Source organism: Narcine bancroftii, chromosome 2, assembly GCF_036971445.1.
Source record: "Narcine bancroftii isolate sNarBan1 chromosome 2, sNarBan1.hap1, whole genome shotgun sequence".
Lineage (NCBI taxonomy): Eukaryota > Metazoa > Chordata > Chondrichthyes > Torpediniformes > Narcinidae > Narcine > Narcine bancroftii.
Window position 1 is genome coordinate 273,694,277 of NC_091470.1, and position 143,367 is coordinate 273,837,643.

Consider the following 143,367-nt stretch of genomic DNA (forward strand, 5'->3'; position numbering starts at 1 on the left):
GGCAGGGAATCAGAGGCAGGGAATCAGAGGCGGGGAATAAGAGGCGGAGAATCAGAGGCCGGGAATCAGAGGCGGGGAATCAGAGTTGGGGCATCAGTGGTGGGGAATTAGATATGGGGAAACAGAGGCGGGGAATCAGAGGCGGGGAAACAGAGCGGGGAATCAGATATGGGGAATCAGAGGTGGGGAATCAGAGGCAGGGAATCAGATGTGCGGAATCAGAGATGGGTAATCAGAGGCAGGGAATCAGAATCAGAAGCGGGGAATCAGAGGCCGGGAATCAGAGGCCGGGAATCAGATGCCGGGAATAAGAGGCTGGGAATCAGAGGTGGGGAATCAGAGTCCGGGAATCAGAGATGGGGATTCAGAGGCGGGGAATCAGAGGCGGGGAAACAGAGGTGGGGAATCAGGTATGGGGAATCAGTGGTGGCGAATCAAAGGCGGTAAATCAGAGATGGGGAATCAGAGGCGGGGAATCAGAGGCGGGGAATGAGATATTGGGAATCAGAGGCGGGGAATCAGAGGTGGGGAAACAGAGGTGGGGAATCAGATATGGGGAATCAGAGGTGGCGAATCAAAGGCGGTGAATCAGAGATGGGGAATCAGAGGCGGGGAATCAGAGGCAGGGAATAAAACACGGGGAATCAGAGGCGGGGAATCAGAGCTGGGGAATCAGAGGCGGGGAATCAGAGTTGGGGAATCAGAGGCGGGGAATCAGATATGGGGAAACATATGTGGGGAATCAGAGGCGGGGAAACAGAGGCGGGGAATCAGATATGGGGAATCAGAGGTGGCGAATCAAAGGCGGTGTATCAGAGATGGGGAATCAGAGGAGGGGAATCAGAGGTTGGGAATCAGAGGCAGGGAATCAGAGGCGGGGAAACAGAGGCGGGGTATCAGATATGGGGAATCAGAGGTGGCGAATCAAAGGCTGTGTATCAGAGATGGGGAATCAGAGGCGGGGATTCAGAGGCAGGGAATCAAACACGGGGAATCAGAGGCGGGGAATCAGAGCTGGGGAATCAGAGGTGGGGAATCAGAGTTGGGGAATAAGAGGCGGGGTATCAGAGGTGGGGAAACAGAGGCGGGGAATCAGATATGGGGAATCAGAGGTGGGGAATCAGAGGTTGGGAATCAGAGGCATGGAATCGGAGGCGGGGAATCAGAGGCGGGGAATCAGAGGCAGGGAATCAGAGGCGGAGAATCAGAGGTTGGGAATCAGAGGCAGGGAATCAGAGGCAGGGAATCAGAGGCAGGGAATCAGAGGCGGGGAATAAGAGGCGGAGAATCAGAGGCCGGGAATCAGAGGCGGGGAATCAGAGTTGGGGCATCAGTGGTGGGGAATTAGATATGGGGAAACAGAGGCGGGGAATCAGAGGCGGGGAAACAGAGCGGGGAATCAGATATGGGGAATCAGAGGTGGGGAATCAGAGGCAGGGAATCAGATGTGCGGAATCAGAGATGGGGAATCAGAGGCAGGGAATCAGAATCAGAAGCGGGGAATCAGAGGCCGGGAATCAGAGGCCGGGAATCAGATGCCGGGAATAAGAGGCTGGGAATCAGAGGTGGGGAATCAGAGTCCGGGAATCAGAGATGGGGATTCAGAGGCGGGGAATCAGAGGCGGGGAAACAGAGGTGGGGAATCAGGTATGGGGAATCAGTGGTGGCGAATCAAAGGCGGTAAATCAGAGATGGGGAATCAGAGGCGGGGAATCAGAGGCAGGGAATCAAACACGGGGAATCAGAGGCGGGGAATCAGAGCTGGGGAATCAGAGGCGGGGAATCAGAGTTGGGGAATCAGAGTCGGGGAATCAGATATGGGGAAACAGAGGTGGGGAATCAGAGGCGGGGATACAGACGCGGGGAATCAGATATGGGGAATCAGAGGTGGGGAATCAGAGGCAGGGAATCAGAGGCAGGGAATCAGAGGCGGGGAAACAGAGGCGGGGAATCAGATATGGGGTATCAGAGGTGGCGAATCAAAGGTGGTGAATCAGAGATGGGGAATCAGAGGCGGTGAATCAGAGGCAGGGAATCAAACACGGGGAATCAGAGGTGTGGAATCAGACCTGGGGAATAAGAGGCTGAGAATCAGAAGCAGGGAATCAGAGGCGGGGAATCAGAGGCCGGGAATCAGAAGCCAGGAATCAGAGTCCGGGAATCAGAGGTGGGGAATCAGAGGCCGGGAATCAGAGATGGGGAATGAGAGGTGGTGAATCAGAGATGGGGAGTCAGAGGAAGGCACTCAGAGGCGGGGAATCAGACGCGGGGAATCAGTGGCCGGGAATCAGAGCTGGGGAATCAGAGGCGGGGAATCAGACACGGGGAATCAGTGGCCTGGAATCAGAGCTGGGGAATCAGAGGCAGGGAATCAGAGATGGGGAATCGGAGGCGGGGAATCAGAGATGGCAAATCAGAGATGGGGAATCAGAGGCGGGGAAACAGAGGCGGGGAGTCAGATTTGGGGAATCAGAGGTAGGGAATCAGAGGTGGTGTAATGAGTGATGGGGAATCAGAGGCGGGGAATCAGAGGCAGGGAATCAGACGCGGGGAATCAGAGGCTGGGAATCAGAGGCTGGGAATCAGAGCTGGGGAATCAGAGGTTGGGAATCAGAGGCCTGGAATCAGAGGCGGGCAATCAGAGGCGGGGAATCAGAGGCAGGCAAACAGAGGCGGGGTATCAGATATGGGGAATCAGAGGTGGGGAATTAGAGGTGGTGAATCAGAGATGGGGAATTACAGGCGGGGAATCAGAGGCAGGGAATAGAACGCGGGGAATCAGAGGCGGGGAATCAGAGCTGGGGAATCAGAGGCGGGGAATCATAGTTGGGAATTAGAGGCGGGGAATCAGATATGGGGAAACAGAGGTGGGGAGTCAGAGGCGGGGAAACAGAGGCGGGGAATCAGATATGGGGAATCAGATGCGGGGAATCAGAGGCGGGGAATCAGAGCTGGGGAATCAGTGGCGGGGAATCATGTTGGGGCATCAGAGGTGGGGAATTAGATATGGGGAAACAGAGGCGGGGAATCAGAGGCGGGGAAACAGAGGCGGGGAATCAGATATGGGGAATCAGAGGTGGGGAATCAGAGGTGGGGAATCAGAGGCCGGGAATCAGACGCCGGGAATCAGATGCCGGGAATAAGAGGCCGGGAATCAGAGGTGGGGAATCAGAGTCCGGGAATCAGAGATGGGGATTCAGAGGCGGGGAATGAGATATTGGGAATCAGAGGCGGGGAATCAGAGGTGGGGAAACAGAGGTGGGGTATCAGATATGGGGAATCAGAGGTGGCGAATCAAAGGCGGTGAATCAGAGATGGGGAATCAGAGGCGGGGAAGCAGAGGCAGGGAATCAAACATGGGGAATCAGAGGCGGTGAATCAGAGCTGGGGAATCAGAGGCGGGGAATCAGAGTTGGGGAATCAGAGGCGGGGAATCAGATATGGGGAATCAGAGGAGGGGAATCAGAGGTTGGGAATCAGAGGCAGGGAATCAGAGGCGGGGAAACAGAGGCGGGGTATCAGATATGGGGAATCAGAGGTGGCGAATCAAAGGCGGTGTATCAGAGATGGGGAATCAGAGGCGGGGAATCAGAGGCAGGGAATCAAACACGGGGAATCAGAGGCGGGGAATCAGAGCTGGGGAATCAGAGGCGGGGAATCAGAGTTGGGGAATCAGAGGCGGGGAATCAGAGGTGGGGAAACAGAGGCGGGGAATCAGATATGGGGAATCAGAGGTGGGGAATCAGAGGTTGGGAATCAGAGGCAGGGAATCAGAGGCGGGGAATCAGAGGCGGGGAATCAGAGGCAGGGAATCAGAGGCGGAGATTCAGAGGTTGGGAATCAGCGGCAGGGAATCAGAGGCAGGGAATCAGAGGCAGGGAATCAGAGGCGGGGAATCAGAGGCGGAGAATCAGAGGCCGGGAATCAGAATCAGAAGAGGGGAATCAGAGGCCGGGAATCAGACGCCGGGAATCAGATGCCGGGAATAAGAGGCCGGGAATCAGAGGTGGGGAATCAGAGTCCGGGAATCAGAGATGGGGATTCAGAGGCGGGGAATGAGATATTGGGAATCAGAGGTGGGGAATAAGAGGCTGAGAATCAGAAGCAGGGAATCAGAGGCGAGGAATCAGAGGCCGGGATCAGAAGCCAGGAATCAGAGGTCGGGAATCAGAGGTGGGGAATCAGAGGCCGGGAATCAGAGATGGGGAATGAGAGGTGGTGAATCAGAGATGGGGAGTCAGAGGAAGGGACTCAGAGGCGGGGAATCAGACGCGGGGAATCAGTGGCCGGGAATCAGAGCTGGGGAATCAGAGTCGGGGAATCAGACGCGGGGAATCAGTGGCCTGGAATCAGAGCTGGGGAATCAGAGGCGGGGAATCAGAGATGGGGAATCGGAGGCGGGGAATCAGAGATGGCAAATCAGAGATGGGGAATCAGAGGCGGGGAAACAGAGGCGGGGAGTCAGATTTGGGGAATCAGAGGTGGGGAATCAGAGGTGGTGTAATGAGTGATGGGGAATCAGAGGAGGGGAATCGGAGGCAGGGAATCAGACGCAGGGAATCAGAGGCTGGGAATCAGAGGCTGGGAATCAGAGCTGGGGAATCAGAGGTTGGGAATCAGAGGCCTGGAATCAGAGGCGGGCAATCAGAGGCAGTGAATCAGATGCGGGGAATCAGAGTTGGGGAATCAGAGGCGGGGAATCAGATATGGGGAAACAGAGGTGGGGAATCAGAGGCGGGGAAACAGAGGCGGGGAATCAGATATGGGGAATCACAGGTGGGGAATCAGAGGTTGGGAATCAGATGCGGGGAATCAGAGGCGGGGAATCATAGGCAGGGAATCGGATGTGCGGAATCAGAGATGGGGAATCAGAGGCCGGGAATCATAGCTGGCGAATCAGAGGCGGGGAATCAGAGGTGGGCAATCAGAGGTGGGGAATCAGATATGGGGAATCAGAGGCGGGGAATCAGAGGCGGGGAAACAGAGGCGGGGAATCAGATATGGGGAATCAGAAGTGGGGAATCAGAGGTTTTGAATCAGAGATGGGAAATCAGAGGCGGGGAATCAGAGGCAGGGAATCAGACGCGGGGAATCAGAGGCGGGGATTCAGAGCTGGGAATCAGAGGCGGGGAATCAGAGTTGGGGAATCAGAGGCGGTGAATCAGATATGGGGAATCAGAGGCGGGGAATCAGAGGCGGGGAAACAGAGGCGGGGAATCAGATATGGGGAATCAGAGGTGGGGAATCAGGGGCAGGGAATAAGTGGCAGGGAATCAGAGGCGGGGAATCAGAGGCGGGGAATCAGAGGCAGGCAAACAGAGGCTGGGTATCAGATATGGGGAATCAGAGGTGGGGAATTAGAGGTGGTGAATCAGAGATGGGGAATTACAGGCGGGGAATCAGAGGCAGGCAATAGAACGCGGGGAATCAGAGGCGGGGAATCAGAGCTGGGGAATCAGAGGCGGGGAATCATAGTTGGGAATTAGAGGCGGGGAATCAGATATGGGGAAACAGAGGTGGGGAATCAGAGGCGGGGAAACAGAGGCGGGGAATCAGATATGGGGAATCAGATGCGGGAATCAGAGGCGGGGAATCAGAGCTGGGGAATCAGAGGCGGGGAATCAGAGTTGGGGCATCAGAGGTGGGGAATTAGATATGGGGAAACAGAGGCGGGGAATCAGAGGCGGCGAAACAGAGGCGGAGAATCAGATATGGGGAATCAGAGGTGGAGAATCAGAGGCAGGGAATCAGATGTGCGTAATCAGAGATGGGGAATCAGAGGCAGGGAATCAGAATCAGAAGAGGGGAATCAGAGGCCGGGAATCAGACGCCGGGAATCAGATGCCGGGAATAAGAGGCCGGGAATCAGAGGTGGGGAATCAGAGTCCGGGAATCAGAGATGGGGATTCAGAGGCGGGGAATGAGATATTGGGAATCAGAGGCGGGGAATCAGAGGTGGGGAAACAGAGGTGGGGAATCAGATATGGGAAACAGAGGTGGCGAATCAAAGGTGGTGAATCAGAGATGGGGAATCAGAGGCGGGGAATCAGAGGCAGGGAATCAAACACGGGGAATCAGAGGCGGGGAATCAGAGCTGGGGAATCAGAGGCGGGGAATCAGAGTTGGGGAATCAGAGGCGGGGAATCAGATATGGGGAAACAAAAGTGGGGAATCAGAAGAAGGGAATCAGAGGCGGGGAATCAGAGGCGGGGAATCAGAGTCCGGGAATCAGAGGCCGGGAATGAGAGGCCGGGAATCAGAAGCCGGTAATCAAAGGCCGGGAATCAGAGGTGGGGAATCAGATGCAGGGAATCAGAGATGGGGAATCAGAGGCGGGGAATCAGCGGTGGTGAATCAGACGCGGGGATTCAGAGGTTGTAAATCAGAGATGGGGAATCAGAGGAGGGGAATCAGAGGCGGGGAAACAGAGTTGGGGAATCAGATATGGGGAATCAGGGGTGGGGAATAAGAGGCTGAGAATCAGAAGCAGGGAATCAGAGGCGGGGAATCAGAGGCCGGGATCAGAAGCCAGGAATCAGAGGCCGGGAATCAGAGGTGGGGAATCAGAGGCCGGGAATCAGAGATGGGGAATGAGAGGTGGTGAATCAGAGATGGGGAGTCAGAGGAAGGGACTCAGAGGCGGGGAATCAGACGCGGGGAATCAGTGGCAGGGAATCAGAGCTGGGGAATCAGAGGCGGGGAATCAGACGCGGGGAATCAGTGGCCTGGAATCAGAGCTGGGGAATCAGAGGCGGGGAATCAGAGATGGGGAATCGGAGGCGGGGAATCAGAGATGGCAAATCAGAGATGGGGAATCAGAGGCGGGGAAACAGAGGCGGGGAGTCAGATTTGGGGAATCAGAGGTGGGGAATCAGAGGTGGTGTAATGAGTGATGGGGAATCAGAGGCGGGGAATCGGAGGCAGGGAATCAGACGCAGGGAATCAGAGGCTGGGAATCAGAGGCTGGGAATCAGAGCTGGGGAATCAGAGGTTGGGAATCAGAGGCCTGGAATCAGAGGCGGGCAATCAGAGGCAGGGAATCAGATGCGGGGAATCAGAGTTGGGGAATCAGAGGCGGGGAATCAGATATGGGGAAACAGAGGTGGGGAATCAGAGGCGGGGAAACAGAGGCGGGGAATCAGATATGGGGAATCAGAGGTGGGGAATGAGAGGTTGGGAATCAGATGCGGGGAATCAGAGGCGGGGAATCATAGGCAGGGAATCGGATGTGCGGAATCAGAGATGGGGAATCAGAGGCCGGGAATCATAGCTGGCGAATCAGAGGCGGGGAATCAGAGGTGGGCAATCAGAGGCGGGGAATCAGATATGGGGAATCAGAGGCGGGGAATCAGAGGCGGGGAAACAAAGGCGGGGAATCAGATATGGGGAATCAGAAGTGGGGAATCAGAGGTTTTGAATCAGAGATGGGGAATCAGAGGCGGGGAATCAGAGGCAGGGAATCAGACGCGGGGAATCAGAGGCGGGGATTCAGAGCTGGGAATCAGAGGCGGGGAATCAGAGTTGGGGAATCAGAGGCGGTGAATCAGATATGGGGAATCAGAGGCGGGGAATCAGAGGCGGGGAAACAGAGGCGGGGAATCAGATATGGGGAATCAGAGGTGGGGAATCAGGGGCAGGGAATAAGTGGCAGGGAATCAGAGGCGGGGAATCAGAGGCGGGGAATCAGAGGCAGGCAAACAGAGGCTGGGTATCAGATATGGTGAATCAGAGGTGGGGAATTAGAGGTGGTGAATCAGAGATGGGGAATTACAGGCGGGGAATCAGAGGCAGGCAATAGAACGCGGGGAATCAGAGGCGGGGAATCAGAGCTGGGGAATCAGAGGCGGGGAATCATAGTTGGGAATTAGAGGCGGGGAATCAGATATGGGGAAACAGAGGTGGGGAATCAGAGGCGGGGAAACAGAGGCGGGGAATCAGATATGGGGAATCAGATGCGGGGAATCAGAGGCGGGGAAACAGAGGCGGAGAATCAGATATGGGGAATCAGAGGTGGAGAATCAGAGGCAGGGAATCAGATGTGCGGAATCAGAGATGGGGAATCAGAGGCAGGGAATCAGAATCAGAAGAGGGGAATCAGAGGCCGGGAATCAGACGCCGGGAATCAGATGCCGGGAATAAGAGGCCGGGAATCAGAGGTGGGGAATCAGAGTCCGGGAATCAGAGATAGGGATTCAGAGGCGGGGAATGAGATATTGGGAATCAGAGGCGGGGAATCAGAGGTGGGGAAACAGAGGTGGGGAATCAGATATGGGGAATCAGAGGTGGCGAATCAAAGGTGGTGAATCAGAGATGGGGAATCAGAGGCGGGGAATCAGAGGCAGGGAATCAAACACGGGGAATCAGAGGCGGGGAATCAGAGCTGGGGAATCAGAGGCGGGGAATCAGAGTTGGGGAATCAGAGGCGGGGAATCAGATATGGGGAAACAAAAGTGGGGAATCAGAGGCGGGGAAACAGAGGCGGGGAATCAGATATTGGGAATCAGAGGAGGGGAATCAGAGGTGGGGAATCAGAGGTTGGGAATCAGATGCGGGGAATCAGAGGCGGGGAATCATAGGCAGGGAATCGGATGTGCGGAATCAGAGATGGGGAATCAGAGGCCGGGAATCATAGCTGGCGAATCAGAGGCGGGGAATCAGAGGTGGGCAATCAGAGGCGGGGAATCAGATATGGGGAATCAGAGGCGGGGAATCAGAGGCGGGGAAACAGAGGCGGGGAATCAGATATGGGGAATCAGAGTTGGGGAATCAGAGGTTGTGAATCAGAGATGGGGAATCAGAGGCGGGGAATCAGAGGCAGGGAATCAGACGCGGGGAATCAGAGGCGGGGATTCAGATATGGGGAAACAGAGGCGGGGAATCAGAGGCGGGGAAACAGAGGCGGGGAATCAGATATGGGGAATCAGAGGTGGGGAATCAGAGTTTGGGAATCAGGGGCAGGGAATCATAGGCGGGGAATCAGAGGCGGGGAATCAGAGGCAGGGAATCAGAGGCAGGGTTTCAGAGGCAGGGAATCAGAGGCGGGGAATCAGAGGTGGGGAATCAGAGGTTGGAAATCAGAGGCAGGGAATCAGAGGCGGGGAATCAGAGGCATGGAATCAGATGTGCGGAATCAGAGATGGGGAATCAGAGGCAGGGAATCAGAGGCGGGGAATCAGAGGCGTGGAATCAGAGTCCGGGAATCAGAGGCCGGGAATCAGAGGCCGGGAATCAGAGGCCGGGAATCAGAGGCCGGGAATCAGTGGTGGGGAATCAGAGGCCGGGAATCAGAGAGGCGGAATCAGATGCGGGGATTCAGAGGTTGTAAATCAGAGATGGGGAATCAGAGGCGGGGAATCAGAGGCGGGGAAACAGAGGTGGGGAATCAGATATGGGGAATCAGATATGGGGAATCAAAGGCGGTGAATCAGAGATGGGGAATCAGAGCTGGGGAATCAAAGGCGGGGAATCAGAGTTGGGGAATCAGAGGCGGGGAATCAGATATGGGGAAACAGAGGTGGGGAATCAGAGGCGGGGAAACAGAGGCGGGGAATCAGATATGGGGAATCAGAGGCAGGGAATCAGATGTGCGGAATCAAAGATGGGGAATCAGAAGCAGGGAATCAGAGGCGGGGAATCAGAGGCGGGGAATCAGAGTCCGGGAATCAGAGGCCGGGAATGAGAGGCCGGGAATCAGAAGCCGGTAATCAAAGGCCGGGAATCAGAGGTGGGGAATCAGATGCAGGGAATCAGAGATGGGGAATCAGAGGCGGGGAATCAGCGGTGGTGAATCAGACGTGGGGATTCAGAGGTTGTAAATCAGAGATGGGGAATCAGAGGAGGGGAATCAGAGGCGGGGAAACAGAGTTGGGGTATCAGATATGGGGAATCAGAGGTGGGGAATAAGAGGCTGAGAATCAGAAGCAGGGAATCAGAGGCGGGGAATCAGAGGCCCGGAATCAGAAGCCAGGAATCAGAGGCCGGGAATCAGAGGTGGGGAATCAGAGGCCGGGAATCAGAGATGGGGAATGAGAGGTGGTGAATCAGAGATGGGGAGTCAGAGGAAGGGACTCAGAGGCGGGGAATCAGACGCGGGGAATCAGTGGCCGGGAATCAGAGCTGGGGAATCAGAGGCGGGGAATCAGTCGCGGGGAATCAGTGGCCTGGAATCACAGCTGGGGAATCAGAGGCGGGGAATCAGAGATGGGGAATCGGAGGCGGGGAATCAGAGATGGCAAATCAGAGATGGGGAATCAGAGGCGGGGAAACAGAGGCGGGGAGTCAGATTTGGGGAATCAGAGGTGGGGAATCAGAGGTGGTGTAATGAGTGATGGGGAATCAGAGGCGGGGAATCGGAGGCAGGGAATCAGACGCGGGGAATCAGAGGCTGGGAATCAGAGGCTGGGAATCAGAGCTGGGGAATCAGAGGTTGGGAATCAGAGGCCTGGAATCAGAGGCGGGCAATCAGAGGCAGGGAATCAGATGCAGGGAATCAGAGTTGGGGAATCAGAGGCGGGGAATCAGATATGGGGAAACAGAGGTGGGGAATCAGAGGCGGGGAAACAGAGGCGGGGAATCAGATATGGGGAATCAGAGGTGGGGAATCAGAGGTTGGGAATCAGATGCGGGGAATCAGAGGCGGGGAATCATAGGCAGGGAATCGGATGTGCGGAATCAGAGATGGGGAATCAGAGGCCGGGAATCATAGCTGGCGAATCAGAGGCGGGGAATCGGAGGTGGGCAATCAGAGGCGGGGAATCAGATATGGGGAATCAGAGGCGGGGAATCAGAGGCGGGGAAACAGAGGCGGGGAATCAGATATGGGGAATCAGAAGTGGGGAATCAGAGGTTGTGAATCAGAGATGGGGAATCAGAGGCGGGGAATCAGAGGCAGGGAATCAGACGCGGGGAATCAGAGGCGGGGATTCAGAGCTGGGAATCAGAGGCGGGGAAACAGAGGCGGGGTATCAGATATGGGGAATCAGAGGCGGGGAATCAGAGGCGGGGAAACAGAGGCGGGGAATCAGATATGGGGAATCAGAGGTGGGGAATCAGGGGCAGGGAATAAGTGGCAGGGAATCAGAGGCGGGGAATCAGAGGTGGGGAATCAGAGGCAGGCAAACAGAGGCGGGGTATCAGATATGGGGAATCAGAGGTGGGGAATTAGAGGTGGTGAATCAGAGATGGGGAATTACAGGCGGGGAATCAGAGGCAGGGAATAGAACGCGGGGAATCAGATATGGGGAATCAGATGCGGGGAATCAGAGGCGGGGAATCAGAGCTGGGGAATCAGAGGCGGGGAATCAGAGTTGGGGCATCAGAGGTGGGGAATTAGATATGGGGAAACAGAGGCGGGGAATCAGAGGCGGGGAAACAGAGGCGGGGAATCAGATATGGGGAATCAGAGGTGGGGAATCAGAGGCAGGGAATCAGATGTGCGGAATGAGAGATGGGGAATCAGAGGCAGGGAATCAGAATCAGAAGAGGGGAATCAGAGGCCGGGAATCAGACGCCGGGAATCAGATGCCGGGAATAAGAGGCCGGGAATCAGAGGTGGGGAATCAGAGTCCGGGAATCAGAGATGGGGATTCAGAGGCGGGGAATGAGATATTGGGAATCAGAGCCGGGGAATCAGAGGTGGGGAAACAGAGGTGGGGAATCAGATATGGGGAATCAGATGTGGTGAATCAAAGGCGGTGAATCAGAGATGGGGAATCAGAGGCGGGGAATCAGAGGCAGGGAATAAAACACGGGGAATCAGAGGCGGGGAATCAGAGCTGGGGAATCAGAGGCGGGGAATCAGAGTTGGGGAATCAGAGGCGGGGAATCAGATATGGGGAAACATATGTGGGGAATCAGAGGCGGGGAAACAGAGGCGGGGAATCAGATATGGGGAATCAGAGGTGGCGAATCAAAGGCGGTGTATCAGAGATGGGGAATAAGAGGAGGGGAATCAGAGGTTGGGAATCAGAGGCAGGGAATCAGAGGCGGGGAAACAGAGGCGGGGTATAAGATATGGGGAATCAGAGGTGGCGAATCAAAGGCGGTGTATCAGAGATGGGGAATCAGAGGCGGGGATTCAGAGGCAGGGAATCAAACACGGGGAATCAGAGGCGGGGAATCAGAGCTGGGGAATCAGAGGTGGGGAATCAGAGTTGGGGAATCAGAGGCGGGGAATCAAAGGTGGGGAAACAGAGGCGGGGAATCAGATATGGGGAATCAGAGGTGGGGAATCAGAGGTTGGGAATCAGAGGCAGGGAATCAGAGGCGGGGAATCAGAGGCGAGGAATCAGAGGCAGGGAATCAGAGGCGGAGAATCGGAGTTTGGGAATCAGAGGCAGGGAATCAGAGGCAGGGAATCAGAGGCAGGGAATCAGAGGCGGGGAATAAGAGGCGGAGAATCAGAGGCCGGGAATCAGAGGCGGGGAATCAGAGTTGGGGCATCAGTGGTGGGGAATTAGATATGGGGAAACAGAGGCGGGGAATCGGAGGCGGGGAAACAGAGCGGGGAATCAGATATGGGGAATCAGAGGTGGGGAATCAGAGGCAGGGAATCAGATGTGCGGAATCAGAGATGGGGAATCAGAGGCAGGGAATCAGAATCAGAAGCGGGGAATCAGAGGCCGGGAATCAGAGGCCGGGAATCAGATGCCGGGAATAAGGGGCTGGGAATCAGAGGTGGGGAATCAGAGTCCGGGAATCAGAGATGGGGATTCAGAGGCGGGGAATCAGAGGCGGGGAAACAGAGGTGGGGAATCAGGTATGGGGAATCAGTGGTGGCGAATCAAAGGCGGTAAATCAGAGATGGGGAATCAGAGGCGGGGAATCAGAGGCAGGGAATCAAACACGGGGAATCAGAGGCGGGGAATCAGAGCTGGGGAATCAGAGGCGGGGAATCAGAGTTGGGGAATCAGAGTCGGGGAATCAGATATGGGGAAACAGAGGTGGGGAATCAGAGGCGGGGATACAGACGCGGGGAATCAGATATGGGGAATCAGAGGTGGGGAATCAGAGGTTGGGAATCAGAGGCAGGGAATCAGAGGCGGGGAAACAGAGGTTGGGAATCAGAGGCAGGGAATCAGAGGCGGGGAAACAGAGGCGGGGAATCAGATATGGGGAATCAGAGGTGGCGAATCAAAGGTGGTGAATCAGAGATGGGGAATCAGAGGCGGTGAATCAGAGGCAGAGAATCAAACACGGGGAATCAGAGGTGGGGAATCAGACCTGGGGAATAAGAGGCTGAGAATCAGAAGCAAGGAATCAGAGGCGGGGAATCAGAGGCCGGGAATCAGAAGCCAGGAATCAGAGGCCGGGAATCAGAGGTTGGGAATCAGAGGCCGGGAATCAGAGATGGGGAATGAGAGGTGGTGAATCAGAGATGGGGAGTCATAGGAAGGCACTCAGAGGCGGGGAATCAGACGCGGGGAATCAGTGGCCGGGAATCAGAGCTGGGGAATCAGAGGCGGGGAATCAGACGCGGGGAATCAGTGGCCTGGAATCAGAGCTGGGGAATCAGAGGCAGGGAATCAGAGATGGGGAATCGGAGGCGGGGAATCAGAGATGGCAAATCAGAGATGGGGAATCAGAGGCGGGGAAACAGAGGCGGGGAGTCAGATTTGGGGAATCAGAGGTGGGGAATCAGAGGTGGTGTAATGAGTGATGGGGAATCAGAGGCGGGGAATCAGAGGCAGGGAATCAGACGCGGGGAATCAGAGGCTGGGAATCAGAGGCTGGGAATCAGAGCTGGGGAATCAGAGGTTGGGAATCAGAGGCCTGGAATCAGAGGCGGGCAATCAGAGGCGGGGAATCAGAGGCAGGCAAACAGAGGCGGGGTATCAGATATGGGGAATCAGAGGTGGGGAATTAGAGGTGGTGAATCAAAGATGGGGAATTACAGGCGGGGAATCAGAGGCAGGGAATAGAACGCGGGGAATCAGAGGCGGGGAATCAGAGCTGGGGAATCAGAGGCGGGGAATCATAGTTGGGAATTAGAGGCGGGGAATCAGATATGGGGAAACAGAGGTGGGGAATCAGAGGCGGGGAAACAGAGGCGGGGAATCAGATATGGGGAATCAGATGCGGTGAATCAGAGGCGGGGAATCAGAGCTGGGGAATCAGAGGCGGGGAATCATGTTGGGGCATCAGAGGTGGGGAATTAGATATGGGGAAACAGAGGCGGGGAATCAGAGGCGGGGAAACAGAGGCGGGGAATCAGATATGGGGAATCAGAGGTGGGGAATCAGATGCGGGGAATCAGAGGCAGGGAATCAGAATCAGAAGAGGGGAATCAGAGGCCGGGAATCAGACGCCGGGAATCAGATGCCGGGAATAAGAGGCCAGGAATCAGAGGTGGGGAATCAGAGTCCGGGAATCAGAGATGGGGATTCAGAGGCGGGGAATGAGATATTGGGAATCAGAGGCGGGGAATCAGAGGTGGGGAATCAGAGGCGGGGAAGCAGAGGCAGGGAATCAAACACGGGGAATCAGAGGCGGTGAATCAGAGCTGGGGAATCAGAGGCGGGGAATCAGAGTTGGGGAATCAGAGGCGGGGAATCAGATATGGGGAATCAGAGGAGGGGAATCAGAGGTTGGGAATCAGAGGCAGGGAATCAGAGGCGGGGAAACAGAGGCGGGGTATCAGATATGGGGAATCAGAGGTGGCGAATCAAAGGCGGTGTATCAGAGATGGGGAATCAGAGGCGGGGAATCAGAGGCAGGGAATCAAACACGGGGAATCAGAGGCGGGGAATCAGAGCTGGGGAATCAGAGGCGGGGAATCAGAGTTGGGGAATCAGAGGCGGGGAATCAGAGGTGGGGAAACAGAGGCGGGGAATCAGATATGGGGAATCAGAGGTGGGGAATCAGAGGTTGGGAATCAGAGGCAGGGAATCAGAGGCGGGGAATCAGAGGCGGGGAATCAGAGGCAGGGAATCAGAGGCGGAGATTCAGAGGTTGGGAATCAGAGGCAGGGAATCAGAGGCAGGGAATCAGAGGCAGGGAATCAGAGGCGGGGAATCAGAGGCGGAGAATCAGAGGCCGGGAATCAGAGGCGGGGAATCAGAGTTGGGGCATCAATGGTGGGGAATTAGATATGGGGAAACAGAGGCGGGGAATCAGAGGCGGGGAAACAGAGCGGGGAATCAGATATGGGGAATCAGAGGTGGGGAATCAGAGGCAGGGAATCAGATGTGCGGAATCAGAGATGGGGAATCAGAGGCAGGGAATCAGAATCAGAAGCGGGGAATCAGAGGCCGGGAATCAGAGGCCGGGAATCAGATGCCGGGAATAAGAGGCCGGGAATCAGAGGTGGGGAATCAGAGTCCGGGAATCAGAGATGGGGATTCAGAGGCGGGGAATCAGAGGCGGGGAAACAGAGGTGGGGAATCAGGTATGGGGAATCAGTGGTGGCGAATCAAAGGCGGTAAATCAGAGATGGGGAATCAGAGGCGGGGAATCAGAGGCAGGGAATCAAACACGGGGAATCAGAGGCGGGGAATCAGAGCTGGGGAATCAGAGGCGGGGAATCAGAGTTGGGGAATCAGAGTCGGGGAATCAGATATGGGGAAACAGAGGTGGGGAATCAGAGGCGGGGATACAGACGCGGGGAATCAGATATGGGGAATCAGAGGTGGGGAATCAGAGGTTGGGAATCAGAGGCAGGGAATCAGAGGCGGGGAAACAGAGGTTGGGAATCAGAGGCAGGGAATCAGAGGCGGGGAAACAGAGGCGGGGAATCAGATATGGGGAATCAGAGGTGGCGAATCAAAGGTGGTGAATCAGAGATGGGGAATCAGAGGCGGTGAATCAGAGGCAGGGAATCAAACACGGGGAATCAGAGGTGGGGAATCAGACCTGGGGAATAAGAGGCTGAGAATCAGAAGCAGGGAATCAGAGGCGGGGAATCAGAGGCCGGGAATCAGAAGCCAGGAATCAGAGGCCGGTAATCAGAGGTGGGGAATCAGAGGCCGGGAATCAGAGATGGGGAATGAGAGGTGGTGAATCAGAGATGGGGAGTCAGAGGAAGGGACTCAGAGGCGGGGAATCAGACGCGGGGAATCAGTGGCCGGGAATCAGAGCTGGGGAATCAGAGGTGGGGAATCAGACGCGGGGAATCAGTGGCCTGGAATCAGAGCTGGGGAATCAGAGGCAGGGAATCAGAGATGGGGAATCGGAGGCGGGGAATCAGAGATGGCAAATCAGAGATGGGGAATCAGAGGCGGGGAAACAGAGGCGGGGAGTCAGATTTTGGGGATCAGAGGAGGGGAATCAGAGGTGGTGTAATGAGTGATGGGGAATCAGAGGCGGGGAATCAGAGGCAGGGAATCAGACGCGGGGAATCAGTGGCTGGGAATCAGAGGCTGGGAATCAGAGCTGGGGAATCAGAGGTTGGGAATCAGAGGCCTGGAATCAGAGGCGGGCAATCAGAGGCAGGGAATCAGATGCGGGGAATCAGAGTTGGGGAATCAGAGGCTGGGAATCAGATATGGGGAAACAGAGGTGGGGAATCAGAGGCGGGGAAACAGAGGCGGGGAATCAGATATGGGGAATCAGAGGTGGGGAATCAGAGGTTGGGAATCAGATGCGGGGAATCAGAGGCGGGGAATCATAGGCAGGGAATCGGATGTGCGGAATCAGAGATGGGGAATCAGAGGCCGGGAATCATAGCTGGCGAATCAGAGGCGGGGAATCAGAGGTGGGCAATCAGAGGCGGGGAATCAGATATGGGGAATCAGAGGCGGGGAATCAGAGGCGGGGAAACAGAGGCGTAGAATCAGATATGGGGAATCAGAGGTGGGGAATCAGAGGTTGTGAATCAGAGATGGGGAATCAGAGGCGGGGAATCAGAGGCAGGGAATCAGACGCGGGGAATCAGAGGCGGGGATTAAGATATGGGGAAACAGAGGCGGGGAATCAGAGGCGGGGAAACAGAGGCGGGGAATCAGATATGGGGAATCAGAGTTGGGGAATCAGAGTTTGGGAATCAGAGGCAGGGATTCAGAGGCAGGGAATCAGAGGCGGGGAATCAGAGGTGGGGAATCAGAGGTTGGGAATCAGAGGCAGGGAATCAGAGGCGGGGAATCAGAGGCATGGAATCAGATGTGCGGAATCAGAGATGGGGAATCAGAGGCAGGGAATCAGAGGCGGGGAATCTGAGGCGTGGAATCAGAGTCCGGGAATCAGAGGCCGGGAATGAGAGGCCGGGAATCAGAGGCCGGGAATCAGAGGCCGGGAATCAGAGGTGGGGAATCAGAGGCTGGGAATCAGAGATGCGGAATCAGATGCGGGGATTCAGACGTTGTAAATCAGAGATGGGGAATCAGAGGCGCGGAATCAGAGGCGGGGAAACAGAGGTGGGGAATCAGATATGGGGAATCAGATATGTGGAATCAAAGGCGGTGAATCAGAGATGGGGAATCAGAGGCGGGGAATCAGAGGCAGGGAATCAGAGCTGGGGAATCAGAGGCGGGGAATCAGAGTTGGGGAATCAGAGGCGGGGAATCATATATGGGGAAACAGAGGTGGGGAATCAGAGGCGGGGAAACAGGCGGGGAATCAGATATGGGGAATCAGAGGCAGGGAATCAGATGTGCGGAATCAAAGATGGGGAATCAGAAGCAGGGAATCAGAGGCGGGGAATCAGAGGCGGGGAATCAGAGTCCGGGAATCAGAGGCCGGGAATGAGAGGCCGGGAATCAGAAGCCGGTAATCAAAGGCCGGGAATCAGAGGTGGGGAATCAGATGCAGGGAATCAGAGATGGGGAATCAGAGGCGGGGAATCAGTGGTAGTGAATCAGACGCGGGGATTCAGAGGTTGTAATACAGAGATGGGGAATCAGAGGAGGGGAATCAGAGGCGGGGAAACAGAGTTGGGGAATCAGATATGGGGAATCAGAGGTGGGGAATAAGAGGCTGAGAATCAGAAGCAGGGAATAAGAGGCGGGGAATCAGAGGCCGGGAATCAGAAGCCAGGAATCAGAGGCCGGGAATCAGAGGTGGGGAATCAGAGGCCGGGAATCAGAGATGGGGAATGAGAGGTGGTGAATCAGAGATGGGGAGTCAGAGGAAGGGACTCAGAGGCGGGGAATCAGAAGCGGGGAATCAGTGGCCGGGAATCAGAGCTGGGGATTCAGAGGCGGGGAATCAGACGCGGGGAATCAGTGGCCTGGAATAAGAGCTGGGGAATCAGAGGCGGGGAATCAGAGATGGGGAATCGGAGGCGGGGAATCAGAGATGGCAAATCAGAGATGGGGAATCAGAGGCGGGGAAACAGAGGCGGGGAGTCAGATTTGGGGAATCAGAGGTGGGGAATCAGAGGTGGTGTAATGAGTGATGGGGAATCAGAGGCGGGGAATCGGAGGCAGGGAATCAGACGCGGGGAATCAGAGGCCGGGAATCAGAAGCCGGTAATCAAAGGCCGGGAATCAGAGGTGGGGAATCAGATGCAGGGAATCAGAGATGGGGAATCAGAGGCGGGGAATCAGTGGTAGTGAATCAGACGCGGGGATTCAGAGGTTGTAATACAGAGATGGGGAATCAGAGGAGGGGAATCAGAGGCGGGGAAACAGAGTTGGGGAATCAGATATGGGGAATCAGAGGTGGGGAATAAGAGGCTGAGAATCAGAAGCAGGGAATAAGAGGCGGGGAATCAGAGGCCGGGAATCAGAAGCCAGGAATCAGAGGCCGGGAATCAGAGGTGGGGAATCAGAGGCCGGGAATCAGAGATGGGGAATGAGAGGTGGTGAATCAGAGATGGGGAGTCAGAGGAAGGGACTCAGAGGCGGGGAATCAGAAGCGGGGAATCAGTGGCCGGGAATCAGAGCTGGGGATTCAGAGGCGGGGAATCAGACGCGGGGAATCAGTGGCCTGGAATAAGAGCTGGGGAATCAGAGGCGGGGAATCAGAGATGGGGAATCGGAGGCGGGGAATCAGAGATGGCAAATCAGAGATGGGGAATCAGAGGCGGGGAAACAGAGGCGGGGAGTCAGATTTGGGGAATCAGAGGTGGGGAATCAGAGGTGGTGTAATGAGTGATGGGGAATCAGAGGCGGGGAATCGGAGGCAGGGAATCAGACGCGGGGAATCAGAGGCTGGGAATCAGAGGCTGGGAATCAGAGCTGGGGAATCAGAGGTTGGGAATCAGAGGCCTGGAATCAGAGGCGGGCAATCAGAGGCAGGGAATCAGATGCGGGGAATCAGAGTTGGGGAATCAGAGGCGGGGAATCAGATATGGGGAAACAGAGGTGGGGAATCAGAGGCGGGGAAACAGAGGCGGGGAATCAGATATGGGGAATTAGAGGTGGGGAATCAGAGGTTGGGAATCAGATGCGGGGAATCAGAGGCGGGGAATCATAGGCAGGGAATCGGATGTGCGGAATCAGAGATGGGGAATCAGAGGCCGGGAATCATAGCTGGCGAATCAGAGGCGGGGAAACAGAGGTGGGCAATCAGAGGCGGGGAATCAGATATGGGGAATCAGAGGCGGGGAATCAGAGGCGGGGAAACAGAGGCGGGGAATCAGATATGGGGAATCAGAAGTGGGGAATCAGAGGTTGTGAATCAGAGATGGGGAATCAGAGGCGGGGAATCAGAGGCAGGGAATCAGACGCGGGGAATCAGAGGCGGGGATTCAGAGGTGGGAATCAGAGGCGGGGAATCAGAGTTGGGGAATCAGAGGTGGTGAATCAGATATGGGGAATCAGAGGCGGGGAATCAGAGGCGGGGAAACAGAGGCGGGGAATCAGATATGGGGAATCAGAGGTGGGGAATCAGGGGCAGGGAATAAGTGGCAGGGAATCAGAGGCGGGGAATCAGAGGCGGGGAATCAGAGGCAGGCAAACAGAGGCGGGGTATCAGATATGGGGAATCAGAGGTGGCTAATTAGAGGTGGTGAATCAGAGATGGGGAATTACAGGCGGGGAATCAGAGGCAGGGAATAGAACGCGGGGAATCAGAGGCGGGGAATCAGAGCTGGGGAATCAGAGGCGGGGAATCATAGTTGGGAATTAGAGGCGGGGAATCAGATATGGGGAAACAGAGGCGGGGAATCAGAGGCGGGGAAACAGAGGCGGGGAATCAGATATGGGGAATCAGATGCGGGGAATCAGAGGTGGGGAATCAGAGCTGGGGAATCAGAGGCGGGGAATCAGAGTTGGGGCATCAGTGGTGTGGAATTAGATATGGGGAAACAGAGGCGGGGAATCAGAGGCGGGGAAACAGAGGCGGGGAATCAGATATGGGGAATCAGAGGTGCGGAATCAGAGGCAGGGAATCAGATGTGCGGAATCAGAGATGGGGAATCAGAGGCAGGGAATCAGAATCAGAAGAGGGGAATCAGAGGCCGGGAATCAGACGTGGGAATCAGATGCCGGGAATAAGAGGCTGGGAATCAGAGGTGGGGAATCAGAGTCCGGGAATCAGAGATGGAGATTCAGAGGCGGGGAATGAGATATTGGGAATCAGAGGCGGGTATCAGAGGTGGGGAAACAGAGGTGGGGAATCAGATATGGGGAATCAGAGGTGGCGAATCAAAAACGGTGAATCAGAGATGGGGAATCAGAGGCGGGGAATCAGAGGCAGGGAATCAAACACGGGGAATCAGAGGCGGAGAATCAGAGCTGGGGAATCAGAGGCGGGGAATCAGAGTTGGGGAATCAGAGGCGGGGAATCAGATATGGGGAAACAAAAGTGGGGAATCAGAGGCGGGGAAACAGAGGCGGGGAATCAGATATGGGGAATCAGAGGAGGGGAATCAGAGATTGGGAATCAGAGGCAGGGAATCAGAGGCGGGGAAAAAGAGGCGGGGTATCAGATATGGGGAATCAGAGGTGGCGAATCAAAGGCGGTGTATCAGAGATGGGGAATCAGAGGCGGGGAATCAGAGGCAGGGAATCAAACACGGGGAATCAGAGGCGGGGAATCAGAGCTGGGGAATCAGAGGCGGGGAATCAGAGGCAGGGAATCAAACACGGGGAATCAGATATGGGGAATCAGAGGCGGGGAATCAGATATGGGGAATCAGAAGTGGGGAATCAGAGGTTGGGAATCAGAGGCAGGGAATCAGAGGCGGGGAATCAGAGGCGGGGAATCAGAGGCAGGGAATCAGAGGCGGAGAATCAGAGGTTGGGAATCAGAGGCAGGGAATCAGAGGCAGGGAATCAGAGGCAGGGAATCAGAGGCGGGGAATCAGAGGTGGAGAATCAGAGGCCGGGAATCAGAGGCGGGGAATCAGAGTTGGGGCATCAGTGGTGGGGAATTAGATATGAGGAAACAGAGGCGGGGAATCAGAGGCGGGGAAACAGAGCGGGGAATCAGATGTGCGGAATCAGAGATGGGGAATCAGAGGCAGGGAATCAGAATCAGAAGCGGGGAATCAAAGGCAGGGAATCAGAGGCCGGGAATCAGATGCCGGGAATAAGAGGCCGGGAATCAGAGGTGGGGAATCAGAGTCCGGGAATCAGAGATGGGGATTCAGAGGCGGGGAATCAGAGGCGGGGAAACAGAGGTGGGGATTCAGGTATGGGGAATCAGTGGTGGCGAATCAAAGGCGGTAAATCAGAGATGGGGAATCAGAGGCGGGGAATCAGAGGCAGGGAATAAAACACGGGGAATCAGAGGCGGGGAATCAGAGCTGGGTAATCAGAGGCGTGGAATCAGAGTTGGGGAATCAGAGTCGGGGAATCAGATATGGGGAAACAGAGGTGGGGAATCAGAGGCGGGGAATCAGAGGTTGGGAATCAGAGGCAGGGAATCAGAGGCGGGGAAACAGAGGTTGGGAATCAGAGGCAGGGAATCAGAGGCAGGGAAACAGAGGCGGGGAATCAGATATGGGGAATCAGAGGTGGCGAATCAAAGGTGGTGAATCAGAGATTGGGAATCAGAGGTGGTGAATCAGAGGCAGGGAATCAAACACGGGGAATCAGAGGTGGGGAATCAGACCTGGGGAATCAGAGGCGGGGAATCAGAGTTGGGGAATCAGATATGGGGAATCAGAGGTGGGGAATCAGAGGTTGGGAATCAGAGGCAGGGAATCAGAGGCGGGGAAACAGAGGTTGGGAATCAGAGGCAGGGAATCAGAGGCAGGGAAACAGAGGCGGGGAATCAGATATGGGGAATCAGAGGTGGCGAATCAAAGGTGGTGAATCAGAGATGGGGAATCAGAGGCGGTGAATCAGAGGCAGGGAATCAAACACGGGGAATCAGAGGTGGGGAATCAGACCTGGGGAATCAGAGACGGGGAATCAGAGTTGGGGAATCAGAGGCGGGGAATCAGAGGCGGGGAAACAGAGGCGGGGAATCAGATATGGGGAATCAGAGGTGGGGAATCAGAGGTTGGGAATCATAGGCAGGGAATCAGAGGCGGGGAATCAGAAGCGGCGATCCAGATGCATGGAATCAGATGTGCGGAATCAGAGATGGGGAATCGGAGGCAGGGAATCAGAGGCGGGGAATCAGAGGCGTGGAATCAGAGGCCGGTATTCAGAGGCCGGGAATGAGAGGCCGGGAATCAGAGGCCGGGAATCAGAGGCCGGGAATCAGAGGTGGGATATCAGAGGCCGGGAATCAGAGATGGGGAATCAGAGGCGGGGAATCAGCGGTGGTGAATCAGACGCGGGGATTCAGAGGTTGTAAATCAGAGATGGGGAATCAGAGACGGGGAATCAGAGGCGGGGAAACAGAGGTGGGGAGTCAGATATGGGGAATCAGAGGTGTGGAATAAGAGGCGGAGAATCAGAGGCAGGGAATCAGAGGCGGGGAATCAGAGGCCGGGAATCAGAAGCCAGGAATCAGAGGCCGGGAATCAGAGATGGGGATTCAGAGGCGGGGAATGAGATATTGGGAATCAGAGGCGGGGAATCAGAGGCGGGGAAACAGAGGTGGGGAATCAGATATGGGGAATCAGAGGTGGCGAATCAAAGGCGGTGAATCAGAGATGGGGAATCAGAGGCGGGGAATCAGAGGCAGGGAATCAAACACGGGGAATCAGAGGCCGGGAATCATAGCTGGCGAATCAGAGGCGGGGAATCAGAGGTGGGCAATCAGAGGCGGGGAATCAGATATGGGGAATCAGAGGCGGGGAATCAGAGGCGGGGAAACAGAGGCGGGGAATCAGATATGGGGAATCAGAGGTGGGGAATCAGAGGTTGTGAATCAGAGATGGGGAATCAGAGGCGGGGAATCAGAGGCAGGGAATCAGACGCGGGGAATCAGAGGCGGGGATTCAGATATGGGGAAACAGAGGCGGGGAATCAGAGGCGGGGAAACAGAGGCGGGGAATCAGATATGGGGAATCAGAGGTGGGGAATCAGAGGCAGGGAATCAGAGGCAGGGAATCAGAGGCGGGGAATCAGAGGCGGGGAATCAGAGGCAGGGAATCAGAGGCAGGGATTCAGAGGCAGGGAATCAGAGGCGGGGAATCAGAGGTGGGGAATCAGAGGTTGGGAATCAGAGGCAGGGAATCAGAGGCGGGGAATCAGAGGCATGGAATCAGATGTGCGGAATCAGAGATGGGGAATCAGAGGCAGGGAATCAGAGGCGGGGAATCAGAGGCGTGGAATCAGAGTCCGGGAATCAGAGGCCGGGAATGAGAGGCCGGGAATCAGAGGCCGGGAATCAGAGGCCGGGAATCAGAGGTGGGGTGTCAGAGGCCGGGAATCAGAGATGCGGAATCAGATGCGGGGATTCAGAGATTGTAAATCAGAGATGGGGAATCAGAGGCGGGGAATCAGAGGCGGGGAAACAGAGGTGGGGAATCAGATATGGGGAATCAGATATGGGGAATCAAAGGCGGTGAATCAGAGATGGGGAATCAGAGGCGGGGAATCATAGGCGGGGAATCAGAGCTGGGGAATCAGAGGCGGGGAATCAGAGTTGGGGAATCAGAGGCGGGGAATCATATATGGGGAAACAGAGGTGGGGAATCAGAGGCGGGGAAACAGAGGCGGGGAATCAGATATGGGGAATCAGAGGCAGGGAATCAGATGTGCGCAATCAAAGATGGGGAATCAGAAGCAGGGAATCAGAGGCGGGGAATCAGAGTCCGGGAATCAGAGGCCGGGAATGAGAGGCCGGGAATCAGAAGCCGGTAATCAAAGGCCGGGAATCAGAGGTGGGGAATCAGATGCAGGGAATCAGAGATGGGGAATCAGAGGCGGGGAATCAGCGGTGGTGAATCAGACGCGGGGATTCAGAGGTTGTAAATCAGAGATGGGGAATCAAAGGAGGGGAATCAGAGGCGGGGAAACAGAGTTGGGGAATCAGATATGGGGAATCAGAGGTGGGGAATAAGAGGCTGAGAATCAGAAGCAGGGAATCAGAGGCGGGGAATCAGAGGCCGGGAATCAGAGGCGGGGAATCAGAGGCAGGGAATCAGACGCGGGGAATCAGAGGCGGGGATTCAGATATGGGGAAACTGAGGCGGGGAATCAGAGGCGGGGAAACAGAGGCGGGGAATCAGATATGGGGAATCAGAGGTGGGGAATCAGAGTTTGGGAATCAGAGGCAGGGAATCAGAGGCGGGGAATCAGAGGCGGGGAATCAGAGGCAGGGAATCAGAGGCAGGGATTCAGAGGCAGGGAATCAGAGGCGGGGAATCAGAGGTGGGGAATCAGAGGTTGGGAATCAGAGGCAGGGGATCAGAGGCGGGGAATCAGAGGCATGGAATCAGATGTGCGGAATCAGAGATGGGGAATCAGAGGCAGGGAATCAGAGGCGGGGAATCAGAGGCGTGGAATCAGAGTCCGGGAATCAGAGGCCGGGAATCAGAGGCCGGGAATCAGAGGCCGGGAATCAGAGGCCGGGAATCAGAGGTGGGGAATCAGAGGCCGGGAATCAGAGATGCGGAATCAGATGCGGGGATTCAGAGGTTGTAAATCAGAGATGGGGAATCAGAGGCGGGGAATCAGAGGCGGGGAAACAGAGGTGGGGAATCAGATATGGGGAATCAGATATGGGGAATCAAAGGCGGTGAATCAGAGATGGGGAATCAGAGGCGGGGAATCATAGGCGGGGAATCAGAGCTGGGGAATCAGAGGCGGGGAATCAGAGTTGGGGAATCAGAGGCGGGGAATCATATATGGGGAAACAGAGGTGGGGAATCAGAGGCGGGGAAACAGAGGCGGGGAATCAGATATGGGGAATCAGAGGCAGGGAATCAGATGTGCGGAATCAAAGATGGGGAATCAGAAGCAGGGAATCAGAGGAGGGGAATCAGAGGCGGGGAATCAGAGTCCGGGAATCAGAGGCCGGGAATGAGAGGCCGGGAATCAGAAGCCGGTAATCAAAGGCCGGGAATCAGAGGTGGGGAATCAGAGGCGGGGAATCAGAGGCAGGCAAACAGAGGCGGGGTATCAGATATGGGGAATCAGAGGTGGGGAATTAGAGGTGGTGAATCAGAGATGGGGAATTACAGGCGGGGAATCAGAGGCAGGGAATAGAACGCGGGGAATCAGAGGCGGGGAATCAGAGCTGGGGAATCAGAGGCGGGGAATCATAGTTGGGAATTAGAGGCGGGGAATCAGATATGGGGAAACAGAGGTGGGGAATCAGAGGCGGGGAAACAGAGGTGGGGAATCAGATATGGGGAATCAGATGCGGGGAATCAGAGGCGGGGACTCAGAGCTGGGGAATCAGAGGCGGGGAATCAGAGTTGGGGCATCAGAGGTGGGGAATTAGATATGGGGAAACAGAGGCGGGGAATCAGAGGCGGGGAAACAGAGGCGGGGAATCAGATATGGGGAATCAGAGGTGGGGAATCAGAGGCAGGGAATCAGATGTGCGGAATCAGAGATGGGGAATCAGAGGCAGGGAATCAGAATCAGAAGAGGGGAATCAGAGGCCGGGAATCAGACGCCGGGAATCAGATGCCGGGAATAAGAGGCCGGGAATCAGAGGTGGGGAATCAGAGTCCGGGAATCAGAGATGGGGATTCAGAGGCGGGGAATGAGATATTGGGAATCAGAGGCGGGGAATCAGAGGTGGGGAAACAGAGGTGGGGAATCAGATATGGGGAATCAGAGGTGGCGAATCAAAGGCGGTGAATCAGAGATGGGGAATCAGAGGCGGGGAATCAGAGGCAGGGAATAAAACACGGGGAATCAGAGGCGGGGAATCAGAGCTGGGGAATAAGAGGCGGGGAATCAGAGTTGGGGAATCAGAGGCGGGGAATCAGATATGGGGAAACAAATGTGGGGAATCAGAGGCGGGGAAACAGAGGCGGGGAATCAGATATGGGGAATCAGAGGTGGCGAATCAAAGGCGGTGTATCAGAGATGGGGAATCAGAGGAGGGGAATCAGAGGTTGGGAATCAGAGGCAGGGAATCAGAGGCGGGGAAACAGAGGCGGGGTATCAGATATGGGGAATCAGAGGTGGTGAATCAAAGGCGGTGTATCAGAGATGGGGAATCAGAGGCGGGGATTCAGAGGCAGGGAATCAAACACGGGGAATCAGAGGCGGGGAATCAGAGCTGGGGAATCAGAGGTGGGGAATCAGAGTTGGGGAATCAGAGGCGGGGAATCAGAGGTGGGGAAACAGAGGCGGGGAATCAGATATGGGGAATCAGAGGTGGGGAATCAGAGGTTGGGAATCAGAGGCAGGGAATCAGAGGCGGGGAATCAGAGGCGGGGAATCAGAGGCAGGGAATCAGAGGCGGAGAATCAGAGGTTGGGAATCAGAGGCAGGGAATCAGAGGCAGGGAATCAGAGGCAGGGAATCAGAGGCGGGGAATAAGAGGCGAAGAATCAGAGGCCGGGAATCAGAGGCGGGGAATCAGAGTTGGGGCATCAGTGGTGGGGAATTAGATATGGGGAAACAGAGGCGGGGAATCAGAGGCGGGGAAACAGAGCGGGGAATCAGATATGGGGAATCAGAGGTGGGGAATCAGAGGCAGGGAATCAGATGTGCGGAATCAGAGATGGGGAATCAGAGGCAGGGAATCAGAATCAGAAGCGGGGAATCAGAGGCCGGGAATCAGAGGCCGGGAATCAGATGCCGGGAATAAGAGGCTGTGAATCAGAGGTGGGGAATCAGAGTCCGGGAATCAGAGATGGGGATTCAGAGGCGGGGAATCAGAGGCGGGGAAACAGAGGTGGGGAATCAGGTATGGGGAATCAGTGGTGGCGAATCAAAGGCGGTAAATCAGAGATGGGGAATCAGAGGCGGGGAATCAGAGGCAGGGAATCAAACACGGGGAATCAGAGGCGGGGAATCAGAGCTGGGGAATCAGAGGCGGGGAATCAGAGTTGGGGAATCAGAGTCGGGGAATCAGATATGGGGAAACAGAGGTGGGGAATCAGAGGCGGGGATACAGACGCGGGGAATCAGATATGGGGAATCAGAGGTGGGGAATCAGAGGTTGGGAATCAGAGGCAGGGAATCAGAGGCGGGGAAACAGAGGTTGGGAATCAGAGGCAGGGAATCAGAGGCGGGGAAACAGAGGCGGGGAATCAGATATGGGGAATCAGAGGTGGCGAATCAAAGGTGGTGAATCAGAGATGGGGAATCAGAGGCGGTGAATCAGAGGCAGGGAATCAAACACGGGGAATCAGAGGTGGGGAATCAGACCTGGGGAATAAGAGGCTGAGAATCAGAAGCAGGGAATCAGAGGCGGGGAATCAGAGGCCGGGAATCAGAAGCCAGGAATCAGAGGCCGGGAATCAGAGGTGGGGAATCAGAGGCCGGGAATCAGAGATGGGGAATGAGAGGTGGTGAATCAGAGATGGGGAGTCAGAGGAAGGCACTCAGAGGCGGGGAATCAGACGCGGGGAATCAGTGGCCGGGAATCAGAGCTGGGGAATCAGAGGCGGGGAATCAGACGCGGGGAATCAGTGGCCTGGAATCAGAGCTGGGGAATCAGAGGCAGGGAATCAGAGATGGGGAATCGGAGGCGGGGAATCAGAGATGGCAAATCAGAGATGGGGAATCAGAGGCGGGGAAACAGAGGCGGGGAGTCAGATTTGGGGAATCAGAGGTGGGGAATCAGAGGTGGTGTAATGAGTGATGGGGAATCAGAGGCGGGGAATCAGAGGCAGGGAATCAGACGCGGGGAATCAGAGGCTGGGAATCAGAGGCTGGGAATCAGAGCTGGGGAATCAGAGGTTGGGAATCAGAGGCCTGGAATCAAAGGCGGGCAATCAGAGGCGGGGAATCAGAGGCAGGCAAACAGAGGCGGGGTATCAGATATGGGGAATCAGAGGTGGGGAATTAGAGGTGGTGAATCAGAGATGGGGAATTACAGGCGGGGAATCAGAGGCAGGGAATAGAACGCGGGGTATCAGAGGCGGGGAATCAGAGCTGGGGAATCAGAGGCGGGGAATCATAGTTGGGAATTAGAGGCGGGGAATCAGATATGGGGAAACAGAGGTGGGGAATCAGAGGCGGGGAAACAGAGGCGGGGAATCAGATATGGGGAATCAGATGCGGGGAATCAGAGGCGGGGAATCAGAGCTGGGGAATCAGAGGCGGGGAATCATGTTGGGGCATCAGAGGTGGGGAATTAGATATGGGGAATCAGAGGTGGGGAATCAGAGGTTGGGAATCAGAGGCAGGGAATCAGAGGCGGGGAAACAGAGGTTGGGAATCAGAGGCAGGGAATCAGAGGCGGGGAAACAGAGGCGGGGAATCAGATATGGGGAATCAGAGGTGGCGAATCAAAGGTGGTGAATCAGAGATGGGGAATCAGAGGCGGTGAATCAGAGGCAGGGAATCAAACACGGGGAATCAGAGGTGGGGAATCAGACCTGGGGAATAAGAGGCTGAGAATCAGAAGCAGGGAATCAGAGGCGGGGAATCAGAGGCCGGGAATCAGAAGCCAGGAATCAGAGGCCGGTAATCAGAGGTGGGGAATCAGAGGCCGGGAATCAGAGATGGGGAATGAGAGGTGGTGAATCAGAGATGGGGAGTCAGAGGAAGGGACTCAGAGGCGGGGAATCAGACGCGGGGAATCAGTGGCCGGGAATCAGAGCTGGGGAATCAGAGGTGGGGAATCAGACGCGGGGAATCAGTGGCCTGGAATCAGAGCTGGGGAATCAGAGGCAGGGAATCAGAGATGGGGAATCGGAGGCGGGGAATCAGAGATGGCAAATCAGAGATGGGGAATCAGAGGCGGGGAAACAGAGGCGGGGAGTCAGATTTTGGGGATCGGAGGAGGGGAATCAGAGGTGGTGTAATGAGTGATGGGGAATCAGAGGCGGGGAATCAGAGGCAGGGAATCAGACGCGGGGAATCAGTGGCTGGGAATCAGAGGCTGGGAATCAGAGCTGGGGAATCAGAGGTTGGGAATCAGAGGCCTGGAATCAGAGGCGGGCAATCAGAGGCAGGGAATCAGATGCGGGGAATCAGAGTTGGGGAATCAGAGGCTGGGAATCAGATATGGGGAAACAGAGGTGGGGAATCAGAGGCGGGGAAACAGAGGCGGGGAATCAGATATGGGGAATCAGAGGTGGGGAATCAGAGGTTGGGAATCAGATGCGGGGAATCAGAGGCGGGGAATCATAGGCAGGGAATCGGATGTGCGGAATCAGAGATGGGGAATCAGAGGCCGGGAATCATAGCTGGCGAATCAGAGGCGGGGAATCAGAGGTGGGCAATCAGAGGCGGGGAATCAGATATGGGGAATCAGAGGCGGGGAATCAGAGGCGGGGAAACAGAGGCGTAGAATCAGATATGGGGAATCAGAGGTGGGGAATCAGAGGTTGTGAATCAGAGATGGGGAATCAGAGGCGGGGAATCAGAGGCAGGGAATCAGACGCGGGGAATAAGAGGCGGGGATTAAGATATGGGGAAACAGAGGCGGGGAATCAGAGGCGGGGAAACAGAGGCGGGGAATCAGATATGGGGAATCAGAGTTGGGGAATCAGAGTTTGGGAATCAGAGGCAGGGATTCAGAGGCAGGGAATCAGAGGCGGGGAATCAGAGGTGGGGAATCAGAGGTTGGGAATCAGAGGCAGGGAATCAGAGGCGGGGAATCAGAGGCATGGAATCAGATGTGCGGAATCAGAGATGGGGAATCAGAGGCAGGGAATCAGAGGCGGGGAATCTGAGGCGTGGAATCAGAGTCCGGGAATCAGAGGCCGGGAATGAGAGGCCGGGAATCAGAGGCCGGGAATCAGAGGCCGGGAATCAGAGGTGGGGAATCAGAGGCTGGGAATCAGAGATGCGGAATCAGATGCGGGGATTCAGACGTTGTAAATCAGAGATGGGGAATCAGAGGCGGGGAATCAGAGGCGGGGAAACAGAGGTGGGGAATCAGATATGGGGAATCAGATATGTGGAATCAAAGGCGGTGAATCAGAGATGGGGAATCAGAGGCGGGGAATCAGAGGCAGGGAATCAGAGCTGGGGAATCAGAGGCGGGGAATCAGAGTTGGGGAATCAGAGGCGGGGAATCATATATGGGGAAACAGAGGTGGGGAATCAGAGGCGGGGAAACAGGCGGGGAATCAGATATGGGGAATCAGAGGCAGGGAATCAGATGTGCGGAATCAAAGATGGGGAATCAGAAGCAGGGAATCAGAGGCGGGGAATCAGAGGCGGGGAATCAGAGTCCGGGAATCAGAGGCCGGGAATGAGAGGCCGGGAATCAGAAGCCGGTAATCAAAGGCCGGGAATCAGAGGTGGGGAATCAGATGCAGGGAATCAGAGATGGGGAATCAGAGGCGGGGAATCAGTGGTAGTGAATCAGACGCGGGGATTCAGAGGTTGTAATACAGAGATGGGGAATCAGAGGAGGGGAATCAGAGGCGGGGAAACAGAGTTGGGGAATCAGATATGGGGAATCAGAGGTGGGGAATAAGAGGCTGAGAATCAGAAGCAGGGAATAAGAGGCGGGGAATCAGAGGCCGGGAATCAGAAGCCAGGAATCAGAGGCCGGGAATCAGAGGTGGGGAATCAGAGGCCGGGAATCAGAGATGGGGAATGAGAGGTGGTGAATCAGAGATGGGGAGTCAGAGGAAGGGACTCAGAGGCGGGGAATCAGAAGCGGGGAATCAGTGGCCGGGAATCAGAGCTGGGGATTCAGAGGCGGGGAATCAGACGCGGGGAATCAGTGGCCTGGAATAAGAGCTGGGGAATCAGAGGCGGGGAATCAGAGATGGGGAATCGGAGGCGGGGAATCAGAGATGGCAAATCAGAGATGGGGAATCAGAGGCGGGGAAACAGAGGCGGGGAGTCAGATTTGGGGAATCAGAGGTGGGGAATCAGAGGTGGTGTAATGAGTGATGGGGAATCAGAGGCGGGGAATCGGAGGCAGGGAATCAGACGCGGGGAATCAGAGGCCGGGAATCAGAAGCCGGTAATCAAAGGCCGGGAATCAGAGGTGGGGAATCAGATGCAGGGAATCAGAGATGGGGAATCAGAGGCGGGGAATCAGTGGTAGTGAATCAGACGCGGGGATTCAGAGGTTGTAATACAGAGATGGGGAATCAGAGGAGGGGAATCAGAGGCGGGGAAACAGAGTTGGGGAATCAGATATGGGGAATCAGAGGTGGGGAATAAGAGGCTGAGAATCAGAAGCAGGGAATAAGAGGCGGGGAATCAGAGGCCGGGAATCAGAAGCCAGGAATCAGAGGCCGGGAATCAGAGGTGGGGAATCAGAGGCCGGGAATCAGAGATGGGGAATGAGAGGTGGTGAATCAGAGATGGGGAGTCAGAGGAAGGGACTCAGAGGCGGGGAATCAGAAGCGGGGAATCAGTGGCCGGGAATCAGAGCTGGGGATTCAGAGGCGGGGAATCAGACGCGGGGAATCAGTGGCCTGGAATAAGAGCTGGGGAATCAGAGGCGGGGAATCAGAGATGGGGAATCGGAGGCGGGGAATCAGAGATGGCAAATCAGAGATGGGGAATCAGAGGCGGGGAAACAGAGGCGGGGAGTCAGATTTGGGGAATCAGAGGTGGGGAATCAGAGGTGGTGTAATGAGTGATGGGGAATCAGAGGCGGGGAATCGGAGGCAGGGAATCAGACGCGGGGAATCAGAGGCTGGGAATCAGAGGCTGGGAATCAGAGCTGGGGAATCAGAGGTTGGGAATCAGAGGCCTGGAATCAGAGGCGGGCAATCAGAGGCAGGGAATCAGATGCGGGGAATCAGAGTTGGGGAATCAGAGGCGGGGAATCAGATATGGGGAAACAGAGGTGGGGAATCGGAGGCGGGGAAACAGAGGCGGGGAATCAGATATGGGGAATTAGAGGTGGGGAATCAGAGGTTGGGAATCAGATGCGGGGAATCAGAGGCGGGGAATCATAGGCAGGGAATCGGATGTGCGGAATCAGAGATGGGGAATCAGAGGCCGGGAATCATAGCTGGCGAATCAGAGGCGGGGAAACAGAGGTGGGCAATCAGAGGCGGGGAATCAGATATGGGGAATCAGAGGCGGGGAATCAGAGGCGGGGAAACAGAGGCGGGGAATCAGATATGGGGAATCAGAAGTGGGGAATCAGAGGTTGTGAATCAGAGATGGGGAATCAGAGGCGGGGAATCAGAGGCAGGGAATCAGACGCGGGGAATCAGAGGCGGGGATTCAGAGGTGGGAATCAGAGGCGGGGAATCAGAGTTGGGGAATCAGAGGTGGTGAATCAGATATGGGGAATCAGAGGCGGGGAATCAGATATGGGGAATCAGAGGTGGGGAATCAGGGGCAGGGAATAAGTGGCAGGGAATCAGAGGCGGGGAATCAGAGGCGGGGAATCAGAGGCAGGCAAACAGAGGCGGGGTATCAGATATGGGGAATCAGAGGTGGCTAATTAGAGGTGGTGAATCAGAGATGGGGAATTACAGGCGGGGAATCAGAGGCAGGGAATAGAACGCGGGGAATCAGAGGCGGGGAATCAGAGCTGGGGAATCAGAGGCGGGGAATCATAGTTGGGAATTAGAGGCGGGGAATCAGATATGGGGAAACAGAGGCGGGGAATCAGAGGCGGGGAAACAGAGGCGGGGAATCAGATATGGGGAATCAGATGCGGGGAATCAGAGGTGGGGAATCAGAGCTGGGGAATCAGAGGCGGGGAATCAGAGTTGGGGCATCAGTGGTGTGGAATTAGATATGGGGAAACAGAGGCGGGGAATCAGAGGCGGGGAAACAGAGGCGGGGAATCAGATATGGGGAATCAGAGGTGCGGAATCAGAGGCAGGGAATCAGATGTGCGGAATCAGAGATGGGGAATCAGAGGCAGGGAATCAGAATCAGAAGAGGGGAATCAGAGGCCGGGAATCAGACGCCGGGAATCAGATGCCGGGAATAAGAGGCCGGGAATCAGAGGTGGGGAATCAGAGTCCGGGAATCAGAGATGGAGATTCAGAGGCGGGGAATGAGATATTGGGAATCAGAGGCGGGGAATCAGAGGTGGGGAAACAGAGGTGGGGAATCAGATATGGGGAATCAGAGGTGGCGAATCAAAAACGGTGAATCAGAGATGGGGAATCAGAGGCGGGGAATCAGAGGCAGGGAATCAAACACGGGGAATCAGAGGCGGGGAATCAGAGCTGGGGAATCAGAGGCGGGGAATCAGAGTTGGGGAATCAGAGGCGGGGAATCAGATATGGGGAAACAAAAGTGGGGAATCAGAGGCGGGGAAACAGAGGCGGGGAATCAGATATGGGGAATCAGAGGAGGGGAATCAGAGATTGGGAATCAGAGGCAGGGAATCAGAGGCGGGGAAAAAGAGGCGGGGTATCAGATATGGGGAATCAGAGGTGGCGAATCAAAGGCGGTGTATCAGAGATGGGGAATCAGAGGCGGGGAATCAGAGGCAGGGAATCAAACACGGGGAATCAGAGGCGGGGAATCAGAGCTGGGGAATCAGAGGCGGGGAATCAGAGGCAGGGAATCAAACACGGGGAATCAGATATGGGGAATCAGAGGCGGGGAATCAGATATGGGGAATCAGAAGTGGGGAATCAGAGGTTGGGAATCAGAGGCAGGGAATCAGAGGCGGGGAATCAGAGGCGGGGAATCAGAGGCAGGGAATCAGAGGCGGAGAATCAGAGGTTGGGAATCAGAGGCAGGGAATCAGAGGCAGGGAATCAGAGGCAGGGAATCAGAGGCGGGGAATCAGAGGTGGAGAATCAGAGGCCGGGAATCAGAGGCGGGGAATCAGAGTTGGGGCATCAGTGGTGGGGAATTAGATATGAGGAAACAGAGGCGGGGAATCAGAGGCGGGGAAACAGAGCGGGGAATCAGATGTGCGGAATCAGAGATGGGGAATCAGAGGCAGGGAATCAGAATCAGAAGCGGGGAATCAAAGGCAGGGAATCAGAGGCCGGGAATCAGATGCCGGGAATAAGAGGCCGGGAATCAGAGGTGGGGAATCAGAGTCCGGGAATCAGAGATGGGGATTCAGAGGCGGGGAATCAGAGGCGGGGAAACAGAGGTGGGGAATCAGGTATGGGGAATCAGTGGTGGCGAATCAAAGGCGGTAAATCAGAGATGGGGAATCAGAGGCGGGGAATCAGAGGCAGGGAATAAAACACGGGGAATCAGAGGCGGTGAATCAGAGCTGGGTAATCAGAGGCGGGGAATCAGAGTTGGGGAATCAGAGTCGGGGAATCAGATATGGGGAAACAGAGGTGGGGAATCAGAGGCGGGGAATCAGAGGTTGGGAATCAGAGGCAGGGAATCAGAGGCGGGGAAACAGAGGTTGGGAATCAGAGGCAGGGAATCAGAGGCAGGGAAACAGAGGCGGGGAATCAGATATGGGGAATCAGAGGTGGCGAATCAAAGGTGGTGAATCAGAGATTGGGAATCAGAGGTGGTGAATCAGAGGCAGGGAATCAAACACGGGGAATCAGAGGTGGGGAATCAGACCTGGGGAATCAGAGGCGGGGAATCAGAGTTGGGGAATCAGATATGGGGAATCAGAGGTGGGGAATCAGAGGTTGGGAATCAGAGGCAGGGAATCAGAGGCGGGGAAACAGAGGTTGGGAATCAGAGGCAGGGAATCAGAGGCAGGGAAACAGAGGCGGGGAATCAGATATGGGGAATCAGAGGTGGCGAATCAAAGGTGGTGAATCAGAGATGGGGAATCAGAGGCGGTGAATCAGAGGCAGGGAATCAAACACGGGGAATCAGAGGTGGGGAATCAGACCTGGGGAATCAGAGACGGGGAATCAGAGTTGGGGAATCAGAGGCGGGGAATCAGAGGCGGGGAAACAGAGGCGGGGAATCAGATATGGGGAATCAGAGGTGGGGAATCAGAGGTTGGGAATCATAGGCAGGGAATCAGAGGCGGGGAATCAGAAGCGGCGATCCAGATGCATGGAATCAGATGTGCGGAATCAGAGATGGGGAATCGGAGGCAGGGAATCAGAGGCGGGGAATCAGAGGCGTGGAATCAGAGGCCGGTATTCAGAGGCCGGGAATGAGAGGCCGGGAATCAGAGGCCGGGAATCAGAGGCCGGGAATCAGAGGTGGGATATCAGAGGCCGGGAATCAGAGATGGGGAATCAGAGGCGGGGAATCAGCGGTGGTGAATCAGACGCGGGGATTCAGAGGTTGTAAATCAGAGATGGGGAATCAGAGACGGGGAATCAGAGGCGGGGAAACAGAGGTGGGGAGTCAGATATGGGGAATCAGAGGTGTGGAATAAGAGGCGGAGAATCAGAGGCAGGGAATCAGAGGCGGGGAATCAGAGGCCGGGAATCAGAAGCCAGGAATCAGAGGCCGGGAATCAGAGATGGGGATTCAGAGGCGGGGAATGAGATATTGGGAATCAGAGGCGGGGAATCAGAGGCGGGGAAACAGAGGTGGGGAATCAGATATGGGGAATCAGAGGTGGCGAATCAAAGGCGGTGAATCAGAGATGGGGAATCAGAGGCGGGGAATCAGAGGCAGGGAATCAAACACGGGGAATCAGAGGCCGGGAATCATAGCTGGCGAATCAGAGGCGGGGAATCAGAGGTGGGCAATCAGAGGCGGGGAATCAGATATGGGGAATCAGAGGCGGGGAATCAGAGGCGGGGAAACAGAGGCGGGGAATCAGATATGGGGAATCAGAGGTGGCGAATCAGAGGTTGTGAATCAGAGATGGGGAATCAGAGGCGGGGAATCAGAGGCAGGGAATCAGACGCGGGGAATCAGAGGCGGGGATTCAGATATGGGGAAACAGAGGCGGGGAATCAGAGGCGGGGAAACAGAGGCGGGGAATCAGATATGGGGAATCAGAGGTGGGGAATCAGAGTTTGGGAATCAGAGGCAGGGAATCAGAGGCGGGGAATCAGAGGCGGGGAATCAGAGGCAGGGAATCAGAGGCAGGGATTCAGAGGCAGGGAATCAGAGGCGGGGAATCAGAGGTGGGGAATCAGAGGTTGGGAATCAGAGGCAGGGAATCAGAGGCGGGGAATCAGAGGCATGGAATCAGATGTGCGGAATCAGAGATGGGGAATCAGAGGCAGGGAATCAGAGGCGGGGAATCAGAGGCGTGGAATCAGAGTCCGGGAATCAGAGGCCGGGAATGAGAGGCCGGGAATCAGAGGCCGGGAATCAGAGGCCGGGAATCAGAGGTGGGGTGTCAGAGGCCGGGAATCAGAGATGCGGAATCAGATGCGGGGATTCAGAGATTGTAAATCAGAGATGGGGAATCAGAGGCGGGGAATCAGAGGCGGGGAAACAGAGGTGGGGAATCAGATATGGGGAATCAGATATGGGGAATCAAAGGCGGTGAATCAGAGATGGGGAATCAGAGGCGGGGAATCATAGGCGGGGAATCAGAGCTGGGGAATCAGAGGCGGGGAATCAGAGTTGGGGAATCAGAGGCGGGGAATCATATATGGGGAAACAGAGGTGGGGAATCAGAGACGGGGAAACAGAGGCGGGGAATCAGATATGGGGAATCAGAGGCAGGGAATCAGATGTGCGGAATCAAAGATGGGGAATCAGAAGCAGGGAATCAGAGGCGGGGAATCAGAGTCCGGGAATCAGAGGCCGGGAATGAGAGGCCGGGAATCAGAAGCCGGTAATCAAAGGCCGGGAATCAGAGGTGGGGAATCAGATGCAGGGAATCAGAGATGGGGAATCAGAGGCGGGGAATCAGCGGTGGTGAATCAGATGCGGGGATTCAGAGGTTGTAAATCAGAGATGGGGAATCAAAGGAGGGGAATCAGAGGCGGGGAAACAGAGTTGGGGAATCAGATATGGGGAATCAGAGGTGGGGAATAAGAGGCTGAGAATCAGAAGCAGGGAATCAGAGGCGGGGAATCAGAGGCCGGGAATCAGAGGCGGGGAATCAGAGGCAGGGAATCAGACGCGGGGAATCAGAGGCGGGGATTCAGATATGGGGAAACAGAGGCGGGGAATCAGAGGCGGGGAAACAGAGGCGGGGAATCAGATATGGGGAATCAGAGGTGGGGAATCAGAGTTTGGGAATCAGAGGCAGGGAATCAGAGGCGGGGAATCAGAGGCGGGGAATCAGAGGCAGGGAATCAGAGGCAGGGATTCAGAGGCAGGGAATCAGAGGCGGGGAATCAGAGGTGGGGAATCAGAGGTTGGGAATCAGAGGCAGGGGATCAGAGGCGGGGAATCAGAGGCATGGAATCAGATGTGCGGAATCAGAGATGGGGAATCAGAGGCAGGGAATCAGAGGCGGGGAATCAGAGGCGTGGAATCAGAGTCCGGGAATCAGAGGCCGGGAATGAGAGGCCGGGAATCAGAGGCCGGGAATCAGAGGCCGGGAATCAGAGGTGGGGAATCAGAGGCCGGGAATCAGAGATGCGGAATCAGATGCGGGGATTCAGAGGTTGTAAATCAGAGATGGGGAATCAGAGGCGGGGAATCAGAGGCGGGGAAACAGAGGTGGGGAATCAGATATGGGGAATCAGATATGGGGAATCAAAGGCGGTGAATCAGAGATGGGGAATCAGAGGCGGGGAATCATAGGCGGGGAATCAGAGCTGGGGAATCAGAGGCGGGGAATCAGAGTTGGGGAATCAGAGGCGGGGAATCATATATGGGGAAACAGAGGTGGGGAATCAGAGGCGGGGAAACAGAGGCGGGGAATCAGATATGGGGAATCAGAGGCAGGGAATCAGATGTGCGGAATCAAAGATGGGGAATCAGAAGCAGGGAATCAGAGGAGGGGAATCAGAGGCGGGGAATCAGAGTCCGGGAATCAGAGGCCGGGAATGAGAGGCCGGGAATCAGAAGCCGGTAATCAAAGGCCGGGAATCAGAGGTGGGGAATCAGAGGCGGGGAATCAGAGGCAGGCAAACAGAGGCGGGGTATCAGATATGGGGAATCAGAGGTGGGGAATTAGAGGTGGTGAATCAGAGATGGGGAATTACAGGCGGGGAATCAGAGGCAGGGAATAGAACGCGGGGAATCAGAGGCGGGGAATCAGAGCTGGGGAATCAGAGGCGGGGAATCATAGTTGGGAATTAGAGGCGGGGAATCAGATATGGGGAAACAGAGGTGGGGAATCAGAGGCGGGGAAACAGAGGTGGGGAATCAGATATGGGGAATCAGATGCGGGGAATCAGAGGCGGGGAATCAGAGCTGGGGAATCAGAGGCGGGGAATCAGAGTTGGGGCATCAGAGGTGGGGAATTAGATATGGGGAAACAGAGGCGGGGAATCAGAGGCGGGGAAACAGAGGCGGGGAATCAGATATGGGGAATCAGAGGTGGGGAATCAGAGGCAGGGAATCAGATGTGCGGAATCAGAGATGGGGAATCAGAGGCAGGGAATCAGAATCAGAAGAGGGGAATCAGAGGCCGGGAATCAGACGCCGGGAATCAGATGCCGGGAATAAGAGGCCGGGAATCAGAGGTGGGGAATCAGAGTCCGGGAATCAGAGATGGGGATTCAGAGGCGGGGAATGAGATATTGGGAATCAGAGGCGGGGATTCAGAGGTGGGGAAACAGAGGTGGGGAATCAGATATGGGGAATCAGAGGTGGCGAATCAAAGGCGGTGAATCAGAGATGGGGAATCAGAGGCGGGGAATCAGAGGCAGGGAATAAAACACGGGGAATCAGAGGCGGGGAATCAGAGCTGGGGAATCAGAGGCGGGGAATCAGAGTTGGGGAATCAGAGGCGGGGAATCAGATATGGGGAAACAAATGTGGGGAATCAGAGGCGGGGAAACAGAGGCGGGGAATCAGATATGGGGAATCAGAGGTGGCGAATCAAAGGCGGTGTATCAGAGATGGGGAATCAGAGGAGGGGAATCAGAGGTTGGGAATCAGAGGCAGGGAATCAGAGGCGGGGAAACAGAGGCGGGGTATCAGATATGGGGAATCAGAGGTGGCGAATCAAAGGCGGTGTATCAGAGATGGGGAATCAGAGGCGGGGATTCAGAGGCAGGGAATCAAACACGGGGAATCAGAGGCGGGGAATCAGAGCTGGGGAATCAGAGGTGGGGAATCAGAGTTGGGGAATCAGAGGCGGGGAATCAGAGGTGGGGAAACAGAGGCGGGGAATCAGATATGGGGAATCAGAGGTGGGGAATCAGAGGTTGGGAATCAGAGGCAGGGAATCAGAGGCGGGGAATCAGAGGCGGGGAATCAGAGGCAGGGAATCAGAGGCGGAGAATCAGAGGTTGGGAATCAGAGGCAGGGAATCAGAGGCAGGGAATCAGAGGCAGGGAATCAGAGGCGGGGAATAAGAGGCGAAGAATCAGAGGCCGGGAATCAGAGGCGGGGAATCAGAGTTGGGGCATCAGTGGTGGGGAATTAGATATGGGGAAACAGAGGCGGGGAATCAGAGGCGGGGAAACAGAGCGGGGAATCAGATATGGGGAATCAGAGGTGGGGAATCAGAGGCAGGGAATCAGATGTGCGGAATCAGAGATGGGGAATCAGAGGCAGGGAATGAGAATCAGAAGCGGGGAATCAGAGGCCGGGAATCAGAGGCCGGGAATCAGATGCCGGGAATAAGAGGCTGTGAATCAGAGGTGGGGAATCAGAGTCCGGGAATCAGAGATGGGGATTCAGAGGCGGGGAATCAGAGGCGGGGAAACAGAGGTGGGGAATCAGGTATGGGGAATCAGTGGTGGCGAATCAAAGGCGGTAAATCAGAGATGGGGAATCAGAGGCGGGGAATCAGAGGCAGGGAATCAAACACGGGGAATCAGAGGCGGGGAATCAGAGCTGGGGAATCAGAGGCGGGGAATCAGAGTTGGGGAATCAGAGTCGGGGAATCAGATATGGGGAAACAGAGGTGGGGAATCAGAGGCGGGGATACAGACGCGGGGAATCAGATATGGGGAATCAGAGGTGGGGAATCAGAGGTTGGGAATCAGAGGCAGGGAATCAGAGGCGGGGAAACAGAGGTTGGGAATCAGAGGCAGGGAATCAGAGGCGGGGAAACAGAGGCGGGGAATCAGATATGGGGAATCAGAGGTGGCGAATCAAAGGTGGTGAATCAGAGATGGGGAATCAGAGGCGGTGAATCAGAGGCAGGGAATCAAACACGGGGAATCAGAGGTGGGGAATCAGACCTGGGGAATAAGAGGCTGAGAATCAGAAGCAGGGAATCAGAGGCGGGGAATCAGAGGCCGGGAATCAGAAGCCAGGAATCAGAGGCCGGGAATCAGAGGTGGGGAATCAGAGGCCGGGAATCAGAGATGGGGAATGAGAGGTGGTGAATCAGAGATGGGGAGTCAGAGGAAGGCACTCAGAGGCGGGGAATCAGACGCGGGGAATCAGTGGCCGGGAATCAGAGCTGGGGAATCAGAGGCGGGGAATCAGACGCGGGGAATCAGTGGCCTGGAATCAGAGCTGGGGAATCAGAGGCAGGGAATCAGAGATGGGGAATCGGAGGCGGGGAATCAGAGATGGCAAATCAGAGATGGGGAATCAGAGGCGGGGAAACAGAGGCGGGGAGTCAGATTTGGGGAATCAGAGGTGGGGAATCAGAGGTGGTGTAATGAGTGATGGGGAATCAGAGGCGGGGAATCAGAGGCAGGGAATCAGACGCGGGGAATCAGAGGCTGGGAATCAGAGGCTGGGAATCAGAGCTGGGGAATCAGAGGTTGGGAATCAGAGGCCTGGAATCAAAGGCGGGCAATCAGAGGCGGGGAATCAGAGGCAGGCAAAGAGAGGCGGGGTATCAGATATGGGGAATCAGAGGTGGGGAATTAGAGGTGGTGAATCAGAGATGGGGAATTACAGGCGGGGAATCAGAGGCAGGGAATAGAACGCGGGGTATCAGAGGCGGGGAATCAGAGCTGGGGAATCAGAGGCGGGGAATCATAGTTGGGAATTAGAGGCGGGGAATCAGATATGGGGAAACAGAGGTGGGGAATCAGAGGCGGGGAAACAGAGGCGGGGAATCAGATATGGGGAATCAGATGCGGGGAATCAGAGGCGGGGAATCAGAGCTGGGGAATCAGAGGCGGGGAATCATGTTGGGGCATCAGAGGTGGGGAATTAGATATGGGGAAACAGAGGCGGGGAATCAGAGGCGGGGAAACAGAGGCGGGGAATCAGATATGGGGAATCAGAGGCCGGGAATCAGACGCCGGGAATCAGAGGCCGGGAATAAGAGGCCGGGAATCAGAGGTGGGGAATCAGAGTCCGGGAATCAGAGATGGGGATTCAGAGGCGGGGAATGAGATATTGGGAATCAGAGGCGGGGAATCAGAGGTGGGGAAACAGAGGTGGGGTATCAGATATGGGGAATCAGAGGTGGCGAATCAAAGGCGGTGAATCAGAGATGGGGAATCAGAGGCGGGGAAGCAGAGGCAGGGAATCAAACACGGGGAATCAGAGGCGGTGAATCAGAGCTGGGGAATCAGAGGCGGGGAATCAGAGTTGGGGAATCAGAGGCGGGGAATCAGATATGGGGAATCAGAGGAGGGGAATCAGAGGTTGGGAATCAGAGGCAGGGAATCAGAGGCGGGGAAACAGAGGCGGGGTATCAGATATGGGGAATCAGAGGTGGCGAATCAAAGGCGGTGTATCAGAGATGGGGAATCAGAGGCGGGGAATCAGAGGCAGGGAATCAAACACGGGGAATCAGAGGCGGGGAATCAGAGCTGGGGAATCAGAGGCGGGGAATCAGAGTTGGGGAATCAGAGGCGGGGAATCAGAGGTGGGGAAACAGAGGCGGGGAATCAGATATGGGGAATCAGAGGTGGGGAATCAGAGGTTGGGAATCAGAGGCAGGGAATCAGAGGCGGGGAATCAGAGGCGGGGAATCAGAGGCAGGGAATCAGAGGCGGAGATTCAGAGGTTGGGAATCAGAGGCAGGGAATCAGAGGCAGGGAATCAGAGGCAGGGAATCAGAGGCGGGGAATCAGAGGCGGAGAATCAGAGGCCGGGAATCAGAGGCGGGGAATCAGAGTTGGGGCATCAATGGTGGGGAATTAGATATGGGGAAACAGAGGCGGGGAATCAGAGGCGGGGAAACAGAGCGGGGAATCAGATATGGGGAATCAGAGGTGGGGAATCAGAGGCAGGGAATCAGATGTGCGGAATCAGAGATGGGGAATCAGAGGCAGGGAATCAGAATCAGAAGCGGGGAATCAGAGGCCGGGAATCAGTGGCCGGGAATCAGATGCCGGGAATAAGAGGCCGGGAATCAGAGGTGGGGAATCAGAGTCCGGGAATCAGAGATGGGGATTCAGAGGCGGGGAATCAGAGGCGGGGAAACAGAGGTGGGGAATCAGGTATGGGGAATCAGTGGTGGCGAATCAAAGGCGGTAAATCAGAGATGGGGAATCAGAGGCGGGGAATCAGAGGCAGGGAATCAAACACGGGGAATCAGAGGCGGGGAATCAGAGCTGGGGAATCAGAGGCGGGGAATCAGAGTTGGGGATACAGACGCGGGGAATCAGATATGGGGAATCAGAGGTGGGGAATCAGAGGTTGGGAATCAGAGGCAGGGAATCAGAGGCGGGGAAACAGAGGTTGGGAATCAGAGGCAGGGAATCAGAGGCGGGGAAACAGAGGCGGGGAATCAGATATGGGGAATCAGAGGTGGCGAATCAAAGGTGGTGAATCAGAGATTGGGAATCATAGGCGGTGAATCAGAGGCAGGGAATCAAACACGGGGAATCAGAGGTGGGGAATCAGACCTGGGGAATAAGAGGCTGAGAATCAGAAGCAGGGAATCAGAGGCGGGGAATCAGAGGCCGGGAATCAGAAGCCAGGAATCAGAGGCCGGGAATCAGAGGTGGGGAATCAGAGGCCGGGAATCAGAGATGGGGAATGAGAGGTGGTGAATCAGAGATGGGGAGTCAGAGGAAGGGACTCAGAGGCGGGGAATCAGACGCGGGGAATCAGTGGCCGGGAATCAGAGCTGGGGAATCAGAGGTGGGGAATCAGACGCGGGGAATAAGTGGCCTGGAATCAGAGCTGGGGAATCAGAGGCAGGGAATCAGAGATGTGGAATCGGAGGCGGGGAATCAGAGATGGCAAATCAGAGATGGGGAATCAGAGGCGGGGAAACAGAGGCGGGGAGTCAGATTTGGGGAATCAGAGGTGGGGAATCAGAGGTGGTGTAATGAGTGATGGGGAATCAGAGGCGGGGAATCAGAGGCAGGGAATCAGACGCGGGGAATCAGAGGCTGGGAATCAGAGGCTGGGAATCAGAGCTGGGGAATCAGAGGTTGGGAATCAGAGGCCTGGAATCAGAGGCGGGCAATCAGAGGCAGGGAATCAGATGCGGGGAATCAGAGTTGGGGAATCAGAGGCTGGGAATCAGATATGGGGAAACAGAGGTGGGGAATCAGAGGCGGGGAAACAGAGGCGGGGAATCAGATATGGGGAATCAGAGGTGGGGAATCAGAGGTTGGGAATCAGATGCGGGGAATCAGAGGCGGGGAATCATAGGCAGGGAATCGGATGTGCGGAATCAGAGATGGGGAATCAGAGGCCGGGAATCATAGCTGGCGAATCAGAGGCGGGGAATCAGAGGTGGGCAATCAGAGGCGGGGAATCAGATATGGGGAATCAGAGGCGGGGAATCAGAGGCGGGGAAACAGAGGCGTGGAATCAGATATGGGGAATCAGAGGTGGGGAATCAGAGGTTGTGAATCAGAGATGGGGAATCAGAGGCGGGGAATCAGAGGCAGGGAATCAGATGCGGGGAATCAGAGGCGGGGATTAAGATATGGGGAAACAGAGGCGTGGAATCAGAGGCGGGGAAACAGAGGCGGGGAATCAGATATGGGGCATCAGAGGTGGGGAATCAGAGTTTGGGAATCAGAGGCAGGGAATCAGAGGCGGGGAATCAGAGGCGGGGAATCAGAGGCAGGGAATCAGAGGCAGGGATTCAGAGGCAGGGAATCAGAGGCGGGGAATCAGAGGTGGGGAATCAGAGGTTGGGAATCAGAGGCAGGGAATCAGAGGCGGGGAATCAGAGGCATGGAATCAGATGTGCGGAATCAGAGATGGGGAATCAGAGGCAGGGAATCAGAGGCGGGGAATCAGAGGCGTGGAATCAGAGTCCGGGAATCAGAGGCCGGGAATGAGAGGCCGGGAATCAGAGGCCGGGAATCAGAGGCCGGGAATCAGAGGTGGGGAATCAGAGGCTGGGAATCAGAGATGCGGAATCAGATGCGGGGATTCAGAGGTTGTAAATCAGAGTTGGGGAATCAGAGGCGGGGAATAAGAGGCGGGGAAACAGAGGTGGGGAATCAGATATGGGGAATCAGATATGTGGAATCAAAGGCGGTGAATCAGAGATGGGGAATCAGAGGCGGGGAATCAGAGGCGGGGAATCAGAGCTGGGGAATCAGAGGCTGGGAATCAGAGTTGGGGAATCAGAGGCGGGGAATCATATATGGGGAAACAGAGGTGGGGAATCAGAGGCGGGGAAACAGGCGGGGAATCAGATATGGGGAATCAGAGGCAGGGAATCAGATGTGCGGAATCAAAGATGGGGAATCAGAAGCAGGGAATTAGAGGCGGGGAATCAGAGGCGGAGAATCAGAGTCCGGGAATCAGAGGCCGGGAATGAGAGGCCGGGAATCAGAAGCCGGTAATCAAAGGCCGGGAATCAGAGGTGGGGAATCAGATGCAGGGAATCAGAGATGGGGAATCAGAGGTGGGGAATCAGTGGTAGTGAATCAGACGCGGGGATTCAGAGGTGGTAATACAGAGATGGGGAATCAGAGGAGGGGAATCAGAGGCGGGGAAACAGAGTTGGGGAATCAGATATGGGGAATCAGAGGTGGGGAATAAGAGGCTGAGAATCAGAAGCAGGGAATAAGAGGCGGGGAATCAGAGGCCGGGAATCAGAAGCCAGGAATCAGAGGCCGGGAATCAGAGGTGGGGAATCAGAGGCCGGGAATCAGAGATGGGGAATGAGAGGTGGTGAATCAGAGATGGGGAGTCAGAGGAAGGGACTCAGAGGCGGGGAATCAGAAGCGGGGAATCAGTGGCCGGGAATCAGAGCTGGGGATTCAGAGGCGGGGAATCAGACGCGGGGAATCAGTGGCCTGGAATAAGAGCTGGGGAATCAGAGGCGGGGAGTCAGAGATGGGGAATCGGAGGCGGGGAATCAGAGATGGCAAATCAGAGATGGGGAATCAGAGGCGGGGAAACAGAGGCGGGGAGTCAGATTTGGGGAATCAGAGGTGGGGAATCAGAGGTGGTGTAATGAGTGATGGGGAATCAGAGGCGGGGAATCGCAGGCAGGGAATCAGACGTGGGGAATCAGAGGCTGGGAATCAGAGGCTGGGAATCAGAGCTGGGGAATCAGAGGTTGGGAATCAGAGGCCTGGAATCAGAGGCGGGCAATCAGAGGCAGGGAATCAGATGCGGGGAATCAGAGTTGGGGAATCAGAGGCGGGGAATCAGATATGGGGAAACAGAGGTGGGGAATCAGAGGCGGGGAAACAGAGGCGGGGAATCAGATATGGGGAATTAGAGGTGGGGAATCAGAGGTTGGGAATCAGACGCGGGGAATCAGAGGCGGGGAATCATAGGCAGGGAATCGGATGTGCGGAATCAGAGATGGGGAATCAGAGGCCGGGAATCATAGCTGGCGAATCAGAGGCGGGGAAACAGAGGTGGGCAATCAGAGGCGGGGAATCAGATATGGGGAATCAGAGGCGGGGAATCAGAGGCGGGGAAACAGAGGCGGGGAATCAGATATGGGGAATCAGAAGTGGGGAATCAGAGGTTGTGAATCAGAGATGGGGAATCAGAGGCGGGGAATCAGAGGCAGGGAATCAGACGCGGGGAATCAGAGGCGGGGATTCAGAGCTGGGAATAAGTGGCAGGGAATCAGAGGCGGGGAATCAGAGGCGGGGAATCAGAGGCAGGCAAACAGAGGCGGGGTATCAGATATGGGGAATCAGAGGTGGCTAATTAGAGGTGGTGAATCAGAGATGGGGAATTACAGGCGGGGAATCAGAGGCAGGGAATAGAACGCGGGGAATCAGAGGCGGGGAATCAGAGCTGGGGAATCAGAGGCGGGGAATCATAGTTGGGAATTAGAGGCGGGGAATCAGATATGGGGAAACAGATGCGGAGATTCAGAGGCGGGGAAACAGAGGCGGGGAATCAGATATGGGGAATCAGATGCGGGGAATCAGAGGCGGGGAATCAGAGCTGGGGAATCAGAGGCGGGGAATCAGAGTTGGGGCATCAGTGGTGTGGAATTAGATATGGGGAAACAGAGGCGGGGAATCAGAGGCGGGGAAACAGAGGCGGGGAATCAGATATGGGGAATCAGAGGTGCGGAATCAGAGGCAGGGAATCAGATGTGCGGAATCAGAGATGGGGAATCAGAGGCAGGGAATCAGAATCAGAAGAGGGGAATCAGAGGCCGGGAATCAGACTCCGGGAATCTGATGCCGGGAATAAGAGGCCGGGAATCAGAGGTGGGGAATCAGAGTCCGGGAATCAGAGATGGGGATTCAGAGGCGGGGAATGAGATATTGGGAATCAGAGGCGGGGAATCAGAGGTGGGGAAACAGAGGTGGGGAATCAGATATGGGGAATCAGAGGTGGCGAATCAAAAACGGTGAATCAGAGATGGGGAATCAGAGGCGGGGAATCAGAGGCAGGGAATCAAACACGGGGAATCAGAGGCGGGGAATCAGAGCTGGGGAATCAGAGGCGGGGAATCAGATATGTGGAAACAAAAGTGGGGAATCAGAGGCGGGGAAACCGAGGCGGGGAATCAGATATGGGGAATCAGAGGAGGGGAATCAGAGGTTGGGAATCAGAGGCAGGGATTCAGAGGCGGGGAAACAGAGGCGTGGTATCAGATATGGGGAATCAGAGGTGGCGAATCAAAGGCGGTGTATCAGAGATGGGGAATCAGAGGCGGGGAATCAGAGGCAGGGAATCAAACACGGGGAATCAGAGGCGGGGAATCAGAGCTGGGGAATCAGAGGCGGGGAATCAGAGGCAGGGAATCAAACACGGGGAATCAGAGGTGGGGAATCAGAGGCGGGGAATCAGATATGGGGAATCAGAAGTGGGGAATCAGAGGTTGGGAATCAGAGGCAGGGAATCAGAGGCGGGGAATCAGAGGCGGGGAATCAGAGGCAGGGAATCAGAGGCGGAGAATCAGAGGTTGGGAATCAGAGGCAGGGAATCAGAGGCAGGGAATCAGAGGCAGGGAATCAGAGGCGGGGAATCAGAGGTGGAGAATCAGAGGCCGGGAATCAGAGGCGGGGAATCAGAGTTGGGGCATCAGTGGTGGGGAATTAGATATGAGGAAACAGAGGCGGGGAATCAGAGGCGGGGAAACAGAGCGGGGAATCAGATGTGCGGAATCAGAGATGGGGAATCAGAGGCAGGGAATCAGAATCAGAAGCGGGGAATCAGAGGCCGGGAATCAGAGGCCGGGAATCAGATGCCGGGAATAAGAGGCCGGGAATCAGAGGTGGGGAATCAGAGTCTGGGAATCAGAGATGGGGATTCAGAGGCGGGGAATCAGAGGCGGGGAAACAGAGGTGGGGAATCAGGTATGGGGAATCAGTGGTGGCGAATCAAAGGCGGTAAATCAGAGATGGGGAATCAGAGGCGGGGAATCAGAGGCAGGGTATAAAACACGGGGAATCAGAGGCGGGGAATCAGAGCTGGGTAATCAGAGGCGGGGAATCAGAGTTGGGGAATCAGAGTCGGGGAATCAGATATGGGGAAACAGAGGTGGGGAATCAGAGGCGGGGAATCAGAGGTTGGGAATCAGAGGCAGGGAATCAGAGGCGGGGAAACAGAGGTTGGGAATCAGAGGCAGGGAATCAGAGGCAGGGAAACAGAGGCGGGGAATCAGATATGGGGAATCAGAGGTGGCGAATCAAAGGTGGTGAATCAGAGATGGGGAATCAGAGTTGGGGAATCAGATATGGGGAATCAGAGGTGGGGAATCAGAGGTTGGGAATCAGAGGCAGGGAATCAGAGGCTGGGAAACAGAGGTTGGGAATCAGAGGCAGGGAAACAGAGGCGGGGAATCAGATATGGGGAATCAGAGGTGGCGAATCAAAGGTGGTGAATCAGAGATGGGGAATCAGAGGCGGTGAATCAGAGGCAGGGAATCAAACACGGGGAATCAGAGGTGGGGAATCAGACCTGGGGAATCAGAGGCGGGGAATCAGAGTTGGGGAATCAGAGGCGGGGAATCAGAGGCGGGGAAACAGAGGCGGGGAATCAGATATGGGGAATCAGAGGTGGGGAATCAGAGGTTGGGAATCATAGGCAGGGAATCAGAGGCGGGAAATCAGAAGCGGCGATCCAGATGCATGGAATCAGATGTGCGGAATCAGAGATGGGGAATCGGAGGCAGGGAATCAGAGGCGGGGAATCAGAGGCGTGGAATCAGAGGCCGGTATTCAGAGGCCGGGAATGAGAGGCCGGGAATCAGAGGCCGGGAATCAGAGGCCGGGAATCAGAGGTGGGATATCAGAGGCCGGGAATCAGAGATGGGGAATCAGAGGCGGGGAATCAGCGGTGGTGAATCAGACGCGGGGATTCAGAGGCGGGGAAACAGTGGTGGGGAGTCAGATATGGGGAATCAGAGGTGTGGAATAAGAGGCGGAGAATCAGAGGCTGGGAATCAGAGGCGGGGAATCAGAGGCCGGGAATCAGAAGCCAGGAATCAGAGGCCGGGAATCAGAGATGGGGATTCAGAGGCGGGGAATGAGATATTGAGAATCAGAGGCGGGGAATCAGAGGCGGGGAAACAGAGGTGGGGAATCAGATATGGGGAATCAGAGGTGGCGAATCAAAGGCGGTGAATCAGAGATGGGGAATCAGAGGCGGGGAATCAGAGGCAGGGAATCAAACACGGGGAATCAGAGGCCGGGAATCATAGCTGGCGAATCAGAGGCGGGGAATCAGAGGTGGGCAATCAGAGGCGGGGAATCAGATATGGGGAATCAGAGGCGGGGAATCAGAGGCGGGGAAACAGAGGCGGGGAATCAGATATGGGGAATCAGAGGTGGGGAATCAGAGGTTGTGAATCAGAGATGGGGAATCAGAGGCGGGGAATCAGAGGCAGGGAATCAGACGCGGGGAATCAGAGGCGGGGATTCAGATATGGGGAAACAGAGGCGGGGAATCAGAGGCGGGGAAACAGAGTCGGGGAATCAGATATGGGGAATCAGAGGTGGGGAATCAGAGTTTGGGAATCAGAGGCAGGGAATCAGAGGCGGGGAATCAGAGGCGGGGAATCAGAGGCAGGGAATCAGAGGCAGGGATTCAGAGGCAGGGAATCAGAGGCGGGGAATCAGAGGTGGGGAATCAGAGGTTGGGAATCAGAGGCAGGGAATCAGAGGCGGGGAATCAGAGGCATGGAATCAGATGTGCGGAATCAGAGATGGGGAATCAGAGGCAGGGAATCAGAGGCGGGGAATCAGAGGCGTGGAATCAGAGTCCGGGAATCAGAGGCCGGGAATCAGAGGCAGGGAATCAGAGGCGGGGAATCAGAGGCATGGAATCAGATGTGCGGAATCAGAGATGGGGAATCAGAGGCAGGCAAACAGAGGCGGGGTATCAGATATGGGGAATCAGAGGTGGCTAATTAGAGGTGGTGAATCAGAGATGGGGAATTACAGGCGGGGAATCAGAGGCAGGGAATAGAACGCGGGGAATCAGAGGCGGGGAATCAGAGCTGGGGAATCAGAGGCGGGGAATCATAGTTGGGAATTAGAGGCGGGGAATCAGATATGGGGAAACAGAGGCGGGGAATCAGAGGCGGGGAAACAGAGGCGGGGAATCAGATATGGGGAATCAGATGCGGGGAATCAGAGGTGGGGAATCAGAGCTGGGGAATCAGAGGCGGGGAATCAGAGTTGGGGCATCAGTGGTGTGGAATTAGATATGGGGAAACAGAGGCGGGGAATCAGAGGCGGGGAAACAGAGGCGGGGAATCAGATATGGGGAATCAGAGGTGCGGAATCAGAGGCAGGGAATCAGATGTGCGGAATCAGAGATGGGGAATCAGAGGCAGGGAATCAGAATCAGAAGAGGGGAATCAGAGGCCGGGAATCAGACGCCGGGAATCAGATGCCGGGAATAAGAGGCCGGGAATCAGAGGTGGGGAATCAGAGTCCGGGAATCAGAGATGGAGATTCAGAGGCGGGGAATGAGATATTGGGAATCAGAGGCGGGGAATCAGAGGTGGGGAAACAGAGGTGGGGAATCAGATATGGGGAATCAGAGGTGGCGAATCAAAAACGGTGAATCAGAGATGGGGAATCAGAGGCGGGGAATCAGAGGCAGGGAATCAAACACGGGGAATCAGAGGCGGGGAATCAGAGCTGGGGAATCAGAGGCGGGGAATCAGAGTTGGGGAATCAGAGGCGGGGAATCAGATATGGGGAAACAAAAGTGGGGAATCAGAGGCGGGGAAACAGAGGCGGGGAATCAGATATGGGGAATCAGAGGAGGGGAATCAGAGATTGGGAATCAGAGGCAGGGAATCAGAGGCGGGGAAAAAGAGGCGGGGTATCAGATATGGGGAATCAGAGGTGGCGAATCAAAGGCGGTGTATCAGAGATGGGGAATCAGAGGCGGGGAATCAGAGGCAGGGAATCAAACACGGGGAATCAGAGGCGGGGAATCAGAGCTGGGGAATCAGAGGCGGGGAATCAGAGGCAGGGAATCAAACACGGGGAATCAGATATGGGGAATCAGAGGCGGGGAATCAGATATGGGGAATCAGAAGTGGGGAATCAGAGGTTGGGAATCAGAGGCAGGGAATCAGAGGCGGGGAATCAGAGGCGGGGAATCAGAGGCAGGGAATCAGAGGCGGAGAATCAGAGGTTGGGAATCAGAGGCAGGGAATCAGAGGCAGGGAATCAGAGGCAGGGAATCAGAGGCGGGGAATCAGAGGTGGAGAATCAGAGGCCGGGAATCAGAGGCGGGGAATCAGAGTTGGGGCATCAGTGGTGGGGAATTAGATATGAGGAAACAGAGGCGGGGAATCAGAGGCGGGGAAACAGAGCGGGGAATCAGATGTGCGGAATCAGAGATGGGGAATCAGAGGGAGGGAATCAGAATCAGAAGCGGGGAATCAAAGGCAGGGAATCAGAGGCCGGGAATCAGATGCCGGGAATAAGAGGCCGGGAATCAGAGGTGGGGAATCAGAGTCCGGGAATCAGAGATGGGGATTCAGAGGCGGGGAATCAGAGGCGGGGAAACAGAGGTGGGGAATCAGGTATGGGGAATCAGTGGTGGCGAATCAAAGGCGGTAAATCAGAGATGGGGAATCAGAGGCGGGGAATCAGAGGCAGGGAATAAAACACGGGGAATCAGAGGCGGTGAATCAGAGCTGGGTAATCAGAGGCGGGGAATCAGAGTTGGGGAATCAGAGTCGGGGAATCAGATATGGGGAAACAGAGGTGGGGAATCAGAGGCGGGGAATCAGAGGTTGGGAATCAGAGGCAGGGAATCAGAGGCGGGGAAACAGAGGTTGGGAATCAGAGGCAGGGAATCAGAGGCAGGGAAACAGAGGCGGGGAATCAGATATGGGGAATCAGAGGTGGCGAATCAAAGGTGGTGAATCAGAGATTGGGAATCAGAGGTGGTGAATCAGAGGCAGGGAATCAAACACGGGGAATCAGAGGTGGGGAATCAGACCTGGGGAATCAGAGGCGGGGAATCAGAGTTGGGGAATCAGATATGGGGAATCAGAGGTGGGGAATCAGAGGTTGGGAATCAGAGGCAGGGAATCAGAGGCGGGGAAACAGAGGTTGGGAATCAGAGGCAGGGAATCAGAGGCAGGGAAACAGAGGCGGGGAATCAGATATGGGGAATCAGAGGTGGCGAATCAAAGGTGGTGAATCAGAGATGGGGAATCAGAGGCGGTGAATCAGAGGCAGGGAATCAAACACGGGGAATCAGAGGTGGGGAATCAGACGCGGGGATTCAGAGGCGGGGAAACAGTGGTGGGGAGTCAGATATGGGGAATCAGAGGTGTGGAATAAGAGGCGGAGAATCAGAGGCTGGGAATCAGAGGCGGGGAATCAGAGGCCGGGAATCAGAAGCCAGGAATCAGAGGCCGGGAATCAGAGATGGGGATTCAGAGGCGGGGAATGAGATATTGAGAATCAGAGGCGGGGAATCAGAGGCGGGGAAACAGAGGTGGGGAATCAGATATGGGGAATCAGAGGTGGCGAATCAAAGGCGGTGAATCAGAGATGGGGAATCAGAGGCGGGGAATCAGAGGCAGGGAATCAAACACGGGGAATCAGAGGCCGGGAATCATAGCTGGCGAATCAGAGGCGGGGAATCAGAGGTGGGCAATCAGAGGCGGGGAATCAGATATGGGGAATCAGAGGCGGGGAATCAGAGGCGGGGAAACAGAGGCGGGGAATCAGATATGGGGAATCAGAGGTGGGGAATCAGAGGTTGTGAATCAGAGATGGGGAATCAGAGGCGGGGAATCAGAGGCAGGGAATCAGACGCGGGGAATCAGAGGCGGGGATTCAGATATGGGGAAACAGAGGCGGGGAATCAGAGGCGGGGAAACAGAGTCGGGGAATCAGATATGGGGAATCAGAGGTGGGGAATCAGAGTTTGGGAATCAGAGGCAGGGAATCAGAGGCGGGGAATCAGAGGCGGGGAATCAGAGGCAGGGAATCAGAGGCAGGGATTCAGAGGCAGGGAATCAGAGGCGGGGAATCAGAGGTGGGGAATCAGAGGTTGGGAATCAGAGGCAGGGAATCAGAGGCGGGGAATCAGAGGCATGGAATCAGATGTGCGGAATCAGAGATGGGGAATCAGAGGCAGGGAATCAGAGGCGGGGAATCAGAGGCGTGGAATCAGAGTCCGGGAATCAGAGGCCGGGAATCAGAGGCAGGGAATCAGAGGCGGGGAATCAGAGGCATGGAATCAGATGTGCGGAATCAGAGATGGGGAATCAGAGGCAGGCAAACAGAGGCGGGGTATCAGATATGGGGAATCAGAGGTGGCTAATTAGAGGTGGTGAATCAGAGATGGGGAATTACAGGCGGGGAATCAGAGGCAGGGAATAGAACGCGGGGAATCAGAGGCGGGGAATCAGAGCTGGGGAATCAGAGGCGGGGAATCATAGTTGGGAATTAGAGGCGGGGAATCAGATATGGGGAAACAGAGGCGGGGAATCAGAGGAGGGGAAACAGAGGCGGGGAATCAGATATGGGGAATCAGATGCGGGGAATCAGAGGTGGGGAATCAGAGCTGGGGAATCAGAGGCGGGGAATCAGAGTTGGGGCATCAGTGGTGTGGAATTAGATATGGGGAAACAGAGGCGGGGAATCAGAGGCGGGGAAACAGAGGCGGGGAATCAGATATGGGGAATCAGAGGTGCGGAATCAGAGGCAGGGAATCAGATGTGCGGAATCAGAGATGGGGAATCAGAGGCAGGGAATCAGAATCAGAAGAGGGGAATCAGAGGCCGGGAATCAGACGCCGGGAATCAGATGCCGGGAATAAGAGGCCGGGAATCAGAGGTGGGGAATCAGAGTCCGGGAATCAGAGATGGAGATTCAGAGGCGGGGAATGAGATATTGGGAATCAGAGGCGGGGAATCAGAGGTGGGGAAACAGAGGTGGGGAATCAGATATGGGGAATCAGAGGTGGCGAATCAAAAACGGTGAATCAGAGATGGGGAATCAGAGGCGGGGAATCAGAGGCAGGGAATCAAACACGGGGAATCAGAGGCGGGGAATCAGAGCTGGGGAATCAGAGGCGGGGAATCAGAGTTGGGGAATCAGAGGCGGGGAATCAGATATGGGGAAACAAAAGTGGGGAATCAGAGGCGGGGAAACAGAGGCGGGGAATCAGATATGGGGAATCAGAGGAGGGGAATCAGAGATTGGGAATCAGAGGCAGGGAATCAGAGGCGGGGAAAAAGAGGCGGGGTATCAGATATGGGGAATCAGAGGTGGCGAATCAAAGGCGGTGTATCAGAGATGGGGAATCAGAGGCGGGGAATCAGAGGCAGGGAATCAAACACGGGGAATCAGAGGCGGGGAATCAGAGCTGGGGAATCAGAGGCGGGGAATCAGAGGCAGGGAATCAAACACGGGGAATCAGATATGGGGAATCAGAGGCGGGGAATCAGATATGGGGAATCAGAAGTGGGGAATCAGAGGTTGGGAATCAGAGGCAGGGAATCAGAGGCGGGGAATCAGAGGCGGGGAATCAGAGGCAGGGAATCAGAGGCGGAGAATCAGAGGTTGGGAATCAGAGGCAGGGAATCAGAGGCAGGGAATCAGAGGCAGGGAATCAGAGGCGGGGAATCAGAGGTGGAGAATCAGAGGCCGGGAATCAGAGGCGGGGAATCAGAGTTGGGGCATCAGTGGTGGGGAATTAGATATGAGGAAACAGAGGCGGGGAATCAGAGGCGGGGAAACAGAGCGGGGAATCAGATGTGCGGAATCAGAGATGGGGAATCAGAGGCAGGGAATCAGAATCAGAAGCGGGGAATCAAAGGCAGGGAATCAGAGGCCGGGAATCAGATGCCGGGAATAAGAGGCCGGGAATCAGAGGTGGGGAATCAGAGTCCGGGAATCAGAGATGGGGATTCAGAGGCGGGGAATCAGAGGCGGGGAAACAGAGGTGGGGAATCAGGTATGGGGAATCAGTGGTGGCGAATCAAAGGCGGTAAATCAGAGATGGGGAATCAGAGGCGGGGAATCAGAGGCAGGGAATAAAACACGGGGAATCAGAGGCGGTGAATCAGAGCTGGGTAATCAGAGGCGGGGAATCAGAGTTGGGGAATCAGAGTCGGGGAATCAGATATGGGGAAACAGAGGTGGGGAATCAGAGGCGGGGAATCAGAGGTTGGGAATCAGAGGCAGGGAATCAGAGGCGGGGAAACAGAGGTTGGGAATCAGAGGCAGGGAATCAGAGGCAGGGAAACAGAGGCGGGGAATCAGATATGGGGAATCAGAGGTGGCGAATCAAAGGTGGTGAATCAGAAATTGGGAATCAGAGGTGGTGAATCAGAGGCAGGGAATCAAACACGGGGAATCAGAGGTGGGGAATCAGACCTGGGGAATCAGAGGCGGGGAATCAGAGTTGGGGAATCAGATATGGGGAATCAGAGTTGGGGAATCAGAGGTTGGGAATCAGAGGCAGGGAATCAGAGGCGGGGAAACAGAGGTTGGGAATCAGAGGCAGGGAATCAGAGGCAGGGAAACAGAGGCGGGGAATCAGATATGGGGAATCAGAGGTGGTGAATCAAAGGTGGTGAATCAGAGATGGGGAATCAGAGGCGGTGAATCAGAGGCAGGGAATCAAACACGGGGAATCAGAGGTGGGGAATCAGACCTGGGGAATCAGAGACGGGGAATCAGAGTTGGGGAATCAGAGGCGGGGAATCAGAGGCGGGGAAACAGAGGCGGGGAATCAGATATGGGGAATCAGAGGTGGGGAATCAGAGGTTGGGAATCATAGGCAGGGAATCAGAGGCGGGGAATCAGAAGCGGCGATCCAGATGCATGGAATCAGATGTGCGGAATCAGAGATGGGGAATCGGAGGCAGGGAATCAGAGGCGGGGAATCAGAGGCGTGGAATCAGAGGCCGGTATTCAGAGGCCGGGAATGAGAGGCCGGGAATCAGAGGCCGGGAATCAGAGGCCGGGAATCAGAGGTGGGATATCAGAGGCCGGGAATCAGAGATGGGGAATCAGAGGCGGGGAATCAGCGGTGGTGAATCAGACGCGGGGATTCAGAGGTTGTAAATCAGAGATGGGGAATCAGAGACGGGGAATCAGAGGCGGGGAAACAGAGGTGGGGAGTCAGATATGGGGAATCAGAGGTGTGGAATAAGAGGCGGAGAATCAGAGGCAGGGAATCAGAGGCGGGGAATCAGAGGCCGGGAATCAGAAGCCAGGAATCAGAGGCCGGGAATCAGAGATGGGGATTCAGAGGCGGGGAATGAGATATTGGGAATCAGAGGCGGGGAATCAGAGGCGGGGAAACAGAGGTGGGGAATCAGATATGGGGAATCAGAGGTGGCGAATCAAAGGCGGTGAATCAGAGATGGGGAATCAGAGGCGGGGAATCAGAGGCAGGGAATCAAACACGGGGAATCAGAGGCCGGGAATCATAGCTGGCGAATCAGAGGCGGGGAATCAGAGGTGGGCAATCAGAGGCGGGGAATCAGATATGGGGAATCAGAGGCGGGGAATCAGAGGCGGGGAAACAGAGGCGGGGAATCAGATATGGGGAATCAGAGGTGGGGAATCAGAGGTTGTGAATCAGAGATGGGGAATCAGAGGCGGGGAATCAGAGGCAGGGAATCAGACGCGGGGAATCAGAGGCGGGGATTCAGATATGGGGAAACAGAGGCGGGGAATCAGAGGCGGGGAAACAGAGGCGGGGAATCAGATATGGGGAATCAGAGGTGGGGAATCAGAGTTTGGGAATCAGAGGCAGGGAATCAGAGGCGGGGAATCAGAGGCGGGGAATCAGAGGCAGGGAATCAGAGGCAGGGATTCAGAGGCAGGGAATCAGAGGCGGGGAATCAGAGGTGGGGAATCAGAGGTTGGGAATCAGAGGCAGGGAATCAGAGGCGGGGAATCAGAGGCATGGAATCAGATGTGCGGAATCAGAGATGGGGAATCAGAGGCAGGGAATCAGAGGCGGGGAATCAGAGGCGTGGAATCAGAGTCCGGGAATCAGAGGCCGGGAATGAGAGGCCGGGAATCAGAGGCCGGGAATCAGAGGCCGGGAATCAGAGGTGGGGTGTCAGAGGCCGGGAATCAGAGATGCGGAATCAGATGCGGGGATTCAGAGATTGTAAATCAGAGATGGGGAATCAGAGGCGGGGAATCAGAGGCGGGGAAACAGAGGTGGGGAATCAGATATGGGGAATCAGATATGGGGAATCAAAGGCGGTGAATCAGAGATGGGGAATCAGAGGCGGGGAATCATAGGCGGGGAATCAGAGCTGGGGAATCAGAGGCGGGGAATCAGAGTTGGGGAATCAGAGGCGGGGAATCATATATGGGGAAACAGAGGTGGGGAATCAGAGGCGGGGAAACAGAGGCGGGGAATCAGATATGGGGAATCAGAGGCAGGGAATCAGATGTGCGGAATCAAAGATGGGGAATCAGAAGCAGGGAATCAGAGGCGGGGATTCAGAGTCCGGGAATCAGAGGCCGGGAATGAGAGGCCGGGAATCAGAAGCCGGTAATCAAAGGCCGGGAATCAGAGGTGGGGAATCAGATGCAGGGAATCAGAGATGGGGAATCAGAGGCGGGGAATCAGCGGTGGTGAATCAGACGCGGGGATTCAGAGGTTGTAAATCAGAGATGGGGAATCAAAGGAGGGGAATCAGAGGCGGGGAAACAGAGTTGGGGAATCAGATATGGGGAATCAGAGGTGGGGAGTAAGAGGCTGAGAATCAGAAGCAGGGAATCAGAGGCGGGGAATCAGAGGCCGGGAATCAGAGGCGGGGAATCAGAGGCAGGGAATCAGACGCGGGGAATCAGAGGCGGGGATTCAGATATGGGGAAACAGAGGCGGGGAATCAGAGGCGGGGAAACAGAGGCGGGGAATCAGATATGGGGAATCAGAGGTGGGGAATCAGAGTTTGGGAATCAGAGGCAGGGAATCAGAGGCGGGGAATCAGAGGCGGGGAATCAGAGGCAGGGAATCAGAGGCAGGGATTCAGAGGCAGGGAATCAGAGGCGGGGAATCAGAGGTGGGGAATCAGAGGTTGGGAATCAGAGGCAGGGGATCAGAGGCGGGGAATCAGAGGCATGGAATCAGATGTGCGGAATCAGAGATGGGGAATCAGAGGCAGGGAATCAGAGGCGGGGAATCAGAGGCGTGGAATCAGAGTCCGGGAATCAGAGGCCGGGAATGAGAGGCCGGGAATCAGAGGCCGGGAATCAGAGGCCGGGAATCAGAGGTGGGGAATCAGAGGCCGGGAATCAGAGATGCGGAATCAGATGCGGGGATTCAGAGGTTGTAAATCAGAGATGGGGAATCAGAGGCGGGGAATCAGAGGCGGGGAAACAGAGGTGGGGAATCAGATATGGGGAATCAGATATGGGGAATCAAAGGCGGTGAATCAGAGATGGGGAATCAGAGGCGGGGAATCATAGGCGGGGAATCAGAGCTGGGGAATCAGAGGCGGGGAATCAGAGTTGGGGAATCAGAGGCGGGGAATCATATATGGGGAAACAGAGGTGGGGAATCAGAGGCGGGGAAACAGAGGCGGGGAATCAGATATGGGGAATCAGAGGCAGGGAATCAGATGTGCGGAATCAAAGATGGGGAATCAGAAGCAGGGAATCAGAGGAGGGGAATCAGAGGCGGGGAATCAGAGTCCGGGAATCAGAGGCCGGGAATGAGAGGCCGGGAATCAGAAGCCGGTAATCAAAGGCCGGGAATCAGAGGTGGGGAATCAGAGGCGGGGAATCAGAGGCAGGCAAACAGAGGCGGGGTATCAGATATGGGGAATCAGAGGTGGGGAATTAGAGGTGGTGAATCAGAGATGGGGAATTACAGGCGGGGAATCAGAGGCAGGGAATAGAACGCGGGGAATCAGAGGCGGGGAATCAGAGCTGGGGAATCAGAGGCGGGGAATCATAGTTGGGAATTAGAGGCGGGGAATCAGATATGGGGAAACAGAGGTGGGGAATCAGAGGCGGGGAAACAGAGGTGGGGAATCAGATATGGGGAATCAGATGCGGGGAATCAGAGGCGGGGAATCAGAGCTGGGGAATCAGAGGCGGGGAATCAGATTTGGGGCATCAGAGGTGGGGAATTAGATATGGGGAAACAGAGGCGGGGAATCAGAGGCGGGGAAACAGAGGCGGGGAATCAGATATGGGGAATCAGAGGTGGGGAATCAGAGGCAGGGAATCAGATGTGCGGAATCAGAGATGGGGAATCAGAGGCAGGGAATCAGAATCAGAAGAGGGGAATCAGAGGCCGGGAATCAGACGCCGGGAATCAGATGCCGGGAATAAGAGGCCGGGAATCAGAGGTGGGGAATCAGAGTCCGGGAATCAGAGATGGGGATTCAGAGGCGGGGAATGAGATATTGGGAATCAGAGGCGGGGAATCAGAGGTGGGGAAACAGAGGTGGGGAATCAGATATGGGGAATCAGAGGTGGCGAATCAAAGGCGGTGAATCAGAGATGGGGAATCAGAGGCGGGGAATCAGAGGCAGGGAATAAAACACGGGGAATCAGAGGCGGGGAATCAGAGCTGGGGAATCAGAGGCGGGGAATCAGAGTTGGGGAATCAGAGGCGGGGAATCAGATATGGGGAAACAAATGTGGGGAATCAGAGGCGGGGAAACAGAGGCGGGGAATCAGATATGGGGAATCAGAGGTGGCGAATCAAAGGCGGTGTATCAGAGATGGGGAATCAGAGGAGGGGAATCAGAGGTTGGGAATCAGAGGCAGGGAATCAGAGGCGGGGAAACAGAGGCGGGGTATCAGATATGGGGAATCAGAGGTGGCGAATCAAAGGCGGTGTATCAGAGATGGGGAATCAGAGGCGGGGATTCAGAGGCAGGGAATCAAACACGGGGAATCAGAGGCGGGGAATCAGAGCTGGGGAATCAGAGGTGGGGAATCAGAGTTGGGGAATCAGAGGCGGGGAATCAGAGGTGGGGAAACAGAGGCGGGGAATCAGATATGGGGAATCAGAGGTGGGGAATCAGAGGTTGGGAATCAGAGGCAGGGAATCAGAGGCGGGGAATCAGAGGCGGGGAATCAGAGGCAGGGAATCAGAGGCGGAGAATCAGAGGTTGGGAATCAGAGGCAGGGAATCAGAGGCAGGGAATCAGAGGCAGGGAATCAGAGGCGGGGAATAAGAGGCGAAGAATCAGAGGCCGGGAATCAGAGGCGGGGAATCAGAGTTGGGGCATCAGTGGTGGGGAATTAGATATGGGGAAACAGAGGCGGGGAATCAGAGGCGGGGAAACAGAGCGGGGAATCAGATATGGGGAATCAGAGGTGGGGAATCAGAGGCAGGGAATCAGATGTGCGGAATCAGAGATGGGGAATCAGAGGCAGGGAATGAGAATCAGAAGCGGGGAATCAGAGGCCGGGAATCAGAGGCCGGGAATCAGATGCCGGGAATAAGAGGCTGTGAATCAGAGGTGGGGAATCAGAGTCCGGGAATCAGAGATGGGGATTCAGAGGCGGGGAATCAGAGGCGGGGAAACAGAGGTGGGGAATCAGGTATGGGGAATCAGTGGTGGCGAATCAAAGGCGGTAAATCAGAGATGGGGAATCAGAGGCGGGGAATCAGAGGCAGGGAATCAAACACGGGGAATCAGAGGCGGGGAATCAGAGCTGGGGAATCAGAGGCGGGGAATCAGAGTTGGGGAATCAGAGTCGGGGAATCAGATATGGGGAAACAGAGGTGGGGAATCAGAGGCGGGGATACAGACGCGGGGAATCAGATATGGGGAATCAGAGGTGGGGAATCAGAGGTTGGGAATCAGAGGCAGGGAATCAGAGGCGGGGAAACAGAGGTTGGGAATCAGAGGCAGGGAATCAGAGGCGGGGAAACAGAGGCGGGGAATCAGATATGGGGAATCAGAGGTGGCGAATCAAAGGTGGTGAATCAGAGATGGGGAATCAGAGGCGGTGAATCAGAGGCAGGGAATCAAACACGGGGAATCAGAGGTGGGGAATCAGACCTGGGGAATAAGAGGCTGAGAATCAGAAGCAGGGAATCAGAGGCGGGGAATCAGAGGCCGGGAATCAGAAGCCAGGAATCAGAGGCCGGGAATCAGAGGTGGGGAATCAGAGGCCGGGAATCAGAGATGGGGAATGAGAGGTGGTGAATCAGAGATGGGGAGTCAGAGGAAGGCACTCAGAGGCGGGGAATCAGACGCGGGGAATCAGTGGCCGGGAATCAGAGCTGGGGAATCAGAGGCGGGGAATCAGACGCGGGGAATCAGTGGCCTGGAATCAGAGCTGGGGAATCAGAGGCAGGGAATCAGAGATGGGGAATCGGAGGCGGGGAATCAGAGATGGCAAATCAGAGATGGGGAATCAGAGGCGGGGAAACAGAGGCGGGGAGTCAGATTTGGGGAATCAGAGGTGGGGAATCAGAGGTGGTGTAATGAGTGATGGGGAATCAGAGGCGGGGAATCAGAGGCAGGGAATCAGACGTGGGGAATCAGAGGCTGGGAATCAGAGGCTGGGAATCAGAGCTGGGGAATCAGAGGTTGGGAATCAGAGGCCTGGAATCAAAGGCGGGCAATCAGAGGCGGGGAATCAGAGTCAGGCAAAGAGAGGCGGGGTATCAGATATGGGGAATCAGAGGTGGGGAATTAGAGGTGGTGAATCAGAGATGGGGAATTACAGGCGGGGAATCAGAGGCAGGGAATAGAACGCGGGGTATCAGAGGCGGGGAATCAGAGCTGGGGAATCAGAGGCGGGGAATCATAGTTGGGAATTAGAGGCGGGGAATCAGATATGGGGAAACAGAGGTGGGGAATCAGAGGCGGGGAAACAGAGGCGGGGAATCAGATATGGGGAATCAGATGCGGGGAATCAGAGGCGGGGAATCAGAGCTGGGGAATCAGAGGCGGGGAATCATGTTGGGGCATCAGAGGTGGGGAATTAGATATGGGGAAACAGAGGCGGGGAATCAGAGGCGGGGAAACAGAGGCGGGGAATCAGATATGGGGAATCAGAGGTGGGGAATCAGATGCGGGGAATCAGAGGCAGGGAATCAGAATCAGAAGAGGGGAATCAGAGGCCGGGAATCAGACGCCGGGAATCAGAGGCCGGGAATAAGAGGCCGGGAATCAGAGGTGGGGAATCAGAGTCCGGGAATCAGAGATGGGGATTCAGAGGCGGGGAATGAGATATTGGGAATCAGAGGCGGGGAATCAGAGGTGGGGAAACAGAGGTGGGGTATCAGATATGGGGAATCAGAGGTGGCGAATCAAAGGCGGTGAATCAGAGATGGGGAATCAGAGGCGGGGAAGCAGAGGCAGGGAATCAAACACGGGGAATCAGAGGCGGTGAATCAGAGCTGGGGAATCAGAGGCGGGGAATCAGAGTTGGGGAATCAGAGGCGGGGAATCAGATATGGGGAATCAGAGGAGGGGAATCAGAGGTTGGGAATCAGAGGCAGGGAATCAGAGGCGGGGAAACAGAGGCGGGGTATCAGATATGGGGAATCAGAGGTGGCGAATCAAAGGCGGTGTATCAGAGATGGGGAATCAGAGGCGGGGAATCAGAGGCAGGGAATCAAACACGGGGAATCAGAGGCGGGGAATCAGAGCTGGGGAATCAGAGGCGGGGAATCAGAGTTGGGGAATCAGAGGCGGGGAATCAGAGGTGGGGAAACAGAGGCGGGGAATCAGATATGGGGAATCAGAGGTGGGGAATCAGAGGTTGGGAATCAGAGGCAGGGAATCAGAGGCGGGGAATCAGAGGCGGGGAATCAGAGGCAGGGAATCAGAGGCGGAGATTCAGAGGTTGGGAATCAGAGGCAGGGAATCAGAGGCAGGGAATCAGAGGCAGGGAATCAGAGGCGGGGAATCAGAGGCGGAGAATCAGAGGCCGGGAATCAGAGGCGGGGAATCAGAGTTGGGGCATCAATGGTGGGGAATTAGATATGGGGAAACAGAGGCGGGGAATCAGAGGCGGGGAAACAGAGCGGGGAATCAGATATGGGGAATCAGAGGTGGGGAATCAGAGGCAGGGAATCAGATGTGCGGAATCAGAGATGGGGAATCAGAGGCAGGGAATCAGAATCAGAAGCGGGGAATCAGAGGCCGGGAATCAGTGGCCGGGAATCAGATGCCGGGAATAAGAGGCCGGGAATCAGAGGTGGGGAATCAGAGTCCGGGAATCAGAGATGGGGATTCAGAGGCGGGGAATCAGAGGCGGGGAAACAGAGGTGGGGAATCAGGTATGGGGAATCAGTGGTGGCGAATCAAAGGCGGTAAATCAGAGATGGGGAATCAGAGGCGGGGAATCAGAGGCAGGGAATCAAACACGGGGAATCAGAGGCGGGGAATCAGAGCTGGGGAATCAGAGGCGGGGAATCAGAGTTGGGGATACAGACGCGGGGAATCAGATATGGGGAATCAGAGGTGGGGAATCAGAGGTTGGGAATCAGAGGCAGGGAATCAGAGGCGGGGAAACAGAGGTTGGGAATCAGAGGCAGGGAATCAGAGGCGGGGAAACAGAGGCGGGGAATCAGATATGGGGAATCAGAGGTGGCGAATCAAAGGTGGTGAATCAGAGATTGGGAATCATAGGCGGTGAATCAGAGGCAGGGAATCAAACACGGGGAATCAGAGGTGGGGAATCAGACCTGGGGAATAAGAGGCTGAGAATCAGAAGCAGGGAATCAGAGGCGGGGAATCAGAGGCCGGGAATCAGAAGCCAGGAATCAGAGGCCGGGAATCAGAGGTGGGGAATCAGAGGCCGGGAATCAGAGATGGGGAATGAGAGGTGGTGAATCAGAGATGGGGAGTCAGAGGAAGGGACTCAGAGGCGGGGAATCAGACGCGGGGAATCAGTGGCCGGGAATCAGAGCTGGGGAATCAGAGGTGGGGAATCAGATGCGGGGAATAAGTGGCCTGGAATCAGAGCTGGGGAATCAGAGGCAGGGAATCAGAGATGGGGAATCGGAGGCGGGGAATCAGAGATGGCAAATCAGAGATGGGGAATCAGAGGCGGGGAAACAGAGGCGGGGAGTCAGATTTGGGGAATCAGAGGTGGGGAATCAGAGGTGGTGTAATGAGTGATGGGGAATCAGAGGCGGGGAATCAGAGGCAGGGAATCAGACGCGGGGAATCAGAGGCTGGGAATCAGAGGCTGGGAATCAGAGCTGGGGAATCAGAGGTTGGGAATCAGAGGCCTGGAATCAGAGGCGGGCAATCAGAGGCAGGGAATCAGATGCGGGGAATCAGAGTTGGGGAATCAGAGGCTGGGAATCAGATATGGGGAAACAGAGGTGGGGAATCAGAGGCGGGGAAACAGAGGCGGGGAATCAGATATGGGGAATCAGAGGTGGGGAATCAGAGGTTGGGAATCAGATGCGGGGAATCAGAGGCGGGGAATCATAGGCAGGGAATCGGATGTGCGGAATCAGAGATGGGGAATCAGAGGCCGGGAATCATAGCTGGCGAATCAGAGGCGGGGAATCAGAGGTGGGCAATCAGAGGCGGGGAATCAGATATGGGGAATCAGAGGCGGGGAATCAGAGGCGGGGAAACAGAGGCGTGGAATCAGATATGGGGAATCAGAGGTGGGGAATCAGAGGTTGTGAATCAGAGATGGGGAATCAGAGGCGGGGAATCAGAGGCAGGGAATCAGATGCGGGGAATCAGAGGCGGGGATTAAGATATGGGGAAACAGAGGCGTGGAATCAGAGGCGGGGAAACAGAGGCGGGGAATCAGATATGGGGCATCAGAGGTGGGGAATCAGAGTTTGGGAATCAGACGCAGGGAATCAGAGGCGGGGAATCAGAGGCGGGGAATCAGAGGCAGGGAATCAGAGGCAGGGATTCAGAGGCAGGGAATCAGAGGCGGGGAATCAGAGGTGGGGAATCAGAGGTTGGGAATCAGAGGCAGGGAATCAGAGGCGGGGAATCAGAGGCATGGAATCAGATGTGCGGAATCAGAGATGGGGAATCAGAGGCAGGGAATCAGAGGCGGGGAATCAGAGGCGTGGAATCAGAGTCCGGGAATCAGAGGCCGGGAATGAGAGGCCGGGAATCAGAGGCCGGGAATCAGAGGCCGGGAATCAGAGGTGGGGAATCAGAGGCTGGGAATCAGAGATGCGGAATCAGATGCGGGGATTCAGAGGTTGTAAATCAGAGTTGGGGAATCAGAGGCGGGGAATCAGAGGCGGGGAAACAGAGGTGGGGAATCAGATATGGGGAATCAGATATGTGGAATCAAAGGCGGTGAATCAGAGATGGGGAATCAGAGGCGGGGAATCAGAGGCGGGGAATCAGAGCTGGGGAATCAGAGGCTGGGAATCAGAGTTGGGGAATCAGAGGCGGGGAATCATATATGGGGAAACAGAGGTGGGGAATCAGAGGCGGGGAAACAGGCGGGGAATCAGATATGGGGAATCAGAGGCAGGGAATCAGATGTGCGGAATCAAAGATGGGGAATCAGAAGCAGGGAATTAGAGGCGGGGAATCAGAGGCGGAGAATCAGAGTCCGGGAATCAGAGGCCGGGAATGAGAGGCCGGGAATCAGAAGCCGGTAATCAAAGGCCGGGAATCAGAGGTGGGGAATCAGATGCAGGGAATCAGAGATGGGGAATCAGAGGTGGGGAATCAGTGGTAGTGAATCAGACGCGGGGATTCAGAGGTTGTAATACAGAGATGGGGAATCAGAGGAGGGGAATCAGAGGCGGGGAAACAGAGTTGGGGAATCAGATATGGGGAATCAGAGGTGGGGAATAAGAGGCTGAGAATCAGAAGCAGGGAATAAGAGGCGGGGAATCAGAGGCCGGGAATCAGAAGCCAGGAATCAGAGGCCGGGAATCAGAGGTGGGGAATCAGAGGCCGGGAATCAGAGATGGGGAATGAGAGGTGGTGAATCAGAGATGGGGAGTCAGAGGAAGGGACTCAGAGGCGGGGAATCAGAAGCGGGGAATCAGTGGCCGGGAATCAGAGCTGGGGATTCAGAGGCGGGGAATCAGACGCGGGGAATCAGTGGCCTGGAATAAGAGCTGGGGAATCAGAGGCGGGGAGTCAGAGATGGGGAATCGGAGGCGGGGAATCAGAGATGGCAAATCAGAGATGGGGAATCAGAGGCGGGGAAACAGAGGCGGGGAGTCAGATTTGGGGAATCAGAGGTGGGGAATCAGAGGTGGTGTAATGAGTGATGGGGAATCAGAGGCGGGGAATCGCAGGCAGGGAATCAGACGTGGGGAATCAGAGGCTGGGAATCAGAGGCTGGGAATCAGAGCTGGGGAATCAGAGGTTGGGAATCAGAGGCCTGGAATAAGAGGCGGGCAATCAGAGGCAGGGAATCAGATGCGGGGAATCAGAGTTGGGGAATCAGAGGCGGGGAATCAGATATGGGGAAACAGAGGTGGGGAATCAGAGGCGGGGAAACAGAGGCGGGGAATCAGATATGGGGAATTAGAGGTGGGGAATCAGAGGTTGGGAATCAGACGCGGGGAATCAGAGGCGGGGAATCATAGGCAGGGAATCGGATGTGCGGAATCAGAGATGGGGAATCAGAGGCCGGGAATCATAGCTGGCGAATCAGAGGCGGGGAAACAGAGGTGGGCAATCAGAGGCGGGGAATCAGATATGGGGAATCAGAGGCGGGGAATCAGAGGCGGGGAAACAGAGGCGGGGAATCAGATATGGGGAATCAGAAGTGGGGAATCAGAGGTTGTGAATCAGAGATGGGGAATCAGAGGCGGGGAATCAGAGGCAGGGAATCAGACGCGGGGAATCAGAGGCGGGGATTCAGAGCTGGGAATAAGTGGCAGGGAATCAGAGGCGGGGAATCAGAGGCGGGGAATCAGAGGCAGGCAAACAGAGGCGGGGTATCAGATATGGGGAATCAGAGGTGGCTAATTAGAGGTGGTGAATCAGAGATGGGGAATTACAGGCGGGGAATCAGAGGCAGGGAATAGAACGCGGGGAATCAGAGGCGGGGAATCAGAGCTGGGGAATCAGAGGCGGGGAATCATAGTTGGGAATTAGAGGCGGGGAATCAGATATGGGGAAACAGATGCGGAGATTCAGAGGCGGGGAAACAGAGGCGGGGAATCAGATATGGGGAATCAGATGCGGGGAATCAGAGGCGGGGAATCAGAGCTGGGGAATCAGAGGCGGGGAATCAGAGTTGGGGCATCAGTGGTGTGGAATTAGATATGGGGAAACAGAGGCGGGGAATCAGAGGCGGGGAAACAGAGGCGGGGAATCAGATATGGGGAATCAGAGGTGCGGAATCAGAGGCAGGGAATCAGATGTGCGGAATCAGAGATGGGGAATCAGAGGCAGGGAATCAGAATCAGAAGAGGGGAATCAGAGGCCGGGAATCAGACGCCGGGAATCTGATGCCGGGAATAAGAGGCCGGGAATCAGAGGTGGGGAATCAGAGTCCGGGAATCAGAGATGGGGATTCAGAGGCGGGGAATGAGATATTGGGAATCAGAGGCGGGGAATCAGAGGTGGGGAAACAGAGGTGGGGAATCAGATATGGGGAATCAGAGGTGGCGAATCAAAAACGGTGAATCAGAGATGGGGAATCAGAGGCGGGGAATCAGAGGCAGGGAATCAAACACGGGGAATCAGAGGCGGGGAATCAGAGCTGGGGAATCAGAGGCGGGGAATCAGATATGTGGAAACAAAAGTGGGGAATCAGAGGCGGGGAAACCGAGGCGGGGAATCAGATATGGGGAATCAGAGGAGGGGAATCAGAGGTTGGGAATCAGAGGCAGGGATTCAGAGGCGGGGAAACAGAGGCGGGGTATCAGATATGGGGAATCAGAGGTGGCGAATCAAAGGCGGTGTATCAGAGATGGGGAATCAGAGGCGGGGAATCAGAGGCAGGGAATCAAACACGGGGAATCAGAGGCGGGGAATCAGAGCTGGGGAATCAGAGGCGGGGAATCAGAGGCAGGGAATCAAACACGGGGAATCAGAGGTGGGGAATCAGAGGCGGGGAATCAGATATGGGGAATCAGAAGTGGGGAATCAGAGGTTGGGAATCAGAGGCAGGGAATCAGAGGCGGGGAATCAGAGGCGGGGAATCAGAGGCAGGGAATCAGAGGCGGAGAATCAGAGGTTGGGAATCAGAGGCAGGGAATCAGAGGCAGGGAATCAGAGGCAGGGAATCAGAGGCGGGGAATCAGAGGTGGAGAATCAGAGGCCGGGAATCAGAGGCGGGGAATCAGAGTTGGGGCATCAGTGGTGGGGAATTAGATATGAGGAAACAGAGGCGGGGAATCAGAGGCGGGGAAACAGAGCGGGGAATCAGATGTGCGGAATCAGAGATGGGGAATCAGAGGCAGGGAATCAGAATCAGAAGCGGGGAATCAGAGGCCGGGAATCAGAGGCCGGGAATCAGATGCCGGGAATAAGAGGCCGGGAATCAGAGGTGGGGAATCAGAGTCTGGGAATCAGAGATGGGGATTCAGAGGCGGGGAATCAGAGGCGGGGAAACAGAGGTGGGGAATCAGGTATGGGGAATCAGTGGTGGCGAATCAAAGGCGGTAAATCAGAGATGGGGAATCAGAGGCGGGGAATCAGAGGCAGGGTATAAAACACGGGGAATCAGAGGCGGGGAATCAGAGCTGGGTAATCAGAGGCGGGGAATCAGAGTTGGGGAATCAGAGTCGGGGAATCAGATATGGGGAAACAGAGGTGGGGAATCAGAGGCGGGGAATCAGAGGTTGGGAATCAGAGGCAGGGAATCAGAGGCGGGGAAACAGAGGTTGGGAATCAGAGGCAGGGAATCAGAGGCAGGGAAACAGAGGCGGGGAATCAGATATGGGGAATCAGAGGTGGCGAATCAAAGGTGGTGAATCAGAGATGGGGAATCAGAGTTGGGGAATCAGATATGGGGAATCAGAGGTGGGGAATCAGAGGTTGGGAATCAGAGGCAGGGAATCAGAGGCGGGGAAACAGAGGTTGGGAATCAGAGGCAGGGAAACAGAGGCGGGGAATCAGATATGGGGAATCAGAGGTGGCGAATCAAAGGTGGTGAATCAGAGATGGGGAATCAGAGGCGGTGAATCAGAGGCAGGGAATCAAACACGGGGAATCAGAGGTGGGGAATCAGACCTGGGGAATCAGAGGCGGGGAATCAGAGTTGGGGAATCAGAGGCGGGGAATCAGAGGCGGGGAAACAGAGGCGGGGAATCAGATATGGGGAATCAGAGGTGGGGAATCAGAGGTTGGGAATCATAGGCAGGGAATCAGAGGCGGGAAATCAGAAGCGGCGATCCAGATGCATGGAATCAGATGTGCGGAATCAGAGATGGGGAATCGGAGGCAGGGAATCAGAGGCGGGGAATCAGAGGCGTGGAATCAGAGGCCGGTATTCAGAGGCCGGGAATGAGAGGCCGGGAATCAGAGGCCGGGAATCAGAGGCCGGGAATCAGAGGTGGGATATCAGAGGCCGGGAATCAGAGATGGGGAATCAGAGGCGGGGAATCAGCGGTGGTGAATCAGACGCGGGGATTCAGAGGCGGGGAAACAGTGGTGGGGAGTCAGATATGGGGAATCAGAGGTGTGGAATAAGAGGCGGAGAATCAGAGGCTGGGAATCAGAGGCGGGGAATCAGAGGCCGGGAATCAGAAGCCAGGAATCAGAGGCCGGGAATCAGAGATGGGGATTCAGAGGCGGGGAATGAGATATTGAGAATCAGAGGCGGGGAATCAGAGGCGGGGAAACAGAGGTGGGGAATCAGATATGGGGAATCAGAGGTGGCGAATCAAAGGCGGTGAATCAGAGATGGGGAATCAGAGGCGGGGAATCAGAGGCAGGGAAACAAACACGGGGAATCAGAGGCCGGGAATCATAGCTGGCGAATCAGAGGCGGGGAATCAGAGGTGGGCAATCAGAGGCGGGGAATCAGATATGGGGAATCAGAGGCGGGGAATCAGAGGCGGGGAAACAGAGGCGGGGAATCAGATATGGGGAATCAGAGGTGGGGAATCAGAGGTTGTGAATCAGAGATGGGGAATCAGAGGCGGGGAATCAGAGGCAGGGAATCAGACGCGGGGAATCAGAGGCGGGGATTCAGATATGGGGAAACAGAGGCGGGGAATCAGAGGCGGGGAAACAGAGTCGGGGAATCAGATATGGGGAATCAGAGGTGGGGAATCAGAGTTTGGGAATCAGAGGCAGGGAATCAGAGGCGGGGAATCAGAGGCGGGGAATCAGAGGCAGGGAATCAGAGGCAGGGATTCAGAGGCAGGGAATCAGAGGCGGGGAATCAGAGGTGGGGAATCAGAGGTTGGGAATCAGAGGCAGGGAATCAGAGGCGGGGAATCAGAGGCATGGAATCAGATGTGCGGAATCAGAGATGGGGAATCAGAGGCAGGGAATCAGAGGCGGGGAATCAGAGGCGTGGAATCAGAGTCCGGGAATCAGAGGCCGGGAATGAGAGGCCGGGAATCAGAGGCCGGGAATCAGAGGCCGGGAATCAGAGGTGGGGAATCAGAGGCCGGGAATCAGAGATGCGGAATCAGATGCGGGGATTCAGAGATTGTAAATCAGAGATGGGGAATCAGAGGCGGGGAATCAGAGGGGGGAAACAGAGGTGGGGAATCAGAGGCGGGGAAACAGAGGCGGGGAATCAGATATGGGGAATCAGATGCGGGGAATCAGAGGCGGGGTATCAGAGCTGGGGAATCAGAGGCGGGGAAACAGAGGCGGGGAATCAGATATGGGGAAACAGAGGCGGGGAATCAGAGGCGGGGAAACAGAGGCGGGGAATCAGATATGGGGAATCAGATGCGGGGAATCAGAGGCGGGGAATCAGAGCTGGGGAATCAGAGGCGGGGAATCAGAGTTGGGGCATCAGTGGTGTGGAATTAGATATGGGGAAACAGAGGCGGGGAATCAGAGGCGGGGAAACAGATGCGGGGAATCAGATATGGGGAATCAGAGGTGCGGAATCAGAGGCAGGGAATCAGATGTGCGGAATCAGAGATGGGGAATCAGAGGCAGGGAATCAGAATCAGAAGAGGGGAATCAGAGGCCGGGAATCAGACGCCGGGAATCAGATGCCGGGAATAAGAGGCCGGGAATCAGAGGTGGGGAATCAGAGTCCGGGAATCAGAGATGGGGATTCAGAGGCGGGGAATGAGATATTGGGAATCAGAGGCGGGGAATCAGAGGTGGGGAAACAGAGGTGGGGAATCAGAGGCGGGGAAACAGAGGCGGGGAATCAGATATGGGGAATCAGAGGTGGGGAATCAGAGGTTGGGAATCATAGGCAGGGAATCAGAGGCGGGAAATCAGAAGCGGCGATCCAGATGCATGGAATCAGATGTGCGGAATCAGAGATGGGGAATCGGAGGCAGGGAATCAGAGGCGGGGAATCAGAGGCGTGGAATCAGAGGCCGGTATTCAGAGGCCGGGAATGAGAGGCCGGGAATCAGAGGCCGGGAATCAGAGGCCGGGAATCAGAGGTGGGATATCAGAGGCCGGGAATCAGAGATGGGGAATCAGAGGCGGGGAATCAGCGGTGGTGAATCAGACGCGGGGATTCAGAGGCGGGGAAACAGTGGTGGGGAGTCAGATATGGGGAATCAGAGGTGTGGAATAAGAGGCGGAGAATCAGAGGCTGGGAATCAGAGGCGGGGAATCAGAGGCCGGGAATCAGAAGCCAGGAATCAGAGGCCGGGAATCAGAGATGGGGATTCAGAGGCGGGGAATGAGATATTGAGAATCAGAGGCGGGGAATCAGAGGCGGGGAAACAGAGGTGGGGAATCAGATATGGGGAATCAGAGGTGGCGAATCAAAGGCGGTGAATCAGAGATGGGGAATCAGAGGCGGGGAATCAGAGGCAGGGAATCAAACACGGGGAATCACAGGCCGGGAATCATAGCTGGCGAATCAGAGGCGGGGAATCAGAGGTGGGCAATCAGAGGCGGGGAATCAGATATGGGGAATCAGAGGCGGGGAATCAGAGGCGGGGAAACAGAGGCGGGGAATCAGATATGGGGAATCAGAGGTGGGGAATCAGAGGTTGTGAATCAGAGATGGGGAATCAGAGGCGGGGAATCAGAGGCAGGGAATCAGACGCGGGGAATCAGAGGCGGGGATTCAGATATGGGGAAACAGAGGCGGGGAATCAGAGGCGGGGAAACAGAGTCGGGGAATCAGATATGGGGAATCAGAGGTGGGGAATCAGAGTTTGGGAATCAGAGGCAGGGAATCAGAGGCGGGGAATCAGAGGCGGGGAATCAGAGGCAGGGAATCAGAGGCAGGGATTCAGAGGCAGGGAATCAGAGGCGGGGAATCAGAGGTGGGGAATCAGAGGTTGGGAATCAGAGGCAGGGAATCAGAGGCGGGGAATCAGAGGCATGGAATCAGATGTGCGGAATCAGAGATGGGGAATCAGAGGCAGGGAATCAGAGGCGGGGAATCAGAGGCGTGGAATCAGAGTCCGGGAATCAGAGGCCGGGAATGAGAGGCCGGGAATCAGAGGCCGGGAATCAGAGGCCGGGAATCAGAGGTGGGGAATCAGAGGCCGGGAATCAGAGATGCGGAATCAGATGCGGGGATTCAGAGATTGTAAATCAGAGATGGGGAATCAGAGGCGGGGAATCAGAGGGGGGAAACAGAGGTGGGGAATCAGAGGCGGGGAAACAGAGGCGGGGAATCAGATATGGGGAATCAGATGCGGGGAATCAGAGGCGGGGAATCAGAGCTGGGGAATCAGAGGCGGGGAAACAGAGGCGGGGAATCAGATATGGGGAAACAGAGGCGGGGAATCAGAGGCGGGGAAACAGAGGCGGGGAATCAGATATGGGGAATCAGATGCGGGGAATCAGAGGCGGGGAATCAGAGCTGGGGAATCAGAGGCGGGGAATCAGAGTTGGGGCATCAGTGGTGTGGAATTAGATATGGGGAAACAGAGGCGGGGAATCAGAGGCGGGGAAACAGATGCGGGGAATCAGATATGGGGAATCAGAGGTGCGGAATCAGAGGCAGGGAATCAGATGTGCGGAATCAGAGATGGGGAATCAGAGGCAGGGAATCAGAATCAGAAGAGGGGAATCAGAGGCCGGGAATCAGACGCCGGGAATCAGATGCCGGGAATAAGAGGCCGGGAATCAGAGGTGGGGAATCAGAGTCCGGGAATCAGAGATGGGGATTCAGAGGCGGGGAATGAGATATTGGGAATCAGAGGCGGGGAATCAGAGGTGGGGAAACAGAGGTGGGGAATCAGATATGGGGAATCAGAGGTGGCGAATCAAAAACGGTGAATCAGAGATGGGGAATCAGAGGCGGGGAATCAGAGGCAGGGAATCAAACACGGGGAATCAGAGGCGGGGAATCAGAGCTGGGGAATCAGAGGCGGGGAATCAGATATGTGGAAACAAAAGTGGGGAATCAGAGGCGGGGAAACAGAGGCGGGGAATCAGATATGGGGAATCAGAGGAGGGGAATCAGAGGTTGGGAATCAGAGGCAGGGATTCAGAGGCGGGGAAACAGAGGCGGGGTATCAGATATGGGGAATCAGAGGTGGCGAATCAAAGGCGGTGTATCAGAGATGGGGAATCAGAGGCGGGGAATCAGAGGCAGGGAATCAAACACGGGGAATCAGAGGCGGGGAATCAGAGCTGGGGAATCAGAGGCGGGGAATCAGAGGCAGGGAATCAAACACGGGGAATCAGAGGTGGGGAATCAGAGGCGGGGAATCAGATATGGGGAATCAGAAGTGGGGAATCAGAGGTTGGGAATCAGAGGCAGGGAATCAGAGGCGGGGAATCAGAGGCGGGGAATCAGAGGCAGGGAATCAGAGGCGGAGAATCAGAGGTTGGGAATCAGAGGCAGGGAATCAGAGGCAGGGAATCAGAGGCAGGGAATCAGAGGCGGGGAATCAGAGGTGGAGAATCAGAGGCCGGGAATCAGAGGCGGGGAATCAGAGTTGGGGCATCAGTGGTGGGGAATTAGATATGAGGAAACAGAGGCGGGGAATCAGAGGCGGGGAAACAGAGCGGGGAATCAGATGTGCGAAATCAGAGATGGGGAATCAGAGGCAGGGAATCAGAATCAGAAGCAGGGAATCAGAGGCCGGGAATCAGAGGCCGCAAATCAGATGCCGGGAATAAGAGGCCGGGAATCAGAGGTGGGGAATCAGAGTCTGGGAATCAGAGATGGGGATTCAGAGGCGGGGAATCAGAGGCGGGGAAACAGAGGTGGGGAATCAGGTATGGGGAATCAGTGGTGGCGAATCAAAGGCGGTAAATCAGAGATGGGGAATCAGAGGCGGGGAATCAGAGGCAGGGTATAAAACACGGGGAATCAGAGGCGGGGAATCAGAGCTGGGTAATCAGAGGCGGGGAATCAGAGTTGGGGAATCAGAGTCGGGGAATCAGATATGGGGAAACAGAGGTGGGGAATCAGAGGCGGGGAATCAGAGGTTGGGAATCAGAGGCAGGGAATCAGAGGCGGGGAAACAGAGGTTGGGAATCAGAGGCAGGGAATCAGAGGCAGGGAAACAGAGGCGGGGAATCAGATATGGGGAATCAGAGGTGGCGAATCAAAGGTGGTGAATCAGAGATGGGGAATCAGAGTTGGGGAATCAGATATGGGGAATCAGAGGTGGGGAATCAGAGGTTGGGAATCAGAGGCAGGGAATCAGAGGCGGGGAAACAGAGGTTGGGAATCAGAGGCAGGGAAACAGAGGCGGGGAATCAGATATGGGGAATCAGAGGTGGCGAATCAAAGGTGGTGAATCAGAGATGGGGAATCAGAGGCGGTGAATCAGAGGCAGGGAATCAAACACGGGGAATCAGAGGTGGGGAATCAGACCTGGGGAATCAGAGGCGGGGAATCAGAGTTGGGGAATCAGAGGCGGGGAATCAGAGGCGGGGAAACAGAGGCGGGGAATCAGATATGGGGAATCAGAGGTGGGGAATCAGAGGTTGGGAATCATAGGCAGGGAATCAGAGGCGGGAAATCAGAAGCGGCGATCCAGATGCATGGAATCAGATGTGAGGAATCAGAGATGGGGTATCGGAGGCAGGGAATCAGAGGCGGGGAATCAGAGGCGTGGAATCAGAGGCCGGTATTCAGAGGCCGGGAATGAGAGGCCGGGAATCAGAGGCCGGGAATCAGAGGCCGGGAATCAGAGGTGGGATATCAGAGGCCGGGAATCAGAGATGGGGAATCAGAGGCGGGGAATCAGCGGTGGTGAATCAGACGCGGGGATTCAGAGGCGGGGAAACAGAGGTGGGGAGTCAGATATGGGGAATCAGAGGTGTGGAATAAGAGGCGGAGAATCAGAGGCTGGGAATCAGAGGCGGGGAATCAGAGGCCGGGAATCAGAAGCCAGGAATCAGAGGCCGGGAATCAGAGATGGGGATTCAGAGGCGGGGAATGAGATATTGAGAATCAGAGGCGGGGAATCAGAGGCGGGGAAACAGAGGTGGGGAATCAGATATGGGGAATCAGAGGTGGCGAATCAAAGGCGGTGAATCAGAGATGGGGAATCAGAGGCGGGGAATCAGAGGCAGGGAATCAAACACGGGGAATCAGAGGCCGGGAATCATAGCTGGCGAATCAGAGGCGGGGAATCAGAGGTGGGCAATCGGAGGCGGGGAATCAGATATGGGGAATCAGAGGCGGGGAATCAGAGGCGGGGAAACAGAGGCGGGGAATCAGATATGGGGAATCAGAGGTGGGGAATCAGAGGTTGTGAATCAGAGATGGGGAGTCAGAGGCGGGGAATCAGAGGCAGGGAATCAGACGCGGGGAATCAGAGGCGGGGATTCAGATATGGGGAAACAGAGGCGGGGAATCAGAGGCGGGGAAACAGAGGCGGGGAATCAGATATGGGGAATCAGAGGTGGGGAATCAGAGTTTGGGAATCAGAGGCAGGGAATCAGAGGCGGGGAATCAGAGGCGGGGAATCAGAGGCAGGGAATCAGAGGCAGGGATTCAGAGGCAGGGAATCAGAGGCGGGGAATCAGAGGTGGGGAATCAGAGGTTGGGAATCAGAGGCAGGGAATCAGAGGCGGGGAATCAGAGGCATGGAATCAGATGTGCGGAATCAGAGATGGGGAATCAGAGGCAGGGAATCAGAGGCGGGGAATCAGAGGCGTGGAATCAGAGTCCGGGAATCAGAGGCCGGGAATGAGAGGCCGGGAATCAGAGGCCGGGAATCAGAGGCCGGGAATCAGAGGTGGGGAATCAGAGGCCGGGAATCAGAGATGCGGAATCAGATGCGGGGATTCAGAGATTGTAAATCAGAGATGGGGAATCAGAGGCGGGGAATCAGAGGGTGGAAACAGAGGTGGGGAATCAGATATGGGGAATCAGATATGGGGAATCAGAGGGGGGAAACAGAGGTGGGGAATCAGATATGGGGAATCAGATATGGGGAATCAAAGGCGGTGAATCAGAGATGGGGAATCAGAGGCGGGGAATCATAGGCGGGGAATCAGAGCTGGGGAATCAGAGGTGGGGAATCAGAGGCGGGAAAACAGAGGCGGGGAATCAGATATGGGGAATCAGAGGTGGGGAATCAGAGGTTGGGAATCATAGGCAGGGAATCAGAGGCGGGGAATCAGAAGCGGCGATCCAGATGCATGGAATCAGATGTGCGGAATCAGAGATGGGGAATCGGAGGCAGGGAATCAGAGGCGGGGAATCAGAGGCGTGGAATCAGAGGCCGGTATTCAGAGGCCGGGAATGAGAGGCCGGGAATCAGAGGCCGGGAATCAGAGGCCGGGAATCAGAGGTGGGATATCAGAGGCCGGGAATCAGAGATGGGGAATCAGAGGCGGGGAATCAGCGGTGGTGAATCAGACGCGGGGATTCAGAGGCGGGGAAACAGAGGTGGGGAGTCAGATATGGGGAATCAGAGGTGTGGAATAAGAGGCGGAGAATCAGAGGCTGGGAATCAGAGGCGGGGAATCAGAGGCTGGGAATCAGAAGCCAGGAATCAGAGGCCGGGAATCAGAGATGGGGATTCAGAGGCGGGGAATGAGATATTGGGAATCAGAGGCGGGGAATCAGAGGCGGGGAAACAAAGGCGGGGAATCAGATATGGGGAATCAGAGGTGGGGAATCAGAGTTTGGGAATCAGAGGCAGGGAATCAGAGGCGGGGAATCAGAGGCGGGGAATCAGAGGCAGGGAATCAGAGGCAGGGATTCAGAGGCAGGGAATCAGAGGCGGGGAATCAGAGGTGAGGAATCAGAGGTTGGGAATCAGAAGCCAGGAATCAGAGGCCGGGAATCAGAGATGGGGATTCAGAGGCGGGGAATGAGATATTGGGAATCAGAGGCGGGGAATCGGAGGCGGGGAAACAGAGGTGGGGAATCAGATATGGGGAATCAGAGGTGGCGAATCAAAGGCGGTGAATCAGAGATGGGGAATCAGAGGCGGGGAATCAGAGGCAGGGAATCAAACACGGGGAATCAGAGGCCGGGAATCATAGCTGGCGAATCAGAGGCGGGGAATCAGATATGGGGAATCAGAGGCGGGGAATCAGAGGCGGGGAAACAGAGGCGGGGAATCAGATATGGGGAATCAGAGGTGGGGAATCAGAGGTTGTGAATCAGAGATGGGGAATAAGAGGCGGGGAATCAGAGGCAGGGAATCAGACGCGGGGAGTCAGATTTGGGGAATCAGAGGTGGGGAATCAGAGGTGGTGTAATGAGTGATGGGGAATCAGAGGCGGGGAATCGGAGGCAGGGAATCAGATATGGGGAATCAGAGGTGGGGAATCAGAGTTTGGGAATCAGAGGCAGGGAATCAGAGGCGGGGAATCAGAGGCGGGGAATCAGAGGCAGGGAATCAGAGGCAGGGATTCAGAGGCAGGGAATCAGAGGCGGGGAATCAGAGGTGGGGAATCAGAGGTTGGGAATCAGAGGCAGGGAATCAGAGGCGGGGAATCAGAGGCATGGAATCAGATGTGCGGAATCAGAGATGGGGAGTCAGAGGCAGGGAATCAGAGGCGGGGAATCAGAGGCGTGGAATCAGAGTCCGGGAATCAGAGGCCGGGAATGAGAGGCCGGAAATCAGAGGCCGGGAATCAGAGGCCGGGAATCAGAGGTGGGGAATCAGAGGCCGGGAATCAGAGATGCGGAATCAGATGCGGGGATTCAGAGATTGTAAATCAGAGATGGGGAATCAGAGGCGGGGAATCAGAGGGGGGAAACAGAGGTGGGGAATCAGATATGGGGAATCAGATATGGGGAATCAAAGGCGGTGAATCAGAAATGGGGAATCAGAGGCGGGGAATCATAGGCGGGGAATCAGAGCTGGGGAATCAGAGGCGGGGAATCAGAGTTGGGGAATCAGAGGCGGGGAATCATATATGGGGAAACAGAGGTGGGGAATCAGAGGCGGGGAAACAGAGGCGGGGAATCAGATATGGGGAATCAGAGGCAGGGAATCAGATGTGCGGAATCAAAGATGGGGAATCAGAAGCAGGGAATCAGAGGCGGGGAATCAGAGTCCGGGAATCAGAGGCCGGGAATGAGAGGCCGGGAATCAGAAGCCGGTAATCAAAGGCCGGGAATCAGAGGTGGGGAATCAGATGCAGGGAATCAGAGATGGGGAATCAGAGGCGGGGAATCAGCGGTGGTGAATCAGACGCGGGGATTCAGAGGTTGTAAATCAGAGATGGGGAATCAAAGGAGGGGAATCAGAGGCGGGGAAACAGAGTTGGGGAATCAGATATGGGGAATCAGAGGTGGGGAATAAGAGGCTGAGAATCAGAAGCAGGGAATCAGAGGCGGGGAATCAGAGGCCGGGAATCAGAAGCCAGGAATCAGAGGCCGGGAATCAGAGGTGGGGAATCAGAGGCCGGGAATAAGAGATGGGGAATGAGAGGTGGTGAATCAGAGATGGGGAGTCAGAGGAAGGGACTCAGAGGCGGGGAATCAGACGCGGGGAATCAATGGCCGGGAATCAGAGCTGGGGAATCAGAGGCGGGGAATCAGACGCGGGGAATCAGTGGCCTGGAATCAGAGCTGGGGAATCAGAGGCGGGGAATCAGAGATTGGGAATCGGAGGCGGGGAATCAGAGATGGCAAATCAGAGATGGGGAATCAGAGGCGGGGAAACAGAGGCGGGGAGTCAGATTTGGGGAATCAGAGGTGGGGAATCAGAGGTGGTGTAATGAGTGATGGGGAATCAGAGGCGGGGAATCGGAGGCAGGGAATCAGACGCGGGGAATCAGAGGCTGGGAATCAGAGGCTGGGAATCAGAGCTGGGGAATCAGAGGTTGGGAATCAGAGGCCTGGAATCAGAGGCGGGCAATCAGAGGCAGGGAATCAGATGCGGGGAATCAGAGTTGGGGAATCAGAGGCGGGGAATCAGATATGGGGAAACAGAGGTGGGGAATCAGAGGCGGGGAAACAGAGGCGGGGAATCAGAGGTTGGGAATCAGATGCGGGGAATCAGAGTTGGGGAATCAGAGGCGGGGAATCAGATATGGGGAAACAGAGGTGGGGAATCAGAGGCGGGGAATCAGAGGTGGGGAATCAGAGGTTGGGAATCAGATGCGGGGAATCAGAGGCGGGGAATCATAGGCAGGGAATCGGATGTGCGGAATCAGAGATGGGGAATCAGAGGCCGGGAATCATAGCTGGCGAATCAGAGGCGGGGAATCAGAGGTGGGCAATCAGAGGCGGGGAATCAGATATGGGGAATCAGAGGCGGGGAATCAGAGGCGGGGAAACAGAGGCGGGGAATCAGATATGGGTAATCAGAAGTGGGGAATCAGAGGTTGTGAATCAGAGATGGGGAATCAGAGGCGGGGAATCAGAGGCTGGGAATAAGACGCGGGGAATCAGAGGCGGGGATTCAGAGCTGGGAATCAGAGGCGGGGAATCAGAGTTGGGGAATCAGAGGTGGTGAATCAGATATGGGGAATCAGAGGCGGGGAATCAGAGGCGGGGAAACAGAGGCGGGGAATCAGATATGGGGAATCAGAGGTGGGGAATCAGGGGCAGTGAATAAGTGGCAGGGAATCAGAGGCGGGGAATCAGAGGCGGGGAATCAGAGGCAGGCAAACAGAGGCGGGGTATCAGATATGGGGAATCAGAGGTGGGGAATTAGAGGTGGTGAATCAGAGATGGGGAATTACAGGCGGGGAATCAGAGGCAGGGAATAGAACGCGGGGAATCAGAGGCAGGGAATCAGATGTGCGGAATCAGAGATGGGGAATCAGAGGCAGGGAATCAGAATCAGAAGAGGGGAATCAGAGGCCGGGAATCAGACGCCGGGAATCAGATGCCGGGAATAAGAGGCCGGGAATCAGAGGTGGGGAATCAGAGTCCGGGAATCAGAGATGGGGATTCAGAGGCGGGGAATGAGATATTGGGAATCAGAGGCGGGGAATCAGAGGTGGGGAAACAGAGGTGGGGAATCAGATATGGGGAATCAGAGGTGGCGAATCAAAAACGGTGAATCAGAGATGGGGAATCAGAGGCGGGGAATCAGAGGCAGGGAATCAAACACGGGGAATCAGAGGCGGGGAATCAGAGCTGGGGAATCAGAGGCGGGGAATCAGAGTTGGGGAATCAGAGGCGGGGAATCAGATATGGGGAAACAAAAGTGGGGAATCAGAGGCGGGGAAACAGAGGCGGGGAATCAGATATGGGGAATCAGAGGAGGGGAATCAGAGGTTGGGAATCAGAGGCAGGGAATCAGAGGCGGGGAAACAGAGGCGGGGTATCAGATATGGGGAATCAGAGGTGGCGAATCAAAGGCGGTGTATCAGAGATGGGGAATCAGAGGCGGGGAATCAGAGGCAGGGAATCAAACACGGGGAATCAGAGGCGGGGAATCAGAGCTGGGGAATCAGAGGCGGGGAATCAGAGTTGGGGAATCAGAGGCGGGGAATCAGAGGTGGGGAAACAGAGGCGGGGAATCAGATATGGGGAATCAGAAGTGGGGAATCAGAGGTTGGGAATCAGAGGCAGGGAATCAGAGGCGGGGAATCAGAGGCGGGGAATCAGAGGCAGGGAATCAGAGGCGGAGAATCAGAGGTTGGGAATCAGAGGCAGGGAATCAAAGGCAGGGAATCAGAGGCAGGGAATCAGAGGCGGGGAATCAGAGGCAGAGAATCAGAGGCCGGGAATCAGAGGCGGGGAATCAGAGTTGGGGCATCAGTGGTGGGGAATTAGATATGAGGAAACAGAGGCGGGGAATCAGAGGCGGGGAAACAGAGCGGGGAATCAGATGTGCGGAATCAGAGATGGGGAATCAGAGGCAGGGAATCAGAATCAGAAGCGGGGAATCAGAGGCCGGGAATCAGAGGCCGGGAATCAGATGCCGGGAATAAGAGGCCGGGAATCAGAGGTGGGGAATCAGAGTCCGGGAATCAGAGATGGGGATTCAGAGGCGGGGAATCAGAGGCGGGGAAACAGAGGTGGGGAATCAGGTATGGGGAATCAGTTGTGGCGAATCAAAGGCGGTAAATCAGAGATGGGGAATCAGAGGCGGGGAATCAGAGGCAGGGAATCAAATACGGGGAATCAGAGGCGGGGAATCAGAGCTGGGTAATCAGAGGCGGGGAATCAGAGTTGGGGAATCAGAGTCGGGGAATCAGATATGGGGAAACAGAGGTGGGGAATCAGAGGCGGGGATACAGAGGCGGGGAATCAGAGGCGGGGAAACACAGGTTGGGATTCAGAGGCAGGGAATCAGAGGCAGGGAAACAGAGGCGGGGAATCAGATATGGGGAATCAGAGGTGGCGAATCAAAGGTGGTGAATCAGAGATGGGGAATCAGAGGCGGTGAATCAGAGGCAGGGAATCAAACACGGGGAATCAGAGGTGGGGAATCAGACCTGGGGAATCAGAGGCGGGGAATCAGAGTTGGGGAATCAGAGGCGGGGAATCAGAGGCGGGGAAACAGAGGCGGGGAATCAGATATGGGGAATCAGAGGTGGGGAATCAGAGGTTGGGAATCAGAGGCAGGGAATCAGAGGTGGGGAATCAGAGGCGGCGATCCAGATGCATGGAATCAGATGTGCGGAATCAGAGATGGGGAATCGGAGGCAGGGAATCAGAGGCGGGGAATCAAAGGCGTGGAATCAGAGGCCGGTATTCAGAGGCCGGGAATGAGAGGCCGGGAATCAGAGGCCGGGAATCAGAGGCCGGGAATCAGAGGTGGGATATCAGAGGCCGGGAATCAGAGATGGGGAATCCGAGGCGGGGAATCAGCGGTGGTGAATCAGACGCGGGGATTCAGAGGTTGTAAATCAGAGATGGGGAATCAGAGACGGGGAATCAGAGGCGGGGAAACAGAGGTGGGGAGTCAGATATGGGGAATCAGAGGTGTGGAATAAGAGGCGGAGAATCAGAGGCAGGGAATCAGAGGCGGGGAATCAGAGGCCGGGAATCAGAAGCCAGGAATCAGAGGCCGGGAATCAGAGATGGGGATTCAGAGGCGGGGAATGAGATATTGGGAATCAGAGGCGGGGAATCAGAGGCGGGGAAACAGAGGTGGGGAATCAGATATGGGGAATCAGAGGTGGCGAATCAAAGGCGGTGAATCAGAGATGGGGAATCAGAGGCGGGGAATCAGAGGCAGGGAATCAAACACGGGGAATCAGAGGCCGGGAATCATAGCTGGCGAATCAGAGGCGGGGAATCAGAGGTGGGCAATCAGAGGCGGGGAATCAGATATGGGGAATCAGAGGCGGGGAATCAGAGGCGGGGAAACAGAGGCAGGGAATCAGATATGGGGAATCAGAGGTGGGGAATCAGAGGTTGTGAATCAGAGATGGGGAATCAGAGGCGGGGAATCAGAGGCAGGGAATCAGACGCGGGGAATCAGAGGCGGGGATTCAGATATGGGGAAACAGAGGCGGGGAATCAAAGGCGGGGAAACAGAGGCGGGGAATCAGATATGGGGAATCAGAGGTGGGGAATCAGAGTTTGGGAATCAGAGGCAGGGAATCAGAGGCGGGGAATCAGAGGCGGGGAATCAGAGGCAGGGAATCAGAGGCAGGGATTCAGAGGCAGGGAATCAGAGGCGGGGAATCAGAGGTGGGGAATCAGAGGTTGGGAATCTGAGGCAGGGAATCAGAGGCGGGGAATCAGAGGCATGGAATCAGATGTGCGGAATCAGAGATGGGGAATCAGAGGAAGGGAATCAGAGGCGGGGAATCAGAGGCGTGGAATCAGAGTCCGGGAATCAGAGGCCGGGAATGAGAGGCCGGGAATCAGAGGCCGGGAATCAGAGGCCGGGAATCAGAGGCCGGGAATCAGAGGTGGGGAATCAGAGGCCGGGAATCAGAGATGCGGAATCAGATGCGGGGATTCAGAGGTTGTAAATCAGAGATGGGGAATCAGAGGCGGGGAATCAGAGGCGGGGAAACAGAGGTGGGGAATCAGATATGGGGAATCAGATATGGGGAATCAAAGGCGGTGAATCAGAGATGGGGAATCAGAGGCGGGGAATCATAGGCGGGGAATCAGAGCTGGGGAATCAGAGGCGGGGAATCAGAGTTGGGGAATCAGAGGCGGGGAATCATATATGGGGAAACAGAGGTGGGGAATCAGAGGCGGGGAAACAGAGGCGGGGAATCAGATATGGGGAATCAGAGGCAGGGAATCAGATGTGCGGAATCAAAGATGGGGAATCAGAAGCAGGGAATCAGAGGCGGGGAATCAGAGGCGGGGAATCAGAGTCCGGGAATCAGAGGCCGGGAATGAGAGGCCGGGAATCAGAAGCCGGTAATCAAAGGCCGGGAATCAGAGGTGGGGAATCAGATGCAGGGAATCAGAGATGGGGAATCAGAGGCGGGGAATCAGCGGTGGTGAATCAGACGCGGGGATTCAGAGGTTGTAAATCAGAGATGGGGAATCAGAGGAGGGGAATCAGAGGCGGAGAAACAGAGTTGGGTAATCAGATATGGGGAATCAGAGGTGGGGAATAAGAGGCTGAGAATCAGAAGCAGGGAATCAGAGGCGGGGAATCAGAGGCCGGGAATCAGAAGCCAGGAATCAGAGGCCGGGAATCAGAGGTGGGGAATCAGAGGCCGGGAATCAGAGATGGGGAATGAGAGGTGGTGAATCAGAGATGGGGAGTCAGAGGAAGGGACTCAGAGGCGGGGAATCAGACGCGGGGAATCAGTGGCCGGGAATCAGAGCTGGGGAATCAGAGGCGGGGAATCAGACGCGGGGAATCAGTGGCCTGAAATCAGAGCTGGGGAATCAGAGGCGGGGAATCAGAGATGGGGAATCGGAGGCGGGGAATCAGAGATGGCAAATCAGAGATGGGGAATCAGAGTTGGGGAATCAGAGGCGGGGAATCAGAGGTGGGGAAACAGAGGCGGGGAATCAGATATGGGGAATCAGAAGTGGGGAATCAGAGGTTGGGAATCAGAGGCAGGGAATCAGAGGCGGGGAATCAGAGGCGGGGAATCAGAGGCAGGGAATCAGAGGCGGAGAATCAGAGGTTGGGAATCAGAGGCAGGGAATCAGAGGCAGGGAATCAGAGGCAGGGAATCAGAGGCGGGGAATCAGAGGCGGAGAATCAGAGGCCGGGAATCAGAGGCGGGGAATCAGAGTTGGGGCATCAGTGGTGGGGAATTAGATATGAGGAAACAGAGGCGGGGAATCAGAGGCGGGGAAACAGAGCGGGGAATCAGATGTGCGGAATCAGAGATGGGGAATCAGAGGCAGGGAATCAGAAACAGAAGCGGGGAATCAGAGGCCGGGAATCAGAGGCCGGGAATCAGATGCCGGGAATAAGAGGCCGGGAATCAGAGGTGGGGAATCAGAGTCCGGGAATCAGAGATGGGGATTCAGAGGCGGGGAATCAGAGGCGGGGAAACAGAGGTGGGGAATCAGGTATGGGGAATCAGTTGTGGCGAATCAAAGGCGGTAAATCAGAGATGGGGAATCAGAGGCGGGGAATCAGAGGCAGGGAATCAAACACGGGGAATCAGAGGCGGGGAATCGGAGCTGGGTAATCAGAGGCGGGGAATCAGAGTTGGGGAATCAGAGTCGGGGAATCAGATATGGGGAAACAGAGGTGGGGAATCAGAGGCGGGGATACAGAGGCGGGGAATCAGATATGGGGAATCAGAGGTGGGGAATCAGAGGTTGGGAATCAGAGGCAGGGAATCAGAGGCGGGGAAACACAGGTTGGGATTCAGAGGCAGGGAATCAGAGGCAGGGAAACAGAGGCGGGGAATCAGATATGGGGAATCAGAGGTGGCGAATCAAAGGTGGTGAATCAGAGATGGGGAATCAGAGGCGGTGAATCAGAGGCAGGGAATCAAACACGGGGAATCAGAGGTGGGGAATCAGACCTGGGGAATCAGAGGCGGGGAATCAGAGTTGGGGAATCAGAGGCGGGGAATCAGAGGCGGGGAAACAGAGGCGGGGAATCAGATATGGGGAATCAGAGGTGGTGAATCAGAGGTTGGGAATCAGAGGCAGGGAATCAGAGGCGGGGAATCAGAGGCGGCGATCCAGATGCATTGAATCAGATGTGCGGAATCAGAGATGGGGAATCGGAGGCAGGGAATCAGAGGCGGGGAATCAGAGGCGTGGAATCAGAGGCCGGTATTCAGAGGCCGGGAATGAGAGGCCGGGAATCAGAGGCCGGGAATCAGAGGCCGGGAAACAGAGGTGGGATATCAGAGGCCGGGAATCAGAGATGGGGAATCAGAGGCGGGGAATCAGCGGTGGTGAATCAGACGCGGGGATTCAGAGGTTGTAAATCAGAGATGGGGAATCAGAGACGGGGTATCAGAGGCGGGGAAACAGAGGTGGGGAGTCAGATATGGGGAATCAGAGGTGTGGAATAAGAGGCGGAGAATCAGAGGCAGGGAATCAGAGGCGGGGAATCAGATGCCGGGAATCGGAAGCCAGGAATCAGAGGCCGGGAATCAGAGATGGGGATTCAGAGGCGGGGAATGAGATATTGGGAATCAGAGGCGGGGAATCAGAGGTGGGGAAAGAGAGGTGGGGAATCAGATATGGGGAATCAGAGGTGGCGAATCAAAGGCGGTGAATCAGAGATGGGTAATCAGAGGCGGGGAATCAGAGGCAGGGAATCAAACACGGGGAATCAGAGGCCGGGAATCATAGCTGGCGAATCAGAGGTGGGGAATCAGAGGTGGGCAATCAGAGGCGGGGAATCAGATATGGGGAATCAGAGGCGGGGAATCAGAGGCGGGGAAACAGAGGCGGGGAATCAGATATGGGGAATCAGAGGTGGGGAATCAGAGGTTGTGAATCAGAGATGGGGAATCAGAGGCGGGGAATCAGAGGCAGGGAATCAGACGCGGGGAATCAGAGGCGGGGATTCAGATATGGGGAAACAGAGGCGGGGAATCAGAGGCGGGGAAACAGAGGCGGGGAATCAGATATGGGGAATCAGAGGTGGGGAATCAGAGTTTGGGAATCAGAGTTTGGGAATCAGAGGCGGGGAATCAGAGGCGGGGAATCAGAGGCGGGGAATCAGAGGCAGGGAATCAGAGGCAGGGATTCAGAGGCAGGGAATCAGAGGCGGGGAATCAGAGGTGGGGAATCAGAGGTTGGGAATCAGAGGCAGGGAATCAGAGGCGGGGAATCAGAGGCATGGAATCAGATGTGCGGAATCAGAGATGGGGAATCAGAGGCAGGGAATCAGAGGCGGGGAATCAGAGGCGTGGAATCAGAGTCCGGGAAACAGAGGCCGGGAATGAGAGGCCGGGAATCAGAGGCCGGGAATCAGAGGCCGGGAATCAGAGGTGGGGAATCAGAGGCCGGGAATCAGAGATGCGGAATCAGATGCGGGGATTCAGAGGTTGTAAATCAGAGATGGGGAATCAGAGGCGGGGAATCAGAGGCGGGGAAACAGAGGTGGGGAATCAGATATGGGGAATCAGATATGGGGAATCAAAGGCGGTGAATCAGAGTCCGGGAATCAGAGGCCGGGAATCAGAGGCCGGGAATCAGAGATGGGGAATGAGAGGTGGTGAATCAGAGATGGGGAGTCAGAGGAAGGGACTCAGAGGCGGGGAATCAGACGCGGGGAATCAGTGGCCGGGAATCAGAGCTGGGGAATCAGAGGCGGGGAATCAGACGCGGGGAATCAGTGGCCTGAAATCAGAGCTGGGGAATCAGAGGCGGGGAATCAGAGATGGGGAATCGGAGGCGGGGAATCAGAGATGGCAAATCAGAGATGGGGAATCAGAGGCGGGGAAACAGAGGCGGGGAGTCAGATTTGGGGAATCAGAGGTGGGGAATCAGAGGTGGTGTAATGAGTGATGGGGAATCAGAGGCGGGGAATCGGAGGCAGGGAATCAGACGCGGGGAATCAGAGGCTGGGAATCAGAGGCTGGGAATCAGCGCTGGGGAATCAGAGGTTGGGAATCAGAGGCCTGGAATCAGAGGCGGGCAATCAGAGGCAGGGAATCAGATGCGGGGAATCAGAGTTGGGGAATCAGAGGCGGGGAATCAGATATGGGGAAACAGAGGTGGGGAATCAGAGGCGGGGAAACAGAGGCGGGGAATCAGATATGGGGAATCAGAGGTGGGGAATCAGAGGTTGGGAATCAGATGCGGGGAATCAGAGGCGGGGAATCATAGGCAGGGAATCGGATGTGCGGAATCAGAGATGGGGAATCAGAGGCCGGGAATCATAGCTGGCGAATCAGAGGCGGGGAATCAGAGGTGGGCAATCAGAGGCGGGGAATCAGATATGGGGAATCAGAGGCGGGGAATCAGAGGCGGGGAAACAGAGGCGGGGAATCAGATATGGGGAATCAGAGGTTGTTAATCAGAGATGGGGAATTTGAGGCGGGGAATCAGAGGCAGGGAATCAGATGCGGGGAATCAGAGGCGGGGATTCAGAGCTGGGAATCAGAGGCAGGGGAATCAGAGTTGGGGAATAAGAGGTGGTGAATCAGATATGGGGAATCAGAGGCGGGGAATCAGAGGCGGGGAAACAGAGGCGGGGAATCAGATATGGGGAATCAGAGGTGGGGAATCAGGGGCAGTGAATAAGTGGCAGGGAATCAGAGGCGGGGAATCAGAGGCGGGGAATCAGAGGCAGGCAAACAGAGGCGGGGTATCAGATATGGGGAATCAGAGGTGGGGAATTAGAGGTGGTGAATCAGAGATGGGGAATTACAGGCGGGGAATCAGAGGCAGGGAATAGAACGCGGGGAATCAGAGGCGGGGAATCAGAGCTGGGGAATCAGAGGCGGGGAATCAGAGGCAGGGAATCAAACACGGGAATCAGAGGCGGGGAATCAGAGCTGGGGAATCAGAGGCGGGGAAATAGAGTTGGGGAATCAGAGGCGGGGAATCAGAGGTGGGGAAACAGAGGCGGGGAATCAGATATGGGGAATCAGAAGTGGAGAATCAGAGGTTGGGAATCAGAGGCAGGGAATCAGAGGCGGGGAATCAGAGGCGGGGAAACAGAGGTGGGGAATCAGATATGGGGAATCAGATATGGGGAATCAAAGGCGGTGAATCAGAGATGGGGAATCAGAGGCGGGGAATCATAGGCGGGGAATCAGAGCTGGGGAATCAGAGGCGGGGAATCAGAGTTGGGGAATCAGAGGCGGGGAATCATATATGGGGAAACAGAGGTGGGGAATCAGAGGCGGGGAAACAGAGGCGGGGAATCAGATATGGGGAATCAGAGGCAGGGAATCAGATGTGCGGAATCAAAGATGGGGAATCAGAAGCAGGGAATCAGAGGCGGGGAATCAGAGGCGGGCAATCAGAGTCCGGGAATCAGAGGCCGGGAATGAGAGGCCGGGAATCAGAAGCCGGTAATCAAAGGCCGGGAATCAGAGGTGGGGAATCAGATGCAGGGAATCAGAGATGGGGAATCAGAGGCGGGGAATGAGCGGTGGTGAATCAGACGCGGGGATTCAGAGGTTGTAAATCAGAGATGGGGAATCAGAGGAGGGGAATCAGAGGCGGGGAAACAGAGTTGGGGAATCAGATATGGGGAATCAGAGGTGGGGAATAAGAGGCTGAGAATCAGAAGCAGGGAATCAGAGGCGGGGAATCAGAGGCCGGGAATCAGAAGCCAGGAATCAGAGGCCGGGAATCAGAGGTGGGGAATCAGAGGCCGGGAATCAGAGATGGGGAATGAGAGGTGGTGAATCAGAGATGGGGAGTCAGAGGAAGGGACTCAGAGGCGGGGAATCAGACGCGGGGAATCAGTGGCCGGGAATCAGAGCTGGGGAATCAGAGGCGGGGAATCAGACGCGGGGAATCAGTGGCCTGAAATCAGAGCTGGGGAATCAGAGGCGGGGAATCAGAGATGGGGAATCGGAGGCGGGGAATCAGAGATGGCAAATCAGAGATGGGGAATCAGAGGCGGGGAAACAGAGGCGGGGAGTCAGATTTGGGGAATCAGAGGTGGGGAATCAGAGGTGGTGTAATGAGTGATGGGGAATCAGAGGCGGGGAATCGGAGGCAGGGAATCAGACGCGGGGAATCAGAGGCTGGGAATCAGAGGCTGGGAATCAGCGCTGGGGAATCAGAGGTTGGGAATCAGAGGCCTGGAATCAGAGGCGGGCAATCAGAGGCAGGGAATCAGATGCGGGGAATCAGAGTTGGGGAATCAGAGGCGGGGAATCAGATATGGGGAAACAGAGGTGGGGAATCAGAGGCGGGGAAACAGAGGCGGGGAAACAGAGGCGGGGAATCAGATATGGGGAATCAGAGGTGGGGAATCAGAGGTTGGGAATCAGATGCGGGGAATCAGAGGCGGGGAATCATAGGCAGGGAATCGGATGTGCGGAATCAGAGATGGGGAATCAGAGGCCGGGAATCATAGCTGGCGAATCAGAGGCGGGGAATCAGAGGTGGGCAATCAGAGGCGGGGAATCAGATATGGGGAATCAGAGGCGGGGAATCAGAGGCGGGGAAACAGAGGCGGGGAATCAGATATGGGGAATCAGAGGTTGTGAATCAGAGATGGGGAATTTGAGGCGGGGAATCAGAGGCAGGGAATCAGATGCGGGGAATCAGAGGCGGGGATTCAGAGCTGGGAATCAGAGGCAGGGGAATCAGAGTTGGGGAATAAGAGGTGGTGAATCAGATATGGGGAATCAGAGGCGGGGAATCAGAGGCGGGGAAACAGAGGCGGGGAATCAGATATGGGGAATCAGAGGTGGGGAATCAGGGGCAGTGAATAAGTGGCAGGGAATCAGAGGCGGGGAATCAGAGGCGGGGAATCAGAGGCAGGCAAACAGAGGCGGGGTATCAGATATGGGGAATCAGAGGTGGGGAATTAGAGGTGGTGAATCAGAGATGGGGAATTACAGGCGGGGAATCAGAGGCAGGGAATAGAACGCGGGGAATCAGAGGCGGGGAATCAGAGCTGGGGAATCAGAGGCGGGGAATCAGAGGCAGGGAATCAAACACGGGAATCAGAGGCGGGGAATCAGAGCTGGGGAATCAGAGGCGGGGAATCAGAGCTGGGGAATCAGAGGCGGGGAAATAGAGTTGGGGAATCAGAGGCGGGGAATCAGAGGTGGGGAAACAGAGGCGGGGAATCAGATATGGGGAATCAGAAGTGGAGAATCAGAGGTTGGGAATCAGAGACAGGGAATCAGAGGCGGGGAATCAGAGGCGGGGAATCAGAGGCAGGGAATCAGAGGCGGAGAATCAGAGGTTGGGAATCAGAGGCAGGGAATCAGAGGCAGGGAATCAGAGGCAGGGAATCAGAGGCGGGGAATCAGAGGCGGAGAATCAGAGGCCGGGAATCAGAGGCGGGAAATCAGAGTTGGGGCATCAGTGGTGGGGAATTAGATATGAGGAAACAGAGGCGGGGAATCAGAGGCGGGGAAACAGAGCGGGGAATCAGATGTGCGGAATCAGAGATGGGGAATCAGAGGCAGGGAATCAGAATCAGAAGCGGGGAATCAGAGGCCGGGAATCAGAGGCCGGGAATCAGATGCCGGGAATAAGAGGCCGGGAATCAGAGGTGGGGAATCAGAGTCCGGGAATCAGAGATGGGGATTCAGAGGCGGGGAATCAGAGGTGGGGAAACAGAAGTGGGGAATCAGGTATGGGGAATCAGTGGTGGCGAATCAAAGGCGGTAAATCAGAGATGGGGAATCAGAGGCGGGGAATCAGAGGCAGGGAATCAAGCACGGGGAATCAGCGGCGGGGAATCAGAGCTGGGTAATCAGAGGCGTGGAATCAGAGTTGGGGAATCAGAGTCGGGGAATCAGATATGGGGAAACAGAGGTGGGGAATCAGAGGCGGGGATACAGAGGCGGGGAATCAGATATGGGGAATCAGAGGTGGGGAATCAGAGGTTGGGAATCAGAGGCAGGGAATCAGAGGCGGGGAAACACAGGTTGGGATTCAGAGGCAGGGAATCAGAGGCAGGGAAACAGAGGCGGGGAATCAGATATGGGGAATCAGAGGTGGCGAATCAAAGGTGGTGAATCAGAGATGGGGAATCAGAGGCGGTGAATCAGAGGCAGGGAATCAAACACGGGGAATCAGAGGTGGGGAATCAGACCTGGGGAATCAGAGGCGGGGAATCAGAGTTGGGGAATCAGAGGCGGGGAATCAGAGGCGGGGAAACAGAGGCGGGGAATCAGATATGGGGAATCAGAGGTGGGGAATCAGAGGTTGGGAATCAGAGGCAGGGAATCAGAGGCGGGGAATCAGAGGCGGCGATCCAGATGCATGGAATCAGATGTGCGGAATCAGAGATGGGGAATCGGAGGCAGGGAATCAGAGGCGGGGAATCAGAGGCGTGGAATCAGAGGCCGGTATTCAGAGGCCGGGAATGAGAGGCCGGGAATCAGAGGCCGGGAATCAGAGACCGGGAATCAGAGGTGGGATATAGGAGGCCGGGAATCAGTGATGGGGAATCAGAGGCGGGGAATCAGCGGTGGTGAATCAGACGCGGGGATTCAGAGGTTGTAAATCAGAGATGGGGAATCAGAGACGGGGAATCAGAGGCGGGGAAACAGAGGTGGGGAGTCAGATATGGGGAATCAGAGGTGTGGAATAAGAGGCGGAGAATCAGAGGCAGGGAATCAGAGGCGGGGAATCAGAGGCCGGGAATCAGAAGCCAGGAATCAGAGGCCGGGAATCAGAGATGGGGATTCAGAGGCGGGGAATGAGATATTGGGAATCAGAGGCGGGGAATCAGAGGCGGGGAAACAGAGGTGGGGAATCAGAGATGGGGAATCAGAGGCGGGGAATCAGAGGCAGGGAATCAAACACGGGGAATCAGAGGCCAGGAATCATAGCTGGCGAATCAGAGGCGGGGAATCAGAAGTGGGCAATCAGAGGCGGGGAATCAGATATGGGGAATCAGAGGCGGGGAATCAGAGGCGGGGAAACAGAGGCGGGGAATCAGATATGGGGAATCAGAAGTGGGGAATCAGAGGTTGTGAATCAGAGATGGGGAATCAGAGGCGGGGAATCAGAGGCAGGGAATCAGACGCGGGGAATCAGAGGCGGGGATTCAGATATGGGGAAACAGAGGCGGGGAATCAGAGGCGGGGAAACAGAGGCGGGGAATCAGATATGGGGAATCAGAGGTGGGGAATCAGAGTTTGGGAATCAGAGGCAGGGAATCAAAGGCGGGGAATCAGAGGCGGGGAATCAGAGGCAGGGAATCAGAGGCAGGGATTCAGTGGCAGGGAATCAGAGGCGGGGAATCAGAGGTGGGGAATCAGAGGTTGGGAATCAGAGGCAGGGAATCAGAGGCGGGGAATCAGAGGCATGGAATCAGATGTGCGGAATCAGAGATGGGGAATCAGAGGCAGGGAATCAGAGGCGGGGAATCAGAGGCATGGAATCAGAGTCCGGGAATCAGAGGCCGGGAATGAGAGGCCGGGAATCAGAGGCCGGGAATCAGAGGTGGGGAATCAGAGGCCGGGAATCAGAGATGCGGAATCAGATGCGGGGATTCAGAGGTTGTAAATCAGAGATGGGGAATCAGAGGCGGGGAATCAGAGGCGGGGAAACAGAGGTGGGGAATCAGATATGGGGAATCAGATATGGGGAATCAAAGGCGGTGAATCAGAGATGGGGAATCAGAGGCGGGGAATCATAGGCGGGGAATCAGAGCTGGGGAATCAGAGGCGGGGAATCAGAGTTGGGGAATCAGAGGCGGGGAATCATATATGGGGAAACAGAGGTGGGGAATCAAAGGCGGGGAAACAGAGGCGGGGAATCAGATATGGGGAATCAGAGGCAGGGAATCAGATGTGCGGAATCAAAGATGGGGAATCAGAAGCAGTGAATCAGAGGCGGGGAATCAGAGGCGGGGAATCAGAGTCCGGGAATCAGAGGCCGGGAATGAGAGGCCGGGAATCAGAAGCCGGTAATCAAAGGCCGGGAATCAGAGGTGGGGAATCAGATGCAGGGAATCAGAGATGGGGAATCAGAGGCGGGGAATCAGCGGTGGTGAATCAGACGCGGGGATTCAGAGGTTGTAAATCAGAGATGGGGAATCAGAGGAGGGGAATCAGAGGCGGAGAAACAGAGTTGGGTAATCAGATATGGGGAATCAGAGGTGGGGAATAAGAGGCTGAGAATCAGAAGCTGGGAATCAGAGGCGGGGAATCAGAGGCCGGGAATCAGAAGCCAGGAATCAGAGGCCGGGAATCAGAGGTGGGGAATCAGAGGCCGGGAATCAGAGATGGGGAATGAGAGGTGGTGAATCAGAGATGGGGAGTCAGAGGAAGGGACTCAGAGGCGGGGAATCAGACGCGGGGAATCAGTGGCTGGGAATCAGAGCTGGGGAATCAGAGGCTGGGAATCAGACGCGGGGAATCAGTGGCCTGAAATCAGAGCTGGGGAATCAGAGGCGGGGAATCAGAGATGTGGAATCGGAGGCGGGGAATCAGAGATGGCAAATCAGAGATGGGGAATCAGAGTTGGGGAATCAGAGGCGGGGAATCAGAGGTGGGGAAACAGAGGCGGGGAATCAGATATGGGGAATCAGAAGTGGGGAATCAGAGGTTGGGAATCAGAGGCAGGGAATCAGAGGCGGGGAATCAGAGGCGGGGAATCAGAGGCAGGGAATCAGAGGCGGAGAATCAGAGGTTGGGAATCAGAGGCAGGGAATCAGAGGCAGGGAATCAGAGGCAGGGAATCAGAGGCGGGGAATCAGAGGCGGAGAATCAGAGGCCGGGAATCAGAGGCGGGGAATCAGAGTTGGGGCATCAGTGGTGGGGAATTAGATATGAGGAAACAGAGGCGGGGAATCAGAGGCGGGGAAACAGAGCGGGGAATCAGATGTGCGGAATCAGAGATGGGGAATCAGAGGCAGGGAATCAGAATCAGAAGCGGGGAATCAGAGGCCGGGAATCAGAGGCCGGGAATCAGATGCCGGGAATAAGAGGCCGGGAATCAGAGGTGGGGAATCAGAGTCCGGGAATCAGAGATGGGGATTCAGAGGCGGGGAATCAGAGGCGGGGAAACAGAGGTGGGGAATCAGGTATGGGGAATCAGTGGTGGCGAATCAAAGGCGGTAAATCAGAGATGGGGAATCAGAGGCGGGGAATCAGAGGCAGGGAATCAAACACGGGGAATCAGAGGCGGGGAATCAGAGCTGGGTAATCAGAGGCGGGGAATCAGAGTTGGGGAATCAGAGTCGGGGAATCAGATATGGGGAAACAGAGGTGGGGAATCAGAGGCGGGGATACAGAGGCGGGGAATCAGATATGGGGAATCAGAGGTGGGGAATCAGAGGTTGGGAATCAGAGGCAGGGAATCAGAGGCGGGGAAACAGAGGTTGGGATTCAGAGGCAGGGAATCAGAGGCAGGGAAACAGAGGCGGGGAATCAGATATGGGGAATCAGAGGTGGCGAATCAAAGGTGGTGAATCAGAGATGGGGAATCAGAGGCGGTGAATCAGAGGCAGGGAATCAAACACGGGGAATCAGAGGTGGGGAATCAGACCTGGGGAATCAGAGGCGGGGAATCAGAGTTGGGGAATCAGAGGCGGGGAATCAGAGGCGGGGAATCAGATATGGGGAATCAGAGGTGGGGAATCAGATGTTGGGAATCAGAGTTGGGGAATCAGAGGCGGGGAATCAGAGGCGGGGAAACAGAGGCTGGGAATCAGATATGGGGAATCAGAGGTGCGAAATCAGAGATGGGGAATCGGAGGCAGGGAATCAGAGGCGGGGAATCAGAGGCGTGGAATCAGAGGCCGGTATTCAGAGGCCGGGAATGAGAGGCCGGGAATCAGAGGCCGGGAATCAGAGGCCGGGAATCAGAGGTGGGATATCAGAGGCCGGGAATCAGAGATGGGGAATCAGAGGCGGGGAATCAGCGGTGGTGAATCAGACGCGGGGATTCAGAGGTTGTAAATCAGTGATGGGGAATCAGAGACGGGGAATCAGAGGCGGGGAAACAGAGGTGGGGAGTCAGATATGGGGAATCAGAGGTGTGGAATAAGAGGCGGAGAATCAGAGGCAGGGAATCAGAGGCGGGGAATCAGATGCCGGGAATCAGAAGCCAGGAATCAGAGGCCGGGAATCAGAGATGGGGATTCAGAGGCGGGGAATGAGATATTGGGAATCAGAGGCGGGGAATCAGAGGCGGGAAACAGAGGTGGGGAATCAGATATGGGGAATCAGAGGTGGCGAATCAAAGGCGGTGAATCAGAGATGGGGAATCAGAGGGGGGAATCAGAGGCAGGGAATCAAACACGGGGAATCAGAGGCCGGGAATCATAGCTGGCGAATCAGAGGCGGGGAATCAGAGGTGGGCAATCAGAGGCGGGGATTCAGATATGGGGAATCAGAGGCGGGGAATCAGAGGCGGGGAAACAGAGGCGGGGAATCAGATATGGGGAATCAGAGGTGGGGAATCAGAGGTTGTGAATCAGAGATGGGGAATCAGAGGCGGGGAATCAGAGGCAGGGAATCAGACGCGGGGAATCAGAGGCGGGGATTCAGATATGGGGAAACAGAGGCGGGGAATCAGAGGCGGGGAAACAGAGGCGGGGAATCAGATATGGGGAATCAGAGGTGGGGAATCAGAGTTTGGGAATCAGAGGCAGGGAATCAGAGGCGGGGAATCAGAGGCGGGGAATCAGAGGAAGGGAATCAGAGGCAGGGATTCAGAGGCAGGGAATCAGAGGCGGGGAATCAGAGGTGGGGAATCAGAGGTTGGGAATCAGAGGCAGGGAATCAGAGGCGGGGAATCAGAGGCATGGAATCAGATGTGCGGAATCAGAGATGGGGAATCAGAGGCAGGGAATCAGAGGCGGGGAATGAGAGGCCGGGAATCAGAGGCCGGGAATCAGAGGCCGGGAATCAGAGGTGGGGAATCAGAGGCCGGGAATCAGAGATGCGGAATCAGATGCGGGGATTCAGAGGTTGTAAATCAGAGATGGGGAATCAGAGGCGGGGAATCAGAGGCGGGGAAACAGAGGTGGGGAATCAGATATGGGGAATCAGATATGGGGAATCAAAGGCGGTGAATCAGAGATGGGGAATCAGAGGCGGGGAATCATAGGCGGGGAATCAGAGCTGGGGAATCAGAGGCGGGGAATCAGAGTTGGGGAATCAGAGGCGGGGAATCATATATGGGGAAACAGAGGTGGGGAATCAGAGGCGGGGAAACAGAGGCGGGGAATCAGATATGGGGAATCAGAGGCAGGGAATCAGATGTGCGGAATCAAAGATGGGGAATCAGAAGCAGGGAATCAGAGGCGGGGAATCAGAGGCGGGGAATCAGACGCGGGGAATCAGTGGCCGGGAATCAGAGCTGGGGAATCAGAGGCGGGGAATCAGACGCGGGGAATCAGTGGCCTGAAATCAGAGCTGGGGAATCAGAGGCGGGGAATCAGAGATTGGGAATCGGAGGCGGGGAATCAGAGATGGCAAATCAGAGATGGGGAATCGGAGGCAGGGAATCAGAGGCGGGGAATCAGAGGCGTGGAATCAGAGGCCGGTATTCAGAGGCCGGGAATGAGAGGCCGGGAATCAGAGGCCGGGAATCAGAGGCCGGGAATCAGAGGTGGGATATCAGAGGCCGGGAATCAGAGATGGGGAATCAGAGGCGGGGAATCAGCGGTGGTGAATCAGACGCGGGGATTCAGAGGTTGTAAATCAGAGATGGGGAATCAGAGACGGGGAATCAGAGGCGGGGAAACAGAGGTGGGGAGTCAGATATGGGGAATCAGAGGTGTGGAATAAGAGGCGGAGAATCAGAGGCAGGGAATCAGAGGCGGGGAATCAGATGCCGGGAATCAGAAGCCAGGAATCAGAGGCCGGGAATCAGAGATGGGGATTCAGAGGCGGGGAATGAGATATTGGGAATCAGAGGCGGGGAATCAGAGGCGGGGAAACAGAGGTGGGGAATCAGATATGGGGAATCAGAGGTGGCGAATCAAAGGCGGTGAATCAGAGATGGGGAATCAGAGGGGGGAATCAGAGGCAGGGAATCAAACACGGGGAATCAGAGGCCGGGAATCATAGCTGGCGAATCAGAGGCGGGGAATCAGAGGTGGGCAATCAGAGGCGGGGAATCAGATATGGGGAATCAGAGGCGGGGAATCAGAGGCGGGGAAACAGAGGCGGGGAATCAGATATGGGGAATCAGAGGTGGGGAATCAGAGGTTGTGAATCAGAGATGGGGAATCAGAGGCGGGGAATCAGAGGCAGGGAATCAGACGCGGGGAATCAGAGGCGGGGATTCAGATATGGGGAAACAGAGGCGGGGAATCAGAGGCGGGGAAACAGAGGCGGGGAATCAGATATGGGGAATCAGAGGTGGGGAATCAGAGTTTGGGAATCAGAGGCAGGGAATCAGAGGCGGGGAATCAGAGGCGGGGAATCAGAGGCAGGGATTCAGAGGCAGGGAATCAGAGGCGGGGAATCAGAGGTGGGGAATCAGAGGTTGGGAATCAGAGGCAGGGAATCAGAGGCGGGGAATCAGAGGCATGGAATCAGATGTGCGGAATCAGAGATGGGGAATCAGAGGCAGGGAATCAGAGGCGGGGAATGAGAGGCCGGGAATCAGAGGCCGGGAATCAGAGGCCGGGAATCAGAGGTGGGGAATCAGAGGCCGGGAATCAGAGATGCGGAATCAGATGCGGGGATTCAGAGGTTGTAAATCAGAGATGGGGAATCAGAGGCGGGGAATCAGAGGCGGGGAAACAGAGGTGGGGAATCAGATATGGGGAATCAGATATGGGGAATCAAAGGCGGTGAATCAGAGATGGGGAATCAGAGGCGGGGAATCATAGGCGGGGAATCAGAGCTGGGGAATCAGAGGCGGGGAATCAGAGTTGGGGAATCAGAGGCGGGGAATCATATATGGGGAAACAGAGGTGGGGAATCAGAGGCGGGGAAACAGAGGCGGGGAATCAGATATGGGGAATCAGAGGCAGGGAATCAGATGTGCGGAATCAAAGATGGGGAATCAGAAGCAGGGAATCAGAGGCGGGGAATCAGAGGCGGGGAATCAGAGTCCGGGAATCAGAGGCCGGGAATGAGAGGCCGGGAATCAGAAGCCGGTAATCAAAGGCCGGGAATCAGAGGTGGGGAATCAGATGCAGGGAATCAGAGATGGGGAATCAGAGGCGGGGAATCAGCGGTGGTGAATCAGACGCGGGGATTCAGAGGTTGTAAATCAGAGATGGGGAATCAGAGGAGGGGAATCAGAGGCGGGGAAACAGAGTTGGGGAATCAGATATGGGGAATCAGAGGTGGGGAATAAGAGGCTGAGAATCAGAAGCAGGGAATCAGAGGCGGGGAATCAGAGGCCGGGAATCAGAAGCCAGGAATCAGAGGCCGGGAATCAGAGGTGTGGAATCAGAGGCCGGGAATCAGAGATGGGGAATGAGAGGTGGTGAATCAGAGATGGGGAGTCAGAGGAAGGGACTCAGAGGCGGGGAATCAGACGCGGGGAATCAGTGGCCGGGAATCAGAGCTGGGGAATCAGAGGCGGGGAATCAGACGCGGGGAATCAGTGGCCTGAAATCAGAGCTGGGGAATCAGAGGCGGGGAATCAGAGATTGGGAATCGGAGGCGGGGAATCAGAGATGGCAAATCAGAGATGGGGAATCAGAGGCGGGGAAACAGAGGCGGGGAGTCAGATTTGGGGAATCAGAGGTGGGGAATCAGAGGTGGTGTAATGAGTGATGGGGAATCAGAGGCGGGGAATTGGAGGCAGGGAATCAGACGCGGGGAATCAGAGGCTGGGAATCAGAGGCTGGGAATCAGAGCTGGGGAATCAGAGGTTGGGAATCAGAGGCCTGGAATCAGAGGCGGGCAATCAGAGGCAGGGAATCAGATGCGGGGAATCAGAGTTGGGGAATCAGAGGTTGGGAATCAGATGCGGGGAATCAGAGGCGGGGAATCATAGGCAGGGAATCGGATGTGCGGAATCAGAGATGGGGAATCAGAGGCCGGGAATAATAGCTGGCGAATCAGAGGCGGGGAATCAGAGGTGGGCAATCAGAGGTGGGGAATCAGATATGGGGAATCAGAGGCGGGGAATCAGAGGCGGGGAAACAGAGGCGGGGAATCAGATATGGGGATTCAGAGGTTGTAAATCAGAGATGGGGAATCAGAGACGGGGAATCAGAGGCGGGGAAACAGAGGTGGGGAGTCAGATATGGGGAATCAGAGTTGTGGAATAAGAGGCGGAGAATCAGAGGCAGGGAATCAGAGGCGGGGAATCAGTGGCCGGGAATCAGAAGCCAGGAATCAGAGGCCGGGAATCAGAGATGGGGATTCAGAGGCGGGGAATGAGATATTGGGAATCAGAGGCGGGGAATCAGAGGCGGGGAAACAGAGATGGGGAATCAGATATGGGGAATCAGAGGTGGCGAATCAAAGGCGGTGAATCAGAGATGGGGAATCAGAGGCGGGGAATCAGAGGCAGGGAATCAAACACGGGGAATCAGAGGCCGGGAATCATAGCTGGCGAATCAGAGGCGGGGAATCAGAGGTGGGCAATCAGAGGCGGGGAATCAGATATGGGGAATCAGAGGCGGGGAATCAGAGGCGGGGAAACAGAGGCGGGGAATCAGATATGGGGAATCAGAGGTGGGGAATCAGAGGTTGTGAATCAGAGATGGGGAATCAGAGGCGGGGAATCAGAGGCAGGGAAACAGACGCGGGGAATCAGAGGCGGGGATTCAGATATGAGGAAACAGAGGCGGGGAATCAGAGGCGGGGAAACAGAGGCGGGGAATCAGATATGGGGAATCAGAGGTGGGGAATCAGAGTTTGGGAATCAGAGGCAGGGTATCAGAGGCGGGGAATCAGAGGCGGGGAATCAGAGGCAGGGAATCAGAGGCAGGGATTCAGAGGCAGGGAATCAGAGGCGGGGAATCAGAGGTGGGGAATCAGAGGTTGGGAATCAGAGGCAGGGAATCAGAGGCGGGGAATCAGAGGCATGGAATCAGATGTGCGGAATCAGAGATGGGGAATCAGAGGCAGGGAATCAGAGGCGGGGAATCAGAGGCGTGGAATCAGAGTCCGGGAATCAGAGGCCGGGAATCAGAGGCCGGGAATCAGAGGCCGGGAATCAGAGGCCGGGAATCAGAGGTGGGGAATCAGAGGCCGGGAATCAGAGATGCGGAATCAGATGCGGGGATTCAGAGGTTGTAAATCAGAGATGGGGAATCAGAGGCGGGGAATCAGAGGCGGGGAAACAGAGGTGGGGAATCAGATATGGGGAATCAGATATGGGGAATCAAAGGCGGTGAATCAGAGATGGGGAATCAGAGGCGGGGAATCAGAGGCGGGGAATCAGAGCTGGGGAATCAGAGGCGGGGAATCAGAGTTGGGGAATCAGAGGCGGGGAATCATATATGGGGAAACAGAGGTGGGGAATCAGAGGCGGGGAAACAGAGGCGGGGAATCAGATATGGGGAATCAGAGGCAGGGAATCAGATGTGCGGAATCAAAGATGGGGAATCAGAAGCAGGGAATCAGAGGCGGGGAATCAGAGGCGGGGAATCAGAGTCCTGGAATCAGAGGCCGGGAATGAGAGGCCGGGAATCAGAAGCCGGTAATCAAAGGCCGGGAATCAGTGGTGGGGAATCAGATGCAGGGAATCAGAGATGGGGAATCAGAGGCGGGGAATCAGCGGTGGTGAATCAGACGCGGGGATTCAGAGGTTGTAAATCAGAGATGGGGAATCAGAGGAGGGGAATCAGAGGCGGGGAATCAGATGTGCGGAATCAGAGATGGGGAATCAGAGGCAGGGAATCAGAGGCGGGGAATCAGAGGCGTGGAATCAGAGTCCGGGAATCAGAGGCCGGGAATCAGAGGCCGGGAATCAGAGGCCGGGAATCAGAGGCCGGGAATCAGAGGTGGGGAATCAGAGGCGGGGAAACAGAGGTGGGGAATCAGATATGGGGAATCAGATATGGGGAATCAAAGGCGGTGAATCAGAGATGGGGAATCAGAGGCGGGGAATCAGAGGCGGGGAAACAGAGGTGGGGAATCAGATATGGGGAATCAGATATGGGGAATCAAAGGCGGTGAATCAGAGATGGGGAATCAGAGGCGGGGAATCAGAGGCGGGGAATCAGAGCTGGGGAATCAGAGGCGGGGAATCAGAGTTGGGGAATCAGAGGCGGGGAATCATATATGGGGAAACAGAGGTGGGGAATCAGAGGCGGGGAAACAGAGGCGGGGAATCAGATATGGGGAATCAGAGGCAGGGAATCAGAGGTTGTGAATCAGAGATGGGGAATCAGAGGCGGGGAATCAGAGGCAGGGAATCAGACGCGGGGAATCAGAGGCGGGGATTCAGATATGAGGAAACAGAGGCGGGGAATCAGAGGCGGGGAAACAGAGGCGGGGAATCAGATATGGGGAATCAGAGGTGGGGAATCAGAGTTTGGGAATCAGAGGCAGGGAATCAGAGGCGGGGAATCAGAGGCGGGGAATCAGAGGCAGGGAATCAGAGGCAGGGATTCAGAGGCAGGGAATCAGAGGCGGGGAATCAGAGGTGGGGAATCAGAGGTTGGGAATCAGAGGCAGGGAATCAGAGGCGGGGAATCAGAGGCATGGAATCAGATGTGCGGAATCAGAGATGGGGAATCAGAGGCAGGGAATCAGAGGCGGGGAATCAGAGGCGTGGAATCAGAGTCCGGGAATCAGAGGCCGGGAATCAGAGGCCGGGAATCAGAGGCCGGGAATCAGAGGCCGGGAATCAGAGGTGGGGAATCAGAGGCGGGGAAACAGAGGTGGGGAAGCAGATATGGGGAATCAGAGGCGGGGAATCAGAGGCGGGGAAACAGATGTGGGGAATCAGAGGCGGGGAATCAGAGGCGGGGAAACAGAGGTGGGGAATCAGATATGGGGAATCAGATATGGGGAATCAAAGGCGGTGAATCAGAGATGGGGAATCAGAGGCGGGGAATCAGAGGCGGGGAATCAGAGCTGGGGAATCAGAGGCGGGGAATCAGAGTTGGGGAATCAGAGGCGGGGAATCATATATGGGGAAACAGAGGTGGGGAATCAGAGGCGGGGAAACAGAGGCGGGGAATCAGATATGGGGAATCAGAGGCAGGGAATCAGATGTGCGGAATCAAAGATGGGGAATCAGAAGCAGGGAATCAGAGGCGGGGAATCAGAGGCGGGGAATCAGAGTCCGGGAATCAGAGGCCGGGAATGAGAGGCCGGGAATCAGAAGCCGGTAATCAAAGGCCGGGAATCAGATGTGGGGAATCAAATGCAGGGAATCAGAGATGGGGAATCAGAAGCGGGGAATCAGCGGTGGTGAATCAGACGCGGGGATTCAGAGGTTGTAAATCAGAGATGGGGATCAGAGGAGGGGAATTAGATGTGCGGAATCAAAGATGGGGAATCAGAAGCAGGGAATCAGAGGCGGGGAATCAGAGGCGGGGAATCAGAGTCCGGGAATCAGAGGCCGGGAATGAGAGGCCGGGAATCAGAAGCCGGTAATCAAAGGCCGGGAATCAGAGGTGGGGAATCAGATGCAGGGAATCAGAGATGGGGAATCAGAGGCGGGGAATCAGCGGTGGTGAATCAGACGCGGGGATTCAGAGGTTGTAAATCAGAGATGGGGAATCAGAGGAGGGGAATCAGAGGCGGGGAAACAGAGTTGGGGAATCAGATATGGGGAATCAGAGGTGGGGAATAAGAGGCTGAGAATCAGAAGCAGGGAATCAGAGGCGGGGAATCAGAGGCCGGGAATCAGAAGCCAGGAATCAGAGGCCGGGAATCAGAGGTGGGGAATCAGAGGCCGGGAATCAGAGATGGGGAATGAGAGGTGGTGAATCAGAGATGGGGAGTCAGAGGAAGGGACTCAGAGGCGGGGAATCAGACGCGGGGAATCAGTGGCCGGGAATCAGAGCTGGGGAATCAGAGGCGGGGAATCAGACGCGGGGAATCAGTGGCCTGGAATCAGAGCTGGGGAATCAGAGGCGGGGAATCAGAGATGGGGAATCGGAGGTGGGGAATCAGAGATGGCAAATCAGAGATGGGGAATCAGAGGCGGGGAAACAGAGGCGGGGAGTCAGATTTGGGGAATCAGAGGTGGGGAATCAGAGGTGGTGTAATGAGTGATGGGGAATCAGAGGCGGGGAATCGGAGGCAGGGAATCAGACGCGGGGAATCAGAGGCTGGGAATCAGAGGCTGGGAATCAGAGCTGGGGAACCAGAGGTTGGGAATCAGAGGCCTGGAATCAGAGGCGGGCAATCAGAGGCAGGGAATCAGATGAGGGGAATCAGAGTGGGGGAATGAGAGGCGGGGAATCAGATATGGGGAAACAGAGGTGGGGAATCAGAGGCGGGGAAACAGAGGCGGGGAATCAGATATGGGGAATCAGAGGTGGGGAATCAGAGGTTGGGAATCAGATGCGGGGAATCAGAGGCGGGGAATCATAGGCAGGGAATCGGATGTGCGGAATCAGAGATGGGGAAACAGAGGCCGGGAATCATAGCTGGCGAATCAGAGGCGGGGAATCAGAGGTGGGCAATCAGAGGCGGGGAATCAGATATGGGGAATCAGAGGCGGGGAATCAGAGGCGGGGAAACAGAGGCAGGGAATCAGATATGGGGAATCAGAAGTGGGGAATCAGAGGTTGTGAATCAGAGATGGGGAATCAGAGGCGGGGAATCAGAGGCAGGGAATCAGACGCGGGGAATCAGAGGCGGGGATTCAGAGCTGGGAATCAGAGGCGGGGAATCAGAGTTGGGGAATCAGAGGTGGTGAATCAGATATGGGGAATCAGAGGCGGGGAATCAGAGGCGGGGAAACAGAGGCGGGGAATCAGATATGGGGAATTAGAGGTGGGGAATCAGGGGCAGGGAATAAGTGGCAGGGAATCAGAGGCGGGGAATCAGAGGCAGGCAAACAGAGGCGGGGTATCAGATATGGGGAATCAGAGGTGGGGAATTAGAGGTGGTGAATCAGAGATGGGGAATTACAGGCGGGGAATCAGAGGCAGGGAATAGAACGCGGGGAATCAGAGGCGGGGAATCAGAGCTGGGGAATCAGAGGCGGGGAATCATAGTTGGGAATTAGAGGCGGGGAATCAGATATGGGGAAACAGAGGCCGGGAATCAGAGGTGGGGAATCAGAGGCCGGGAATCAGAGATGCGGAATCAGATGCGGGGATTCAGAGGTTGTAAATCAGAGATGGGGAATCAGAGGCGGGGAATCAGAGGCGGGGAAACAGAGGTGGGGAATCAGATATGGGGAATCAGATATGGGGAATCAAAGGCGGTGAATCAGAGATGGGGAATCAGAGGCGGGGAATCATAGGCGGGGAATCAGAGCTGGGGAATCAGAGGCGGGGAATCAGAGTTGGGGAATCAGAGGCGGGGAATCATATATGGGGAAACAGAGGTGGGGAATCAGAGGCGGGGAAACAGAGGCGGGGAATCAGATATGGGGAATCAGAGGCAGGGAATCAGATGTGCGGAATCAAAGATGGGGAATCAGAAGCAGGGAATCAGAGGCGGGGAATCAGAGGCGGGGAATCAGAGTCCGGGAATCAGAGGCCGGGAATGAGAGGCCGGGAATCAGAAGCCGGTAATCAAAGGCCGGGAATCAGAGGTGGGGAATCAGATGCAGGGAATCAGAGATGGGGAATCAGAGGCGGGGAATCAGCGGTGGTGAATCAGACGCGGGGATTCAGAGGTTGTAAATCAGAGATGGGGAATCAGAGGAGGGGAATCAGAGGCGGGGAAACAGAGTTGGGGAATCAGATATGGGGAATCAGAGGTGGGGAATAAGAGGCTGAGAATCAGAAGCAGGGAATCAGAGGCGGGGAATCAGAGGCCGGGAATCAGAAGCCAGGAATCAGAGGCCGGGAATCAGAGGTGGGGAATCAGAGGCCGGGAATCAGAGATGGGGAATGAGAGGTGGTGAATCAGAGATGGGGAGTCAGAGGAAGGGACTCAGAGGCGGGGAATCAGTGTCCGGGAATCAGAGCTGGGGAATCAGAGGCGGGGAATCAGACGCGGGGAATCAGTGGCCTGAAATCAGAGCTGGGGAATCAGAGGCGGGGAATCAGAGATGGGGAATCGGAGGCGGGGAATCAGAGATGGCAAATCAGAGATGGGGAATCAGAGGCGGGGAAACAGAGGCGGGGAGTCAGATTTGGGGAATCAGAGGTGGGGAATCAGAGGTGGTGTAATGAGTGATGGGGAATCAGAGGCGGGGAATCGGAGGCAGGGAATCAGACGCGGGGAATCAGAGGCTGGGAATCAGAGGCTGGGAATCAGAGCTGGGGAATCAGAGGTTGGGAATCAGAGGCCTGGAATCAGAGGCGGGCAATCAGAGGCAGGGAATCAGATGCGGGGAATCAGAGTTGGGGAATCAGAGGCGGGGAATCAGATATGGGGAAACAGAGGTGGGGAATCAGAGGCGGGGAAACAGAGGCGGGGAATCAGATATGGGGAATCAGAGGTGGGGAATCAGAGGTTGGGAATCAGATGCGGGGAATCAGAGGCGGGGAATCATAGGCAGGGAATCGGATGTGCGGAATCAGAGATGGGGAATCAGAGGCCGGGAATCATAGCTGGCGAATCAGAGGCGGGGAATCAGAGGTGGGCAATCAGAGGCGGGGAATCAGATATGGGGAATCAGAGGCGGGGAATCAGAGGCGGGGAAACAGAGGCGGGGAATCAGATATGGGGAATCAGAGGTTGTGAATCAGAGATGGGGAATCAGAGGCGGGGAATCAGAGGCAGGGAATCAGACGCGGGGAATCAGAGGCGGGGATTCAGAGCTGGGAATCAGAGGCGGGGAATCAGAGTTGGGGAATCAGAGGTGGTGAATCAGATATGGGGAATCAGAGGCGGGGAATCAGAGGCGGGGAAACAGAGGCGGGGAATCAAATATGGGGAATCAGAGGTGGGGAATCAGGGGCAGTGAATAAGTGGCAGGGAATCAGAGGCGGGGAATCAGAGGCGGGGAATCAGAGGCAGGCAAACAGAGGCGGGGTATCAGATATGGGGAATCAGAGGTGGGGAATTAGAGGTGGTGAATCAGAGATGGGGAATTACAGGCGGGGAATCAGAGGCAGCGAATAGAACGCGGGGAATCAGAGGCGGGGAATCAGAGCTGGGGAATCAGAGGCGGGGAATCATAGTTGGGAATTAGAGGCGGGGAATCAGATATGGGGAAACAGAGGCGGGGAATCAGAGGCGGTGAAACAGAGGCGGGGAATCAGATATGGGGAATCAGATGCGGGGAATCAGAGGCGGGGAATCAGAGCTGGGGAATCAGAGGCGGGGAATCAGAGTTGGGGCATCAGAGGTGGGGAATTAGATATGGGGAAACAGAGGCGGGGAATCAGAGGCGGGGAAACAGAGGCAGGGAATCAGATATGGGGAATCAGAGGTGGGGAATCAGAGGCAGGGAATCAGATGTGCGGAATCAGAGATGGGGAATCAGAGGCAGGGAATCAGAATCAGAAGAGGGGAATCAGAGGCCGGGAATCAGACGCCGGGAATCAGATGCCGGGAATAAGAGGCCGGGAATCAGAGGTGGGGAATCAGAGTCCGGGAATCAGAGATGGGGATTCAGAGGCGGGGAATGAGATATTGGGAATCAGAGGCGGGGAATCAGAGGTGGGGAAACAGAGGTGGGGAATCAGATATGGGGAATCAGAGGTGGCGAATCAAAGGCGGTGAATCAGAGATGGGGAATCAGAGGCGGGGAATCAGAGGCAGGGAATCAAACACGGGGAATCAGAGGCGGGGAATCAGAGCTGGGGAATCAGAAGCGGGGAATCAGAGTTGGGGAATCAGAGGCGGGGAATCAGATATGGGGAAACAAAAGTGGGGAATCAGAGGCGGGGAAACAGAGGCGGGGAATCAGATATGGGGAATCAGAGGAGGGGAATCAGAGCTGGGGAATCAGAGGCGGGGAATCAGAGTTGGGGAATCAGAGGCGGGGAATCAGAGGTGGGGAAACAGAGGCGGGGAATCAGATATGGGGAATCAGAAGTGGGGAATCAGAGGTTGGGAATCAGAGGCAGGGAATCAGAGGCGGGGAATCAGAGGCGGGGAATCAGAGGCAGGGAATCAGAGGCAGGGAATCAGAGGCAGGGAATCAGAGGCGGGGAATCAGAGGCGGAGAATCAGAGGCCGGGAATCAGAGGCGGGGAATCAGAGTTGGGGCATCAGTGGTGGGGAATTAGATATGAGGAAACAGAGGCGGGTAATCAGAGGCGGGGAAACAGAGCGGGGAATCAGATATGGGGAATCAGAGGTGGGGAATCAGAGGCAGGGAATCAGATGTGCGGAATCAGAGATGGGGAATCAGAGGCACGGAATCAGAATCAGAAGCGGGGAATCAGAGGCCGGGAATCAGAGGCTGGGAATCAGATGCCGGGAATAAGAGGCCGGGAATCAGAGGTGGGGAATCAGAGTCCGGGAATCAGAGATGGGGATTCATAGGCGGGGAATCAGAGGCGGGGAAACAGAGGTGGGGAATCAGGTATGGGGAATCAGTGGTGGCGAATCAAAGGCGGTAAATCAGAGATGGGGAATCAGAGGCGGTGAATCAGAGGCAGGGAATCAAACACGGGGAATCAGAGGCGGGGAATCAGAGCTGGGGAATCAGAGGCGAGGAATCAGAGTTGGGGAATCAGAGTCGGGGAATCAGATATGGGGAAACAGAGGTGGGGAATCAGAGGCGGGGATACAGAGGCGGGGAATCAGATATGGGGAATCAGAGGTGGGGAATCAGAGGTTGGGAATCAGAGGCAGGGAATCAGAGGCGGGGAAACAGAGGTTGGGAATCAGAGGCAGGGAATCAGAGGCGGGGAAACAGAGGCGGGGAATCAGATATGGGGAATCAGAGGTGGCGAATCAAAGATGGTGAATCAGAGATGGGGATTCAGAGGCGGTGAATCAGAGGCAGGGAATCAAACACGGGGAATCAGAGGTGGGGAATCAGACCTGGGGAATCAGAGGCGGGGAATCAGAGTTGGGGAATCAGAGGCGGGGAATCAGAGGCGGGGAAACAGAGGCGGGGAATCAGATATGGGGAATCAGAGGTGGGGAATCAGATGTTGGGAATCAGAGGCAGGGAATCAGAGGCGGGGAATCAGAGGCGGCGAATCAGATGCATGGAATCAGATGTGCGGAATCAGAGATGGGGAATCGGAGGCAGGGAATCAGAGGCGGGGAATCAGAGGCGTGGAATCAGAGGCCGGTATTCAGAGGCCGGGAATGAGAGGCCGGGAATCAGAGGCCGGGAATCAGAGGCCGGGAATCAGAGGTGGGATATCAGAGGCCGGGAATCAGAGATGGGGAATCAGAGGCGGGGAATCAGCGGTGGTGAATCAGACGCGGGGATTCAGAGGTTGTAAATCAGAGATGGGGAATCAGAGACGGGGAATCAGAGGCGGGGAAACAGAGGTGGGGAGTCAGATATGGGGAATCAGAGTTGTGGAATAAGAGGCGGAGAATCAGAGGCAGGGAATCAGAGGCGGGGAATCAGTGGCCGGGAATCAGAAGCCAGGAATCAGAGGCCGGGAATCAGAGATGGGGATTCAGAGGCGGGGAATGAGATATTGGGAATCAGAGGCGGGGAATCAGAGGCGGGGAAACAGAGATGGGGAATCAGATATGGGGAATCAGAGGTGGCGAATCAAAGGCGGTGAATCAGAGATGGGGAATCAGAGGCGGGGAATCAGAGGCAGGGAATCAAACACGGGGAATCAGAGGCCGGGAATCATAGCTGGCGAATCAGAGGCGGGGAATCCGAGGTGGGCAATCAGAGGCGGGGAATCAGATATGGGGAATCAGAGGCGGGGAATCAGAGGCGGGGAAACAGAGGCGGGGAATCAGAGGCGGGGAATCAGAGGCGTGGAATCAGAGTCCGGGAATCAGAGGCCGGGAATGAGAGGCCGGGAATCAGAGGCCGGGAATCAGAGGCCGGGAATCAGAGGTGGGGAATCAGAGGCCGGGAATCAGAGATGCGGAATCAGATGCGGGGATTCAGAGATTGTAAATCAGAGATGGGGAATCAGAGGCGGGGAATCAGAGGCGGGGAAACAGAGGTGGGGAATCAGATATGGGGAATCAGATATGGGGAATCAAAGGCGGTGAATCAGAGATGGGGAATCAGAGGCGGGGAATCATAGGCGGGGAATCAGAGCTGGGGAATCAGAGGCGGGGAATCAGAGTTGGGGAATCAGAGGCGGGGAATCATATATGGGGAAACAGAGGTGGGGAATCAGAGGCGGGGAAACAGAGGCGGGGAATCAGATATGGGGAATCAGAGGCAGGGAATCAGATGTGCGGAATCAAAGATGGGGAATCAGAAGCAGGGAATCAGAGGCGGGGAATCAGAGTCCGGGAATCAGAGGCCGGGAATGAGAGGCCGGGAATCAGAAGCCGGTAATCAAAGGCCGGGAATCAGAGGTGGGGAATCAGATGCAGGGAATCAGAGATGGGGAATCAGAGGCGGGGAATCAGCGGTGGTGAATCAGACGCGGGGATTCAGAGTTGGGGAATCAGATATGGGGAATCAGAGGCGGGGAAACAGAGTTGGGGAATCAGATATGGGGAATCAGAGGTGGGGAATAAGAGGCTGAGAATCAGAAGCAGGGAATCAGAGGCGGGGAATCAGAGGCCGGGAATCAGAAGCCAGGAATCAGAGGCCGGGAATCAGAGGTGGGGAATCAGAGGCCGGGAATCAGAGATGGGGAATGAGTGGTGGTGAATCAGAGATGGGGAGTCAGAGGAAGGGACTCAGAGGCGGGGAATCAGACGCGGGGAATCAGTGGCCGGGAATCAGAGCTGGGGAATCAGAGGTGGGGAATCAGACGCGGGGAATCAGTGGCCTGGAATCAGAGCTGGGGAATCAGAGGCGGGGAATCAGAGATTGGGAATCGGAGGCGGGGAATCAGAGATGGCAAATCAGAGATGGGGAATCAGAGGCGGGGAAACAGAGGCGGGAAGTCAGATTTGGGGAATCAGAGGTGGGGATTCAGAGGTGGTGTAATGAGTGATGGGGAATCAGAGGCGGGGAATCGGAGGCAGGGAATCAGACGCGGGGAATCAGAGGCTGGGAATCAGAGGCTGGGAATCAGAGCTGGGGAACCAGAGGTTGGGAATCAGAGGCCTGGAATCAGAGGCGGGCAATCAGAGGCAGGGAATCAGATGCAGGGAATCAGAGTGGGGGAATGAGAGGCGGGGAATCAGATATGGGGAAACAGAGGTGGGGAATCAGAGGCGGGGAAACAGAGGCGGGGAATCAGATATGGGGAATCAGAGGTGGGGAATCAGAGGTTGGGAATCAGATGCGGGGAATCAGAGGCGGGGAATCATAGGCAGGGAATCGGATGTGCGGAATCAGAGATGGGGAAACAGAGGCCGGGAATCATAGCTGGCGAATCAGAGGCGGGGAATCAGAGGTGGGCAATCAGAGGCGGGGAATCAGATATGGGGAATCAGAGGCGGGGAATCAGAGGCGGGGAAACAGAGGCGGGGAATCAGATATGGGGAATCAGAAGTGGGGAATCAGAGGTTGTGAATCAGAGATGGGGAATCAGAGGCGGGGAATCAGAGGCAGGGAATCAGACGCGGGGAATCAGAGGCGGGGATTCAGAGCTGGGAATCAGAGGCGGGGAATCAGAGTTGGGGAATCAGAGGTGGTGAATCAGATATGGGGAATCAGAGGCGGGGAATCAGAGGCGGGGAAACAGAGGCGGGGAATCAGATATGGGGAATCAGAGGTGGGGAATCAGGGGCAGGGAATAAGTGGCAGGGAATCAGAGGCGGGGAATCAGAGGTGGGGAATCAGAGGCAGGCAAACAGAGGCGGGGTATCAGATATGGGGAATCAGAGGTGGGGAATTAGAGGTGGTGAATCAGAGATGGGGAATTACAGGCGGGGAATCAGAGGCAGGGAATAGAACGCGGGGAATCAGAGGCGGGGAATCAGAGCTGGGGAATCAGAGGCGGGGAATCATAGTTGGGAATTAGAGGCGGGGAATCAGATATGGGGAAACAGAGGCCGGGAATCAGAGGTGGGGAATCAGAGGCCGGGAATCAGAGATGCGGAATCAGATGCGGGGATTCAGAGGTTGTAAATCAGAGATGGGGAATCAGAGGCGGGGAATCAGAGGCGGGGAAACAGAGGTGGGGAATCAGATATGGGGAATCAGATATGGGGAATCAAAGGCGGTGAATCAGAGATGGGGAATCAGAGGCGGGGAATCATAGGCGGGGAATCAGAGCTGGGGAATCAGAGGCGGGGAATCAGAGTTGGGGAATCAGAAGCGGGGAATCATATATGGGGAAACAGAGGTGGGGAATCAGAGGCGGGGAAACAGAGGCGGGGAATCAGATATGGGGAATCAGAGGCAGGGAATCAGATGTGCGGAATCAAAGATGGGGAATCAGAAGCAGGGAATCAGAGGCGGGGAATCAGAGGCGGGGAATCAGAGTCCGGGAATCAGAGGCCGGGAATGAGAGGCCGGGAATCAGAAGCCGGTAATCAAAGGCCGGGAATCAGAGGTGGGGAATCAGATGCAGGGAATCAGAGATGGGGAATCAGAGGCGGGGAATCAGCGGTGGTGAATCAGACGCGGGGATTCAGAGGTTGTAAATCAGAGATGGGGAATCAGAGGAGGGGAATCAGAGGCGGAGAAACAGAGTTGGGTAATCAGATATGGGGAATCAGAGGTGGGGAATAAGAGGCTGAGAATCAGAAGCAGGGAATCAGAGGCGGGGAATCAGAGGCCGGGAATCAGAAGCCAGGAATCAGAGGCCGGGAATCAGAGGTGGGGAATCAGAGGCCGGGAATCAGAGATGGGGAATGAGAGGTGGTGAATCAGAGATGGGGAGTCAGAGGAAGGGACTCAGAGGCGGGGAATCAGACGCGGGGAATCAGTGGCCGGGAATCAGAGCTGGGGAATCAGAGGCGGGGAATCAGACGCGGGGAATCAGTGGCCTGAAATCAGAGCTGGGGAATCAGAGGCGGGGAATCCGAGATGGGGAATCGGAGGCGGGGAATCAGAGATGGCAAATCAGAGATGGGGAATCAGAGTTGGGGAATCAGAGGCGGGGAATCAGAGGTGGGGAAACAGAGGCGGGGAATCAGATATGGGGAATCAGAAGTGGGGAATCAGAGGTTGGGAATCAGAGGCAGGGAATCAGAGGCGGCGAATCAGAGGCGGGGAATCAGAGGCAGGGAATCAGAGGCGGAGAATCAGAGGTTGGGAATCAGAGGCAGGGAATCAGAGGCAGGGAATCAGAGGCAGGGAATCAGAGGCGGGGAATCAGAGGCGGAGAATCAGAGGCCGGGAATCAGAGGCGGGGAATCAGAGTTGGGGCATCAGTGGTGGGGAATTAGATATGAGGAAACAGAGGCGGGGAATCAGAGGCGGGGAAACAGAGCGGGGAATCAGATGTGCGGAATCAGAGATGGGGAATCAGAGGCAGGGAATCAGAATCAGAAGCGGGGAATCAGAGGCCGGGAATCAGAGGCCGGGAATCAGATGCCGGGAATAAGAGGCCGGGAATCAGAGGTGGGGAATCAGAGTCCGGGAATCAGAGATGGGGATTCAGAGGCGGGGAATCAGAGGCGGGGAAACAGAGGTGGGGAATCAGGTATGGGGAATCAGTGGTGGCGAATCAAAGGCGGTAAATCAGAGATGGGGAATCAGAGGCGGGGAATCAGAGGCAGGGAATCAAACACGGGGAATCAGAGGCGGGGAATCAGAGCTGGGTAATCAGAGGCGGGGAATCAGAGTTGGGGAATCAGAGTCGGGGAATCAGATATGGGGAAACAGAGGTGGGGAATCAGAGGCGGGGATACAGAGGCGGGGAATCAGATATGGAGAATCAGAGGTGGGGAATCAGAGGTTGGGAATCAGAGGCAGGGAATCAGAGGCGGGGAAACAGAGGTTGGGATTCAGAGGCAGGGAATCAGAGGCAGGGAAACAGAGGCGGGGAATCAGATATGGGGAATCAGAGGTGGCGAATCAAAGGTGGTGAATCGGAGATGGGGAATCAGAGGCGGTGAATCAGAGGCAGGGAATCAAACACGGGGAATCAGAGGTGGGGAATCAGACCTGGGGAATCAGAGGCGGGGAATCAGAGTTGGGGAATCAGAGGCGGGGAATCAGAGGCGGGGAAACAGAGGCGGGGAATCAGATATGGGGAATCAGAGGCGGGGAATCAGCGGTGGTGAATCAGACGCGGGGATTCAGAGGTTGTAAATCAGAGATGGGGAATCAGAGACGGGGAATCAGAGGCGGGGAAACAGAGGTGGGGAGTCAGATATGGGGAATCAGAGTTGTGGAATAAGAGGCGGAGAATCAGAGGCAGGGAATCAGAGGCGGGGAATCAATGGCCGGGAATCAGAAGCCAGGAATCAGAGGCCGGGAATCAGAGATGGGGATTCAGAGGCGGGGAATGAGATATTGGGAATCAGAGGCGGGGAATCAGAGGCGGGGAAACAGAGATGGGGAATCAGATATGGGGAATCAGAGGTCGCGAATCAAAGGCGGTGAATCAGAGATGGGGAATCAGAGGCGGGGAATCAGAGGCAGGGAATCAAACACGGGGAATCAGAGGCCGGGAATCATAGCTGGCGAATCAGAGGCGGGGAATCAGAGGTGGGCAATCAGAGGCGGGGAATCAGATATGGGGAATCAGAGGCGGGGAATCAGAGGCGGGGAAACAGAGGCGGGGAATCAGATATGGGGAATCAGAGGTGGGGAATCAGAGGTTGTGAATCAGAGATGGGGAATCAGAGGCGGGGAATCAGAGGCAGGGAATCAGACGCGGGGAATCAGAGGCGGGGATTCAGATATGAGGAAACAGAGTCGGGGAATCAGAGGCGGGGAAACAGAGGCGGGGAATCAGATATGGGGAATCAGAGGTGGGGAATCAGAGTTTGGGAATCAGAGGCAGGGAATCAGAGGCGGGGAATCAGAGGCGGGGAATCAGAGGCAGGGAATCAGAGGCAGGGATTCAGAGGCAGGGAATCAGAGGCGGGGAATCAGAGGTGGGGAATCAGAGGTTGGGAATCAGAGGCAGGGAATCAGAGGCGGGGAATCAGAGGCATGGAATCAGATGTGCGGAATCAGAGATGGGGAATCAGAGGCAGGGAATCAGAGGCGGGGAATCAGAGGCGTGGAATCAGAGTCCGGGAATCAGAGGCCGGGAATCAGAGGCCGGGAATCAGAGGCCGGGAATCAGAGGCCGGGAATCAGAGGTGGGGAATCAGAGGCCGGGAATCAGAGATGCGGAATCAGATGCGGGGATTCAGAGGTTGTAAATCAGAGATGGGGAATCAGAGGCGGGGAATCAGAGGCGGGGAAACAGAGGTGGGGAATCAGATATGGGGAATCAGATATGGGGAATCAAAGGCGGTGAATCAGAGATGGGGAATCAGAGGCGGGGAATCAGAGGCGGGGAATCAGAGCTGGGGAATCAGAGGCGGGGAATCAGAGTTGGGGAATCAGAGGCGGGGAATCATATATGGGGAAACAGAGGTGGGGAATCAGAGGCGGGGAAACAGAGGCGGGGAATCAGATATGGGGAATCAGAGGCAGGGAATCAGATGTGCGGAATCAAAGATGGGGAATCAGAAGCAGGGAATCAGAGGCAGGAATCAGAGGCGGGGAATCAGAGTCCGGGAATCAGAGGCCGGGAATGAGAGGCCGGGAATCAGAAGCCGGTAATCAAAGGCCGGGAATCAGAGGTGGGGAATCAGAGATGGGGAATCAGAGGCGGGGAATCAGCGGTGGTGAATCAGACGCGGGGATTCAGCGGTTGTAAATCAGAGATGGGGAATCAGAGGAGGGGAATCAGAGGCGGGGAAACAGAGTTGGGGAATCAGATATGGGGAATCAGAGGTGGGGAATAAGAGGCTGAGAATCAGAAGCAGGGAATCAGAGGCGGGGAATCAGAGGCCGGGAATCAGAAGCCAGGAATCAGAGGCCGGGAATCAGAGGTGGGGAATCAGAGGCCGGGAATCAGAGATGGGGAATGAGAGGTGGTGAATCAGAGATGGGGAGTCAGAGGAAGGGACTCAGAGGCGGGGAATCAGACGCGGGGAATCAGTGGCCGGGAATCAGAGCTGGGGAATCAGAGGCGGGGAATCAGACACGGGGAATCAGTGGCCTGGAATCAGAGCTGGGGAATCAGAGGCGGGGAATCAGAGATGGGGAATCGGAGGCGGGGAATCAGAGATGGCAAATCAGAGATGGGGAATCAGAGGCGGGGAAACAGAGGCGGGGAGTCAGATTTGGGGAATCAGAGGTGGGGAATCAGAGGTGGTGTAATGAGTGATGGGGAATCAGAGGCGGGGAATCGGAGGCAGGGAATCAGACGCGGGGAATCAGAGGCTGGGAATCAGAGGCTGGGAATCAGAGCTGGGGAATCAGAGGTTGGGAATCAGAGGCCTGGAATCAGAGGCGGGCAATCAGAGGCAGGGAATCAGAGTTGGGGAATCAGAGGCGGGGAATCAGATATGGGGAAACAGAGGTGGGGAATCAGAGGCGGGGAAACAGAGGCGGGGAATCAGATATGGGGAATCAGAGGTGGGGAATCAGAGGTTGGGAATCAGATGCGGGGAATCAGAGGCGGGGAATCATAGGCAGGGAATCGGATGTGCGGAATCAGAGATGGGGAAACAGAGGCCGGGAATCATAGCTGGCGAATCAGAGGCGGGGAATCAGAGGTGGGCAATCAGAGGCGGGGAATCAGATATGGGGAATCAGAGGCGGGGAATCAGAGGCGGGGAAACAGAGGCGGGGAATCAGATATGGGGAATCAGAAGTGGGGAATCAGAGGTTGTGAATCAGAGATGGGGAATCAGAGGCGGGGAATCAGAGGCAGGGAATCAGACGCGGGGAATCAGAGGCGGGGATTCAGAGCTGGGAATCAGAGGCGGGGAATCAGAGTTGGGGAATCAGAGGTGGTGAATCAGATATGGGGAATCAGAGGCGGGGAATCAGAGGCGGGGAAACAGAGGCGGGGAATCAGATATGGGGAATCAGAGGTGGGGAATCAGGGGCAGGGAATAAGTGGCAGGGAATCAGAGGCGGGGAATCAGAGGCGGGGAATCAGAGGCAGGCAAACAGAGGCGGGGTATCAGATATGGGGAATCAGAGGTGGCTAATTAGAGGTGGTGAATCAGAGATGGGGAATTACAGGCGGGGAATCAGAGGCAGGGAATAGAACGCGGGGAATCAGAGGCGGGGAATCAGAGCTGGGGAATCAGAGGCGGGGAATCATAGTTGGGAATTAGAGGCGGGGAATCAGATATGGGGAAACAGAGGCGGGGAATCAGAGGCGGGGAAACAGAGGCGGGGAATCAGATATGGGGAATCAGATGCGGGGAATCAGAGGCGGGGAATCAGAGCTGGGGAATCAGAGGCGGGGAATCAGAGTTGGGGCATCAGAGGTGTGGAATTAGATATGGGGAAACAGAGGCGGGGAATCAGAGGCGGGGAAACAGAGGCGGGGAATCAGATATGGGGAATCAGAGGTGCGGAATCAGAGGCAGGGAATCAGATGTGCGGAATCAGAGATGGGGAATCAGAGGCAGGGAATCAGAATCAGAAGAGGGGAATCAGAGGCCGGGAATCAGACGCCGGGAATCAGATGCCGGGAATAAGAGGCCGGGAATCAGAGGTGGGGAATCAGAGTCCGGGAATCAGAGATGGGGATTCAGAGGCGGGGAATGAGATATTGGGAATCAGAGGCGGGGAATCAGAGGTGGGGAAACAGAGGTGGGGAATCAGATATGGGGAATCAGAGGTGGCGAATCAAAAACGGTGAATCAGAGATGGGGAATCAGAGGCAGGGAATCAGAGGCAGGGAATCAAACACGGGGAATCAGAGGCGGGGAATCAGAGTCCGGGAATCAGAGATGGGGATTCAGAGGCGGGGAATGAGATATTGGGAATCAGAGGCGGGGAATCAGAGATGGGGAATCAGAGGCGGGGAATCAGAGTTGGGGAATCAGAGGCGGGGAATCAGATATGGGGAAACAAAGGTGGGGAATCAGAGGCGGGGAAACAGAGGCGGGGAATCAGATATGGGGAATCAGAGGAGGGGAATCAGAGGTTGGGAATCAAACACGGGGAATCAGAGGTGGGGAATCAGAGGCGGGGAATCAGATATGGGGAATCAGAAGTGGGGAATCAGAGGTTGGGAATCAGAGGCAGGGAATCAGAGGCGGGGAATCAGAGGCGGGGAATCAGAGGCAGGGAATCAGAGGCGGAGAATCAGAGGTTGGGAATCAGAGGCAGGGAATCAGAGGCAGGGAATCAGAGGCAGGGAATCAGAGGCGGGGAATCAGAGGTGGAGAATCAGAGGCCGGGAATCAGAGGCGGGGAATCAGAGTTGGGGCATCAGTGGTGGGGAATTAGATATGAGGAAACAGAGGCGGGGAATCAGAGGCGGGGAAACAGAGCGGGGAATCAGATGTCCGGAATCAGAGATGGGGAATCAGAGGCAGGGAATCAGAATCAGAAGCGGGGAATCAGAGGCCGGGAATCAGAGGCCGGGAATCAGATGCCGGGAATAAGAGGCCGGGAATCAGAGGTGGGGAATCAGAGTCCGGGAATCAGAGATGGGGATTCAGAGGCGGGGAATCAGAGGCGGGGAAACAGAGGTGGGGAATCAGGTATGGGGAATCAGTGGTGGCGAATCAAAGGCGGTAAATCAGAGATGGGGAATCAGAGGCGGGGAATCAGAGGCAGGGAATCAAACACGGGGAATCAGAGGCGGGGAATCAGAGCTGGGTAATCAGAGGCGGGGAATCAGAGTTGGGGAATCAGAGTCGGGGAATCAGATATGGGGAAACAGAGGTGGGGAATCAGAGGCGGGGAATCAGAGGTTGGGAATCAGAGGCAGGGAATCAGAGGCGGGGAAACAGAGGTTGGGAATCAGAGGCAGGGAATCAGAGGCAGGGAAACAGAGGCGGGGAATCAGATATGGGGAATCAGAGGTGGCGAATCAAAGGTGGTGAATCAGAGATGGGGAATCAGAGGCGGTGAATCAGAGGCAGGGAATCAAACACGGGGAATCAGAGGTGGGGAATCAGACCTGGGGAATCAGAGGCGGGGAATCAGAGTTGGGGAATCAGATATGGGGAATCAGAAGCCAGGAATCAGAGGCCGGGAATCAGAGATGGGGATTCAGAGGCGGGGAATGAGATATTGGGAATCAGAGGCGGGGAATCAGAGGCGGGGAAACAGAGGTGGGGAATCAGATATGGGGAATCAGAGGTGGCGAATCAAAGGCGGTGAATCAGAGATGGGGAATCAGAGGCGGGGAATCAGAGGCAGGGAATCAAACACGGGGAATCAGAGGCCGGGAATCATAGCTGGCGAATCAGAGGCGGGGAATCAGAGGTGGGCAATCAGAGGCGGGGAATCAGATATGGGGAATCAGAGGCGGGGAATCAGAGGCGGGGAAACAGAGGCGGGGAATCAGATATGGGGAATCAGAGGTGGGGAATCAGAGGTTGTGAATCAGAGATGGGGAATCAGAGGCGGGGAATCAGAGGCAGGGAATCAGACGCGGGGAATCAGAGGCGGGGATTCAGATATGGGGAAACAGGCGGGGAATCAGAGGCGGGGAAACTGAGGCGGGGAATCAGATATGGGGAATCAGAGGTGGGGAATCAGAGTTTGGGAATCAGAGGCAGGGAATCAGAGGCGGGGAATCAGAGGCGGGGAATCAGAGGCAGGGAATCAGAGGCAGGGATTCAGAGGCAGGGAATCAGAGGCGGGGAATCAGAGGTGGGGAATCAGAGGTTGGGAATCAGAGGCAGGGAATCAGAGGCGGGGAATCAGAGGCATGGAATCAGATGTGCGGAATCAGAGATGGGGAATCAGAGGCAGGGAATCAGAGGCGGGGAATCAGAGGCGTGGAATCAGAGTCCGGGAATCAGAGGCCGGGAATGAGAGGCCGGGAATCAGAGGGCGGGAATCAGAGGCCGGGAATCAGAGGTGGGGAATCAGAGGCCGGGAATCAGAGATGCGGAATCAGATGCGGGGATTCAGAGATTGTAAATCAGAGATGGGGAATCAGAGGCGGGGAATCAGAGGCGGGGAAACAGAGGTGGTGAATCAGATATGGGGAATCAGATATGGGGAATCAAAGGCGGTGAATCAGAGATGGGGAATCAGAGGCGGGGAATCATAGGCGGGGAATCAGAGCTGGGGAATCAGAGGCGGGGAATCAGAGTTGGGGAATCAGAGGCGGGGAATCATATATGGGGAAACAGAGGTGGGGAATCAGAGGCGGGGAAACAGAGGCGGGAAATCAGATATGGGGAATCAGAGGCAGGGAATCAGATGTGCGGAATCAAAGATGGGGAATCAGAAGCAGGGAATCAGAGGCGGGGAATCAGAGTCCGGGAATCAGAGGCCGGGAATGAGAGGCCGGGAATCAGAAGCCGGTAATCAAAGGCCGGGAATCAGAGGTGGGGAATCAGATGCAGGGAATCAGAGATGGGGAATCAGAGGCGGGGAATCAGCGGTGGTGAATCAGACGCGGGGATTCAGAGGTTGTAAATCAGAGATGGGGAATCAAAGGAGGGGAATCAGAGGCGGGGAAACAGAGTTGGGGAATCAGATATGGGGAATCAGACGTGGGGAATAAGAGGCTGAGAATCAGAAGCAGGGAATCAGAGGCGGGGAATCAGAGGCCGGGAATCAGAAGCCAGGAATCAGAGGCCGGGAATCAGAGGTGGGGAATCAGAGGCCGGGAATCAGAGATGGGGAATGAGAGGTGGTGAATCAGAGATGGGGAGTCAGAGGAAGGGACTCAGAGGCGGGGAATCAGACGCGGGGAATCAGTGGCCGGAAATCAGAGCTGGGGAATCAGAGGCGGGGAATTAGACGCGGGGAATCAGTGGCCTGGAATCAGAGCTGGGGAATCAGAGGCGGGGAATCAGAGATTGGGAATCGGAGGCGGGGAATCAGAGATGGCAAATCAGAGATGGGGAATCAGAGGCGGGGAAACAGAGGCGGGGAGTCAGATTTGGGGAATCAGAGGTAGGGAATCAGAGGTGGTGTAATGAGTGATGGGGAATCAGAGGCGGGGAATCGGAGGCAGGGAATCAGACGCGGGGAATCAGAGGCTGGGAATCAGAGGCTGGGAATCAGAGCTGGGGAATCAGAGGTTGGGAATCAGAGGCCTGGAATCAGAGGCGGGCAATCAGAGGCAGGGAATCAGATGCGGGGAATCAGAGTTGGGGAATCAGAGGCGGGGAATCAGATATGGGGAAACAGAGGTGGGGAATCAGAGGCGGGGAAACAGAGGCGGGTTATCAGATATGGGGAATCAGAGGTGGGGAATCAGAGGTTGGGAATCAGATGCGGGGAATCAGAGGCGGGGAATCATAGGCAGGGAATCGGATGTGCGGAATCAGAGATGGGGAATCAGATATGGGGAATCAGAGGTGGCGAATCAAAGGTGGAGAATCGGAGATGGGGAATCAGAGGCGGTGAATCAGAGGCAGGGAATCAAACACGGGGAATCAGAGGTGGGGAATCAGACCTGGGGAATCAGAGGCGGGGAATCAGAGTTGGGGAATCAGAGGCGGGGAATCAGAGGCGGGGAAACAGAGGCGGGGAATCAGATATGGGGAATCAGAGGCGGGGAATCAGCGGTGGTGAATCAGACGCGGGGATTCAGAGGTTGTAAATCAGAGATGGGGAATCAGAGACGGGGAATCAGAGGCGGGGAAACAGAGTTGGGGAGTCAGATATGGGGAATCAGAGTTGTGGAATAAGAGGCGGAGAATCAGAGGCAGGGAATCAGAGGCGGGGAATCAATGGCCGGGAATCAGAAGCCAGGAATCAGAGGCCGGGAATCAGAGATGGGGATTCAGAGGCGGGGAATGAGATATTGGGAATCAGAGGCGGGGAATCAGAGGCGGGGAAACAGAGATGGGGAATCAGATATGGGGAATCAGAGGTGGCGAATCAAAGGCGGTGAATCAGAGATGGGGAATCAGAGGCGGGGAATCAGAGGCAGGGAATCAAACACGGGGAATCAGAGGCCGGGAATCATAGCTGGCGAATCAGAGGCGGGGAATCAGAGGTGGGCAATCAGAGGCGGGGAATCAGATATGGGGAATCAGAGGCGGGGAATCAGAGGCGGGGAAACAGAGGCGGGGAATCAGATATGGGGAATCAGAGGTGGGGAATCAGAGGTTGTGAATCAGAGATGGGGAATCAGAGGCGGGGAATCAGAGGCAGGGAATCAGACGCGGGGAATCAGAGGCGGGGATTCAGATATGAGGAAACAGAGGCGGGGAATCAGAGGCGGGGAAACAGAGGCGGGGAATCAGATATAGGGAATCAGAGGTGGGGAATCAGAGTTTGGGAATCAGAGGCAGGGAATCAGAGGCGGGGAATCAGAGGCGGGGAATCAGAGGCAGGGAATCAGAGGCAGGGATTCAGAGGCAGGGAATCAGAGGCGGGGAATCAGAGGTGGGGAATCAGAGGTTGGGAATCAGAGGCAGGGAATCAGAGGCGGGGAATCAGAGGCATGGAATCAGATGTGCGGAATCAGAGATGGGGAATCAGAGGCAGGGAATCAGAGGCGGGGAATCAGAGGCGTGGAATCAGAGTCCGGGAATCAGAGGCCGGGAATCAGAGGCCGGGAATCAGAGGCCGGGAATCAGAGGCCGGGAATCAGAGGTGGGGAATCAGAGGCCGGGAATCAGAGATGCGGAATCAGATGCGGGGATTCAGAGGTTGTAAATCAGAGATGGGGAATCAGAGGCGGGGAATCAGAGGCGGGGAAACAGAGGTGGGGAATCAGATATGGGGAATCAGATATGGGGAATCAAAGGCGGTGAATCAGAGATGGGGAATCAGAGGCGGGGAATCAGAGGCGGGGAATCAGAGCTGGGGAATCAGAGGCGGGGAATCAGAGTTGGGGAATCAGAGGCGGGGAATCATATATGGGGAAACAGAGGTGGGGAATCAGAGGCGGGGAAACAGAGGCGGGGAATCAGATATGGGGAATCAGAGGCAGGGAATCAGATGTGCGGAATCAAAGATGGGGAATCAGAAGCAGGGAATCAGAGGCAGGGAATCAGAGGCGGGGAATCAGAGTCCGGGAATCAGAGGCCGGGAATGAGAGGCCGGGAATCAGAAGCCGGTAATCAAAGGCCGGGAATCAGAGGTGGGGAATCAGAGATGGGGAATCAGAGGCGGGGAATCAGCGGTGGTGAATCAGACGCGGGGATTCAGAGGTTGTAAATCAGAGATGGGGAATCAGAGGAGGGGAATCAGAGGCGGGGAAACAGAGTTGGGGAATCAGATATGGGGAATCAGAGGTGGGGAATAAGAGGCTTAGAATCAGAAGCAGGGAATCAGAGGCGGGGAATCAGAGGCCGGGAATCAGAAGCCAGGAATCAGAGGCCGGGAATCAGAGGTGGGGAATCAGAGGCCGGGAATCAGAGATGGGGAATGAGAGGTGGTGAATCAGAGATGGGGAGTCAGAGGAAGGGACTCAGAGGCGGGGAATCAGACGCGGGGAATCAGTGGCCGGGAATCAGAGCTGGGGAATCAGAGGCGGGGAATCAGACGCGGGGAATCAGTGGCCTGGAATCAGAGCTGGGGAATCAGAGGCGGGGAATCAGAGATGGGGAATCGGAGGCGGGGAATCAGAGATGGCAAATCAGAGATGGGGAATCAGAGGCGGGGAAACAGAGGCGGGGAGTCAGATTTGGGGAATCAGAGGTGGGGAATCAGAGGTGGTGTAATGAGTGATGGGGAATCAGAGGCGGGGAATCGGAGGCAGGGAATCAGACGCGGGGAATCAGAGGCCTGGAATCAGAGGCTGGGAATCAGAGCTGGGGAATCAGAGGTTGGGAATCAGAGGCCTGGAATCAGAGGCGGGCAATCAGAGGCAGGGAATCAGATGCGGGGAATCAGAGGCGGGGAATCAGATATGGGGAAACAGAGGTGGGGAATCAGAGGCGGGGAAACAGAGGCGGGGAATCAGATATGGGGAATCAGAGGTGGGGAATCAGAGGTTGGGAATCAGATGCGGGGAATCAGAGGCGGGGAATCATAGGCAGGGAATCGGATGTGCGGAATCAGAGATGGGGAAACAGAGGCCGGGAATCATAGCTGGCGAATCAGAGGCGGGGAATCAGAGGTGGGCAATCAGAGGCGGGGAATCAGATATGGGGAATCAGAGGCGGGGAATCAGAGGCGGGGAAACAGAGGCGGGGAATCAGATATGGGGAATCAGAAGTGGGGAATCAGAGGTTGTGAATCAGAGATGGGGAATCAGAGGCGGGGAATCAGAGGCAGGGAATCAGACGCGGGGAATCAGAGGCGGGGATTCAGAGCTGGGAATCAGAGGCGGGGTATCAGAGTTGGGGAATCAGAGGTGGTGAATCAGATATGGGGAATCAGAGGCGGGGAATCAGAGGCGGGGAAACAGAGGCGGGGAATCAGATATGGGGAATCAGAGGTGGGGAATCAGGGGCAGGGAATAAGTGGCAGGGAATCAGAGGCGGGGAGTCAGAGGCGGGGAATCAGAGGCAGGCAAACAGAGGCGGGGTATCAGATATGGGGAATCAGAGGTGGCTAATTAGAGGTGGTGAATCAGAGATGGGGAATTACAGGCGGGGAATCAGAGGCAGGGAATAGAACGCGGGGAATCAGAGGCGGGGAATCAGAGCTGGGGAATCAGAGGCGGGGAATCATAGTTGGGAATTAGAGGCGGGGAATCAGATATGGGGAAACAGAGGCGGGGAATCAGAGGCGGGGAAACAGAGGCGGGGAATCAGATATGGGGAATCAGATGCGGGGAATCAGAGGCGGGGAATCAGAGCTGGGGAATCAGAGGCGGGGAATCAGAGTTGGGGCATCAGAGGTGTGGAATTAGATATGGGGAAACAGAGGCGGGGAATCAGAGGCGGGGAAACAGAGGCGGGGAATCAGATATGGGGAATCAGAGGTGCGGAATCAGAGGCAGGGAATCAGATGTGCGGAATCAGAGATGGGGAATCAGAGGCAGGGAATCAGAATCAGAAGAGGGGAATCAGAGGCCGGGAATCAGACGCCGGGAATCAGATGCCGGGAATAAGAGGCCGGGAATCAGAGGTGGGGAATCAGAGTCCGGGAATCAGAGATGGGGATTCAGAGGCGGGGAATGAGATATTGGGAATCAGAGGCGGGGAATCAGAGGTGGGGAAACAGAGGTGGGGAATCAGATATGGGGAATCAGAGGTGGCGAATCAAAAACGGTGAATCAGAGATGGGGAATCAGAGGCGGGGAATCAGAGGCAGGGAATCAAACACGGGGAATCAGAGGCGGGGAATCAGAGTCCGGGAATCAGAGATGGGGATTCAGAGGCGGGGAATGAGATATTGGGAATCAGAGGCGGGGAATCAGAGATGGGGAATCAGAGGCGGGGAATCAGAGTTGGGGAATCAGAGGCGGGGAATCAGATATGGGGAAACAAAGGTGGGGAATCAGAGGCGGGGAAACAGAGGCGGGGAATCAGATATGGGGAATCAGAGGAGGGGAATCAGAGGTTGGGAATCAAACACGGGGAATCAGAGGTGGGGAATCAGAGGCGGGGAATCAGATATGGGGAATCAGAAGTGGGGAATCAGAGGTTGGGAATCAGAGGCAGGGAATCAGAGGCGGGGAATCAGAGGCGGGGAATCAGAGGCAGGGAATCAGAGGCGGAGAATCAGAGGTTGGGAATCAGAGGCAGGGAATCAGAGGCAGGGAATCAGAGGCAGGGAATCAGAGGCGGGGAATCAGAGGTGGAGAATCAGAGGCCGGGAATCAGAGGCGGGGAATCAGAGTTGGGGCATCAGTGGTGGGGAATTAGATATGAGGAAACAGAGGCGGGGAATCAGAGGCGGGGAAACAGAGCGGGGAATCAGATGTGCGGAATCAGAGATGGGGAATCAGAGGCAGGGAATCAGAATCAGAAGCGGGGAATCAGAGGCCGGGAATCAGAGGCCGGGAATCAGATGCCGGGAATAAGAGGCCGGGAATCAGAGGTGGGGAATCAGAGTCCGGGAATCAGAGATGGGGATTCAGAGGCGGGGAATCAGAGGCGGGGAAACAGAGGTGGGGAATCAGGTATGGGGAATCAGTGGTGGCGAATCAAAGGCGGTAAATCAGAGATGGGGAATCAGAGGCGGGGAATCAGAGGCAGGGAATCAAACACGGGGAATCAGAGGCGGGGAATCAGAGCTGGGTAATCAGAGGCGGGGAATCAGAGTTGGGGAATCAGAGTCGGGGAATCAGATATGGGGAAACAGAGGTGGGGAATCAGAGGCGGGGAATCAGAGGTTGGGAATCAGAGGCAGGGAATCAGAGGCGGGGAAACAGAGGTTGGGAATCAGAGGCAGGGAATCAGAGGCAGGGAAACAGAGGCGGGGAATCAGATATGGGGAATCAGAGGTGGCGAATCAAAGGTGGTGAATCAGAGATGGGGAATCAGAGGCGGTGAATCAGAGGCAGGGAATCAAACACGGGGAATCAGAGGTGGAGAATCAGACCTGGGGAATCAGAGGCGGGGAATCAGAGTTGGGGAATCAGATATGGGGAATCAGAGGTGGGGAATCAGAGGTTGGGAATCAGAGGCAGGGAATCAGAGGCGGGGAAACAGAGGTTGGGAATCAGAGGCAGGGAATCAGAGGCAGGGAATCAGAGGCGGGGAATCAGATATGGGGAATCAGAGGTGGCGAATCAAAGGTGGTGAATCAGAGATGGGGAATCAGAGGCGGTGAATCAGAGGCAGGGAATCAAACACGGGGAATCAGAGGTGGGGAATCAGACCTGGGGAATCAGAGGCGGGGAATCAGAGTTGGGGAATCAGAGGCGGGGAATCAGAGGCGGGGAAACAGAGGCGGGGAATCAGATATGGGGAATCAGAGGTGGGGAATCAGAGGTTGGGAATCATAGGCAGGGAATCAGAGGCGGGGAATCAGAAGCGGCGATCCAGATGCATGGAATCAGATGTGCGGAATCAGAGATGGGGAATCGGAGGCAGGGAATCAGAGGCGGAGAATCAGAGGCGTGGAATCAGAGGCCGGTATTCAGAGGCCGGGAATGAGAGGCCGGGAATCAGAGGCCGGGAATCAGAGGCCGGGAATCAGAGGTGGGATATCAGAGGCCGGGAATCAGAGATGGGGAATCAGAGGCGGGGAATCAGCGGTGGTGAATCAGACGCGGGGATTCAGAGGTTGTAAATCAGAGATGGGGAATCAGAGACGGGGAATCAGAGGCGGGGAAACAGAGGTGGGGAGTCAGATATGGGGAATCAGAGGTGTGGAATAAGAGGCGGAGAATCAGAGGCAGGGAATCAGAGGCGGGGAATCAGAGGCCGGGAATCAGAAGCCAGGAATCAGAGGCCGGGAATCAGAGATGGGGATTCAGAGGCGGGGAATGAGATATTGGGAATCAGAGGCGGGGAATCAGAGGCGGGGAAACAGAGGTGGGGAATCAGATATGGGGAATCAGAGGTGGCGAATCAAAGGCGGTGAATCAGAGATGGGGAATCAGAGGCGGGGAATCAGAGGCAGGGAATCAAACACGGGGAATCAGAGGCCGGGAATCATAGCTGGCGAATCAGAGGCGGGGAATCAGAGGTGGGCAATCAGAGGCGGGGAATCAGATATGGGGAATCAGAGGCGGGGAATCAGAGGCGGGGAAACAGAGGCGGGGAATCAGATATGGGGAATCAGAGGTGGGGAATCAGAGGTTGTGAATCAGAGATGGGGAATCAGAGGCGGGGAATCAGAGGCAGGGAATCAGACGCGGGGAATCAGAGGCGGGGATTCAGATATGGGGAAACAGAGGCGGGGAATCAGAGGCGGGGAAACTGAGGCGGGGAATCAGATATGGGGAATCAGAGGTGGGGAATCAGAGTTTGGGAATCAGAGGCAGGGAATCAGAGGCGGGGAATCAGAGGCGGGGAATCAGAGGCAGGGAATCAGAGGCAGGGATTCAGAGGCAGGGAATCAGAGGCGGGGAATCAGAGGTGGGGAATCAGAGGTTGGGAATCAGAGGCAGGGAATCAGAGGCGGGGAATCAGAGGCATGGAATCAGATGTGCGGAATCAGAGATGGGGAATCAGAGGCAGGGAATCAGAGGCGGGGAATCAGAGGCGTGGAATCAGAGTCCGGGAATCAGAGGCCGGGAATGAGAGGCCGGGAATCAGAGGCCGGGAATCAGAGGCCGGGAATCAGAGGTGGGGAATCAGAGGCCGGGAATCAGAGATGCGGAATCAGATGCGGGGATTCAGAGATTGTAAATCAGAGATGGGGAATCAGAGGCGGGGAATCAGAGGCGGGGAAACAGAGGTGGTGAATCAGATATGGGGAATCAGATATGGGGAATCAAAGGCGGTGAATCAGAGATGGGGAATCAGAGGCGGGGAATCATAGGCGGGGAATCAGAGCTGTGGAATCAGAGGCGGGGAATCAGAGTTGGGGAATCAGAGGCGGGGAATCATATATGGGGAAACAGAGGTGGGGAATCAGAGGCGGGGAAACAGAGGCGGGAAATCAGATATGGGGAATCAGAGGCAGGGAATCAGATGTGCGGAATCAAAGATGGGGAATCAGAAGCAGGGAATCAGAGGCAGGGAATCAGAGTCCGGGAATCAGAGGCCGGGAATGAGAGGCCGGGAATCAGAAGCCGGTAATCAAAGGCCGGGAATCAGAGGTGGGGAATCAGATGCAGGGAATCAGAGATGGGGAATCAGAGGCGGGGAATCAGCGGTGGTGAATCAGACGCGGGGATTCAGAGGTTGTAAATCAGAGATGGGGAATCAAAGGAGGGGAATCAGAGGCGGGGAAATAGAGTTGGGGAATCAGATATGGGGAATCAGACGTGGGGAATAAGAGGCTGAGAATCAGAAGCAGGGAATCAGAGGCGGGGAATCAGAGGCCGGGAATCAGAAGCCAGGAATCAGAGGCCGGGAATCAGAGGTGGGGAATCAGAGGCCGGGAATCAGAGATGGGGAATGAGAGGTGGTGAATCAGAGATGGGGAGTCAGAGGAAGGGACTCAGAGGCGGGGAATCAGACGCGGGGAATCAGTGGCCGGAAATCAGAGCTGGGGAATCAGAGGCGGGGAATTAGACGCGGGGAATCAGTGGCCTGGAATCAGAGCTGGGGAATCAGAGGCGGGGAATCAGAGATTGGGAATCGGAGGCGGGGAATCAGAGATGGCAAATCAGAGATGGGGAATCAGAGGCGGGGAAACAGAGGCGGGGAGTCAGATTTGGGGAATCAGAGGTAGGGAATCAGAGGTGGTGTAATGAGTGATGGGGAATCAGAGGCGGGGAATCGGAGGCAGGGAATCAGACGCGGGGAATCAGAGGCTGGGAATCAGAGGCTGGGAATCAGAGCTGGGGAATCAGAGGTTGGGAATCAGAGGCCTGGAATCAGAGGCGGGCAATCAGAGGCAGGGAATCAGATGCGGGGAATCAGAGTTGGGGAATCAGAGGCGGGGAATCAGATATGGGGAAACAGAGGTGGGGAATCAGAGGCGGGGAAACAGAGGCGGGTTATCAGATATGGGGAATCAGAGGTGGGGAATCAGAGGTTGGGAATCAGATGCGGGGAATCAGAGGCGGGGAATCATAGGCAGGGAATCGGATGTGCGGAATCAGAGATGGGGAATCAGAGGCCGGGAATCATAGCTGGCGAATCAGAGGCGGGGAATCAGAGGTGGGCAATCAGAGGCGGGGAATCAGATATGGGGAATCAGAGGCGGGGAATCAGAGGCGGGGAAACAGAGGCGGGGAATCAGATATGGGGAATCAGAAGTGGGGAATCAGAGGTTGTGAATCAGAGATGGGGAATCAGAGGCGGGGAATCAGAGGCTGGGAATAAGACGCGGGGAATCAGAGGCGGGGATTCAGAGCTGGGAATCAGAGGCGGGGAATCAGAGTTGGGGAATCAGAGGTGGTGAATCAGATATGGGGAATCAGAGGCGGGGAATCAGAGGCTGGGAATAAGACGCGGGGAATCAGAGGCGGGGATTCAGAGCTGGGAATCAGAGGCGGGGAATCAGAGTTGGGGAATCAGAGGTGGTGAATCAGAGATGGGGAATCAGAGGCGGGGAATCATAGGCGGGGAATCAGAGCTGTGGAATCAGAGGCGGGGAATCAGAGTTGGGGAATCAGAGGCGGGGAATCATATATGGGGAAACAGAGGTGGGGAATCAGAGGCGGGGAAACAGAGGCGGGAAATCAGATATGGGGAATCAGAGGCAGGGAATCAGATGTGCGGAATCAAAGATGGGGAATCAGAAGCAGGGAATCAGAGGCAGGGAATCAGAGTCCGGGAATCAGAGGCCGGGAATGAGAGGCCGGGAATCAGAAGCCGGTAATCAAAGGCCGGGAATCAGAGGTGGGGAATCAGATGCAGGGAATCAGAGATGGGGAATCAGAGGCGGGGAATCAGCGGTGGTGAATCAGACGCGGGGATTCAGAGGTTGTAAATCAGAGATGGGGAATCAAAGGAGGGGAATCAGAGGCGGGGAAATAGAGTTGGGGAATCAGATATGGGGAATCAGACGTGGGGAATAAGAGGCTGAGAATCAGAAGCAGGGAATCAGAGGCGGGGAATCAGAGGCCGGGAATCAGAAGCCAGGAATCAGAGGCCGGGAATCAGAGGTGGGGAATCAGAGGCCGGGAATCAGAGATGGGGAATGAGAGGTGGTGAATCAGAGATGGGGAGTCAGAGGAAGGGACTCAGAGGCGGGGAATCAGACGCGGGGAATCAGTGGCCGGAAATCAGAGCTGGGGAATCAGAGGCGGGGAATTAGACGCGGGGAATCAGTGGCCTGGAATCAGAGCTGGGGAATCAGAGGCGGGGAATCAGAGATTGGGAATCGGAGGCGGGGAATCAGAGATGGCAAATCAGAGATGGGGAATCAGAGGCGGGGAAACAGAGGCGGGGAGTCAGATTTGGGGAATCAGAGGTAGGGAATCAGAGGTGGTGTAATGAGTGATGGGGAATCAGAGGCGGGGAATCGGAGGCAGGGAATCAGACGCGGGGAATCAGAGGCTGGGAATCAGAGGCTGGGAATCAGAGCTGGGGAATCAGAGGTTGGGAATCAGAGGCCTGGAATCAGAGGCGGGCAATCAGAGGCAGGGAATCAGATGCGGGGAATCAGAGTTGGGGAATCAGAGGCGGGGAATCAGATATGGGGAAACAGAGGTGGGGAATCAGAGGCGGGGAAACAGAGGCGGGTTATCAGATATGGGGAATCAGAGGTGGGGAATCAGAGGTTGGGAATCAGATGCGGGGAATCAGAGGCGGGGAATCATAGGCAGGGAATCGGATGTGCGGAATCAGAGATGGGGAATCAGAGGCCGGGAATCATAGCTGGCGAATCAGAGGCGGGGAATCAGAGGTGGGCAATCAGAGGCGGGGAATCAGATATGGGGAATCAGAGGCGGGGAATCAGAGGCGGGGAAACAGAGGCGGGGAATCAGATATGGGGAATCAGAAGTGGGGAATCAGAGGTTGTGAATCAGAGATGGGGAATCAGAGGCGGGGAATCAGAGGCTGGGAATAAGACGCGGGGAATCAGAGGCGGGGATTCAGAGCTGGGAATCAGAGGCGGGGAATCAGAGTTGGGGAATCAGAGGTGGTGAATCAGATATGGGGAATCAGAGGCGGGGAATCAGAGGCGGGGAAACAGAGGCGGGGACTCAGATATGGGGAATCAGAGGTGGGGAATCAGGGGCAGTGAATAAGTGGCAGGGAATCAGAGGCGGGGAATCAGAGGCGGGGAATCAGAGGCAGGCAAACAGAGGCGGGGTATCAGATATGGGGAATCAGAGGTGGGGAATTAGAGGTGGTGAATCAGAGATGGGGAATTACAGGCGGGGAATCAGAGGCAGGGAATAGAACGTGGGGAATCAGAGGCAGGGAATCAGATGTGCGGAATCAGAGATGGGGTATCAGAGGCAGGGAATCAGAATCAGAAGAGGGGAATCAGAGGCCGGGAATCAGACGCCGGGAATCAGATGCCGGGAATAAGAGGCCGGGAATCAGAGGTGGGGAATCAGAGTCCGGGAATCAGAGATGGGGATTCAGAGGCGAGGAATGAGATATTGGGAATCAGAGGCGGGGAATCAGAGGTGGGGAAACAGAGGTGGGGAATCAGATATGGGGAATCAGAGGTGGCGAATCAAAAACGTTGAATCGGAGATGGGGAATCAGAGGCGGGGAATCAGAGGCAGGGAATCAAACACGGGGAATCAGAGGCGGGGAATCAGAGCTGGGGAATCAGAGGCGGGGAATCAGAGTTGGGGAATCAGAGGCGGGGAATCAGATATGGGGAAACAAAAGTGGGGAATCAGAGGCGGGGAAACAGAGGCGGGGAATCAGAGATGGGGAAACAGAGGCGGGGAATCAGAGGCCGGGAAACAGAGGTGGGGAATCAGATATGGGGAATCAGATATGGGGAATCAAAGGCGGTGAATCAGAGATGGGGTATCAGAGGCGGGGAATCATAGGCGGGGAATCAGAGCTGGGGAATCAGAGGCGGGGAATCAGAGTTGGGGAATCAGAGGCGGGGAATCATATATGGGGAAACAGAGGTGGGGAATCAGAGGCGGGGAAACAGAGGCGGGGAATCAGATATGGGGAATCAGAGGCAGGGAATCAGATGTGCGGAATCAAAGATGGGGAATCAGAAGCAGGGAATCAGAGGCGGGGAATCAGAGGCGGGGAATCAGAGTCCGGGAATCAGAGGCCGGGAATGAGAGGCCGGGAATCAGAAGCCGGTAATCAAAGGCCGGGAATCAGAGGTGGGGAATCAGATGCAGGGAATCAGAGATGGGGAATCAGAGGCGGGGAATCAGCGGTGGTGAATCAGACGCGGGGATTCAGAGGTTGTAAATCAGAGATGGGGAATCAGAGGAGGGGAATCAGAGGCGGAGAAACAGAGTTGGGTAATCAGATATGGGGAATCAGAGGTGGGGAATAAGAGGCTGAGAATCAGAAGCAGGGAATCAGAGGCGGGGAATCAGAGGCCGGGAATCAGAAGCCAGGAATCAGAGGCCGGGAATCAGAGGTGGGGAATCAGAGGCCGGGAATCAGAGATGGGGAATGAGAGGTGGTGAATCAGAGATGGGGAGTCAGAGGAAGGGACTCAGAGGCGGGGAATCGGACGCGGGGAATCAGTGGCCGGGAATCAGAGCTGGGGAATCAGAGGCGGGGAATCAGACGCGGGGAATCAGTGGCCTGAAATCAGAGCTGGGGAATCAGAGGCGGGGAATCAGAGATGGGGAATCGGAGGCGGGGAATCAGAGATGGCAAATCAGAGATGGGGAATCAGAGTTGGGGAATCAGAGGCGGGGAATCAGAGGTGGGGAAACAGAGGCGGGGAATCAGATATGGGGAATCAGAAGTGGGGAATCAGAGGTTGGGAATCAGAGGCAGGGAATCAGAGGCGGGGAATCAGAGGCGGGGAATCAGAGGCAGGGAATCAGAGGCGGAGAATCAGAGGTTGGGAATCAGAGGCAGGGAATCAGAGGCAGAGAATCAGAGGCAGGGAATCAGAGGCGGGGAATCAGAGGCGGAGTATCAGAGGCCGGGAATCAGAGGCGGGGAATCAGAGTTGGGGCATCAGTGGTGGGGAATTAGATATGAGGAAACAGAGGCGGGGAATCAGAGGCGGGAAAACAGAGCGGGGAATCAGATGTGCGGAATCAGAGATGGGGAATCAGAGGCAGGGAATCAGAATCAGAAGCGGGGAATCAGAGGCCGGGAATCAGAGGCCGGGAATCAGATGCCGGGAATAAGAGGCCGGGAATCAGAGGTGGGGAATCAGAGACCGGGAATCACAGATGGGGATTCAGAGGCGGGGAATCAGAGGCGGGGAATCAGATATGGGGAAACAGAGGTGGGGAATCAGAGGCGGGTATACAGAGGCGGGGAATCAGATATGGGGAATCAGAGGTAGGGAATCAGAGGTTGGGAATCAGAGGCAGGGAATCAGAGGCGGGGAAACAGAGGTTGGGATTCAGAGGCAGGGAATCAGAGGCAGGGAAACAGGCGGGGAATCAGATATGGGGAATCAGAGGTGGCGAATCAAAGGTGGTGAATCAGAGATGGGGAATCAGAGGCGGTGAATCAGAGGCAGGGAATCAAACACGGGGAATCAGAGGTGGGGAATCAGACCTGGGGAATCAGAGGCGGGGAATCAGAGTTGGGGAATCAGAGGCGGGGAATCAGAGGCGGGGAAACAGAGGCGGGGAATCAGATATGGGGAATCAGAGGTGGGGAATCAGAGGTTGGGAATCAGAGGCAGGGAATCAGAGGCGGGGAATCAGAGGCGGCGATCCAGATGCATTGAATCAGATGTGCGGAATCAGAGATGGGGAATCGGAGGCAGGGAATCAGAGGCGGGGAATCAGAGGCGTGGAATCAGAGGCTGGTATTCAGAGGCCGGGAATGAGAGGCCGGGAATCAGAGGCCGGGAATCAGAGGCCGGGAATCAGAGGTGGGATATCAGAGGCCGGGAATCAGAGATGGGGAATCAGAGGCGGGGAATCAGCGGTGGTGAATCAGACGCGGGGATTCAGAGGTTGTAAATCAGAGATGGGGAATCAGAGACGGGGAATCAGAGGCGGGGAAACAGAGGTGGGGAGTCAGATATGGGGAATCAGATGTGTGGAATAAGAGGCGGAGAATCAGAGGCAGGGAATCAGAGGCGGGGAATCAGATGCCGGGAATCAGAAGCCAGGAATCAGAGGCCGGGAATCAGAGATGGGGATTCAGAGGCGGGGAATGAGATATTGGGAGTCAGAGGCGGGGAATCAGAGGCGGGGAAACAGAGGTGGGGAATCAGATATGGGGAATCAGAGGTGGCGAATCAAAGGCGGTGAATCAGAGATGGGGAATCAGAGGCGGGGAATCAGAGGCAGGGAATCAAACACGGGGAATCAGAGGCCGGGAATCATAGCTGGCGAATCAGAGGCGGGGAATCAGAGGTGGGCAATCAGAGGCGGGGAATCAGATATGGGGAATCAGAGGCGGGGAATCAGAGGCGGGGAAACAGAGGCGGGGAATCAGATATGGAAAATCAGAGGTGGGGAATCAGAGGTTGTGAATCAGAGATGGGGAATCAGACGCGGGGAATCAGAGGCGGGGATTCAGATATGGGGAAACAGAGGCGGGGAATCAGAGGCGGGGAAACAGAGGCGGGGAATCAGATATGGGGAATCAGAGGTGGGGAATCAGAGTTTGGGAATCAGAGGCAGGGAATCAGAGGCGGGGAATCAGAGGCGGGGAATCAGAGGCAGGGAATCAGAGGCAGGGATTCAGAGGCAGGGAATCAGAGGCGGGGAATCAGAGGTGGGGAATCAGAGGTTGGGAATCAGAGGCAGGGAATCAGAGGCGGGGAATCAGAGGCATGGAATCAGATGTGCGGAATCAGAGATGGGGAATCAGAGGCAGGGAATCAGAGGCGGGGAATCAGAGGCGTGGAATCAGAGTCCGGGAATCAGAGGCCGGGAATGAGAGGCCGGGAATCAGAGGCCGGGAATCAGAGGCCGGGAATCAGAGGTGGGGAATCAGAGGCCGGGAATCAGAGATGCGGAATCAGATGCGGGGATTCAGAGGTTGTAAATCAGAGATGGGGAATCAGAGGCGGGGAATCAGAGGCGGGGAAACAGAGTTGGGGGAATCAGATATGGGGAATCAGATATGGGGAATCAAAGGCGGTGAATCAGAGATGGGGAATCAGAGGCGGGGAATCATAGGCGGGGAATCAGAGCTGGGGAATCAGAGGCGGGGAATCAGAGTTGGGGAATCAGAGGCGGGGAATCATATATGGGGAAACAGAGGTGGGGAATCAGAGGTGGGGAAACAGAGGCGGGGAATCAGATATGGGGAATCAGAGGCAGGGAATCAGATGTGCGGAATCAAAGATGGGGAATCAGAAGCAGGGAATCAGAGGCGGGGAATCAGAGGCGGGGAATCAGAGTCCGGGAATCAGAGGCCGGGAATGAGAGGCCGGGAATCAGAAGCCGGTAATCAAAGGCCGGGAATCAGAGGTGGGGAATCAGATGCAGGGAATCAGAGATGGGGAATCAGAGGCGGGGAATCAGCGGTGGTGAATCAGACGCGGGGATTCAGAGGTTGTAAATCAGAGATGGGGAATCAGAGGAGGGGAATCAGAGGCGGGGAAACAGAGTTGGAGAATCAGATATGGGGAATCAGAGGTGGGGAATAAGAGGCTGAGAATCAGAAGCATGGAATCAGAGGCGGGGAATCAGAGGCCGGGAATCAGAAGCCAGGAATCAGAGGCCGGGAATCAGAGGTGGGGAATCAGAGGCCGGGAATCAGAGATGGGGAATGAGAGGTGGTGAATCAGAGATGGGGAGTCAGAGGAAGGGACTCAGAGGCGGGGAATCAGACGCGGGGAATCAGTGGCCGGGAATCAGAGCTGGGGAATCAGAGGCGGGGAATCAGACGCGGGGAATCAGTGGCCTGAAATCAGAGCTGGGGAATCAGAGGCGGGGAATCAGATGCGGGGAGTCAGATTTGGGGAATCAGAGGTGGGGAATCAGAGGTGGTGTAATGAGTGATGGGGAATCAGAGGCGGGGAATCGGAGGCAGGGAATCAGATGCGGGGAATCAGAGGCTGGGAATCAGAGGCTGGGAATCAGAGCTGGGGAATCAGAGGTTGGGAATCAGAGGCCTGGAATCAGAGGCGGGCAATCAGAGGCAGGGAATCAGATGCGGGGAATCAGAGTTGGGGAATCAGTGGCGGGGAATCAGATATGGGGAAACAGAGGTGGGGAATCAGAGGCGGGGAAACAGAGGCGGGGAATCAGATATGGGGAATCAGAGGTGGGGAATCAGAGGTTGGGAATCAGATGCGGGGAATCAGAGGCGGGGAATCATAGGCAGGGAATCGGATGTGCGGAATCAGAGATGGGGAATCAGAGGCCGGGAATCATAGCTGGCGAATCAGAGGCGGGGAATCAGAGGTGGGAAATCAGAGGCGGGGAATCAGATATGGGGAATCAGAGGCGGGGAATCAGAGATTGGGAAACGGAGGCGGGGAATCAGAGATGGCAAATCAGAGATGGGGAATCAGAGGCGGGGAAACAGAGGCGGGGAGTCAGATTTGGGGAATCAGAGGTAGGGAATCAGAGGTGGTGTAATGAGTGATGGGGAATCAGAGGCGGGGAATCGGAGGCAGGGAATCAGACGCGGGGAATCAGAGGCTGGGAATCAGAGATTGGGAATCGGAGGCGGGGAATCAGAGATGGCAAATCAGAGATGGGGAATCAGAGGCGGGGAAACAGAGGCGGGGAGTCAGATTTGGGGAATCAGAGGTAGGGAATCAGAGGTGGTGTAATGAGTGATGGGGAATCAGAGGCGGGGAATCGGAGGCAGGGAATCAGACGCGGGGAATCAGAGGCTGGGAATCAGAGGCTGGGAATCAGAGCTGGGGAATCAGAGGTTGGGAATCAGAGGCCTGGAATCAGAGGCGGGCAATCAGAGGCAGGGAATCAGATGCGGGGAATCAGAGTTGGGGAATCAGAGGCGAGGAATCAGATATGGGGAAACAGAGGTGGGGAATCAGAGGCGGGGAAACAGAGGCGGGTTATCAGATATGGGGAATCAGAGGTGGGGAATCAGAGGTTGGGAATCAGATGCGGGGAATCAGAGGCGGGGAATCATAGGCAGGGAATCGGATGTGCGGAATCAGAGATGGGGAATCAGAGGCCGGGAATCATAGCTGGCGAATCAGAGGCGGGGAATCAGAGGTGGGCAATCAGAGGCGGGGAATCAGATATGGGGAATCAGAGGCGGGGAATCAGAGGCGGGGAAACAGAGGCGGGGAATCAGATATGGGGAATCAGAAGTGGGGAATCAGAGGTTGTGAATCAGAGATGGGGAATCAGAGGCGGGGAATCAGAGGCTGGGAATAAGACGCGGGGAATCAGAGGCGGGGATTCAGAGCTGGGAATCAGAGGCGGGGAATCAGAGTTGGGGAATCAGAGGTGGTGAATCAGATATGGGGAATCAGAGGCGGGGAATCAGAGGCGGGGAAACAGAGGCGGGGACTCAGATATGGGGAATCAGAGGTGGGGAATCAGGGGCAGTGAATAAGTGGCAGGGAATCAGAGGCGGGGAATCAGAGGCGGGGAATCAGAGGCAGGCAAACAGAGGCGGGGTATCAGATATGGGGAATCAGAGGTGGGGAATTAGAGGTGGTGAATCAGAGATGGGGAATTACAGGCGGGGAATCAGAGGCAGGGAATAGAACGTGGGGAATCAGAGGCAGGGAATCAGATGTGCGGAATCAGAGATGGGGAATCAGAGGCAGGGAATCAGAATCAGAAGAGGGGAATCAGAGGACGGGAATCAGACGCCGGGAATCAGATGCCGGGAATAAGAGGCCGGGAATCAGAGGTGGAGAATCAGAGTCCGGGAATCAGAGATGGGGATTCAGAGGCGAGGAATGAGATATTGGGAATCAGAGGCGGGGAATCAGAGGTGGGGAAACAGAGGTGGGGAATCAGATATGGGGAATCAGAGGTGGCAAATCAAAAACGGTGAATCGGAGATGGGGAATCAGAGGCGGGGAATCAGAGGCAGGGAATCAAACACGGGGAATCAGAGGCGGGGAATCAGAGCTGGGGAATCAGAGGCGGGGAATCAGAGTTGGGGAATCAGAGGCGGGGAATCAGATATGGGGAAACAAAAGTGGGGAATCAGAGGCGGGGAAACAGAGGCGGGGAATCAGAGATGGGGAAACAGAGGCGGGGAATCAGAGGCGGGGAAACAGAGGTGGGGAATCAGATATGGGGAATCAGATATGGGGAATCAAAGGCGGTGAATCAGAGATGGGGTATCAGAGGCGGGGAATCATAGGCGGGGAATCAGAGCTGGGGAATCAGAGGCGGGGAATCAGAGTTGGGGAATCAGAGGCGGGGAATCATATATGGGGAAACAGAGGTGGGGAATCAGAGGCGGGGAAACAGAGGCGGGGAATCAGATATGGGGAATCAGAGGCAGGGAATCAGATGTGCGGAATCAAAGATGGGGAATCAGAAGCAGGGAATCAGAGGCGGGGAATCAGAGGCGGGGAATCAGAGTCCGGGAATCAGAGGCCGGGAATGAGAGGCCGGGAATCAGAAGCCGGTAATCAAAGGCCGGGAATCAGAGGTGGGGAATCAGATGCAGGGAATCAGAGATGGGGAATCAGAGGCGGGGAATCAGCGGTGGTGAATCAGACGCGGGGATTCAGAGGTTGTAAATCAGAGATGGGGAATCAGAGGAGGGGAATCAGAGGCGGAGAAACAGAGTTGGGTAATCAGATATGGGGAATCAGAGGTGGGGAATAAGAGGCTGAGAATCAGAAGCAGGGAATCAGAGGTGGGGAATCAGAGGCCGGGAATCAGAAGCCAGGAATCAGAGGCCGGGAATCAGAGGTGGGGAATCAGAGGCCGGGAATCAGAGATGGGGAATGAGAGGTGGTGAATCAGAGATGGGGAGTCAGAGGAAGGGACTCAGAGGCGGGGAATCGGACGCGGGGAATCAGTGGCCGGGAATCAGAGCTGGGGAATCAGAGGTGGGGAATCAGACGCGGGGAATCAGTGGCCTGAAATCAGAGCTGGGGAATCAGAGGCGGGGAATCAGAGATGGGGAATCGGAGGCGGGGAATCAGAGATGGCAAATCAGAGATGGGGAATCAGAGTTGGGGAATCAGAGGCGGGGAATCAGAGGTGGGGAAACAGAGGCGGGGAATCAGATATGGGGAATCGGAAGTGGGGAATCAGAGGTTGGGAATCAGAGGCAGGGAATCAGAGGCGGGGAATCAGAGGCGGGGAATCAGAGGCAGGGAATCAGAGGCGGAGAATCAGAGGTTGGGAATCAGAGGCAGGGAATCAGAGGCAGGGAATCAGAGGCAGGGAATCAGAGGCGGGGAATCAGAGGCGGAGAATCAGAGGCCGGGAATCAGAGGCGGGGAATCAGAGTTGGGGCATCAGTGGTGGGGAATTAGATATGAGGAAACAGAGGCGGGGAATCAGAGGCGGGAAAACAGAGGGGGAATCAGATGTGCGGAATCAGAGATGGGGAATCAGAGGCAGGGAATCAGAATCAGAAGCGGGGAATCAGAGGCCGGGAATCAGAGGCCGGGAATCAGATGCCGGGAATAAGAGGCCGGGAATCAGAGGTGGGGAATCAGAGACCGGGAATCACAGATGGGGATTCAGAGGCGGGGAATCAGAGGCGGGGAAACAGAGGTGGGGAATCAGATATGGGGAAACAGTGGTGGCGAATCAAAGGCGGTAAATCAGAGATGGGGAATCAGAGGCGGGGAATCAGAGGCAGGGAATCAAACACGGGGAATCAGAGGCGGGGAATCAGAGTTGGAGAATCAGAGTCGGGGAATCAGATATGGGGAAACAGAGGTGGGGAATCAGAGGCGGGTATACAGAGGCGGGGAATCAGATATGGGGAATCAGAGGTGGGGAATCAGAGGTTGGGAATCAGAGGCAGGGAATCAGAGGCGGGGAAACAGAGGTAGGGATTCAGAGGCAGGGAATCAGAGGCAGGGAAACAGAGGCGGGGAATCAGATATGGGGAATCAGAGGTGGCGAATCAAAGGTGGTGAATCAGAGATGGGGAATCAGAGGCGGTGAATCAGAGGCAGGGAATCAAACACGGGGAATCAGAGGTGGGGAATCAGACCTGGGGAATCAGAGGCGGGGAATCAGAGTTGGGGAATCAGAGGCGGGGAATCAGAGGCGGGGAAACAGAGGCGGGGAATCAGATATGGGGAATCAGAGGTGGGGAATCAGAGGTTGGGAATCAGAGGCAGGGAATCAGAGGCGGGGAATCAGAGGCGGCGATCCAGATGCATTGAATCAGATGTGCGGAATCAGAGATGGGGAATCGGAGGCAGGGAATCAGAGGCGGGGAATCAGAGGCGTGGAATCAGAGGCTGGTATTCAGAGGCCGGGAATGAGAGGCCGGGAATCAGAGGCCGGGAATCAGAGGCCGGGAATCAGAGGTGGGATATCAGAGGCCGGGAATCAGAGATGGGGAATCAGAGGCGGGGAATCAGCGGTGGTGAATCAGACGCGGGGATTCAGAGGTTGTAAATCAGAGATGGGGAATCAGAGACGGGGAATCAGAGGCGGGGAAACAGAGGTGGGGAGTCAGATATGGGGAATCAGATGTGTGGAATAAGAGGCGGAGAATCAGAGGCAGGGAATCAGATGCGGGGAATCAGATGCCGGGAATCAGAAGCCAGGAATCAGAGGCCGGGAATCAGAGATGGGGATTCAGAGGCGGGGAATGAGATATTGGGAGTCAGAGGCGGGGAATCAGAGGCGGGGAAACAGAGGTGGGGAATCAGATATGGGGAATCAGAGGTGGCGAATCAAAGGCGGTGAATCAGAGATGGGGAATCAGAGGCGGGGAATCAGAGGCAGGGAATCAAACACGGGGAATCAGAGGCCGGGAATCATAGCTGGCGAATCAGAGGCGGGGAATCAGAGGTGGGCAATCAGAGGCGGGGAATCAGATATGGGGAATCAGAGGCGGGGAATCAGAGGCGGGGAAACAGAGGCGGGGAATCAGATATGGGGAATCAGAGGTGGGGAATCAGAGGTTGTGAATCAGAGATGGGGAATCAGAGGCGGGGAATCAGAGGCAGGGAATCAGACGCGGGGAATCAGAGGCGGGGATTCAGATATGGGGAAACAGAGGCGGGGAATCAGAGGCGGGGAAACAGAGGCGGGGAATCAGATATGGGGAATCAGAGGTGGGGAATCAGAGTTTGGGAATCAGAGGCAGGGAATCAGAGGCGGGGAATCAGAGGCGGGGAATCAGAGGCAGGGAATCAGAGGCAGGGATTCAGAGGCAGGGAATCAGAGGCGGGGAATCAGAGGTGGGGAATCAGAGGTTGGGAATCAGAGGCAGGGAATCAGAGGCGGGGAATCAGAGGCATGGAATCAGATGTGCGGAATCAGAGATGGGGAATCAGAGGCAGGGAATCAGAGGCGGGGAATCAGAGGCGTGGAATCAGAGTCCGGGAATCAGAGGCCGGGAATGAGAGGCCGGGAATCAGAGGCCGGGAATCAGAGGCCGGGAATCAGAGGTGGGGAATCAGAGGCCGGGAATCAGAGATGCGGAATCAGATGCGGGGATTCAGAGGTTGTAAATCAGAGATGGGGAATCAGAGGCGGGGAATCAGAGGCGGGGAAACAGAGGTGGGGAATCAGATATGGGGAATCAGATATGGGGAATCAAAGGCGGTGAATCAGAGATGGGGAATCAGAGGCGGGGAATCATAGGCGGGGAATCAGAGCTGGGGAATCAGAGGCGGGGAATCAGAGTTGGGGAATCAGAGGCGGGGAATCATATATGGGGAAACAGAGGTGGGGAATCAGAGGCGGGGAAACAGAGGCGGGGAATCAGATATGGGGAATCAGAGGCAGGGAATCAGATGTGCGGAATCAAAGATGGGGAATCAGAAGCAGGGAATCAGAGGCGGGGAATCAGAGGCGGGGAATCAGAGTCCGGGAATCAGAGGCCGGGAATGAGAGGCCGGGAATCAGAAGCCGGTAATCAAAGGCCGGGAATCAGAGGTGGGGAATCAGATGCAGGGAATCAGAGATGGGGAATCAGAGGCGGGGAATCAGCGGTGGTGAATCAGACGCGGGGATTCAGAGGTTGTAAATCAGAGATGGGGAATCAGAGGAGGGGAATCAGAGGCGGGGAAACAGAGTTGGGGAATCAGATATGGGGAATCAGAGGTGGGGAATAAGAGGCTGAGAATCAGAAGCATGGAATCAGAGGCGGGGAATCAGAGGCCGGGAATCAGAAGCCAGGAATCAGAGGCCGGGAATCAGAGGTGGGGAATCAGAGGCCGGGAATCAGAGATGGGGAATGAGAGGTGGTGAATCAGAGATGGGGAGTCAGAGGAAGGGACTCAGAGGCGGGGAATCAGACGCGGGGAATCAGTGGCCGGGAATCAGAGCTGGGGAATCAGAGGCGGGGAATCAGACGCGGGGAATCAGTGGCCTGAAATCAGAGCTGGGGAATCAGAGGCGGGGAATCAGATGCGGGGAGTCAGATTTGGGGAATCAGAGGTGGGGAATCAGAGGTGGTGTAATGAGTGATGGGGAATCAGAGGCGGGGAATCGGAGGCAGAGAATCAGACGCGGGGAATCAGAGGCTGGGAATCAGAGGCTGGGAATCAGAGCTGGGGAATCAGAGGTTGGGAATCAGAGGCCTGGAATCAGAGGCGGGCAATCAGAGGCAGGGAATCAGATGCGGGGAATCAGAGTTGGGGAATCAGAGGCGGGGAATCAGATATGGGGAAACAGAGGTGGGGAATCAGAGGCGGGGAAACAGAGGCGGGGAATCAGATATGGGGAATCAGAGGTGGGGAATCAGAGGTTGGGAATCAGATGCGGGGAATCAGAGGCGGGGAATCATAGGCAGGGAATCGGATGTGCGGAATCAGAGATGGGGAATCAGAGGCCGGGAATCATAGCTGGCGAATCAGAGGCGGGGAATCAGAGGTGGGCAATCAGAGGCGGGGAATCAGATATGGGGAATCAGAGGCGGGGAATCAGAGATTGGGAATCGGAGGCGGGGAATCAGAGATGGCAAATCAGAGATGGGGAATCAGAGGCGGGGAAACAGAGGCGGGGAGTCAGATTTGGGGAATCAGAGGTAGGGAATCAGAGGTGGTGTAATGAGTGATGGGGAATCAGAGGCGGGGAATCGGAGGCAGGGAATCAGACGCGGGGAATCAGAGGCTGGGAATCAGAGGCTGGGAATCAGAGCTGGGGAATCAGAGGTTGGGAATCAGAGGCCTGTAATCAGAGGCGGGCAATCAGAGGCAGGGAATCAGATGCGGGGAATCAGAGTTGGGGAATCAGAGGCGGGGAATCAGATATGGGGAAACAGAGGTGGGGAATCAGAGGCGGGGAAACAGAGGCGGGTTATCAGATATGGGGAATCAGA